Source organism: Tinamus guttatus, unplaced genomic scaffold, assembly GCF_059628265.1.
Source record: "Tinamus guttatus ecotype Peru unplaced genomic scaffold, ASM5962826v1 Tinamus_guttatus_pri_ptg000546l, whole genome shotgun sequence".
NCBI lineage: Eukaryota > Metazoa > Chordata > Aves > Tinamiformes > Tinamidae > Tinamus > Tinamus guttatus.
The window spans coordinates 1,449,285-1,560,428 of NW_028289080.1; the positions used below are offsets into that span (position 1 = coordinate 1,449,285).

The window sequence follows — 111,144 nt, forward strand, 5'->3', positions numbered from 1 at the left end:
ATGGATTCCCAGTTCCCAGTCTGGATTCTGACAGCGATGGGTAAGTCAGCTCAGGGCTCTGTCCTGGTAAAGTAGAGATAATGGCCTTCAGCTTGGGTAGAAAGTGCAGTGCATTGTAAAGAAAAAAAAATATGCAGAAAACTTATTAACTGAAAATCTAGAAGGCCTCTTACTTAGTTCACCAGGCACCTAAACCCAGCAAAGAAAAGCGGAAAGGATGTTTGCTTTGTTTAGTGCCCGTTGCTGCAGTGGGAGCCTGTCTGATAACTGTTGCCATCTTTGCCAACAGAAATTGTCCTACTGTGCTGTTAGCCACATAATGTTGCCTTTCTGGGCAGGTGCCATCTGAAAAACAGGCTAGTAAACGACAGGCAGTGCAGCAAGGGGCCCCGCAAATGGAGTCCATAGCGAGCGAAGGTTACGTTTATTCTGCATGATATTTGGCCCGTCGCATGAAGGGGGCAGTCTGCTTGTAGCCAAACTCTCCGCTGTTCGGTGACGACATCTGCTGAAATAGTTTGAGTGTTGGCTGGCAATGTCTGCACTTCGTCAAAGAGAACATTTAAGGAAGTTGGGTTGCGGAAGTGCTGGGACCGTGCGCTTCACCAGTGCAGCCCTGAGGAGCAGGTCCCTCCTGGAGAGGCGGCGTGCGCGGCTGCGCAGCCCATCGCACGCTTTCCTCTCGGTGACCTTGCGCTGAGCTTCTGTTGCTCGCTTGGAGAGAGGTTGATTTACAATGCAGATTCGTCTGTCCTCGCCTGCCTGTCCCTGCCCCTCCTAAATTTGGCTGGGACATGAGCGTGTCTGCTTGCTGATGCCAACAGTGGCAATGGCAGAGTGCCCTGCCATGTGAGAGGCAGAGATAGAGAAGAGGGGGCCAAGGAGGAGCGAAGCGTGCGACTGCCGTTGCTGCTGGTAGCCGAAGAGCGCGTCTGCAGAGCACCATGTCGATGCTCACCCCGATCCTTCAGCCCCCGGAGGTGAAGGAGTATCTGTCCAAGGGTGAGCGCTTCATCAAATGGGATGATGTGAGTACCGGGATTTTTGCTGGTTGTTAACGTAAAAACGTTAAAATCAAGGGAGGGTGTGTGTAATTTCTGTACCGCTCTTTTCTGGGGCCGTTAGAAGTAAATGCACAAAGGTGCAACTGGGTCTCAGCTCAGTTTGCAGTTCTTCTGATGACAGACCCCGGGGCCCTGTGTCTGCAAGCCAGCCCTGAGGACAGCAGGGCAGTGCTGGGAGTCACATCTCTCCCTGCGAGGGAAGCACCCGCTCCCCTGAGACATGTCCGCTGGCAGGGTGGGAGGTGAGATTGACTCTCCGGGGAGATTCTCCATGAATCCTCCATGTTTGGGGAGAAAACCGGGCTCCCAAGTCGCTTCCTCTTGCGGCCCTGTTGCTGGAGTGAGCCATGTCCTCCTGCTCTTGCCCGGCTTGTGAGCTGCCAATGCACAGCGGCCACTCAGAGAGGGGCCTGTGTTCTACCAACTCTGGAGGGCTGTCGTGCCTCTCCTCCATTTTGCACCATGCGCTAGGGCTTGATTTGGGCTGAGTGCTGTAAAATCTCTCTATTCAGATCAGTTCTCGTAGCTTCAAAACACCCATTTTGCCTGTCGTTGTGAGGGGAAGAAAGCGCGGAACAGAAGAGAGAGAATTAATTTGGGAACTCTCCATTTCAGTCTAGTAAACCCCCCTCCTCACTTTCTAAGAAGGCAAAAGAGGATTTCTGGCAGTGCGCGCTCACCTGGGCGAGGGAGCCTGCCCGTCTCATCGCGAGTCTGATCCGTATGCGCCGCTGAGGAGCGTGAAGCTCAGTAAAGCAGAGGGCAGCTCAGACTGTGATCGCTCACCGAGATCTGGGTTTGATGTGGTCTTGCAAATGAGACTCATTAGAGGGATCCTCCAGCAGCAACGTGTGTTGGGGGGAGTTAGTATTGAGGTTACTTTCATGACTGTGGAGCTGGTATGGGATTTTAAGACCCAAAGCAGCGCGTGCAGAGGAGGGAGGTCACTTGTGCAAGGCATAAACAGGAATTGCTCAGCAGTACTGAGAAGTGAGAAGGTTATAGAAGCTACTGCTAACAGAAAGGAGGAATGCTGATGAGTACAGGCTGCAATATCACTATGCAGAAATTCCACTTGTCCTAGAAGAACAGGAAGATGAAGCCAGGGTTCATGGAAAAGTGCACCCCTTCAGGTTGCTGCTGGCTCTCTATGAGCTTCAGGCTTGGGGGACCACTTTCCTGAAACCTTAAAGCTTGTTTCTTTAACTACTTCATCTGGAGCTACTGGGAATTTCCCTTGAAACTCAAGTGAATCAAGTTGAACTTTCTAGACCCACAGAGTGTTTACTTGATGTTGAAATTGTGGGAATTAGGAAGCTCATATCCTGGGTGGATTTTTGCCTAACGCTCACAGATTTGTAACTGTTCCTGAAAAGGCTGCTCCTAATTATCAAGTTGTTTACCAGCTTGACCTCCCACAATAACACAAACCTTCAGGAGTGGGAGGTTATGATCACATTGCTCCATCTCCACGGACTTTCCTGCTTCACGCTTACGACAGAAGGAAATGGCAAGAGCTGCAGGCAGCAAGATCCCTAGCAGAGGGGGAGGGTAAAAGCAGCTCTTCGGAGGTCATGGAGCCTGGGAACCTCGCTTTAAGTGACATGGTCATGCCACTGATAATGGTTTTGGACTCTTTCCACAAGTGGTTCAGGCAAAGGAATGAAGGTAGATCAGCCTGGCTCTTTAAGTCACTCTCTTGGAGCCGCACTGAAGCTTTTGCTGCACGCAACAGGTTTTCAAGCAAAAATGAACATTTTATTTTCAGTGCCTACACCTGGTGCAGTATATGTAGTATTTTCTCTAGAGGAGAGTGCAGTAGGATCCCTTATAGCCTGGACTGCTCTGACCTGTTCCACTGCGTTAGTTGGTGACACTTTGGAGCATGAACCAACTCTTTGCCGTGTCTTGTTTTGCATCCATTAGCAGCTGGGGCTGCCATCCTGCCTTGAAGTTAGGTCCTAGTATACAGCAAATAGTTTAGTTCAAGAACTAGCTTGGGAACCCTTCCAAAACCTCAGGTAGTGAAATGTAGTAGCTGACCTCTTAAGTGAAGCACACATGAATTTGGCTCCATGCTGACTGTTAGCCTCTAAACAGAAGTGGAGATGTTTTCTGTCCTTTGAAGATTATGCAGTGGCCTGGCACATGATGCCAACCCATGCGACTGGGTTTCATGCATGTTTTCTGCCCTGAAATTGAACTCTACAGTGTGAGCAGAGGACTATTAGGCTGCCAGACTGGCCTGGGTAGAACTTGCCATCTCCTTTGCTGCCAGGAGTTACTGGTGTTGTGAGAGCCTGCCTATACCCCGCAGTTAGCTGCTTCCCTGGTCAAGGGACATTATTGCTGCCTCTACTTAAAAAAAAAAAGCTGCTTGGTGGGAGATAAGGTTATCTAGAAGCATAGCACAACGCTCACTGCTGGTACAGTGCCTGTTTTGCTCCTCGTGGCTCGTGGCCATGTGTTCAGGGAGGCAGCTGGGAGCTTGGAGGACACAGGCCTGACACTGCACACACCAGCATTGCCCCTAGGACAGCAGGAGGCAAAGCGCAGGAAGAGGAAAGAGAACATTGGGCACACTGTGGCCTGGAGGACTCGCTGTAGTGGTCCCTGCCCATGAAGAATATTGCATATGGAAATAGAAGTTTTGGGGAATATAGTTAGAATCATAGAATCACAGAATGCTTAAGGTTGGAAGGGACCTCTAGAGGTCATCTAGTCCAAGCCCCTGCACACGCAGGGTCACCTAGAGCACGTGGCACAGGACTGCGTCCAAGCAGGTTTTGAAGATCTCCAGAGAAGGAGACTCCACAACCTCTCTGGGCAGCCTGTTCCAGTGCTCTGTCACCCTCGCTGTTAAGAATTTTTTCCTTAAGTTACTGTGGAACTTTTGATGCTTCAGTTTCTGGCCATTACCTCTAGTTCTGTTGGTGGCCACCAGTGAAAAGAGGCCAGCACCATCCTCCTCACTCCCTCCCTTGAGGTACTTATAGACACTGCTCAGGTCCCCTCTCAGCCTTCTCTTCTCCAACTGAACAGGCCCAGCTCCCTCAGCCTCTCCTCGTAGGGCAGATGTTCCAGGCCCCTGATCATCTTTGTGGCCCTGCGCTGGACTCCCCCCAGCAGCTCCACATCCCTCTTGTACTGTGGGGCCCAGAATTGGACACAATACTCCAGATGTGGTCTCACCAGGGTTGAGCAGAGGGAATCTGAGTAGTTACACTCTTGGGAATATAGTTACACCTCAGGGGTTTCAGCTCAGTGCTTTGATATTTCATCCTGCCATAAACTCGAAGTGCTCCTAGAAATGGCCAAGAGGCCCTTATGAGCGTTTGTTCAGTGGTGGCAGATGTTAAGTGCTCTCAGGAGTCATCTTGATTAAATGAGGTTGGGCCCATGCTGAGGCACTGAGCACTCCCTATGTTTGTCTCCAAAGAGCTAATGCTAAGTCACATCTTAGCACAGGCTTGTGTGTGAAATGAGAGTGGATGTTGTCCTGCAAATACAGGGGAAATTGCCTTCAGCTGGAAATTGCAGAAGCAGCCCTGGTTATTCCCAGGTGAGGGTCACAAGCTCACAGCAACAACACGTGCTTCCTTTGCATGGCCTTGCTTCTGATGCGGAGGGACCCCTGTGGGTTCCATGGGACTGTGAGTTATTCCATCCAGCTTTGTGCCTACAGTGTGGGGGTTTAAATAGGAGCTGGTTGCATGGGTTCCTTTTGTAGTGCAGGGACAGTTCAAGAATCATCTCCTTGGCAAGATTATCTGTTTTATCGGGCTGACCCCCTTTGAACTGGGAACCTTACATCTCAAGTAAGGAACCTTACATCCTCCAAGTCACATAAGCTATTAACCTTCTTTCTGTCTCATTTTATTTATTTTTCACATTAGGAAACAGCAAGTGCTTCTCCTGTGATTCTTCGGGTAGATCCGAAGGGCTTCTACTTATACTGGACTTACCAGAATAAGGTAAGTGCCCAGATTTCACTGCTTGGTTTCTGAATTGTCGTTTCACATTTGTTAAGAATTAAAACACCAGACAGCCTTGAATACTGCATTTGGGAGAGTAAACTGCTACTCTCATTCCATTTAGCAGGAAACCTCCCCACAAACATCTCGGAGACAAGTGCTTATTCAATGGCAGGGCGGTCTTTGGATTTCCAGCAAAGAGCAGGAGATCAAGCTACAAACATACAGATGAGCACAGTCTTTTTGTGCTTGTAATGCAGGCAGCCTTGTATCTGTGAAGTTCATCAGATGTGCTTCAAAGGACTCGATGGGGAGGACTAGCACCAATTTCACTGTCACTCAGCGAGCTAAAGGATTGTCGTAAATTGTGTCCTGAAGTGTGTAGTGGTGAAGTTAGAAAGAAGTCCAGTTGCAAGACATACAGCTAGATGTGTGCAGCTTCAGCTAACCTATGCCTAATGAGCAATTTGTTCTGTAATTAATGGACCTGTTGGTGCTTTAGAGATTGAAAAAAATAACGGAGTGATGTGGAGACTCCGTCAGGTATGGAGAGTGATTTGTGCTCCTCTAAGGCCAGGGTGCTGCGTGCACATGCTCTCAAGGTAAAGCAGAGGATGCTGGTTCCCTTGATGCTGGAGGAAAGTGAGAGGAAAAAAAATTAGGAATGAAAACTGAGTTCCTCCCTTCTGAGTAGCAGTGAGGGGTGGAGGAGGCTGGCTGGCTGAAGGTGGAAGGCTGGGCTTACTTCTGCTTTCCAGAGCAGAGCTGTGGTTCAGCTCTGTTTCCTCCTCGTGACCTACATGCTGAAGAGGCATGGCAGATAAAGAGACACAGGCTGCAGTCCTGCCCAGCACCCTGACCAAGATGTTTTTATGGTGAGGTTTGCATCCTTGGAAGCTCGTGCCTCTAGGGCACGGTGCTGCGAGGCTAGGGACTGTCCCATCCTTCTAGAAGACAGGCTCTCCTTGCAGCTCTCTGTGACTCGTGCTCCCTTCCAAGATCCTTTCAAGGATCTGTTTGTCGTGAACAGTCAGAGAGCAGGACACCAGGAGAGAAGAGAGGGGATGAGGGAGAGGAGAGAGAGCCGGGGACCCTGGAAGGATGGAGAGACAGAAGAGGGAGGGGAAAGAGGAGAGGGAAGAACAGGGAAGGGTGGACATGGGGAGAGGGAGGCAGGAGAGAGAGGAGGGATAAAGAGAAGGGGGGCACAGGAAGAGGGGTGGAGAGAAGGACAGGGAGAGGGAGAGAAGGGAGAGAGGGATGCTGGGAGAGGCACAGAGAGAGATGGAGAAGGAAGAGAGAGAGATGAGAGAAGAGGGAGAGAGAGAAAAGGGGGCATAGGGAGAGGAGATAGAGGGAGAAGAGGTCAAAGAGAGAAGGGGGGACATGGGAGAGAGGAAGAGTAGAGAGAGATGGACAGAAAGTGCAGACTACTGTTCCATCACACTTGACAAGCAGATGGGGATACAGCTAGAAGACACGGTATCCACACTGTGTTTTTTTGTTGTTGTGATCTTGGAAAATTCTATCAGCTACTGCACCAGGTATGATGTATTCTCCAGGTCCATGGTAAGCAGGGAAATTAATAAGAGAGGAAGGAAGTTCAGGATAGATACTAAAAAAATGGACAAAATAAACACTACAAGTAGCCAGGGGGGAGACAGCGAGGCTGTGGAGTCAGCTGTTTAGGGAAGGCTGTGGGATATTCCACTATAGGAATAACTTCAAAACAGATTAGGTGCTAGTCTGCTGGGAATGACCCAGGTGGAGATGGTCCTGCCTGTCTTCCAGCTCAGTTGCTTCATGTTCAGTATGCAGAGACAAAAGAAAGACTGGAAACATTATGACAGGAGGTTCTGCTCTGCTGCTTGTGCATGCTTTTTCTGCATGACATATTTCCATTAGCTGAACCAAATGGGATGGAGTAGAATGGACAAATGGTTAATACCAGCGCTGTGCCTTCCCTCTGCACTGCTTAAGAGCATTTCATGCTCTGCCTGGGCAAGCTGAAGACTATCCATTTTTAAAGATGACGCCGTTGGCTTTACTGGGTTTCATTTGCTCAGCCCTGATTTAGCACCCTCATTCTGCCCTAAAGTGAAGGTTCAGGTGTGGTGGTGTCCCTGCTCCCTCCTTGCCAATGTAAGCGGTTGGCAAAATTGCCGGTTAGGCTCTCTTTCTGCCTGGATCTTTGAGCCTCTCCCATAACTAAACAGCCCAAATAGTGTTGCTGTGCTAGGGCTACAGAAGCCTGGGTGCTGCCTGTGAAAAATCAGGGAAACTGGGCCCTGTTTAATGCCTAGGCAAGAGCTGTGTTTCATCTCACGTCAGAGCCCTGCTAATCCTAGTCTAAGAGTTACAGACCAGTGCAGCCTCTACACTATCCTGCCAAGCCTGCCAGCTTGTTGTGTTGGCAGCTGCCGTTTCCCTATGTTGTTCCTGGTAGAGAAGCTCTTCTCCAGTAGAAAAGTCTGGATAAGATCTTAAAGATAATCTGTAAGGATCTTGTCTTTCCTTCTTCCAGTGCCTTCATCTTCCTTGTGCTTATTCTGTTGCAGGAAATGGAAATTTTGGATATAACCAGCATCAGAGATACTCGAGCAGGGAGATTTGCCAAAATCCCCAAGGTACGTGTGAGATTTTGTTTCTGCACAAGGGCAAGTCCACCCAGAGCTTTGGCATAAGCCAGGACTCCTCGGTGTACCCTGAAGAAAGACAGTTCCAGACTCTGGTGTCCTTGTCGGAAAGGATATGTCAGAAAGCTGGGAAAACAGCAGAGCTCTTCTGCTGTGCACAGCAGCGGGGTTCTCTTCCCTGACATATGTGGGGCTGAATGTAAAGGCCAGGTCAAGAATAAAGCTGCATGGGAAGTTCTGCTGGAGACTCGTGATGTCTGTACTGAGTCACCAAGGCTTCTCCCTTGTGCAAAGATGCCCGGGCTGGCTCAAGGCAGCTAGAAACCACCCATTTCTAGTGAGATACAAACCCAAAGTGTTTCTTTCTTCCCTTTCAAGGGAAGAATATGTAGTTTCACCAAAAAGCAGTGCTACAATTTTTCTTTTACTTTCAAGTAAATTTGTCTGCTTGCAGGGTAAGAGACTGAAGGGAACTATGTGATTATGGCTTTGATCTTTGGTTTCAGTTATAATGTAAGCTTTCTGGAGCAAAGCTCTTCATGCTACGGCTTTATCCTGTTATTTTAACTTTTTCATGTATGACAAAGGCAAGTAGAAAATTGAGGTAAAACTGGATTGGGAAAAGGAAAAGAAAAACAGAAAATGAGGGAGTAAAAATAATGGCTCCATATAATAACATAGGTGCTTCTTAGTCTAATGTAAAAGAGTAAGATTTTGCAATCTATACTGAGAGTCCTGAGCAGCCTCTTTGCGTAAGAAGTATGGCTGTTTTCCTGATAGAACTGTGAAAATGTCTATTCAGAGCTCTCTGAGACTCCTCTTTCAAAAGAATGTATAGTGAGATGGACTAAAAAGGATTAGCAGATGATAACAAATCTCATGCAGTTTTTAAACCCTAGATTTTATCAATTAGTTAAGGAAGACTTTCAGTGTGAACTGTCAGGAAAAAAGCTTGCACAAGGGCAGAGCTGCCCCTCGATGGAGGGAATTTGCATCTTTCTGTAATGAGCCCTACCCACAAGCAAGGAATTGCTGTGGCCATGAAACTAAATCCTGTTTTCTGACAGTAATTCACAGTACAGCTTGGGGGTGACCACCTTCTTTATCAAAAGACAAACTGGCACCTTGTTGTGTGAGAATAGCTGTTGCATAAAGAAATCTTTTCCACCAAATTGAAAGCAGCCTCTGTCGTAATCAAGGGCATTTAGAGAAGAGAATAGGAGATCTTTGCATGGAAAAAGTACTGCTTGAGAAAATAAATAAATAAATAAAGTAGGTAAGTGGATAAGTAAAAAGATAGGTAAGAGTGAATCAGTCAAGACCCAGAAAGATCTGTGCTTGGGCCTCTGACGGGCAATATATCTGTGCATGTTCTGCAAAAGCGGTAACTAGCGGCACGACGAAGTTTGCCAATGGACCTGAGATATTGGGGGTAATAAAATGAGGGCTGGTTTGCACACAGGCTGTGCTGCAGGCTGACTGGAGGATCACATAGGAGATAAAATGCAGCACAGAGAAGCATCAAGTGATGCACACAAAGCAAAACGATCATTAAGTTGCTGTAACAGCCAGCTCTCGAGCTGACCATTGCTAATTAATAACAAGATTATGGGGAGAGTGTGGAGAAACATGGTAGAGTGCTGTAAAATCCAGAGTCGAATGGAAAAGGTGAATGCAAAACCTTTGCTCAGTGTTTCTTCCAGTGGGAGAACTACTTATCAAGTGGAATTTTCCGGAGCGCAAGCAAAAGGAGGTGCTGTTTCACACGTTGCACCATTGCACTCTGCCTCGCAGGTGCTGAAGACTTGCATGACTTCAGAAAAATCATAGGTCTTGAAGGAAATGCCACGTGAGGGTTATTAAAAACCAGCTATGCTTCCAGTTTAGGACGTTGCTGAACAACATGTTGCTGGAAGCTGCAGAAATGCGTCAGGGAAGTATCTTGACATTTTCCCTGTCCTTTTACTCTTCCCCAGGCATCTTGATTAATCTTTGGCTGATCTGTAGCTGTTAGATTTTAGCCGTTGTAAAGGCCAGAGCCAGTATTTTATGGTCCTGGGAAGTGCAGTTCGGCTTGTACAAACCAAAAAGAAACAAAGGCCAAAGCATTCAGTGATTAAGGGGGGAGGAGTGAAAAAGAGTGCGGGTCTTCCCTGTTCAAAAATGACTGGGGATGGTTTGGGGCTGTAACTGCTGAAATTTAATAGTTACTTGTTACACTGACCACAAGCAGAGGAAAAGGGCTAACAAATGATATTTAAGACAAAAAGAGCAAGATCTTGCGATAGTATCAATAGCAAATAAGAGATCCACAACCTCCAAGTGGCAAAACTTGTGATTTCTTTTCCATACTGGATTGTGACTGAAGGAGTCCTCCTGTGACCTCTTCTATGCAGGTTCCCCCTTGGTTTTGTTTTCTTTGAAAGCTGCTCAGGACGTTCTACGTTTTTTTTCTTGAGGGTTTTTTTTTTTTTTTTTTTTTTAAGAGATGGGGCAGGATGAACTTTGGCTCACGTTCAAGCGTAATAAAGATAAGAACTAGCAGGGACTTTGAACATAAATGAGACAAGATAAAAAGCCATTAAATGCAGTTCAGCAGCATGCCAGAGCAGATCAAGATGTTATTTACAATGCAACCATTTGAATAACAAGGAACAGTAACGGCTGCTCCGCTTTGTCTCCTTATAATGCATTAAACCCCCAGAACCCTGGCTCGGGATGTAGAAATTAGATATGGCCCAAAATATGTGATGTTTTAGGTCAGACTGCTGGGCTATTGTCTTGCTCTTTCGTTTCATTTAGACATTTCATTGAGCATTGGCTTCAAAACAAGAATGCTTTTTTTTTCATGGAAACTGGTGTTATATTTTCGAGCTAGCCTTCAATATAATGAAACAGTTTCACCCTCCATGCACATTTTGTTATTATTGAACCCAGAGGTTCTGGAGTGAATGTGGACAAGGGAGAAATTCATGGTACACATGATATTTCGAGTAGACAACATATAAACCCGTAGTGTTTGGGAGCTGTTAAGGCAGTGAGCGTTCACCTTGCAGTCAAAGTGGAGCACTGAGCTGTAGATTGTAACCTAACTTGGGGCTCCCAGTGGTTCTGCAGCATCGCAGAGGGAAGCAGCAGCTCTGGAGGTCGAGCGTCATCTCAGCGTTGCCCAGTAGATTCAGCAATAGGAGGGAGCACAGTTCCTGCCGTGGGACTAAGGGACTTCCGATATCCAGCCCTCCGGATGAGAGAGGGATCCCAGGAAGCTCTGTGGAACCACAGGGATATATGTGAATGCAAAAGAAAAACAAACTGGTTTTTGAAATAATGGAGCAGAGGGCGAGCAAGGGAACAGCCACATCTGATGAAATGGCTTTTTGCCACGCGGGGCCTTTTTGCTGCCTCCTCCATCTCCCGCAGTGCGATCCCTTAGACTGGGCGGCCTGACTGCCTCTCCCCCTTGCAGGCGGTTGCTGCTCCATCCCTGCCCACTGCAGGTCCTTTTGTTCCTTGTGAATCTGCCTTTCCCAGTTCCCTTTAGATAAGGAGGCCGTAGGAGCTGAGAACGTTTAATCTGGGCCTTTCTTCTGTCTTAGCTCTGAGCTTCTTGGAACAAATACAAGAAGGCTCCCCCACCTCAAGCATTAATGAGCCCTCAGCAACGGGTCTTGTTTGCATCCCCTGAGGGGACGGCCTATACCAACATGAGCATTACCTGCATGACCAAAGCCATTTAAATAAACTTGGCGCTTCCCTTCCTTTTCCTAAACTCTTTCAGCCCGCAGAAACATCCCCCTCCAGGCAGGAAGCAGCAACCAGAGAGCACTGGACGTATTTGCTCTTTGCTCTCATCTTCTCTCCCTCCTGTTCTTACAGCTTTGATCATAAATCGACTCTTGAGCTTAGGTTTCTTTCCCACGTTTGGGTCTACTGCTGTGCTGCACGTTGCATGGCATAAACAAGAATCTCGGCTTGAAAGAGACTGCTGGGCTGGCCAAGTCCAGTCCTCTCTAATCACAAGCCCTGCCTTGTGTAATTAGTTTCAGGAAGATACAGAAGCACCCTAGGGTAGTAAACACGTGCAACGGCAGCAGGAGCCGGTTATCATTCGATTGCATCGTCTTTCAGGGGAGAAAAGACTGTTCTCTCCGTCTCTTGCATTAGGATTGGTCCTTTGCTTATATTTGCATGAGAATTTGCTTTTCTCGGGATTATGAGTCTGGTTCATACAGATGAGGGCTGTAGGGAAATCAGGAGGGTGGGGAATTAACTACAAGCTGAATCTGTAGTTTGACTGCTCTGCCGGTGGGTTGTTTTGGGATTGTGTTTTTTTTGGAGTGGATTTACCAAGCATGTTTCCCTTGCCTTGATTTGCATGGGTAACATGATTGCCCTGCTTTCCATGCAGCAATTCCTAGTTTTCTTTCGTGGCCTGCTACAAGGTGGCACTAAGTCATTATGTGAAGCAGCAGCACAAAGCGTTGAAGGGTTCTCAAGGAGCCAGACTTGGCATCAGGGTCTTGAAGAGCTAGAAAGGCCAAAGCTCTGTCACAGCTTTCAGCCTGCTCAGGACCTACCATGAACATAAACATGCTCTGGAGAGCCAAGCGACACCGGATTGCAGAGAAGGAAGAGATGGGAGGAGTTAGCTCGTAACAAATACAGGAAATGAGTTCAACATAAACCACAAGTTCTCTATTGTCTCAGCGTGGTATGATTTACAGTGTGAGAGGTAAGGAAGCTGAACAAGCACCAGCAGGTTTGCGAGGTGGGGTAGAGCTTGAAACCAAACTCCAAACTCTTCACCCTGGTACTGAGAAGCTGACCTCCACGAAGAGCTTGCTGCGAGTGTGGGCAGGAGGTGCGGGTGCCTGGGTGCTGCTCACTTCTCCCCAGGAAAACTGCTCGCAGTGCAAAAATGTGCTATTCTAAAGAATCCCTAACTACTAGAAAAGAGGCAGATCTGCTGGGTGGTTTTCTTCCTTCCATCTGCTTGACTTGCCCCTTTTCTCCTTCCAGTTCCTCTCAGATCACACAGCTTTGAGTTACCCCAGAGAAGAGTTGCTTTGGTGAAGCAGGATGCAGTAATCAGATGATCTTGAGTTATAATCCAGCCCAGTGTATTTTCCTAGAAATGCCTGGTTGCCACATACATGTCAAAATGCAAGTGTTGTAGAAATTTGGAAAAATGCAGTGCAAAAAAGCCTGCATAGTACTCTATAAAATATATAGGCAGTTCTGTGACACAAACCTTTAGAATGCCCCAAGCCAGGCTGTTTTGCAATTTCAACTATTCCAGTCCAAATGTGAAGAGCGAAGAAGGAATTGCTTGGATCAGAGTCACTGTGGGATGGAAACAAACAGTTGTGCATGTTTGGTTTTTTTTTTATATCTGTTCTAGGGCAAGTTAGAGGTCCATGAAAGTCTAAGATGAGAGAGAGCACTTCCCTCAACTTGCCCAAACTCAGACATCATCCATTTAATAGCAACTCAAAAGTTATTGAGCCTAGGCTAATTAACGGGCACTGGTTCTATATGTGCTCTAAGTTCATGGCAAATGAAGGGGTTAAACCTCTTCTGTTGAGGTTATTACTGTGTTAGGGTTTCACTTGTTTGCTTTAACTTTTTGAACTGCAGCAGCTCAGTCATGCATCTAACTGACCACACTTGTGCGTCTGAGAGTTCTGATTTTAGCTCCAATTAAACTTCTGAGTCTGACGTGCTCTGCTGACAGTGCCTGAGTGTGAATTTTGCCCTTATTTTCTGAAGGAACCTGCAATTTGATAGCCTCCCTATTGGCTTTGATATGGATTTCTCCTGCACTTTAGATAATGGATTGTTGTGCTTTATTCTAGGACATGGGAATTTTATCCTTTTATTATGAACAGCAACTCTTAGCATAACTCCGGAATACCTTGGCTTAGTGAGTGCCTTACATAGGAACACAGAGAATGCGAAATAATTTAAAGGGATTCTATAAATATTCTCATAGAGTGATGAAACCCAAGTATGACTAATCGGATGAGCGCTCTACTTTACAAAACAAATCCAAGAAAGCCATCCCTGGAGGATACTGCAATTGTTATGGAAAAAAACCAACACTATGAACCCAAAACTAACAGCGCTTGGAGGGAGAGAATAAACTCTCCAGTAAGCAGCTCTGCACCTGGTAGACTTCTCAGGACCCCAAACAGCATCTTCCTCATGGTGCAGCAAGGTTGTAGCATAAAGTACACTGCTTATCTGAAAGACCTTATCAGTGTTTTGGCAAAGGGCTGTCTGTAATAAGCTGGTATGGCTGTCTAATGTGAGCAGACACACAAAATTTTGCAAGCTGCAAAGAAGCTTGGTGTGAATTTGGATCAAGGTTAGGATTAGGTTGTGTTTTTTCAAGTTAGGATCATTCTGCCTTCATTCTCCCTTTATCCCCATCTGTTTTTTCCCTTTTGCAGTGCCAGAAACTCCGGGAGGTTTTTAACTTGGATTACCCACACAGCACCTTCCTGCTTAAGACTCTGACTGTTGTGTCCGGCCCTGACATGGTGGATCTCACTTTCCATAACTTTGTGTCCTACAAGGAGAATGTTGGCAAGGTATCAGGGCCTGAGGGGAAGGGGGCACTGGGAGCACTATGGGTTGGAGCATTCAAGGGAGAGTGAGAAAGGAGGGAGGAGGACAGGGAACCTGAGCCCTGCCGGTGTTAATGACAAGATTATAAACACAGGATTGTGGTCCAATAAAGCATGGTACCTCTGTAGTTCTAGAGACTTCTAGAAAAATGTCACACCGAACTTCTTCCACTGGTTTTGTGCACGCAGGGTACTGTTCCAATTCCCTAACGTCCAGCTTTTTTGTTTGTTCCCAGAGCTGGGCCGAGGATATCATGGCCATTGTTCGGAATCCCCTCACGTACAATGCTTCTCGATACACCTTCTTAGAGAAAATGTAAGTGCCTTCTGACAAACATGCTGTTTTCTAAAACTTTAGTGTGAGTTCTGCACCAGAAATAAAAGGTTCTTCAGCATCCAAGTCCTTTGACAGCTCCAAAACAAGTCCTGTGTCAAGTCAGGAGCCCCAGGGCAGAGGTAGAGGGCAGGTAGTTGGGCCATATGCCACGTAGCAGCTGACTGGCACCAAAGTGCTTGTGCCTTTTGAAAAGGCACTTGGTATAAGGCAGAGATTTGGAGCCTCCGATATGTCCCCTCCACAGTCCCAGTTGCTAAACTGCAAGAAGTGCTGCCTCTTTTTCTTACCTCTCTAATATTCTTTTGTTGGCCACCTGGGATCACTGAGGAACACTAAGTAGCAAGTATCATTATTTCACATTTATATCAAAACTTTCAGAGGAATCTCTTACTTGGATATCAAAGCTCTTATCATTTGCTTGTCTCTCCCAGGATTTGGGGACAGGTTTTCTCTGAGGCAAAGCTCACAGTCTGCTAGGATTCTGATTATGGTTTTTCTTTTTCCTAGTTATATTTTCTTACTTTCTTCCTACTGATAAAGCTGAAAGGTTATACAAGTGAATTTTCATCCTTCCTCTTGGCTTTTTTTTTTTTCACAGCCTGGTAAAGTTGAAGCTGCAACTTAATGCAGAGGGAAAAATTCCCGTTAGGAAGTAAGTATGGATATTTGTCTTCCTTGTGTGTCAGTCAGACTAAAGGCAGAGTATGTGGTGATAGGACAGGTTTCAGGTGCCTGCTCCTGATGCACCAAACAGATAAAGCTTCTGGATTAAGGTCATGAGAGAACTCCTGCTGCACCCATGGACCCCCACAAAGTTTGACACATAATCTGGAAGACCTTTTGAGACTCATCTTCATCTGCAGCAAGAAGTTGTCTTGAACAACCACGGATTTCACTTCCTGGCTGTTGCCAAGTAACGATCAACAAAAACAGTCTGTTAGTATTCTGGTCAAGGCTTTCTTTTGCTGAGCTGAGTTAAAAGGTGGATGAGGTGTAGGATGCTTTAACGTAAGAAAGCTTGTTGAAGCAAAAAACAGGCTATTAATTCTCTCCTACTGCATTGTGTGGCATGAGTCTAGAATTGATTTTGTGCCACTCAGTGTCCCCTCTGCTCAAATGCCTCCGTGACTGGCCTTACGGCTCCTCCGTGTTTAGTCAACTCATACTGTGACAAAATACTGCACTGCAGTGTTGAGTCCCCTTTTTGATGCATCAATTATCCTCTAAATTAAGAGTAAGGACCTGCAGTCAGTGCATTCTTAGCGGCTCACTGGAAGGTTTTGAACTACTCTGCATCTGGCTTTGTGCTGCATTGTAGCTTTGCAAAAAGCACGTGCCAATCACCTGCAATAAATGCACTGCCTACTGTGTGTTACATTGCCTAACAATTCTAGACTGAGCCTACACTGGCTAAATCTCTTCCGGGATAGTTGATCCTTATTCAACAATAAACGTTTGTTGTTGCTGCTGCTTGTTTTCTAAACCACCAACCGGCAGAATTTCACTCGGTCAGAACCGAGTGTATTTGTCAGAGGCTTTTAAAAAATGTATAGGTCTTTAATGAATAATGCTCTAGGGGCGAGTTCTTTAAATTGATCCTTAAAATGCAAGCAGAGAGAAAAGACCCTATTTTTTTCCAAAGCAATCTTAAAATAATCTCTGCCAGTTTTCTCTCCTAAGCACCTCTTACAGAGTAATTCAAAGTGCCTTACTATCTATAGTTAGAGAGCAATTAAATTAGACAGCCTGATAGTCCAGATTAAGAGTTTATAATGATAATAAAAGTATTTGGCATCTCCAGGTGCAGGTAAGTGTTCAATGGGCTTTCAAATCTCCATATCTAAATAATTTTGGGGAATGCCACTAAGCACCCGACTTTGTCTTTAGGTATTTACATCCCTTTGAAGCATAGCAAGGGTGCTGTGATTTTTGCCTTGCAAAGAGCCGCTGGGGAACCGATATGGAATGAGTTTGCATTTGTCTGCTGCAGCTGAACATTTTTCAGCCTCTCGCCACATTTGGCACTTCTTGCTCCCCTTATTGGTCTGTGAGCACCTGAGGCACCAGCAGCTTAACAGGATTGACCCCTGAATTTGTCCACAGAGGAGACCTTGTTGTTGTTGGCTGGGAGCTTCTGAAAATAAAGAGAATTCAGTTATTGTCAATATTACATAAAATGGCAAAGATTCTGCTTTAAGTTGAAGGCTTGGCACAATGAATTCTGCCCTGCAGACCAGTGCTCTACTTTCTAAATTGGAGTTGAGCTTTGGTTTCTACAGCAGCCTTTTGTCCTTCCATCGTGTATTAGGGCAGCTTCTTTGCCTGTATGATGCATTTGTTCTTTGAATTTGTGAAAAGCCTTTGTTTTCCAGGACATAAAAGTTTGTCTTCATCCACAGCAGCAAATTTGCATGAAATTTGTACTCAGATGCCTGCTATTGCATGCGATAGTGTCTTGTGGGAAGAACTGTCCCTGAGAATTTGAAGCGTGATGTCAAGGAGGGCACTTCCAAGAGGTGCTAGGGGAAGGACAATCAGCAGTGATTTTGAGGATAAAGTGATCCAGCTTAGTGCCAGAGCTCCTACAGAATCCATAGCAGAAATATTTTTGAGAGCAGTCAAAAATTTACTGTAGAAATGTCACTTTTTAAGACTTGGTCACCAGCTACTCCCCCGAAGTAACACATTTTTCTCTCATTCATGTTCTTGACCATCCCCTTCATCATATATACTGACCACCCTCCTATATATATCTTGCACTCTGGCTGTTTCTCCCAGCTGCCAAATCCAGACTGTCTGATTTCACTCCCGTTACACTGTGGTTTTGATGTTTTTCCCCTCTGTGGTCAGTATTTTTCAGATGTTCCCTGCAGATAGGAAGAGGGTGGAAGCAGCATTAAGTGCTTGTCATCTTCCCAAGGGCAAGGTAAGGATCTGACTAGGCAGTTCTAGAAAATCTTTGCCTACTCTGACCATGATGCTGTCGACTCTGAGAAAAAAAAAATCAGCCCAAACACTATGAATTGCTGTGAAGCCCTTTGCCCTCCTCACTATGTGCCTTGCCTTAACTGCAGGCTGCTAAGATCAAGTCTTCCTGTTCTTACTGCAGGAACATTTGTGGCTCTGTTGTCACTGGTGCTACATGGCACAAACAGCAGCACAGTCCCCTCCACCTGCTTTACCTGTTCCACTGGCTGCTCTTTGAAGCAGCAGACCTGGAGGTTAATCTTGGCACTGCTACCAACCTGCTGAGCACAATCCCAGCCCCTGACACTCTTATTTTATGACCGCACAAGAGACACCAAAGGCAGTTTGCTTTACTGTCCATTCGGAGATGGGCCATTGCAGTGCTTCTCCTCTCCATCTGCTCTTTTCTCAATAGCTTGCCACATGCTCCAGTTGCTCATTTCTACTGTTGCAAACAAGTGCTGTAATTATCCTCTATCTGTGGGTGTTCAGTGTTAACAGAGAAGTGAAGGCAGGAATAGGTTTGTGATACTGCCAGGCTTCTGTTTCATTTTCAGAATGACGCTATCAACCCAGAGGACTTCCCTGAGACTGTGTACAAAACTTTCCTTATGAATCTGTGTCCCCGGCCTGAGATCGATGAGATATTTACCTCACAGTAAGTTTCCCTTAAGCCACAGTGGTTTCTTGAGACAAAAATTAAGTATAAAAGAGGGGAAAGGGGTAGCTGGGCTGCTTAGGGTGGCTGGTCTTGAGCCTTCCTAGAAAGGCAAGTACAAAATGGTCCCTTAGTGCCTGCACTGACAGTCTGAACAGAGAGGATGAGGCCTCGCTGGACTGCAGGAATGCTCCTAATGTGACAGGGCTTGTGGCCACAGCCAGACAAGGCCTTGTACAGGGTGAGAACACTAAACGCTCACAAGTAACCACTGGTTTGTTTGTTTGTTTGTTTGTTTTTCCAAGCAGCTGAGACTTGTTAAGTGGTCTTGATTTCATAGGGCAAGCAATTCACCGCCTTCTGAAATACAGGCCATTTCAGAGCTCAAAGCAGAGGCTTGAAATATACCCCCAGCACAACTATTAACACTATGAAATTAATTAGAACATAAAGACAGAAGGAAGGTCACAGTGGGAAGCGTTTACAGGAAGAAACATAGGCAGCATAGGAGTTTGTGGCTCCAAAGAACTTGGTGCCCATTGGTTACCAGAGTCTCTCTTTTGTGGCGTTTTCCTGGGTGATACACAGGAACCTTATCCCTGTTCCTCCGTAACTCTCTTCCTGTAGCCATTTCAAAGCTAAGCCCTACATGACCAAAGAGCACTTGGCAAAGTTTATCAACAAGAAGCAGCGAGACTCTCGCCTCAATGACATCCTCTTCCCACCAGCTAAACCTGAGCAGGTGCAGAGCCTCATAGAGAAGTATGAGCCCAGTGGCATTAACATCCAGAGAGGTGAGTCTTGCTCAGCACATAGGTCTGTTTTTCCCCCATGTCCTGTTGTGGAGGTGGCAGGGCAATAGCAGAGGATGTCACCCTGTCTGCTGCCCTGACTTTCTCAGTCTAATTCTCCCAGTGCCCGTGTTGTCATGCAATGGCAAGCAGCTGCCAGAACCATTTTGTGTCCTTGCCATTAACAGCTTTGTTTTCCACGCAGGACAGTTGTCTCCCGAGGGGATGGTCTGGTTTCTCTGTGGCCCCGAGAACAACGTGGTAGCACTGGACAAATTAGTGCTGTACCAGGACATGACCCAGCCACTCTCACACTACTTCATCAATTCCTCACACAACACCTACTTAACAGGTAGGGGCAATTCCATAGTCTGCCTCAGCTCATGTCAATATGTGCCATCACAAAGGACACACACGTGATTCTGTCAGTTGAGCAGCCCTGAATTTGGAAGGCTGAGAGCAGTAAAACAGCCTGAGGGGTGGGACAGATGCTGTGCAAACGGTGGGCATGTCACTGTTACCTAAAACATCTTGCCAACCTGCCATGTGCTCAAGCAAGGCAGAGGGTCCTATCACTTCAGCTTACACAGAAGATGTCCCACATGAGTGGATAATGCTGGACTCCATCATCTCCTTCTGCTCTTCTGCAGCTGGTCAGTTTTCTGGCATCTCGTCTCCCGAAATGTACCGCCAGACCCTGCTGGCTGGCTGCCGCTGCGTGGAGCTGGACTGCTGGAAGGGCCGGCCCCCAGATGAGGAGCCCATCATCACTCATGGCTTCACCATGACAACTGAGATCCTCTTCAAGGCAAGGAAGGAGCTGCTTCCCACATGTCTTCTTCCTTCGCTTGTTTTGAAACTGATCTCTGTTCAGGGAGGGCTGGCTGAGGGGCCTGGCGAAAGCTTGGGCTTGCGGGCAAAGATGTTTCAGAGCAAAAGGTTGATGGGCAGATGACAAGTGAATGAAATGGTAAGCGGGAGGAGAGGCTAATCTGTATGGTTGGACTTTGCCTGTGTTTTTGGAGCGGGAGGAGCAGAAGAGAGGTTGTTAGCTGGATAAAGATGAATGAATGAGGGAAATCCTGGCTGTCGGGTAAGAGTGATGGAGAGGTGGTTGGGTAGATCCAGCTGCATACACTCAGCTGTGCAGCAAGGTGGCTGGATGGATGGAGGGTTGTGGGAGAAAGGCGTGTCTGTCAGGCAAAAAACAAGTTTTAGAAAACAAGTGATATCTCCTAACTGATCTACAGCAGGTTTGTGTGTCCTACAGCATCACATGGGAGCACTTTGGAGGAATGTTTCCTACTTAGGAATTACATCCTAATTGCCTGGCTGTGCGAGGTGTGTTCTCCCTCCAGGATGCTGGGCAGACAGCTTCCCAGGCTTCAGCTCCCAAGTTCCAGGCGCACAGTCCAAAACCTGCTTTTCACTTGGAAATTTAGGGCACCGAAGCACAGTTATGAACAGCTCGTAGGTTAAAGATCAGTGCAGCACACTTATTTTGTCTGTACCCCTTTACAGCAGCTGCCAGCAGGCAAAGGTACATTTTTTTTTCTTTACACTCTTAATGATTATTCTGCAACTTCCCTCCAGTTCCCACACTTCATTCTTAGTAAAATATTTATGTGTGGGGGAAAAAAACACCCCTGATCCTTAGTAATGATCAGAGGTATTGTCAGATTCAGTGCCAGTAATTTCCCAGATCCTGTGATACCGCTGCTGCTTTTTGCGCAGCAGTTCATAACGGAGAGCAGAAATAATGACAGCTGCAGCTGCTGTAATTGCAGCAGGTTCTGCTCTAGCATTTGACTGTACCTCAAGGAAATTATAACCTGTTAACTCAGCATGTGTCCAGATTTTAGTTTGATATAATAAGTAGATCTTTCCCTCCACAGCTCCCTCCCTTCTCTAACGTTGCCTGTGGCCTTTTAAAAGCTTCTTCTGCCCCTTTGCCTTCCCTGAGCGTTGCAGGGTTATTTGATAGGCAGTCCAAGTGGTCCATACAGAAGCAACTGTGGCAGCCTCTCTCACAGCTAAGATGCTTGAAGACCCAGAATTTGGGGGGAAAGTAGAGAGAGCTGCTTGATTGTTGGGAGTTGGTTTGGGGGGGAAAAAAATGGCTCTTTGCAGGTGTTTAACCTGCAGTCCCTTTGCCACGTGCCATGGTCTGTGTGAATGAATGTGCACGAATGGCCAGGAATAAAATCTGGGAGGCAAAGGAGCAAACGATACTTCTTTAACATAGCAATTAGCAGCACTAGGAAAGAAAATAGTGGAAAGTTTGTGACAGATTAACAGGGGCTTGAGGAAAAAATATGATTATTTTTTCCTGCATCATTAATGCTGAGAACGTTTCCATGGTATTTGCATTTGAAATGTCAGCACTGCTGGTTACTGAACATTGTAGTGTTCTTTGCTGCTAGTCAGAAGGATTTTATAGTCAGTTGAAATGGTAGAAAAATGGGCAGATTCAGAGGTAAGTATAAATCAGGTTTGAAGGAATTTAATCTGGGGCTTTATCCATCTTTTTTTTTTTTTTTCTGCCAATTCTGTCAGGGGCAGTCACTGCATGGCTGGGTTATTAGTGAGTGCTTATCTTCTCTCTGACCATTCCCTTTCTTTAGGATGCCATTGAGGCCATTGCAGAAAGTGCTTTCAAAACATCTCTCTACCCTGTTATCCTGTCCTTTGAAAACCACGTGGACTCGTGAGTATCCATGCTTGGGCCCAGGTGGGGAGGAGTTGTTTTTTCTGCACAAAGTCCCCAGGCAAGGCCTGCCAGGTGTTAAGGGGCTTCCTGGCTTAGCTTTGGGACAGTGAACTGAAACACTGGTGGAGATACTTGAAGCAGGTCAGATATGAGAAGTAAGCTACAGAGTGAAAGGCACCATAACTGCCCATCCCCTTAGCTGGGGGGTGACATGTGTGGATAAAAGGGGTTAGTCCAGAGGGAGTATTTCAGAATCCATACAGTTGTCTGTGAGAAGGTAAAAGATTGTTTTCTATGTAGGCTTCATGGACCTCAAGGTTGTGGCTCATGCTAAGCTGTGGGTTTCACCACCTGCTTTCCTTCTTGCTCCTGGTTGATTTTGTTGTTTGTTAGGCCCAAGCAGCAGGCGAAGATGGCTGAGTATTGCCGGACCATATTTGGAAATATGCTGCTGACAGAGCCACTGGAGAAATACCCAGTAAGTGGAAGCTGAGGTGGCATGGGAAGAACTTGGACTCGTGGAGAGGTTATTATGAGGAAAAAAAACATGCTTACTTGCAGTCTTGGGGCAATTTGGTAGTTGCCTATGGTCCAGACAAATGGCTCTATGCAGGTAAAAGGGAGAAGGAGAGTGTATGCTCAGGGTATTAATTAAATTAATTATTAACAGGCCTGTTGCTCTCAAAACGGGGAATGTATGTCCAGAAACACAATATGAGTCACACATCCTTGTTCTTGACCACCCCCCCACCCCACGCCGATATTTTAATTCAAATCTGCTTCAGGCAGAGAGTTTAAATATGGTCTGAATACTGATCTGGGACTGAGAGTCTGGGATAATGAGAGAAGCAGGTGGAATGTGAAAGCCAGAGGTGTGTGGATTGCTCCAGGTAATATAGAATAGGCCTTTTCAGCTGTGCTACAGGATAAGTAACTGGAAAGTGTATAGTGTGCACAAGTAAGAGATGCAAAATGTTAGTCTGAAATCAACTTCAGGAAGGTGAAATTTTAGGAGAAATCTGCATAGACAGCAGATGGGTTAGGGTTAGGGTTAGGGTTAGGGTTAGGGTTAGGGTTAGGGGTTAGGGTTAGGGTTAGGGTTAGGGTTAGGGTTAGGGTTAGGGTTAGGGTTAGGTTAGGGTTAGGGTTAGGGTTAGGGTTAGGGTTAGGGTTAGGGTTAGGGTTAGGGGTTAGGGTTAGGGTTAGGGTTAGGGTTAGGGTTAGGGTTAGGGTTACAGGATAAGTAACTGGAAAGTGTATAGTGTGCACAAGTAAGAGATGCAAAATGTTAGTCTGAAATCAACTTCAGGAAGGTGAAATTTTAGGAGAAATCTGCATAGACAGAGTAGGATGTGCTAGCAGATAAAGAAGTTAAAGTGTACAATGGTGGAGAGAGGTTTCCATGCACTAATAAGTAGCCAGAGGAATAGTAATGGGAAGCATAGGAGAGCCAACTGTTCAAGATCTGTCTGTGTGATGTAGATGCAGTATGAAATGTCTTTGTTGCAGTTGAAGCCAGGAGTTCCCCTACCGAGTCCTCAAGATCTCTTAGGGAAAATATTGATTAAGAACAAAAAGAACCAGTCTGTGTCAGGAAAGAGGCAGAATTCCTTGAAGAAAGGGAGAAACGTAGAACCAGAAATCACCGAGCTGCCAGCCTCTATGGATGGTGAAGATACAGGTACGTTTGAAGGGACTCGAACTGCAAGATGAGTAAGTCTGCTCCCCAGGACATCTTCCAGATCAGCCCCATATTACCTTGAGGCAACCTCATAGCAGTCCTTGATTCAGGCATCTTAAGAATATGCCTAACCTCAGGAGATAAATTAAGCCTTCAGAATATTTTCAGAGGCTCCATTCCAACCTATGTCAGAGAGCCAGCTAAATTCCCTGCCCATCCAGTCTTCTGGCTGTCCTGAGGTTTGGGCTTGCATGCGTTGGTAGTTCACTAATAGTGTTGGCTGTTGGTTTTATGGAAGCATGGATAATTATTTTACTGCCTGTAAATCTCTGATGACCCTGACGTTCTTGAAGGTTTATAAAACCTTCGGTCCCCATTCTCCTCCCCACCACTTCAGTCTTAAGTTTGTTACCTCTTGGGCTCAGGGTACGAGGATCCCATTCCTCCGCTTCTTATTCCTGTGTGCTTTGTTTGGGTAGGTTTGCAGAACTCTCCGTTACTAATGGTTAATGTTGGAGGTCGGGTGAGCAGTCTCAATGTGATGTGCTGTGTGTTTTCAGTCTGGGCAGGCGATGTGGCTGAAGAGGAGCCAGAGGAAGAAGAGGAACAGCTGGGAAACCTGGATGAAGAGGAAATTAAAAAGATGCAGTCAGATGAGGTACTGTCACTCTGTTCATTTTCTGGTTTCTCTGGGGCCTCACCATCCTGAGTTGAGATTAAATCCCACACAGGAATGAGCTGTGCTATAACTGATCAGAGACCTGCCCTCCCCCGTGCAATAAGGCTTCTACAGGAGAAACTGAATAATATAAATGATGTTGCAAGCATATGGGATATGGCAGGATAATAATACTCAGGTATTATTTCTGAGTCTGCCTTTGATATTCTGTGTGACTTGGAGATAATTGCCTGCCTGCAGGGTGTTTGGAGAGGTTTAGCCTCAGTCTGATAAAAGCTGCTAAAGAAATATGAAGTGCAGCTGCTTAAGGAGGATGTAGCTGCTCAGCATCACCTTGAATAGAAAGCATGTTTCCCATTCCCATCTGCCTAACATCAGTCAGAGAGCAGGGGAAACAATGTCCCAAGTTTGTCCCAGACTCCATGTTTTGAGAGGTTAGAGAGATACGTCATCACATAAAGTGTCTTGATCTCAGTTTGAAAGCCCTGTCCCTGCCTACACGCTGCCTAGAAAATAACTGCGGTATTGAGAAGCCAAAGTACCTGATGTGCTTTGCTTCGAGCAGCTGTTGGATTTATTTGTGAAGCCCAGGTGTGTTTTGTGTCATTGCTAGGAAAGGTGTCTTCATCTGTCTTGGTTCTTTTTCTGCCTAGGGCACTGCTGGTTTGGAAGTGACGGCATACGAGGAAATGTCCAGCCTAGTTAATTATGTCCAGCCCATCAAATTCGACTCCTTTGAAGTCTCTTCCCGTAAGTTAGACTCTACCCCTCTCAGCACCCGGAGTATTTCCATCTGACCAGGGTATTCTTCACCTGACTTTGTCACCTATTTTCTATCATCCTCTCTCTGTATCGTGCGCTCGGCTATACAAGTGAGAATGAAAGGAAATAGTCTAGAGGTAAATGATGTTTCTGTGGCCTTGTCCTGCTGTTTCTGAGGGCAGGGCCGAGCCCAGCCCTTTAAGTTTGTGACTAGCCTTCCTCTTTTCCATGCTGATTAGAAACATGGCTGGTGACAGAGAGGAGCACATCTGAAGAAGATGCATCCAGTTTCTTAATACACAATAGGTTCCTCTAAATGGTTTCCAAAACAGGGCCTAGCTCAAGAGTGACCTGGATTCAAGGATGAATTCAAACAAACAAACAAGAAGAAACTAAGTAGGGGAATGAAGAAGGAGGAACTTGATTAAACAAGTAACTGTGTGCAAAACTTTGCTTGTAATATTGGGATTTGCTGGAACTAAAACTCTAGGTGGAAGCTGTTCTGCAAATTTCAATAGGATTCAGGAAAGAGAGAGGCAAAAATCCCTGTGATTTAAGCTCTACCTAAGCAATTATAAATGTACAGCTGAGAGAGCCGGTGTGGAGCTGTACATGTTTGAGTGCATGGCCTGCTGTAGTCTTCACCATCAGAATAAGAGATGGGGGGCTGGGGGTACCTTTTGTCTAACTGCTTTTTTGTCTCTGTTTCTAGAGAAGAACCGGAGTTATGTCATCTCTTCCTTCACAGAACTGAAGGCTTACGATCTGCTAACCAAGTTCCCCTTGCAGTTTGCAGAGTATCCTTTTGCCAGCAGTTCGCCAGTATAGCTATTTATTATTGCCAAGGGACTGTGAGAGCTTAAGACATTGCATCAGTCTGTCAAACTCTGGCAGAAGATACAGTCTTGTGAGTACTGGTGCGAAGCTTGGGTAAGGCTGAGGCAGATATGGCTGGCTTCTGGTTTCAGGATCTGACTAACTATTAGAGGTGAATAAACTGTGTAGGTGCCAGAGACATAGGAGCTTCTAGGGTGGCTTGGAGGCTGCTGACAGATTCCTGATAAGATGCATCCTATTCTGGCAAAGCCACTATGGCTAGATTCCTCCTCTTAAGAGAAAAAGATATGGGAAAGAAGCTGGTGTTGAACCTTCTCATTTGAAAGATTCTAAGCATTTGGTAGCATCTCATAATTTGAACACGTGAGCTAGGCCCAGGGTACCCAGAAGTGCTCCAGACCTGCTTCCGATAGAGTACTGTAGATATAACAAGCGACAAATGAGCCGGATTTATCCCAAAGGCACCCGGATGGACTCCTCTAATTACATGCCCCAGATGTTCTGGAATGTCGGCTGTCAGATGGTGGCACTGAACTTCCAAACCATGGGTGAGTGTCACGTTGTCCTGCAGCTGTTGGATGCGTGAGGCTCTGTGCTCCTTCACTGCCGTTTCCTGACACTGCCCTTGCTCTGAATGTGTTTGGGTGCCTCCTGCTGCTGTCTCCTTCCTCCCTGGCTCTGCCTCACGCAGACCAAAAGCACTTTTTGGACCCAGCACCATCCTGGCATGCAGTGCCAGCAAGGCCTGCCCTACACAGTTGTGTGTACACACACACACACACACACACATGGACTTGCTGCCATCCAGTATGGAGGTACTGAATGAAGAAGAAAAAAAAAGAAAAAGAAAAAGAAAAAAAATACTCTAGATGAAGCTGTTCTCTCCCCCTCTTCCTCCTTCACTCTTTTAAATATAAACAGTGTGGGAGACTAGATACAGGATGAGAGAAGGAAAAAAGAAGAAGCTTAAGAGAGGGTGTGAGAGATATTGGTGAGGACGAGGATATCATGTTAAAGATGGACCTAGAAACCAGAAGGCAGTGTTAGCAAGGGAAGAAGCAGCAGGGGAAAAGATGGGCTGAGAAAAAGCCTGGAGTGAAAGAGGAAGGAGTTGAAGGGCTGAGGCAGCTGCTCACTTCACACCTGAAACAGCAGGTACCTCTTAGAATAGATTTTAATCAAGTTCCACCCATGGTTTATGGTGCAATCATGAGCAGCCACTTTTTTTTGCAAAACAGCTGCTGTAATATTTTTCCCTGATGGATACTGGGAAGCTTAATTAGTTTATGACTTTGTGAGTTTTTGGCTAGGAGAGTCTGGAGAAGTACAACTTATTTCAGTTCACTTTTACCACACCATCTACTTTGATGAGGTTCCACAGGAATTTTTTCTCACTGTGGTCCTCTGTTTACCTCTCAGATGTCCCCATGCAGCAGAACATGGCTCTGTTTGAGTTCAACGGCCAGTGTGGCTACCTGCTCAAGCACGAATTCCTGCGGCGCCCAGACAAGCAGTTTGACCCCTTCTCCCTGGACCGCCTGGACGTGGTGGTGGCCAGTACCCTGGCTGTCACGGCAAGTACAAGCCCTGGTGCTCCTCCTCCCTGACGGCCATGTGTGTGGAACCAGCAAACAGGTCCCCACACTTTACCACCCAGCAGGGATCCTCTGAACACAGAGGGGCCTGTGGGAGAGTGTTACCATGGCAACCCCCCAATTTCTTTCACTATTTTATATTAATCACACGACAGTGGAAAATTAGCATCCGACACGGTGGAGGATCCAAGGCTGTGAGGAGGGTGAGGGAGGAGGATTGAGGAGGTGCTAAAGCAAGAGCCATGGGGGAAGAAAGGGTCAAAGAAACAGCACACTGTGCTGTTGATTGGAGGCTGCAGCAGAGAGGGTGTTTTGGGTCTGGAGAAGGGCTTTGTTGGGGAGCTCGGGGTGGGCTCCTCTATGTTATTCTTTTCTGCAGTTGCTAACTGTGTTTCGTTTTGTTCCTAGATCCTTTCTGGACAGTTCCTCTCAGACCGCAGTGTGAAGACGTATGTGGAAGTAGAGCTCTTTGGGTTGCCAAGGGACACAAAACGCAAATACAGAACCAAACTGACCTCCACGGCCAACTCCATTAACCCAGTGTGGAAAGAAGAGCCTTTTGTTTTTGAAAAGGTAGTAACATCTGATGGTAATTTGGACAGAAAGTCCCTAGAGATCCTGTGGGTCAAAAGCAGTAGGGGTTCCTTTCTGGGGGTCTGAAAGGCATGGTTTAGACAACACCAGGAATTACACGTTGTGCCCTCAGATAAGCCATATCCAAAACAATTCTCTCTGAAGATTTCCATCTACAGGTAAGAGATTATAGGGAAAGTTTCTGGAAATAACAGACATCAAAAGTGTCCCCTCTGTGATGCACTTCAGGCTGAATACACTTATCAACTTTGAAAACGTCAAGCATGAGGAAGCAGAAAAGAATTAAACCGATTTGGTGACATGATATGATGAGAAACAGATAGAGGACAAGTAATGAGACCAGAAGGGAGGTTCTGAGGTGTGCCAGGTCGTGGGAAGATGCCACATCCGTCCACAAAAATTCTGTGGTCTCTACTAATGCAACTATTGGATTATGGGAAGTAAAGTGATAGTAAAATTTGGGTTACAAGGGCAAAATACGTGTTACATATTCATTTCCATCAAGCACACTGTGAAACAGCGGGCACTTTAGCATACTAGTCATGTGGTGCCTGCATTTCAGAAACCCCTTTTGAGGCTAGAGGTTTTTTATGGTAGAAAAAGTGGTGGAAGGAGTGAGAGGGAACAGCCCTTAACAGCAGAGCTACAGGGTTTATATAATCCTTCCAAATCCATTTCCTTCTCTGGCAAATCACAACATGGAAGTTGTGGCTTGGAGAGAGCGACATGCAGGTGCATTTCTCCGTGTTGTTTTTTTTCCACAGATCATGATGCCAGAGTTGGCATCTCTCAAAATTGTGGCCTGGGAGGAAGGAGGGAAGTTCATTGGCCATCGTGTCATTCCTGTTATTGCTGTGCATTCAGGTAAGTCTGGTGGAAATTCCTTCAACTTTTGCACTCCTCAGACCTTTCAACTGGAAATTGGTGAAGACAGGAGCACCTGCATATTTGGCCACTTAGTCTCTAGTGTAGGGTGCACTTGCAGGCCTTCACACTCATTCTATTAGAGCCGTGGTCAAGTGTGGGGAAGGACTGGTTCAGTTGATCTCTTCTGCTTTCTCTTTTCAGGCTACCACCACGTTTGTCTCCGCAGTGAGAGTAACATGCCTCTCACGATGCCCTCGCTCTTCGTGTACCTGGAGATAAAGGACTACGTTCCTGACGCGTGGGCAGGTAGTAGACGTCAGTGCGTGAGATGGGGTAGGGCTGAGATGGGAGAGAACTTCATCCTCCTCGTTTGAAGGGCGTTTTGCTAATGCTGGGATAGAGATCCTTCTTTTTAAAGCAGATGGTCAAAAGGCGGGATGAATGAGGTACACGCTGTAGGTATTTATTTCTGCAGGGTTGAAGCACAGAGATGTGCAGCTTATTAATGTCTTAGCATGGTTTTGAACTGGGGAGCAATATCCTCTTGTCAGCTCCATATAAAAGTCCCTAAACGTCAGTTGTGAACTGTCACCTCAGAGTATGACTGGGGAAAAAAAAAAAATCCCTTCCTTTTATGTTATTAGGGAAAAACTTTTCAGAAGTAGAGAATGTGAAATATATTTTCCTCTTAAGCCAAAAAAGAACACCAGAAAAACAGGAAAAACAAAGTAGTGAGTTATTTGATAATCCAGACTGCCTCTCTTTTCTAGACCTGACTATTGCTCTCTCCAACCCAATCAAGTTCTTCAGTCTCCAAGACAAGAGATCAGTGAAGCTAAAAGACGGCTCGGGCTCAGTGAAGGTGAATTTTTCTGAGTTCTGTCATAATCTCTCAAACCTGCTGTGTGGTTTCCACCCGAAATAATGGAAAGGATTGGCAAGAGGCTTTCCACTATCCTGGAGCAAGGCTGTCCAAGAATGGATGTATCTATTTACTATTTCTGGACTGGGGCAGACTGAGACCTGCCTTCAGGGTAGAGGTAGAAAATACCCAAGACCAACAGCTGTGGAAGAAGCTTCTGAGGGTATTTCATCCCTTGCTGAGGCTCCTTCTACCAGTAGATATTACCACCGTTGCCACTGGAGAATAAACTTAGCAAGGTGATATACTTGAAAACCAGACAAATTTCTTAAAAGTTCAGTAATGCAGGAAACACATGCCAGCTGTCTGGGTGTCTTTGAGGGGATCTTTTGGTCTCCAATTCCATATGCTGTGCTTTGATTTACCTCTGCTCTTTGCTTTAGAGGCCTGAAACACAGAGAAACTTCCCCTCTGCTGAAACTAATGGGCTACCAGAGTCCACCGGGAAATTCCACGCTCCTTTTTCAAATGGACCTGCAGGTAAAGCTGTGGAGCAGGGATGAGCTCAAAATACACCTGAAAGCCTGTATGCTCCCAAGACAGGAAAGAGGCAGTGCTGGAAGGATATCCTGATAGGATCAGGACCTCTTGCCCTAACTCACTGTCTTGAATTCTGGTGCCTGTCAATCCTAATGAAAATTGTAGGTATCCCAGCCCCAGTTCTTGTGTCTGGTGTGGATATGTATTACTCCACAGTAGTAATAATAGCAATAAAGTGATCTTGAGTAGCTACTGAGAATGCCAACAAGTGAAGCAAAGACCCAACTGGTATGAACATCATCTCTGACCCCCAAGGCAGAGTTAATGAATATTAGGGTAATATTGCTGTTTCCTGTGCTGAGGACTCTGTTGCTTCCAATGTGAGGTAACTGAAACCAGTTTCGCTTGAGAAGGCAATACTGGACTCCAAGCATTTACACTCATCTTCCACCGCCTTTTTCTCTGCTGTGATATCTGAGCTTCTCCTGGGTTATTCTGTATAGGATCAGTGACAAAAAAAAAAAAAAATTGTCCTAGAGGTAGGGTTTAAACTTTTTTGAACTGGCTGAATTTCCAGACAAGTGTCCAAAGATTTCTCTACTTCTGTAGCCATCTTTCAGAGGAAAGCTCTGAAGCACCACCTTGCTTGTGTGGCACAGATGTAGCCTTTTACCAGAAGAGTGAAATTGCAGCTTGCACTTTAATTTTGAGCAAAGATGGGACATTTCTGAGTAAGGTTTTAAAATCTGGCTTGATTCTGCTCTGTAACACCTCACTGCTCCCCACATCTATTACTCTTTTCAGGGGTCTCTTTCTGTAAATCACTGTTGACTACTTTTGACTTTTTAAGTGTGTTAAAATCCCCTGAAAGGGCCCAGAGGCCCTTATTAATTTCAGGTAGGAGCATGTCCCTCATTGTTCATTTAGCTTGCCTTGTTCTACTCTGATTTTTATAATTTGACAGCAAATCAGTATTTCTCCCTTGCTAACTAGTTAGAGTATCCTTTCAGATATCTTAGTATCAAAATAGTCCCTTTTCTCAAGTTTCAAGTCAGAAAGATCACCTAATCTATAAAAGTGTAATGTCTGCCAAACCATCACTAGCTTAAGATCCGATTAATACAAAGCAAACGCCCTTTTCCTCTGTTGCAGACAGATATTTCTGCTCCCATTTCTGTTGCACCTGGCAACAGAGTCCCCAAGCACTTAAACATCTCTGTAGCTTGCTTAATTCAGTCACTTTCTGTTCACACCAGCAACTGTTCTGTGGCTCCTGTTCCTGCTGAGCTCTCCCCTGTCCATCTCCTTTGTGATTTCAGGAGCAGCAGCTTTGGTGAAGGATGTAAATGTGAAAGCAGCGACACAAATTGCAGGTAACTCCATTCATGGTGTTTGCAAGGGCTGTAGCCATGTTGGTTGTCTAGCAGCACCCGTCTGCTCAATTTCTAACTGGGATAGAGATGAAGTCTGGTTTACAAATTAACAAATCCCCAACTCACCCCTGGCAGCCATAGCGGGCAAAGAGGGCCAACTACATGAATCCCTGCCCTCAGAGAACCACTCTCCCTGGGTAAGGCACCATTTGCCTGTTTCAGCAACCACCGTGCTGTGTGGTCAGCTCTCATACTGGAACTGAGCTCAGTCCCAAGACCCACTTGCAAGAAAACGCTTCTTGCAAGCAGCAACATGCAATTAGGAGGCACAGCAGCTTTGGTTTTACAATCTAGGCCTGGTGCTGCCTTGCTCTTGAGCTGTATGCCTGAATTTCCTCGCTGTGAGCATTTCAGTCGTTGACCCTGCACAACACAGCATTGTGTCACACCCACAAGTTCCGTTAATTTTTATACATTCCACACCAAGAGAAAAGAAAAAAATGCAAAAAAACCCTACTTCCCTTGAAAAGATAACTCCCTGTGGCCTTTCAGCCACAGATAACTGCATCTTACTCACTCACTACTGCCCGATAACAAGTTCTCCAGTAGTTCACAGGAATCCTTCCCCTCCAGATTTTTGTCTGCTTAAAAAGCCCTTTCATTCTTTCTTCACAACTGAGCGAATAGCCATTAAAACTAGAAGGGCTCAAAGCACCTCTGCTTGTAATTTGGCAAGTGTCACCATGTGCTTCACATATTATAAGTGTTTTTTTTTCATCTCTGGCTAAAATACCAAGATGCTGTAGTTCTTCTGGCTCTAAGCCAGACATCTACCAGTTGCTGAACTGATCTGTGTGTAATCTGAAAAGAGGAAGGAAATCTGAGTGATGGCAGTGCTGAAAAAACCTGCCTGACCCCTCCAAAGCATCACAGTAGTGCGAGAAACACTGTGTAAGAGAAGACAGCTCATCTTTGTGTTCTATTTTAGAGCCACAGACAGCCAGCCTTGAAGAACTGCAGCAGATGAAGCTCTTTCTGAAGCTGCTGAAGAAGCAGGAGAAGGAGCTGAAGGAGCTAGAGCGGAAAGGAAGCAAACGCAAGGAGGAGCTGCTGCAGAGATATTCCGCCCTCTTTTCAGAGCCTGTGTGCCACGGAGGCAAGAAAAGGATGATATATCCTGGAAAAACACAGAAGAAGAAGAGGTAAAATACAGCACAGGTCTCCGACAGGGCTAGTTGGCTTTTCTTTCACTTCCCCACTTCCTTGGAGGAGCCTTTTTCAGATAAAAGTGTGTGACGAAAGGCTCCTCTTCTCTGAAGCGGGCATGGAATGGGCAGGGAACATCTCCCTGGATTTGTAGAGCATCAGATGCTCCCACTGAGAGATGGGTAGGAAAGTCAGGAAAGTATCAACACCTCTGGAGGCAGCACAGCTGCTGGATCTGTTCCACAGGAGCATCACAACAGATGACCTTGGTACGTGGGCCAATCCTGTAGAAACAACAGAAAACACTGATAGCCAAGCCCTGGAGCTGAGGGACAGGTTGGAGATGGACCTCATCCACCTGGGGGAGGAATACCACGATGGCATTCGAAAGAAGAAAGAGCAGCATGCCACAGAGGTAAGAGCTGCACATGGTCACACAGAGAGAGCCGAGGGCAGACTGAGAACCAGGTTCCTCCTCACTGAAACTGAGCTCAAAAAACATGGCCACAAGTCAGGCAGAAAACACCAAGAGGGGCTTTAGTTCTGGGTTAGCCCTGACAGCGGCGCTGGGGCTCATCAGTCTTGGAGGTTGGAAGGAACTTTCTTGTTTGACTTGGAAGATATAGAAGTAGGTGCCTGCATAAGGTGTTGCCAGCCAACCAGTCCTACGAGTGCATCAGTGTTTCCCACGTTCTCAGACCCACTACTTTGAGCCAGCAGTAGAAAAAGACAGTAATGCCTGGAAACAAGTTCCAGTCCCTAGATGCTAGTGATAATCATGGGCTACGTCATCCATTCCAATGAAAGGGGCACGATTCCAGGATTTGGAGGCTTTTTTCCATTGTAGTTTGCCAGAGGACTTTGCATCACATGCCTTCAATTTCAGACTCCCTGGTGCAGTTTGGCTTGACAAGCACCTTGCAAGCTTTTCTGCAGGACTGGCTGGCCCGTCCCCAGCTGCCCCAGGTAGAAACCAACTGCCTCTTGACAACTAGTTTATCTGGAATCCACGCATATTGTCAGACAAAGAAGCCAAAAGAATAAAACAATCCTGTCTTAGAGTCCTTTTAAAGAGTGTGAGATCTAGTGAGCAAGTCCCCAAAAAAGACTTCAAAAGCTGAGTTCTCCCTTAGCCCTGTAGTCGTTTTTTTGTTGTTTTTTGTTTGTTTGTTTGTTTTGCTTTCAGGCTGTCTCTCAGCAGGCAGCAGTAAAGAGAGATCTCACTACACTGGTTATTCTGCTAGTGAGGTGCTATGAGAAAGAAAACTGAACATACTTGCCCATTTAGCTGTGTGTCCCTTTCCAGACACTGTGCCCTCCTGGCCTTGTTCCTGTTCCCCCAGTACAGAAGGCCCAGCAGCTTGGAGGCCTCTGTCCTTTATAAGGTGGGCTCTGCTGCTCAAAGCCATCTGCCCCCAGGTGCAGTGAATCTGCTGCTGCCTCCCACGTGAGCAGAGCACTTGGAAGCTCTCTGTAAGCAGAGCAGGGAGGTGTGACTGGGTTATGGGGCTGTTTGGGGAGCCTGGGTGCAGTCTGGCCACAAACAGGACCTTTGTGTAACTTGCAGAGCAGGAGTGCAGATTTGCACAAAGCCATGGGGAGCAGCTGCTACTGGAGCTCAGTGCAGGGAGGGATGAAGCTCAGGCTGGTGGTAATTAAAGCGGGATGGGGTGCTGGGTCTCATCTCGGTTTGCTTTTGATCTTGTGTTGGTCCTTTGAACAGCAAGTTACCAAGATAATAGAGTTAGCCAAAGAGAAGCAGACAGCTGAGCTGAAGGCGCTGAAGGAGTCATCAGAAAGGTAAACTGCTTATTTGAATATGGAAGTAATTGTGCATAGCTCTTACTTGGGGTAACATTTCCTGCTAGGGGACTGTAGTCTTGGAGCTGTCTCAGCTTAGTCTTTTTAATGACCTGAGCATCCTGGCTTGAGCAAATTGGGAGGATCAATTCTAGACAGGCCCTGGACAATAAGATGGCAGATAAATTCAGTGTCAGTAAATACAAAATAACATATATGAGGAGACGATCAAGAGCAGGGGGGTGACAAATGTCTGTAAAGTCATGAATAGTATGGAATAAGAAAGTCATTACTCAGTTTCTTGTAGCTGAAGAAATGTGTGGCACTCAGTGAAATTCTCAGGTAGTGGTTCTGCCGTAATGGGTGTAAATGTCACGTTTCTTGCTCTTGTGGACAAAAGTAGAGCCACATTCTGGAGGTATGAGGAACATTCATGGAAAATAAATGTATATAAATTGGAGAACAGATGAAAAACTGGTAGGGATTAGGAGGAAAAGAGGTTACTGCTCCTCCTCCTAAGGAATACTTGGTCTGTTAACTTGCACTTCCTTTAAGCAACTGCTTCCAGCTACTGTTGGTGACAGGCCACAAGACTGAGAGGCCGCAGTCTGACTGCCATGGTTAAATTCTTATGGCCAGGAAGCAGAATAGAGAGGTGCTAATAGTGATGCTTTGGTACATGGGATGTGTAATCCCTTCTGTCTCTCTTGGCACACTTTTCTCTCCGCAGCAATATTAAAGAGATTAAGAAGAAGCTGGAGGCAAAGAGAGTGGACCGAATCCAAACCATGATGAGAAACACCAGTGACAAGGCTGCTCAGGAGAGGTACTGGATCCCTGTAAGGCAGTCTCCAGTATCAGTTTTACTCCCTGGGCTTTTCAAAAGCCTGAGGGGAGTTGAGCCTTTGACCCTAAAGGGAGTAGGAGCTCGTTGGAAATGGAGGGAGAGGCCACACAGGAGGACAGACTGCACCTGGAAGAGGACCCTTCCAGTGACACTTGTCTTTGGCTCTTTTATTTATTTTAGCTTCTTGCTGAAGTAACAGAGCGTCTCCCAGCCACTTCATCATCAGTCTAAGAGCATTTCCAAATCCTGTGTTTACCCTTAAACCTTGACAGGCATCTATCTCTCTTTAGAATCAAAGCTAGGTCTTCCCTACCCCCTCTAGAGTCTGCAGTTGTTTTCAGCAGCTCCCTCAATTAAGAGGCTGTGTTTAGGCATAGAGTGGCTGTGTTTTTCTCTCCGTTTCTACTTTTTATAAAAATAAATATTCTGCTGCTGAGCTTGTGCACTCAACCACTGTATGCTATGAATCAGTGTATCACTACGAGGTGTAATAGATTCATGTGGTTAAGGGTACATAAGAGGGCACTGTACCTCTTTTGATGTCCGTGCACATAGCAAGGTCCTTTTGATGTTTGTTAAACTGAAAAAAAGATGAATTTTACACCCACTTATTTGGCTTATGCTTCAGCCAAGTTGGAATGCTGTTTATTTGCCCTTTCCTAAAATTACAGTAGTTTCCTTATGGGAGAGGATGTTTAATGAGTGTAAGCACACCTGAGTCTCTGTGGGTACTAGCAGTCTTATCTTGCTGTATGGCACTTTATCAATACTGATAAACAGGCTTCCTATAAAGATAAAGGATTGATTATAACTTTTTGTACTTTCTTCCCTTTCAAGGTTAAAGAAGGAAATTAATAACGCTCACATTCAGGAAGTGGTGCAAACAATCAAACTGGTAAGTTCTAATGTGACAATCTGCCATGGCATCTGCATCTCCTCCAAAGTGGGGGTCTCCCACGTACACCGTCAGCATGTGGCGCAGGCAGAACTTGAATTCTTGGAGGTATTTAAATTCTGTTAAAGTGCTGCTGCATCAAGGACTCCGAGCATGTCCTTCAGACTGCCAAACCGCAGCTGAAGACAGATACCGTTCTTTTTAGAATAACACAGGTCCCATCAGGGTTTTGTCAGCCCTCCTAGCTGACAAAGATGCAACGCAGAAGAGAACTCTCCAGGATATATAACATTTCTAATTCAGGGATTTAAAAAGAAAAAAAAATGTATATAGAATTCTCAGTGCAACCCCCAGGTTAATTTTATTGTGTGCACAGTTTTGCAGAAGGGGAGGGGATTGTGTCTCATCTTTATCTACCACCCTGCAAAGCAGAACTTGTGTGTGTGTGTGTGTGTGTGTGCGCGCGCACATGCTGGGTAAGCTTCTGCAGTGCTTCCCTAGCACTCGAGTTCAGGGTCAGGAGCATTACACATATAATGGAGCCAGCAGGAGCTGTGGGTAAGGAAGATACTGTGGGAATCCACTTCACAGCCCTGTGTCTTGCCATTATAAGCTTGGGATGGCTAAGGCATCCCCTTTTGCTTATAAAACTGAGGCTTTGATTTTTTTTGTTTGTTTGTTTTTCAAGTTGACAGAAAGGACAGACAGATATCAACGGCAACTGGAAGAGAAGCAGACAGATAATCTTAAAAAAATCAAGGAGAAGGAAAGCCAGGTAAAGGCAAAAATGAATCTGTGGCTCAGTGCTGTTATGCAGTACAGTAAATCCAGAACACTATAGGGGATCAGTCTTCCTTGTGAGTTCTTGAATTAATGGTACACTCATCCTACCCCTACATACACTTCAGCCACCCACTGCTCAGCACACGGAGAAATTGAATGGCTTAGAGGGTGGTTCTACAGGAACTTACATGAATCAAAGTCAGAAGTGCTGCTGCACTCCTACATTTATTGTGCCAGCATTAGCATTCACCTGATCCTGCAAAAAACAAGCAAACAAACCAAAAACCCCACTAAATTTAAAGTGTGATGGAGCTACACCTGTGGAGGAGATTAATTTCCTTCCTAGGTTACTCAGGCTCTTCTGACACTTGCACAGAGACTTTCAAGTCGCTGTGAAGCGAGCACGCAGTCTTAATTCATCTCTCAGACTTCAATGCAAATCAAAAGAATGTAAATTGGCAAGCTGCCCCCTACCCTCCCAACCTTTTCCCCTTCTTCAGTGAAGCCAAAGGTTGCCTGGGGCACAGTGTGCTGTATAGAGTTGCAAAACTACTATATATACACTACAGTATAGCAGATGACTAACATTTTATCATACTGTCCTCTCAGAACAGGTTTTCTTGTAGCATTCTTAGCATTCTCAGTCCGAACTCAGCTTAGCTTTGCTGGTTCAAAAATCATTTGGGGGTTTCTGTTTGCAGCTCCAGCAGGAGGCAATGGTGGAGTACAAGGAGAAATTGAAAAGTTTGAATATGGAGGTGCAGGAGATGGTGAAGAACTATGCAAAAGCAGCCTTTCCTGGAGAGCCCCTGATGAAGAAGGAAGCTGCTGTGAGCACCACTGAGGAGGAACAAGGCTCTGCAGAGCAACGGGCAGAAAACCTCCCAGGAGCAGAGGTGTCAGGGCTTGCAATAGCCACGGCTGAGCCCTCAGGGGCCGAGGCAGCAGTTGAGATTGAAGAAAGCAGAGTCTGAGATATCCTTCTCTTGCCATTTCACTTCCCAAAGGATGTTTATGGAGGCAGATAGTGATGTTAGAGACTAGCAGAAGCGTGCCTTTTGTCAGAATGCTATCCCTTACCACCCTGGAAAACTCCCGAAATCCTTCAGGGATTACTACTTTGTTATTCTAGATATAGGAGAGAAGCAGTCTGAAGGGTTCACCCTTCAGAGAAGGCTTGGATTCTCCTTGGCTTCCCTAGCCTTAGCCATGAGGTGTTTCAGCAGCATGAAAGGGCCTGTGATGGAAGGCAAGCCAGCATTTAGTGTGGATTCAGAGTTCAGCTTTCAGGGCAAGTTTCCTGGCATTTCTGCCCCCATCACAGAGTAGTCTTTGAACTAGATCACTCTGAATGAAATTTCATTGAAAGACACTCTCTGGTAGCCCACTTAAGTGCTCCAGCTGAGAGCTAGCCCAGGCTAAACCCTCCAAAAAGACACAGCGTAGTATCAACTCTTCAGCAAAAACTGTGCTGCTCTAAAGCACCCATCTACTGGCAACACTACTTGCTCATGCAGACGCAGCCTCTGTTTATAGGTGGAACAGTGTGATTGATAGAACCTCCTATCATTTTTGGTGTTGTCAGCATGCCACCTCCTTGCACAACCAGTGCTGGCTTTTTAAATGGTCCCCCTCTCCACAGACAGGTGAGGACGGTTTCAGTGTGTTGGCATCCACACAACAACATTTCCTTCTGGGGAAATGTGTCCTACCAGCATGGTTGCTTTTCTTTCTCCTTAACCTCTTTCTGAACTTCCTCCCTATCCCTTGCAGCTGTTTCTGACTGCTAATTCTAACTTGATGAGTCTGGTATGAGCCCTCAGGCAAATTCTCAGATTCAGAGCTGACACTTCCTGAAGACCCAGTGAGTTTTTAGGTGGCTCCTTAGGCTATGCAGGACGTACCAGAAGGAGTCTGAGAAGCCTGTGGCTTGTCCCGTTTGCAATTGAACGTATCTAAAGCTTCCCTGAAACTCTTTTTTTCCAGCAAAGCTAAATTACCCTTGTATTCTAGCCTTCGCATAACAAACTCTACCAAAATTGCTAAATTATTTGAAAATTTTTTTGTAGACCAAGTAGAGCCATCTGGATACAGTGCCCCTGAGCGCACCTCCTAAGAAAAGACATTGAATTAGTATTCACAAAGCAGAAAGTACCACGATCCTGAAGCTTCTTTCGTGCACGCTGCCCTCCCAGTTAGTGACAGCAGAGGCTTGGCCTCTGTTTGTCCAGAACGAGGTAACTGGAAGGATGTGGTCCAACTTCCAGGTTGGTCAAGGGGAAAATGCTAAACACTGCTGAAGTGGAAATGGGGAAGACAATCCCAACCTCAGCCTGCAGGGGAGGGGATTTCTGGCTCCTCTATTGTGTGTCCTTGAAGCATCAGTCTCCACCTCCTTGCACTGATAAGACCTTCAATGTATTGTGCTGTTCCAGCCACCTCTTGTTGCCCCTTTGTAGAGCCCCAGAAGATGGGGAGCCTTTAAAGCCTCCTGTAGAAGAGAAATGGGTGGGAACATGGTAAGAAAAGGTGCTTGCATCTTTTGGTTGTTGAAACCTTTGTCCTTAGTTTGAGTCAGTAGCAGAAAGGGGGTGACCCTGACCACAGCAACTGCTTTTGTCCACCTGAATTTCAAGTGCCGCTCTGTAGTGGAACCTAACCAGATTCCCCTTTGCCCATAAAAAAAGAAAAAAAATCAGGTTTCTGTCCTTTCTGGAAAAGTGAGCTTGATTATGGTAATCCTAGAGCATGCAGTGGCTGTTGCATGAAACCTGTTACACATAGAAACTGCGTTAATGAAGGCATTATGAAGTGCTGCTATAAGAGAGAGCTCCAAGTAGGTATCAGAGACAAGATGCTCCCACTCTGGTCTGACATCCAAGGAGAGACCAATATCTCCCCCTGTAGTGTTACATAATACTGGGATTATGTACTGTAAATGTCTGACTTATTTATTTTTTAAAAAATAAAACATTTCATTTCTTCAAAAAAAATTTTCCCCCCCCATTTTTTTTTCTTGAAGTTGGTGTATAGGGGAGTAAGTCCCAAATGTTTCCCAGTGGGAGCATGTGATAATACAGACCGTAAACTCCCAGTTTTCTGACATTTGTATGCACAGGTGTCAATTTGAATTTCTCAAATCGCTGAATACACAGCAAGGTTTCTTTTAAACATCCCATCTGTGATCCTGTCCCATCGCAAACCACCTCCTCCTCACTGCAAGCTCCCTCCTTCCTTTGTAGATTTAACACCCAGTTCTAGCAAAGCAATTCCCTAGGAGCTCGAACATTCCCTCCCATCATTGCAGGAGACCTTGCCTAACCCTTCCATCGAGGATTCCTCCTCTCTTCTCTCAAGCACTGTCTGGAAAAAGCATTTCAACAGGAGTCAAAATTGTTTTGCTAAGTCCACCCTTCTCAGACTGGCTCATCCCTAGTTCTAACCAGCAAAGGCAGAAGAGCTTGAAAATCAGGAAAACTGAAGGAAAAGCCACTGCCTTTGACCTTGAATTACCATGAGCACTACACACTGCTGCCATGAACTTCGCACCAGGGCAGACAGTGGTTTATTGCCAACTCCAGTCCTCCTACTACGACCAATGATCTGTCTAACTCCAGCTGGACTGATCCTGTTGTTTTTCCAGAACAACATTCTCCGTTTTCTGAAATCTCCCTCACGCTGTGAAGTTTGATGGCCCTCAAAATTAAGAACGACAAACATCACAGCAAGATAGGACTGAAGCAAAGGAAGCACCTTATTGATTTGTGTCAGATCAGTTCCAAAACGAGGAACGTACTCATTAGCTGCCTGCTTTTTACACTGGGGATTGGGAACGGAGATCAAGGGTAGCATGAAAAAAGAGGTTAGTGCAAAACAGGAGGAGCAGAGGGTGCTGCTTTCCCAGGAAAAGAGCATTTCAAGAGGATTCAGAACTATTTTCATGCATTTGCACCCCTCATTTGGCGCTTTTCTGCTCAGGAAGAGCAGAGGCCAAAGCTCCAACCATTCTGGCAGCGAGGACGACTGCAACAAGAGAACAAATCCCAAAAGCACCCGGACGAGCCCTTGCGCAGCTATTGCACGTGCCGAGGGGGCTCTCCCCTCGCTGCTCAGCACCGGCTGGTCCCAGATGCTGCCGCTGCTCGCGCTGCACCTCTTCACCGAGCAGAGGTGCCTCCAGCAGACCCAGTCACGGAGGAGGCGATGGCAGACGCAGCAGGAGCGGCGCTCGAGCTCCCGCGTGCTGCCCCTCGACAGCGTCACCATCGCCTCTGGTTCAGCCAAGGCTGCTGGTCACACAAGTTCTCCAGAGCTGTTTCAAGCTGTGTGTCTAAGGCCATGACACCGACCACGCGCTTCTGGCATCGCTGGGTGGCACGTGCTGCTCAAAAGCAAACGACTGAATTGCCTGGTCTGCGGCCCACACACCCAGCATCGGGCTCAGCAGAAGCACGGCTCTCCCATCGAATAAAACAGGGGGTTGTCCCCAACTTTAGCCACTCACTTCACAGAAGCCGTTCACATTCCCTCTAAAAACCAAGGCGGTTTTCATTGGAGGCCACTTCATCCCATCCCTCTCTGGAGGGCGCCTCGCAACCTAACCCAGCTCCAAATGTGGTTGAAGAGTGTGTGTCCCCCAGCCTCCACGCCTGCTGCCAGAGAACTGGGCGTCAGTTGCTTTATTTTAATGCCCCATAGTGAATGAAAGCATCAAAATAAACTTGTGCTACTGAACCACATGTCTAAGGCCAGGGCAGAACACAGGACCTGAGAGTCAATGTTTTCACTCCTCTCTCCCACAACAGCAATGCCAAAGAAGCCCGTCCTTGGGGACCCACCAGATGGGAGCGATGGTGAAGGGTGCATTTGAGTGCCTTCCTCCCTTAGAGGTCACGACAGGACCAAAACAGGTCCCCAAGAGCCAGACCCGCCTGGCTCAGCCAGAGCCTGAGCTCCACCCTGCAGCCCTGTTGATAACTGAGCTATCTTCACCAAAAGGCCTGTGAACCGCTTAAAAATAGGTGGGATGTTTAGCAGAGAGCACACTGCAGCACTAAAAAAAAAAACTTCTGATAAAAGTCATTTTCAGAGGGCTTGCACAAGAATCAGTGCTTTGTAGGCAAAGCTACATCTTGGATGGAGCACAGAGCACATTCTGCATCAACACCTTCTCCCCGTGAGGTGAAGCAGGCCCCATGCCACTAAGGCCAGGCAGAGAGATGCACCTCTAGGCAAAAATACCATCGCTGATCAAAACAGGATGAATTCCTGGGCCATCAAAAACACTGTGAAAGCCAGATAAAGGCACTACAAAGTTCTTGGGGCAAATGTTACCACAGAGGCTTTCGAGACCACATGAGGAATCCTCTTCTGCTGAACTCTGAGGGGTATGATCCTCCCTCCAGGCAGACGACGGCCTGTGCAGAGGCACCACTGTGCTGGTTACTCACTTCAGTGGAGAAATGGCAGCTTCTGAGCTTCCCAACGCTACTTCTTCCTACAAAGTTTGGCGGTCCTTGAAGGTCTCTGCAAGTGGCCACGCAGCCCAGCTTGTATTTAGGAGCACTGTAAAAGACTTGCTGACTGTGGGGTGAGAGGCCGCATGAAAGCCAATAGGGCCCCCCTGGTCCAGGATGCACGGAGGCCCTGGAGGCCGCATGAAAGCCCATACGGTCCCCCTCTCGCAGGACGCGCAGAGGCCCAGGGAGGAGGCTCGGTAGCCCATAGGGACCCCCAGGCCCAGGGCGCACGGAGGACCCGGGAGGCTTCATGAAAGCCCATAGGGCCCCCATGGCCCAGGGCATCTGGAGGCCGCACAAAAGCCCATAAGGATCCCGGCCCAGGGTGGGTGGAGGCCTCAGGAAAGCCCATAGGGAGCCCCTGGCCCAGTGTGTTTGGAGGTCTGAGGAGGCTGCATGAAAGCTCAGAGGGACCGCCTGGCCCAGAGTGGGTGGAGGCCCCGGTAGGCCACACAAAAGCCCATAGGGACACCCAGGCCCAGGGCGCACAGAGGCCCTGGGAGGCCGCATGAAAGCCAATCGTGTCCGCCTGGATGATGGCGTGTGGAGGCCCAGGGAGGATGCATGAAAGATCATAGGGATCCCCTGGCCCAGGGTGTGTGGAAGCCCCTAGAGGCGGCACGAAAGCCCATAGTGCCCCCCTGGTTCCATGGCACATGGAGGCCCTGGGACGCCGCACAAAACTCCATAGGGTTCCAGTGGCCCAGGGCGCACGGAGGCCCCGGGAGGCTGCACGAAAGCCCATAGGGATCCCCTACGGGTGCATGGAAGCCCTGGGAAGCCGAACGAAAGTGCATAGGAACCCCCGGCCCAGGGCGCACGGAGGCCCAGGGAGGCCCTACGAAACCCCATGGAGTCCCACTCTCCAAGGGCACACGGAAGTCCCGGGAGGCCGAACGAAAGCCCATGCGGCCCCCCCTGGCCCAGGGTGCATGGTGGTCCCTGGAGGCCATACAAAAGCCCATAGTGACCCCCGGGTCCAGAGCGTGTGGAGGCCTCACAACAGACCATAAGGCCCCCCGGCGCAGGGAGCACAAAGGGCCCAGGAGGGCAGACGAAAGCCCATAGGGCCCTGGTGGCTCTGGGCACGCGGAAGCCCCAGGAGGCTGTACGAAAGCCCAAAAGGACTGCCTACCCCAAGGCGTGGGTAGGCCCTGGGAGACCGCATGAAAGCCTATAAGGATCCCCTGGCCCAGGGCGCACGGAGGCCCCACGAAAGCCCATCGGACCCCTGTCCCAGGGCGCATGGAGGTCCATGGAGGCCGCACGAAAGACCATAGGGCCCCCCCCCGGCCCAGGGCGTGTGGAGGCCCCGGAAGGCCGCACAAAAGCCCATAGGGCCCCCCTTGCCCAGGGCGCATGGTGTTGACTGGAGGCCACATGAAAGCCCGTAGGGCCCCACTGGCCAAGGGCGTGTGGAGGCCAAGGGAGGATGCATGAACGCCCATAGGGCCCACCTCTCCCAGGGAGCACAGAGGCCGCACAAAAGCCCATTGGGAACACCTGTCCCAGGGCATGCGGAGGCCCCTGGAGGACACGCGAAAGCCCATAGGGCCCCGCCCCTGCCCAGGGTGCACAGAGGCCTCAGTAGGTCGAACCAAAGCCCATAGGGCCCCCTGGCCCAGAGCGCGTGGAGGCCCCAGGAGGCTGTGCGAAAGCCCACAGTGTCCCCATGACCAGGGCACATGGAGGACCCGGAAGGCCGCACGAAATCCCATAGGGACACCCTGGCCCAGGGCGTGTGGATGTCCCTGGAGGCCGCACAAAAGCCCATATGTCTCCAAGGGCCATGGAGGCCCCATGAAAGCCCATAGGTACCCCCTGGCTTAGGGCCTGTGGAGGCCGCTGGAGGTAGCACGAAAGCCCATAGGGCCCCCCTGGTCAAGGGCGTGTGGAGGCCAAGGTAGGCCGCATGAAAGCCCGTAGGGACCCCCTGGACTAAAGTGCATGGAGGCCCCTAGAGGCCACACAAAAGCCCATAGGGCCCCCCTGGTCCAGCGCGCACGAAGGCCCCATGAAAGCCCATAGGGCCCGCCTGGCACAGGGCGTGAGGAGGCCCAGGGAGGCTGCACGAAAGCCCATAGGTACAACCTGGCCAAGGGCGCATGGAGGCTGCACGTAACACCATAGGTACACCCTGGCTTAGGGCCTGCGGAGGCCACATGAAACTCCATAGGGCCCCCCCTTGCCCAGGGCACACAAAGGCCCCAGGAGGCCACACGAAAGCCCATAGGGCCCCCCGGCCAAGGGCATATGGAGGCCAAGGTAGGCCGCACGAAAGCCCAAAGGACCCCCCCTCTCCCAGGGCGTGTGGAGGCCACATGAAAGCCCATAGGGACGCCCTGGACTAAGGCACACAGAGGCCCCTAGAAGCCACATAAAAGCCCATAGGGACCCCCTGGCCCAGGGCGCATGGAGGTCCCCGGAATCCACACGAAAGCCCATAGGGCCTCCCTCTCCGAGCGCGCAGGGAGGCCCTGGGAGGCCACATGAAAGCCCATAGGGCCTCCCTCTCCAAGGGCACATGGAGGCCCTGGGAGGCCACACAAAAGCCCATAGGGAACCCCTGGCCCAGGGCGTGTTGAGGCCCCGGGAGGCCGCACGAAAGCCCATAGGGATCCCCTGGTCTAGGGCATGTGGAGGGCAATGGAGGTAGCACGAAAGACCATAGCGCCCCCTGGCTTAGGGCCTGTGGAGGCCACTGGAGGTAGCACAAAAGCCCAGAGCGACCCCCTGGCCCAGGGCGCATGGAGGTGCCAGAGGCCACCCGAAAGCCCATAGGGCCCCCCGGTCAAGGGTGTGTGGAGGCCGCACGAAAGTCCATAGGGCACCTCTCTCCTAGGGCGCACGGAGGCCCTAGGAGGCCACATGAAAGCCCATACATACCCCTGGGCTTAGGGCCTGCAGAGGCCCCTGGAGGCCGCACAAAAGCCCACAGGTCCTCCCTGGCCCAGGGCTCATGGAGGACCCTGGAGGCCGCACGAAAGCCCATAGGGTCCCCCTGCCACAAGGCGCATGGAGGTCCCCGGAGGCCGCACGAAAGCGCACAGTGCCCCCTGGCCCAGGGCGCACGAAGGCCCCAGGAGGCCGCAAGAAAGCCCGTAGGGCCCTCCTGGCCCCCCTCTCTACATGATTGATGAACGTAGAGATTCCTTAAAAACAAGAACATTACCATAACAAGAGACAGCAGGGGAACTTGTCCCCTGGCTTTCATGCTTGCAGGCAGCTTCCCTGATGAGAACCCTGCGTCAACAATCAGGAAGAAATAAATAAATTAAAGAAAAAATAATACGGCATGTGCTTTCAGATGAGAGGGTGAACAGAAGCTAAGTTCCTTCCAGTTTGCACAGCTGTGATGTCCCCCATTTTTTAATCAAGTAAAGGACAGTGCATTTGGACAGCTCTCACTGCTCCCTTTTCTGCAACTACTTTACATAAAACTCTGCCTTCAAATATTTGGTGGCTGCTCTACTTACCAGGAAAACCTCTAAATAGTCTTAAAACTACATCCAGCTGAGAGCTACCCTCTAGGCTCAACTTGTACTCAATGACCAAAAATTATGTTTTATCTCTTTAGCAGTGACACGGTGCTGACGTAACGATGGCTACTAGGGAAGGAAGTGCCGCCCAGTAACTAGTGCATCTGTTTGAGAGACCTACTGCCTGCGCAACGCGCGCGCTCAAGGTTCAGCACTTCCTAGTGCTGCTTTATAGATTAGGAGCTAAAGCACAACTGGACTTTTTGCCCAAGTGACAGAGGAAGCACAGGATCCTTCTCACCAGATTTAACAAGGAAACTCATTTGGTCCAGGGTATGTCTGTAGTTGCTGGTTAAATGCCATAGGCTTGCAGGGAATGATGTGCACCCTTCCCAGGAAGATCATAGAATCATAGAATGCTTAGGGTTGGAAGGGACCTCTAGAGATCATCTAGTCCAACCCCCCTGCATACGCAGGGACACCTAGAGCACGTGGCACAGGACTGCATCCAAGCGGGTTTTGAAGATCTCCAGAGAAGGAGACTCCACAACCTCTCTGGGCAGCCTGTTCCAGTGCTCTGTCACCCTCACTGTTAAGAAATTTTTCCTTAAGTTCCTATGGAATTTTTGGTGTTTCAGTTTCCGGCCATTTCCTCTAGTCCTATCAGTGGCCACCACTGAAAAGAGACCATCACCGTCCTCTGCACTCCCTCCCTTGAGGTATTTATATACACTGATTAGATCCCCTCTCAGCCTTCTCTTCTCCAGGCTGAACAGGCCCAGCTCCCTCAGCCTCTCCTCATAGGGCAGATGTTCCAGGCCCCTGATCATCCTTGTGGCCCTGCGCTGGACTCTCTCCAGAAGCTCCACATCCCTCTTGTACTGTGGGGCCCAGAACTGGACACGATGGGGTGATGAGGTGCCGCATTTGGTAGCGCAGAGCTGCTAGGAGAGAGGCAGCCGTTGCGCACCCGAGTTCAGCTGGGAGATGACAGCAGGCAGAGACTTCCCATTTGATTCGGCAAATCGCTCCTATAAACTCTACCTGCCATCTTCAAAGGCCTAATACATGTTGATTGTCAGGACTGCACTAGCATAGGAAAGACTCGACACCACCAAGGCTGACAGGGAAGAGGGAGGGCAAAAATAAAACGGAACGATGATCCACGTAAAACACGACACAAAACAACAGAAAACCCTGTGATAGAAGCAAGTCGCTGTTGAATGCACACACGAGAAGTTATTCAGAGAAAACGGCATCTCCAAGTATAGTTACACCCAGAGTAGACGGAAAGCTCTTCACAGCCAAGGCTATAGGTTTTTTTATATACTTGGTTTGCAAGAAATCTGGCTTCTCAATATGGTGGCGATGCAAAGACTGACCCTGCTCTGCTGATCTTAATCCCGGCTGCCTAATTCTTGGGGAAGGAGTGCTTGACCCTGGAGACAGATCCTCAATTTTCATAAAAATCACAGATTTATCGCAGGATTTGGAGCAATTAATGAGACATGCAGTGTCTGTACTGTACAGGCCAAAAACAAGAACCAGGCCTTTAATTATCTATTGGGAAAAAAAAAATCTGTATTCTTCACAAATAGAGCAATAAGCTTTAAAAATTTATAAAGAAACTTAAACACAAACTTTCAAGGCCTTTTTTCTCCCTGCATTTAGCCAGACTTGGGCCAGAATATAAAGATTTTAAGGCTAAAACCTGGCAACCTTTTGCCCTAAGAAGTCTTCCTTGCAGGATTCAGGCCTTTTGCTGCAGAGCATTTGTTTGTTTTATAAGCCACATCGCCACAGAATGGGTGAGTTAAACAGGATTAGAGGTTCCCACGCTTACACCTCCAAACACGTTTTTAAGGATCTCAGCACTGCAAAAGGCATACGAATGAATCGAGATCTACTTTAATTTAAAACACAAGTGCAAAGGATTCACAACTACAGACGAGCAGAACATTTGTTTCAGATTATAAACTTTTTTTAAGCCCTGCTCTTTTGCATAAAAAAGCAGTATATCTAGAATACAGAAACATTTTACATCATTTTTTTTTTCCAGTGCAGCCAAGAAAGAGTTAAAGGATTCCATCAACCAACTGACTTCATTAACTCTCAACATAGGCATCTAGTCTAGGCAAATAACCAACATTCCCTCTATGTCCATGGGGAGAATGACACCAAGAGACAGCGATTTCATCCTAAAGGAGTTATCCAAGAAACAGGAGATTAATCACCCTCTGAGGGAAGTCTTCTCTCACCACGGTCTACAGAGGTAACCTGTAGGCTTAGCAGACTTGGTGGCCACCATTTATGTGCCCAGCCTCAGTGCTGGTGAATTCCATCCCAAATTACTTCAAGTAATTAGCGGTGGCTTCAATTTTGAAGCAGGATCTATAACTGGAGTGAATAGCCGAGGACAGAGATCTTTAACATCTTCTGAAGAAAATGAAATTACGAGGTTAGTTTCTCTGAGCCAGTACGTCTGTCCCGAGAACAAGTTGAATTCCAATAAATTTGCTTTGCAGTTTCAAAATGGGATCCCAGTTTCACATATAAGACCATATTCTTGAGAACTCACAACAAGATACACTGTTACTGTACAATGTTACATCCTGACCTAGAGTCCAATGACCTTGACTATTCTCACCGATCAAAAATTTATCATACAAAATATCTAGCCATTTAAAAATAATGGAAAGAGCCGCTTAGACCACAAGTCACCTTCTGAACATCATCAAAGGGTTGGGGGTGGGGAGGAAGGCCATACCAATAACAAAACATACAGCAAAAGTTCCCTTCTCCCCATGTTTCGCAGTAGCAAACAGCAGGGATGGAGGGTAACCCAACAGTCTCACCATGCAAACAAAAATCTCTCTCCTGGGATACAGGTGACAGCTGGAAATTTTTCTTTCAGTCTCCGAGAGCATCCCCAAAGTGCTCCCCAACAGCTGCCTCCGAGCAGCCTCTCCTGGGAGACAGGGCTTAGAGCAGAGCTTGGAAACCAAAATACAGGGACAAGCTGTCAAAGACTCTCCTTATCAAGCAAAATACCTCTCTCCTGCTCCAGCCATCGCTGGAGGTTTTGCATATGGTGAATTTTCAACGATAGGATTCTGTTGGGTGGGAGTGATCGTCTTTAGCGTCCCCTTTGAGGCCTGTATCCAAGGATTTCCCCTCCAAAAGCTTAAGCTCATGAAATGGATTGAAGATTGACCACGTGTTAGTCTTGCCACTAAACCACATATATTCCTCAGCAGAAAAGAAGCAGATGGATGCAGAAGAGCCATCCGAAAACATTATACGTACGTCACATCTGCTTCCCAGGAAAATACGTCCAAGTTTTGTAGGTCCACATTTAGCAGAAAGATAAAATCACCTGTGAAAAAGTCATGAAAAAAAAGCGAAGTTTTTGTGCATTTTTAAAGGGACCTGTGCCCCAAAATGTATGTTTGAGTCAACTCAAAACTCCAGTGTACAACTAATAGAAAAAAAAATCACATTTCTCATGGGGAAATACAGTTCCAGCTCAGTAGCCAGCAGCCAAGGTTTGCAGGAGCGTGCATTTAGATGGACAGCATTAGACTCTGCTTAGAAGAGCCCTTCTTCCAGAAGAAGAAATTCAGAAGTCATGAAATGCCCGCTTTATTCCGCAGCCACACTTGGTCCTACTGGGATCAAGTACGTAGTGATTGTCTTCAGCAAAAGAGACGCCACAAAAGGCAGGGGCTGCAAGGAGAATATTCACATTCAGCTTCTAAAAAGATCACTGACAAGTCCCAAGCACCATTCACAGGATGAGACCTGCCCCCCGAGAGCCCAGTCTCCTGGTTTGATGTTATCAGAATGACTTTTTTGCCCCTCGCACAAAGTCAGCAGGTCGAGGTTCGCTTTCGGTACTGTTGGATAAGGGGGACCAGGCACTCTGGAAGTCCTGTCTGGAGCAGGAAGGGATGATCCAGGAGTTCTTGGGCTGTTGCTCTTTCCAGTGGATCCCGGGTCAACATCCTTTCCAAGAAGTCTCTCAGCACTGGGGAAGTCTGGGAAAAAACAAGCGGCCGAGTCAGCCCCGTAAGGAAACCAGGCAATGGTTTATTTGACAACAGATTGCTGAAGGAGGCTGGGTTAAAGAGGATGCTGCACGTTTCAGCTTTGTAAGCAGAAACATAATAGGAGATAGGATTTCATTTCAAATATGTATTTTTTTTATGCACAGTAACAGCTTCCTATCACTACAAACACAATGTGCACACAGGTGGTTTCTCTTTCATGAGGCCCAGCAAATGAAGACAACGGAACCGCCTGCCGTGTCCTTCCACCTTGCTTTTGTTACCCGTTTTACCTATGAATTCCCATTATTTTTCGCTTTTCTGCATTTCAGCTGAAAACCTCAACAGACTTCCTGCTCCCTGAAACCCAATGTATGTCATTTTGAGTGTGAAAGGTTGATCAATTCAGTCTTTTTCTGGCAACAGAGTGTGGAAGAAAGTATTTTTCTACATAGAAAAATGCGTAGAAAAAGATTCCCAAACCAGTTTTAAATCTGGTAACCTGGTGCAGCCTGTCTAACACTTAACAATAAGGAACTTCAGAGCAGTAGATCAAGAAAAAAAAAACAAAAAACAAACCCTACACAACCTTAGTAGGTTTATCCTTAAAAATATGTGTACAGAGACCTGTGGAGGAGACCCAAGAGCTGTTAACAGGCGCTGCACATCTCATGCTGGCAATAATCCTCTGTATCATTAAAACTGAATAAAAAATGAGCTCAGAACACATTTATTTATTTTAATGGCACTAATGACTCATTTAAACTGGGCGCATTTTCCTGGCCTTGGATAACAGAGAGGTGGATGGTGCAATGCTGTTCACCTTGACCTTCCACTTGTGTCCCAGTGCTCCGAGCGACTTCTCTGTGACTGCGAGAGGGAGGAGGCCCAAGGCAGCCGAGCACGAGCAGCAGGATGCAGCCTTTAGGGATCCCTCCCTCCACAAAGCTGCCTGCAGTTTAGGAAGTCTCAGCACTGATTTCAGGTGGTGGCCGCTGAGCCTCCTGCACCCAGGGCTGCCCTAAAGCGGAGGACTGGACGTCCTGGAGAAGGGCACCCAGGCCAGGACTGGCCTCACACTGGGTCAGGATCCAAACACTGGGCCCAGGATGCGACCTGGGGATTTTGATTGCTGTTGCAAAGGCAAATCCGAGAGACAGCAGCTGCTGCTGTTTCAGTGCGTGCTGTTAGTTCAGTGTTCTGCCCTGTTAAATAATTCAGTTTTAGCAGCTGCAGATATTCATATTAATTGGAGAGGCCAGAGAGCTCTGAACGCTGCAGAAATTATTTGATCTCAAAGGCTTGGACTGAAATGAAAGGAAAGCTCTTCTAGTGATGACTAAAAAGGTAATCATTGCACTTAGTATGTCACTGCTAGTTTTTCTTAAGGCGCCATGAAGCTGAGCTAATCTTCAAGGCGGCTGCAGTGTCCTCCATGAGCTCCTCCCTGCTTTGAGCTCTCCTGCTGTGACCACAAAGCAGCCTCTGCAGTCTTGAAAGCTGCTAAGCTGGAAACTCTCAAGGACAAGGAACCTCCCATTTCCTTCCCTGGAAGATGAGCCGCTCCACTGACATCAACCAGACAGTAACTTTTGGCTCCACCCAAGCCAGCTTTGACTCACGTTACCAGTTTCTTGCCAACTGACCCTAAATTATTTGGGCTATTTCCCAAAGCGGCCACTAGCTGTCAGCAGCAGCCCACATCCTCTGAGGCACCAGGCCCAAAACAGTTGCCCAAGAACCCCATCCTGGCAAGACCACTTTCAGAGTCAGCTTCGTGGGGAGCAGCTGTTAGCAGTGACCATCTACCTGACCCTCAGCAACTCAGTGTCCTCGTCCTAACTGGCAGGTTCCCAAGGGCTTTGCCCGTATGCTCACCCTGTGGAAGTTTTTCAGCCTGGGAGGAGGACTGTCACGGAGCCTCTTCATTGCTTGGACTGGAGAATCACTGAAATAGGGGGGTTCTCCGTCTACCATCTCTATCACCATGATCCCCAGAGACCAGATATCCACCTGTAGGAGCCAATATCATATCAATACACATAGTTCAGAGCGATATGTCCCTTGCTTCCTTGCATCAGACTGTCACATGACCTATGGCAAACGTTATGGAGAGAGTAAAACATTAACCAGCTTAATGCTACTGGATCCCTGACCACGGCTAAGCAACGAGGGCTTTCCAGTCCAGGACTAGGCCATGCCTGTGTTGCAAAGGTCTGCGGGTAACTGCCCGTCATACACTCGGCTTGCCGGTAAACGGAACTGATCAGTCGGCTGCCACCTGCCCCACAGCTCCAGAGCAGCCATGTGCATCTTCTCTGCTCTCCCCACCTCCCTTGTCCTCCCCTCGTGCCATTCAGTCTGGTTTACTGATCCCTATCTCATCATGTGCTGCTTCTTGCCAACACCTGTCCACACTGTGGCAGATACAGGCCAATTCCAAGCTTCAGGAATATGATCAAGATAAGGTGATACCCTGAAGCAGAATAGGCTAGTTTTCCCCCTTCCCCCCCCCACCTTTTTTTTTTAAGGAAATACTGATATTGTCACAATTAAATATGAAGTCACACTATGATCTCCCTGGAGAAGTCAGCAGTTACTTTCCCATGACACCTCCAAATATTATCTGCTAGTTCTTGTGGTATTAGGGAACGTTCCCTTACCTCAGTTGTGTATGGTATCCTTGCAATAACTTCTGGAGCCATCCAGTAGGGCGTTCCTACCAGGGACTTTCTCTTAGGTACATCTTTACTGATCTGAGCACAGAATCCAAAATCTGAGAGTTTTACCTGTGCAACGAGAAGAACAACCCACCTTGGCAACAAATTTTGAACAACCACAGAGGGAAGCACCAAAGATAAAGAAGACAAAGATGGTAAGAGGATAAGGCAGAAACACAGATAGCAAAGAGAGAGGAAATAAGCAGGCAGAGAAAGTCTAAATCAGCTGCAGGAAACGACCTGTGCGAGGAAGCTTACCCTGCCATCCAGGGTCAACAGAATAGAGTCGCTCTTAATGTCTCGGTGGATGACCCCCTGCGCGTGAAGATACGCGAGAGCCTGCAGCACTGACTCACACACTGTTGCAATCTGCTCCTCGTTCAGCCTGAAATTAAAGACGAAGGTGTAGAGCCACAGTGTCCCGGGCTGTAGAGCGTGCGACCACACAACTCCTCTTTAAAGGTGCACTGCACGTTTGATATTCAGCTGCACAAACCTATTTTGATTTGCCACAACCATGACAACAATAAAAGAGAGAATTGCCAAAAGCTAAATCAAGATAAAACCTGGACTTTATTGCAACGAAACCTTGTCTGGAGACTACCTTTTACTGTTGAAAGCATTTTTTTGGCCTGACGATTAGCATTTCTACATTTTCGTAAGGCTAGTTCAGAGAAATTGGGCTTTAAGCCTTTTATCTAAACTCGTTTCGCAAGACGCTGCTTCAAGCAGTTCTGATAGGCATGATTGCTTCCGCGTGCCAAGATGCTGCAGTGACTGTTGAGACAGCTTTCCTTTTATTTATTTATTTTAGTCATTAGCAGCTAGAGTGAAGCTATTGTTCACTAGGCACATTGTGCAATCTCGTCCAGAAAGGAACTAAAGGAGTAATTTGATGGGGATCGCAGGGTTTCCTTACAGGTCTCATGCGGCTGGAAGATTTGGATACTCTTTGTGTATCTAACTAAATACATATAAGACACTGTAATTTCTGAATTTTACAACTCTGTCCATCAACATGCAACGTGTGAATACCAGGAACCTTATGTTCACAAGTTCTTGCTCTCTGGAACACCACATGGGAAGCCTCATGATCAAGCATGAGCAGAAATGAAAGTTATTTCTTGCAACTGTGGCCCGTGGCAGCACACTCCACCCGTTCACACCGACGGAATGGTAGAGGTTGAGTATTGCAAAGGCTACCAGGAGAACTCCGTTGCAATGCTTCCTCAGACCAAACTCCGCTGAGGGCTCAGGAAGGCACGTGATACCTCCTCAGACCCACACGTGCAAGTAGGCCTGAGGAGCAGAGGGGTTTTGAGGGCACGTTTGGGCAGACTGTTCCTGCACCTCTTGCCTGCAGGAAAGCAACCTCTGTGCACTGACATTCGGGAAGGAATTTGCCAAAGGGGACCATCATCTGAGAGACTGATGCCTGCTTTTCTTCTGTGCTCTTCCACACCTCATTCTGCCAAACGGATCGTGCAGCTGTGAGCAGGGCACTGCTTATCATGGCTGTGCAGTGCCATGCCAACAGCAGGAACCTATTGAAAGGGTGGCAGGGGCTACTTTTGACATTATGGTTTAAACTCTGAAGAGAGAGAGACGAAAGCTAACCATGGATTTCTCCAACACAGAAGCCAGCCGGTCTAGGGATGGTGCTTGCTCTGTTTCATAGTGCATGAGCAGTGGGAAAGGCTGGTGCCCTCCTGAACTCTGTGGTTCTATCAGAGATGTGTATTTTTAGCTTGCAAGGTACAGAATTTGGTTTCAGACAAGGGACTGCTGAACATAAGAAAGATTACTGGGGGATTATCTCAAGCCTGAAGACGCAAATCAGTTATCGCCCGCAGCAAATACTTAATGATGAGCTCAATAGGGCATTTTTCTCTCTGAAAAACATGATCACAGAATCATGCTGAGGTTGGAAGGGATCTTTGGAGATGCCCTAGTCCAACCTCTCCGCACATGCAGGGTCACATAGGGCACACTGCACAGGGTCACATCCACACAGCATGTGAAGATCTCCAGAGAAGGAGACTCCACAAACTCCCACCAATCTGCCCCAGGGCTTGGGCACACTCACAGTTGAGAAATTTTCCCTCAGATTGAGGCCGAACTTCCTCTGCTTCAGTTTGTGACTGTTACCTCTAGTCCCATTGCTGCCCACCACTGACAATAGTCTGGCCCCATATGACAAAGTCTTGCAGCTCACTTTTGTTAATTGCTATGGCAATAACACATCCTATTCCTTATCTGCAGCAAAGGTTCAAAGGAAGCCTTCATAAAATTACTCACATCTAGGCTAAGATCCCACAATCCCATTCAATCTAATTGGTGCATACAAGCTACCCGGACCTTCACAAACGTCTTCAGAAGAGTTTTATTAATAGTTTCCTTGATCTATTAGTATGAGCTAGGAGCAATGGAGTTGCACTTGCCCTGCAGTGCTATAACTCAGCATCCTTCAGGACCATGTGTTAGCAGTACTAGTCTCCCTATAATCCAGTTAAGGTTCTGAACCTTGAGAAAGGCTCATCATGGCAGGAGTTCCCTGCACCAATTTACAGTCTTACTGGATTGCTCAGAATCAGAAAGAAGGGGAAGGTGCCCCTGGGTCACAGATAAGGCAAAATCATCTCAACTGCATCACCAGAACGCTTTGAGAGTGGGACTCTGCAGAGGCCATTTGGAGAACAATTTGTTTGCCCTTATAGAAAGGCTTTGGGCATTAATGAGTATGAAGTGGATGGATGCGAAAACAAATTTAGGAGAGTGTCCAGTAGCTCTCTTTGCTGCTATCTTTAGGCAATGAAATTTGGGATGGGGTCCAGTTCTCAAGGTTCTGCTTCACTTCTCCAGAACAGTCAGCCACAAATTCCACCTCACTAAGGCTGTACCACAGAAAATTATTTCTGGGTGGTATTTCGGTTACTCAATGAGTTTCCTGGCCAGAATGGAACAGATTCAGAACGTGATACTTTTTATGTATACTGCGTTTTACAGAGAAGGTCATCAAGTAAATGAATATTGGACACATGAAGAGATCAGTGCTGAAATGCATTCCCTTCTTCTACATCAGAAGTATTATCACATATTTCAAACAGATCAACAGTTACAAAGTTTTGTGCTTTGAGGGCACTGCAGTCATAAGCATCAAGCTCTCTTGGGAAAACCATTCTCCCCAGAGATTTCCACTCTGCTGCTCTTGCCTCTCAGGTGGGGACACGTGTCGGTGGTTCGGGGTTCGGCTTCCTACCTGATCTGAGACACGATGTCCGTAAGGGCGCCTCCCGGCAGGAATTCCATCAGCACCCAAAGCTCCTCTCCCACTAGGTAGCTCTTGTACATCTCTACTACGTTGACATGCTGGTAGTCCCTCATTATCACGACCTGGAGTAACACAAGGGACACAGTTCACCACCACTCCGTCACTACCCAAACTCAATCTTCCTCCCCACTAAGGAAACACACAGCACCCTCTGAGCACAACGCAGAACTCACCCCATCAGTCGGTCTCTTGGTACAAGCATTAAAAGGAAGACATCTCTTGCTCATCCCTTCTTTTTACTCCTATGTCCACCGTGGCTTTCTGGTGGACAGCAGAAGCCCACGTCTCCTTGCTCTACTCACCTCATTGAAAAGGAGCTCCCGGCGCTGCTGCTTCCTGAGATCCATCATTTTCACTGCCACTTGTCGCCCCGAGTGCTTCTCTCGAGCAATGCAGACAATTCCTGTGGACCCCTCACCGATTTTCACGTAGTTCTCCAGCAAAGTCCGAGGGTCCCCTTGGTCCACCACCATCCTGAGGGCAGCTTTGAACTGCTCATGAGTCACAACCACCGGGTCCTCGCCAGCCGGCTGCCCTTTCACCGAAGAGTCCTGGGGAAGGTGTAGGTTGCTGGAACTCGTCTGAGTCTGCCGGTTTCGAGGAGACCCTGCTGGCGACGGTCGGCCCTGGGGCAACGCAACCGCCTGCTCCACCGCCGGTGACTTCTGGGGCGTTCCAGCTTCCGAGATCATCCTGGGGAAATCGGGTGCCGGCTGATCGGGCGGAAGGGACTGGGCTTTGGCTGCAAGGCTGCGTGGTGAGCCCCATTGCTGGGGCCTGAAGAATGCGTTAGACTTGGAGAAGAATTCATACGAAAACAGAAGAAAGGAAGAAAGTGCTGGTTAGATTAACAAGGCAAGGTCACAGACATCAGCTGTGTGTTAGGCCACACAGGCCTGATGTGTTTTGTAGCAAACTGGAGTAAAGCGCTCTAGGTTCTTGTCTCCAAACCTGCACAGGATAAGCTACATGACCCTGTAGTTTCAAGAATCAGTGATGGGATGGGTGCTACATTTTGGGGACATCCACACAGAGGCACTTTAGGAGAAGGCCCTGTCTTCAGTGAGCTGGATCTTAAAAAAAAAAAAAAAAAAAAAAAAAAAAAAAAAGAAGAAGAAGAAAAAAGCTGCTAAAGAGCATTCCAACCTTGCCACCTAAACACAGGGATAATCTGAGTTTCAGTGAATTTGAAACTCCTGCATCCCTCCGTGCCTCTGATGTTCCTATATATAAAAGGAAAAGAGGATTCATGCCAGAGCTGTAAATTACTTTGATGTCTTGGCCTAATTCCCTTTGGGTAATTACATTCTGCCTACTTAAAACCCTCTCCGCGCCTTCCATGGGTACCTGCGGAGCACAGCGGTTGATCAGAGACAGAATTAGCCCTGAGCAAAGCCCCGTGAACCAGAAGGGCTGTAGGTGACCCGGTGACACTTGCAGCTCCACACACCGGCCACCTTGACACATTAGTGACTCGTCCCTGGCCTGCAACGACTCTGACTTAGCAGCACTCTGTCCTGAAGCACTTGAGGCTCCCCGGAGACTTCCCACTCACAGAACCAAGCAGGCCCAGCCTTGTTTACGTTGCAAGACCTAGTGAGATCGCAGCCAGAGGTAACGTGGCTTCAGGATATGCATTCCCATGCCAGTGCTACGCACGGGTCTCCATGAAGCATAAATCTGAAATGCTAATACTCGCCTTGCTCGTGTTGAGGGATTAAAATTCAACAACATCTAGCATGGTAGGTATGAAACAAGTTAGTGGGGCAGACAAGGTAGCAACTTCAGAAAGAGCAAACCAGTCATTTGTATCACAGGATGAAATAAAAACTTCAAAGGAACAGGCCTTTCTGTCTCACCAAACAGACAGAGTATTAATACAAGTTAATAATGTGGCTATGGGAACTGAACACTGCCAACAGAGAGATTTTAAAGACAGCCCTCATTTTCTCTGTCTCGGAGAGAAAGTAATTGTATAGAATTTAATTACACACACTTCGGTTTTTAATCAAGAGCTTTTGACAACAGGAAAATCTGCAGAAGTCTAACATGCATGTGGCTCTCACACCCCCCCATACCCCGATGTGTGAGAATGTGATTTGGTAGGTGCTGGTATCGGAGCTGCGGTGCCGGAGCGCAAAACACCAGCTGCCCGTCCCAAGTCACTCCCGGCCTCCTCCTCCAGCAGCTCCACCCCTGCACTCCTGCGGAGACATGCTCATAGCAAGGACTTATGTACTCCTCAGTTCTTTTATTTTTGCCCTCTGAGCGCAAACAACAACAAAAAATGTTCTTACACAACCTCAAGCGTGCGAAAGGACACAACACGCGTGCAAGCTCACACATGTCCGGCCAGCCACCTCTAAGTGTTATTTCCTGCTCTGGTAATAATTTGTCAATCCCTATGCTTGCATTTTCAGCCTGCAGACACACTGAGATGTTACTAGTCGCTGCCCTCCTACCCCTGATATTGGGTCAAGAGCAAAGAGCACTGCACCATTGCAATGCATTTACTCCATTCCATCTGTCATCAGGCATTGCCTACACATCACAGCTACGTGTCGTCCTTTCCGTACCAAGGAAGCCTGAGATTTTCATCACTGGGGGCTATTATGACCAGCTTAGATGAATAATGGTCAGCATTGACCCAGATCCTTCATCAGACCAAGCTGATGAACAGGATTAACCCCAAGGTCTTTCTTACTCCTTTTGCTAAGTAGCTCAAGGACAAACCCCCAAAAGCACATGCAGTCCCACTGGTAGCCTTTACTCCTCCCTTAAGAGTGCAAAGGTAACGTAAAGATGCTCTTGCTGGAGAAGGAAGAGGTGCTCAGCGCTCCTGCGGGCTCAGGGACAGGCCTCCAGCTACTACCCATCAGCCTAGAGTCACTGAGGTGGCAGGTAAACATGATTTGTGCTACCCAAGAATTGCATTCCTTTAAAAATCCCTCTCCCATGATTGGCCAGAGGTTCTTGCCATCTTCTTCTGATTGATAGAAATTAGCCTGGCCTAACAGCAGCCCAGGGCATCTCTGCAAGCCCTCAACACCTGTGCAAGGACATGGAGTCCTGGGTCAGCCTGCGATGAATTAGAAGCAGTGAAGGGCTGTGTTTCCTCTCCAGTAACAGTAACCAGAGCTTTCCTCCTAGTGTGATAAAAATGGAGTCATCCATTCACAGGACATTCTTCCTGGGGGATATGGAGCTGTAAGCCCTGCCAAAAACCAACAGTCAGAGCTCCTGTTTGACAGTCCTGTTAATGTAAATGTTTCTGTTGTGGGTCGGTCGGCCGACACAACTGTAACCAACCAGATTTGCCCAAAGTAGTTCTAGCTTACACAGGCCAAAGTATTTATCACTACTGCGAATTACGGATAATTTTCAAATAGCCAAGGCACATTTATGTTAGTATAAATGCATTTAACTTACGCTTTGACTACTTCACAAAGGCAAAAATGAAAAAGTCACCTACCTCCTTCTCAACCTGGCCTCTCCCAAGTGCAGCTCTGCCAATAAGCCTGTAGATGTGGCAGCAAATCTGGGCTATACACAGCAACATATGCTGCGAAGCTTGCACAGACTATATGTTTCCTCTGCTTTGGCCAGAACTACCTCAATTCCACCATTAATCATAGCGCTAACGTTGTTTGCAACTAAAATTGTTCAGCGGTGCAAGCAAGCTCTGGAAACGCAACGGCACCACTGCACATGTTTAGAAATACTGACTACCTTTAGCTGCAGGGAAGGGCCTGACTTGTTTGAGCCACCAGACGAGGAGAACACGCTTCGCAGCAGCCTTCTCTTCAAGCTGTTCTCCCGCGATTTGGAGCTAGGACTGCCCTCTCCTGAGGGCCTGGAGGTTGCCTGTCCCCCGGGGCAAGGTTGAGGCCAGTCTTCGGAGCTCTTTTTTCCAGGGTTATCGCCCTCCTCCGCGGGTGGCGCGGGGGCCCGCTGCACATAGCTGCCATCAGCACCTTGAAACTCCGAAGGCCCCAGGGACTGGGCTTTCGTAACCATGCCGTTGGGATGGGGCTGCCCGTCTAAGCGGGGCTTATAATCCGGCCACATGGTCTGCCTGCGGGTCACCTTGGTTCCCCCGTTGCAGTTGAGGTAGTTTCCGTATTTGTCTGCCCAGTCTGCTTCTGGGCTCTGAAGATACATGTCCGGGGGTCTGTCTTCCCCCAGGAGCCCAAGGGACTGAGCCCTCCTCCTGCTGGTGGGGCTCCTCCCGCGCAGCGTGTTGGAGCTGATGGCAGAAAGCTTCTGGATGTCGCTGAGGATGCCAGAGATGTAGCCTTCCACCTGCACGGTGCTGCCCCTCACCACGGTCTGTGAAACAGAGGCAAAGCGGGGGGAAGCCAAGTTAGAGCTCTGCAACTTGAGGTTCAGGGCATGCCGACAAGAAGTTCCATTTGCCAAGCCGACGGGTACAGGGGCCTGGGAGGGGAAGGGTTTGGGGAGTAGGGGTGGGTCTGCTCTTTTACTGAGGGGAAAAAAAGGGATCACTGGGTTTAGCTGCTTTAGTAGCGCAGAGGTAGCACTGCTCCCTGCCAGAGCAATGAAGCTCTGCTGCTGCACCCACCTGCTAAAGGGCAGTATAAGAGCAAAGTTGGGATGTTTTTTAGCACTCCCAAAATTCTTGTGCTGAACTCCTGCTGTGCTTCATCACTAATTTAGGCTCCGTAGGCGCCCAGCACAAGGTCCATCTCTCTATAAGTTGTAATCAGCCTCCTTTAGTCTAGCTCTAACTGTGGTTTGCTACGATTTTTGCTAACGCATCTTGCTTCTGACTAGTGAAGCCCACAGCGTTCCAGCACCGCATCCCTCCTCTGTCCTGCCAAGCCATTATAATTAAAAGAGATGAACACAGGGTCAGAGCAGCTCGCAACTGCCTTGTAAGCAAAGGATGAAGAACAAGGCTTCCATCCAAGCAAGCAACAGCACTGCACAAGCAGGACACTTGAAGTTGTCGGTATATTCTGTAGTCTCCCATTTGTTTACTGGGGAGCTGGGCACACGCAGAAGCTTTTTTAGTGCTGGCAACCCAAACGCTTCATTTCTTCATGGAAATTCATAGTATAGGATCACTCCTACTCTCTGCCTGAAGAAAATCTTTCCCTGGAGTGATGGCAATCTCCTGTTTGCAAACTAAATGCCAGGGGCCTTCTAGAGATGCTTGAATTAATCACACCAAGCCTAATATTTAGTTGGTGCAAAACAGCCGCTTTGGCAGTTTCAGAGCTATCACGGTGCACAAAATGAGCATCTGGTTTGCTCCGCACCCAAAAGAGGAAGGTGGGGCACAAAGATTGTTTCAAACAAAGTGAAAAAAGGACAATTCAACTGACAGCATGGAAATTTCTGGTGTTCATTGCTCATGTAGCAACACACCTCCTTCAGCGCGTGCACCTTCCTCCCCGGCCCAAGCAAACAACTTGCTTAAGACATTGACTCCTTAAACTGGTTTCATCGCTTTTGCACCAAACCTGACAGGGAAAAAAATACCAAAACAGCCAGAAACCCAGCCCCTAAAATGTGCCACAGGGCTGGGAAAAATCTTGTTCCCATTTGAATTAATAGAAACGGAAGACTGGTTTCAGCTTCTCTCACTGTTGCAGTTGGTTAGGAGGAGTAAATAGGTGGGTTGGAGCAGGAAGATGTAAAGTCCATGTCCCCAAGTCACAGAATACGTCCAAACCATTCCTCATGCTTGCCTAGGGCAGCATTTCCTTACGGTTCAGTATTTCTCCAATTAGGAAAAAGAAAAACTCAAAGTTAGAAGAAATCTCCAGATCAAGATCAAGATCTGATCATCCTTCTGAATTAGTCCAAATTCTGTCCAACTTGGTCTCTAAAGGAAATTTCTCCAAGGACAGAAATGCTATGGCCTCTCCAGGCAACACATTCTAGAGCTCCCCTCACCTCCTGGTTAAAAAATAAGTGAGATTTTTTAAAAATAAAACTCTGCTTTTACAAACAAAACACATCAAAAAGAAAAAGGGAAAAAACAATGAAAGTTGAATTCAGGACTCTGCCTTCTTGGAGCCCCATAACAGGCTTAGCCTAATGGGGCCATCTAGCCCCAAAAGAGAAGGAAAAAAGAAAAAAAAAAAAAAGGAAAGGAAAAAAAAGTGTGGTTTTACTATTGGAATTGTTGAACAAGAATTTATTCCAATCAAATTTGGCAGAAATAATCAACTACGTAATGCAGTCTGACAGAGTATTTATGCTTAATGGGAAAGAAAACCAACAGTACGAGTTTAACTTCTGCTTTAGTTTTTGAAGACAGTTGCTTATGCCAGTCTTGTTTTCCTGAAGTTTTGCAACTCCTCCCGGCTTTTACCAGCCACAGGTTTAATGAGCTTATTCTCTATCCTGTCATTCGAGTCATGGATGAAAGTGCTGACCAATACGGGAGTCGGGACAAACTCCTGTAAATCTTTCTGCATATTTTTTTGGTGTCAGTGATACCTCAAACTACTCTTTGAGCGTATTTTTCCTCCTACTTAAGAAAAACTTCCCTAGTTTGTTCTGGGACTGTTATGGATGACACTTTCAAGAGCCTCACTAAAGTCAAGATATAGGAGATCTATCATTTCTTCCTGACCCAAAGCCTGTTACCTTGTCACTGAAGGAAACTGGGTTGCTTGATATGACATGTTCTTGACAAATCCATGCTGACTGCTAGCTATTACTCCATAATCTTCTAAGAAGTGCTTGCAAATAGATTGCTTGCTTATTTGTTCCAGTTTCTTTCTGGAAACTGAAATTATTCTGACTGATCTGATCTGATTCCTCAATTTTCTTAGGCCCAGTTGACTTGAAAGTATCTAACTTAGCTAAGAAGTCTCATGTGTTCTTTTCTTATTCCAGTCTAAGTTCTTACTCCTTTGTGCTGCTGTTAATTGTGCTAGCCCACTGATCACGGTTAACCTTTTCAATGAAGATGGAAGAAATATCATTAAACATTCAAGCCTTCTCAGTATCATCCGTTATTAGCTCCCTCCCACGATAAGCATGAACCACTTCTCTCCCTCGTCACTGTCCTCCTCCTCAACGCACTTGTGATCTGTTTCCTTAGTGCCCTTTAGGTCCTTTGAGAATAGAATCTCTCTTTCTGGCTCTTGGCCTTTCCGTTTTGTTCCTACATAAATTGCCTTTTTCCTTGCCCTTTATGGCTTGACCTAGTTTCCACCCTCCTGGGCAATCCTGCTGCGTTTTTCACTCATTACAGAGCTCCTGATCTGGCCAACTTGGGCTCTTATTACACATGCTATCCCTCCTCTGCACTGGGAGCCCTATCTCCTACTACATTTTGAACCACAAGGTAGATTCAGGTCCCCATAAAAGAGAGGGGGCCTCTCTTTTTACCACCTTTTTACCTTCTTTAATACCTCCTCTCTTTTTCTTTAACCTCTTCTTCCTGAGCAAGTATTTCTTAAATTCTTTAATCAGTATTCTGCTCAAAGATCCTGATATGCTATTTAAATTCTAACTTGAATTTTGCATTAACATTTCCAGGCAGCTCCTTTCACTCGCCACATTTTAAGCATCTGCACACTAAAAACTACATTCAACAAGTTGACAATTATTTTCCTTTACATCCCTTCTGAAATCCAAGCAGTGATACCTCTATTTTATCACCCACCCATCAGATTTTAGGCCCTGAAGGGCTTTCCCAGAGGCGGCCAAGACTTTAAACACAATAATTCTATCACCATCTTTCATTGCCTTTTTCAAGAAGTTTTCATGAACCTCTTGGTCTGACCTTCTTCACACAGCAGGTCCCTACAGTCACCTACAAACACACAGTCTCCTGTTGCACGCTGTCAATGGCCATCCGAGGAAGATAACCATCTAAATTCACCTGTGTACAGGGATCAGTGACCTGTTGCTCCCTAATGAAGGACTTGTTTGAGAAAAATTGTCTTGATTACTAGGTCCCACTTTATGTTTAACTCCTATTCAATAAACCTTTCTCATCTAAATCTGACTTTCATTTAGGGTTAATAGTTCTCAAAGGCCAGTAAATTAGATTGAGTTCTCACTCAGCAGTAAAGGAAAAGCTAAATTCTCTTTTGCATTTGCACTCATTCAACAACTCCGAGCAAGCCAGAAGCCAGCCACTTGGCTCCCTGTCTTTCATTGAGCCACCCATAAACAGCAGGCTAGGGCTGCCCAGCTCTCTCCCACTCGGGCTTCCCTCTCAGCTCCATCACTAGCCAAGTTGGCTCGCCCACGGAATGACAAACATGCTATAACGGGTCCCTCCATGGACTCTCCTCTTCCCTTCGCTGTGTGTGACAGCGACACATCCTAGTCCTTGACAGATGCCATGAGAGCTTTCACAGGTCCTTGCTTTAGCGGCGGCTGCCAGCTGGTGAGGTTGAACAGCCACATTACCACAGGGCACTGGTCTCCTTTGTTGTTTCTGATGAATTTACTGTTTCTCCACCAGCCAACAGTGATATCAAAGCCTAGTCCCTCTCATCCACTTAATTTCTTACCCTGCCTTGAGTATATTTGGGTACTGGGAACATTGCCTCAGCTTGGGCCTACCCATTCACCCAGTGAACAGAAAGATAATAATTTTCCTCTTACCTTCATAGGCTGGAGTTGCAACCGGGTGATCCTCGACGGGTCTACCACGGGCTTTGGCCGCCTCAGCGTGTCTAGAATATTCTGCCATTGCGGTGGCAGGCCCACAAATTTGCCTTCTTTGGGGTCAAAAGAAGTGTGGACACGGTGCTCGAAGTTCTGCGGAGCTGAGATCTCCGGGCGTTTCTTCTTCTTTTTGCGGAACATGATGCCTGAATCAGAGAAACAAATCCCATCAGTGCTCCTGAAAGCATAGGAATGTCTTGCCCAGTCAGTAGCATCATATATTAGTTACGTTAATTATATTATGGATATCCCCCAGTGACAAGCGCTTCAACAGTGTAGCTGACATGACCGCATGATTTTTGTGGGCATGGAAAGGGAGACAAAGAGGGAGCAGTGACTTGCTCAAGATGACCCACCAGGTCAATGACTGAGCTGGATGCAAACTTCTGGGAGTTCTGATGACCTTTCCAGTGCTTTATCCACTGTGAAACAGTGCTCCTATTCCAGAAAAAAAAAAAAAAAAAAAACCATAACCAGACTACTATAACTGTGGCTCCTACCACTTTGTTTCCTTCACTTTTATAAATTTGTTTTGTCTAGTATAAAAATTAAACAGTATGTACTAGATACAGGTTTACATTTTACAAGCTTGTCCTTGGTGTAAAGGTTTGTCTTTAGAGCCCAGTCAGTAAGGTAGCACTGATTTAGCCCACTGAAGAGGGCTCAGACTGTCTTCTCAGTGATTATTTAAGACTATGCAGAATAAGTAATATACATTTGAGTCCTATTTAAAGTCAACAGAGTTGCTGCCAAAGGAAGAGCTGTCCAAGACTCACTATGGATCTATGTTTTTCTAGCTTAAAAAGGGGGAGTTAGAGGAAAGAGAAAGAGGGAGAAAGGAGGGGGAAATTGAGGAAAAACACACTCTGGCAGCAGGTAGCCGAGGAAGTTAAATTGATAACTAAGATTCCTTTCCCTTGGGGGTGAAGAGATGCAAGTTATGTGAACAACCATTACATGTACAAGCCAAAAACAGCTGACACTTGAATGTTCCCAAGGTGTTCAAAAGCTGAACTTAGATTTTATAGCTCCTCCCTCCTCCCCCGCCGCCCCCCCAAAAAAAGGAAAGATGTAGAGAGAAAATAAACAAAACTTTGAGGCCTTCTTGAAATTGGAAAGGCATGAAGGAAAAAGCAGAACAGCAGCTCCATGCGCAATCACAGAATTACAACCATGTTATGGTGTGTGAGGGATGGATGGATGGATGGAGGGATACAACCTCTTCAGGAAAGAGGGACAGGGAGAATGGGGGAAGAGAGTCCCCTTTCCATGAACGAACAGCTCGGGCGTAGGGAGATCTTCTCTGGAGAGCCAGGCTTTTCACAGCAGCACCGTGGTGGGAGGATGAGCGATGACGTGCATAAGTTGAAACATGGGAGGTTCCAACTGGATAGAACGAAACCTTTTTCATAATTAAGGATAGTTGAGCCTTGGATGCCCAATGCGTAGGATGGACTGAGGTAAGCCCAAGCAGAAACCCAGTGCCAAGACATTTTAGGTAATTCAGTGCTAAAGCTCTCTAGCTGAGAAAAAGCTGGGCAGCTCTAGTTCTACTGGTAGATATAAATTGCCTAAAAGACAATGTTTTATGCTGTGCCCTTTCCGCTAACAACTTTCTGCTTAGCCATCTATGCTCAGCCTTCTGAAGGCAGAAAGCATCTAGAGGGGGTTTCAGGTGCTATGAGAAATAAATTGTGTGAAATTCCCACCTGCTTTGGACAGTTTATAGACACTAGAGTATCTGTATTTAAGCCCTTCTTCGGGATTACCTGAAACAATGAAATACAACCCTGTAACTATTTTCCTCTTAAGGTTGATTCTTCCTGGGATTCTGATACAATAGCTCTTTTCCTCACAATTTTTATTTATTTCACTATCTAAAAGATAGTTTCAAGCAGCCTTGCCTGCTGGCAGCACCCTGCACTTGCCCACGTTGAACTTCATGAGGTTCCTCTCCGCTCAGCTCTGCAGCCTGTCCATGTCCCTCTGCATGTCCGCACAGACCCCCTGGGGTATCAGCCAATCTCCAAGGTTGGTTTTGCATTAATATTAGCACTGACCTCTCACTAATGTTGCCTAAGGTGAGGCATTATAGGGCACTACAGAGACATGCAGACAACCTCCTCCTTGACATCAGGTAGGGATTTTTCCCACCTTCTTCATGTTTGTAGAGATCCCTTGCAAAACCCTTGATTTGCCAACATCAGAGGTGCAGAATCCATAAAGCAACAGCTCGCTGTGCAGTAAACACACACACACACATTTCTAGGAGACACTGGCCTTAAAAATCAGCACACTTTGTGCCATGCCCTTCATCCAGGAGCCTACTGGAGATGCCTTATAGCTGAAAAAAGGAACAAAAAAGGCTAAACAACCTTTATTGGAAAGCACCCCAATGGAAATCCAAGCACGTTTTAGGGGTAAGAGGCAGGCAATCCTGGAAAAAGAAGATACTGTAATAGCTGGTGGTGCCCATGCTATCTAGACCGACAGCTGGTGATGCTGAGGGGCTCTTACAGCCTGCAAGGTAAGCAGGAATTATATCTGCAGTATTAAATGCAGTGCTTCCATTCCTTGCCGTTGACTACATGTCAGTCATGACAACTGCTAAATCCTTGATCCACCAGAAGAGGGGCATTTCCAGGTGGAGTGAAGTTACTGTTTTAACCCATAGCTTTCCTTCTCTGGCTCCTACTCCAGCACGCGCAGCTTCATTCCTCAGCTCATCCTCGTAATATCAAGATGTTCAGGGCAGAGCATTTGCTGGCTTTCAAGTTGACTTATTAACTGCTTCACATGGTCAGGGGTCCTGTAAAATGTGCTATGACAAATGCCATAAGCGCGAGCATTTGTAGTATGGTTACCTGAACCTGAAGGAAAATGCTACTACCCGAACTACCAGATTAAAAAATGCTCCCTATTAAAACCTGGGTGATAATTCAGTCCCAAGTAGAAGAGTGGCTGCGTTCCAGAATATCAGTTTGCACAAGCACAAACACCATGTCTGTGCATTTACAGTAAATCAGTGCACTCGTCAATCCACACCTGGAACACGCTTACTTCCCATATAGAAAAACATACTTCCTAAGCCCAGCTGCTCAGTTCCTGGACACTATTAGGGTGACTAAGTGACATGGCCTGCACCTACGTTATGGACTTGTAGCAGAACTCTTGAAAACAGCAAAATGTAATCAACTCCAAAAATAATATGTCTGTGGACACCTAATGATATTTGCTTTATATGGTCAGCATCAATCTTTGATCATAAAGACGTTTCCATATCAGACAGGTGGTTTAAAGCTACGCTGCATTAATATCAAATGAAATTCATACACTAAAAATAGTTATTTGAAATCCAGTGGATTGCAATAATCTCTGTCGGTTTTGCCTTTCATTGAGCAGGTCTGTATTTAACCAGGCTCCTTCCACTTTGTGCTTTGCATGCAAGAGCTATTTATTTGTATTTCCAATACCCACCTAGCGAATGCTTAAATAAAATCAAACATAAAACAGGCCTTTTTCTAATCCAGGAAGAAATTCCTAAGACTGTACTATGCATATAAAATTTAGATTTTGTAAATCAAGCCGAACCTGTATTTAAACGCAGACAACGTCCCTTCAATATAACAACACAAATACTGTGACACTGATATTACAATAATCTAGCAGACTCCAGTCTCTCATTCACTGCTGACAACTGTATAAGAAAGGTTACAGGCATAAATAATAAAAGTCACTACCACAAGGCACAAGCGGTCGGAGATGGAAATGCTCTCAGCGATCCCTTCCTGCTGCCTGGGAAACCACGTTAGATTTTTTCAACTCCAGCTAGAGCTGCTCCGGGGTGATACAGTTCCCAAAGCTGTCACATCTGCCAGTGAGCAGGAGGGGGAAAAAAAAAAAAATCCCTCAGCCAGCAGATCCCGAGGAGCAGGGGGAGGGATCGGCTGCGAAAGGAGGAGCAAAAAGAGAGAAGGGTCAGGCCCAGATGGGAGAAAAGGGGTGGGAAGATTAGGGATGGAAGGGAGGAAGGAAAAGGGAAGAGGCATCGCGGGGAGAGGGGCAGCCGTGGAGCAGAGAGGCACAAGAGAATAATCAACCCTGCTCCAAAATAAAGGACACGAAGGTTATCGGGAATGGCTGCTCCAGAGTTCAAATAGTCAGGTCAAAAAGGCAGCGTGCTTTGCTATTTAATCTACCTCGCCTTCACCCTATACACATACAATTCCCTACCCCATCAGCGTGTATAAATATACACACAGTGCCCATACACTCTCACGCACACCCGATGACAGCAAGACAGCAGAGAGCTGCTTCGGTCTCACGTGCATCGTTTCCCGTTGAAGAAAAGGAGCTTTCCTTTCCCTCCCCCTCCTCGCTGCAGCAGCTGAACTCGCCCCTCAGCGCTCGTTCCCCGCTATCGCGGACCTGCACACGGCTTGCTAAATTCCTCCCTGCCCAGGCGAGAGATAACGCTGGGTGCCTGGGTGGAAGCAAGCAGTTCCCATGGTTTCCAAATACTCCCTCAGCTGATCCGCCAACCTGCGCGGCCAGCCGGGAGAGATGGGGGTGGAAGGGAACAGGGACTCTTCCTCCAGGACCTGCCCCACGCAGAGAGCGCTGAGCCAGAAGATGAAGAAGATCCCAGAGAACTCGGTGATTAAAAGAAAAAATCATGTTTCCAGGCTCTGCTATGCAGCTCGCAGCCACGTAATACGCTTTGAATTTGGTGGGAGCTGAATATGCCCTTATCAATGCACGGTGCTGGCGTATGTGCATATGTTCATGCATATATATGGCTGAGCATGCATATATGGCATTTTGCTGCATGTCAAACCTTCCGAAATCCTCATGTTTACCCTCCTGAGGTTTCTGACGTGCTCGCTATTTATAACCAGCCATAGGTGCTTGCAGCGTTTTGCAAAGAAAAACGCTGGGCTCCTTCCCTGAGGAGCTTGCAGATCCAAAATGGAACTTTAGATGGCCAGAAAGGGACAACCAAGGAGGGACGGAAGGAAGCGCGAGAAGGAAAACGGAAAACACAGGACCGGCTCACGTGGAGTCCGGCTGCTTTGCCTCCCTCCGTGTGCATCTGCAACATCAGCTTCAGCTTATGTTTAATGGTTTATGTTGTTCGCCCCCCAGGAGGAAGGCTGGGTGCCTGCCCGCTCTACCACCGCCATCCCCCATTTCCAGCCCTTTCCTTCCACTCCTCTTTCGGCCCCCCCACCCCCAAGAGTAAAGCTATATGTCCGAGTCAACTGCTATAATGCTCTAAATCCTGCGCAAACACACACATGAGCACGCAGATTAACATTGCATTAGACGTAAGCTTAGGGAGAGACATATTTGTTATGTTGCTGGGTTTATTTTTGCCAAGTGAGAAAAAACACACAGCCGCTCGACCTTTTCTGCCTCCGAGGAATGGGGTGCAAAGGCTACGGTGCTGCCTCTTCCTCCCCTGCCCCATTTCTTCGCTCATAAACTGGGACTAAAACCCGAAACGCGGCCAATGCTTATTCCCAAGCTCAGTTTGGATGCTGCTCAGTGACAACTTCTAATTGTGCTCTAGCTCTACCGAACCAGATTCATCCTGGGCCGTCTGCAAGCACATGCAAAGGAAAGGTGAATTTTCTGAAACCAGCACAGGCATGTTGCACGTGCTCCCAGGCTTGGCCCCTTGCTAAGGAACACTCCTTTTCATGACTTACAGTCTCTCAGAAATCCCAGCTAAAGCCACTGTCCCGCTGTGCCAGGCTCCATGAAGACAGTCCCCACCCTCCTGAATTTTCATCCAAACAGACAAAAGGGAAGGGAATTATTAACCTCATTTGCAGGCGAGACAGGAAGAAATGACTCTGCCAGTTTCTTCCAGGCTACGTCTAGATGAGCAAATGTAGAAGAGTTTCCAGGTGCTTCTCCTGGCTGCTTTTTAACTTGGCATCAAGGCCAGATGCAGGCCCAGCAGCCCCTTCCACGCACGGAGGGCAAACCTGGGTGTGCAGTGCAGGCGTGACCGGAGACCGGCCCTGACCACACGTTCGATCTTGACACTGACAATAGGATGAGGCACCGTGACCAAAACCGGCCACGCAGGCACCAAAATCGCACCAAGCCTCGACTGCAATCACCCGCCTTCATTAAGAGATTTTCTATAACCATTATAATGCACCTCTCCCGGCTTCCTGACCCTTTAAGCCCTTGGTGTGGCTATACAGTATCATGCAGTGCTGCACAAACACCTATCTTATATGCAGGCTCCTCTGTCTCATGTCCAAAAAGGAACTGCACTGGTTCAAATGGCTCTACTTGATGTTATTTTGCTACAAAGGATGCATGCAGGGTTAAAAAAAGAGGCTTTGTCTTGTTGTTAATCCACAATATGAAAGAGCTTCAAAATGGCAGGGGAAAGAAGGGGGAGAGGAGATTTGAGGCTTCAGTCTCCACTGTCTCGTGTGGCAGTTTATAGAGCCATTCAAAATGAGCATAAAAACAGCTACCAGGCCTAGAGCGAGAGCACTGTGCACTATCCCTGCAAAAATTCCCAGGAATAGCAATTCTTGCACATTAGATACAAGGTTATGTCGAGTCAAGTGAAAGGGGCCGCATCTGGCACACTGGCTCGCGCGGCATGCGGAGGAGGCCGCATCTGGAGGCCACACCGCTCTGAGCACGGCCCTTCAGACACCGACCGCCCTGTCCTGCAGCCCTTGCCGAGCGTCAGCGCGTCGGGCAATGGGAGGGAAGCCGGAGCTCTGGGCTGCTAACGCATACGACACGAAGCACAAGCCCAGGGCCAAGTGTAGAAGATGCAAGCGTTGTACTTCCTTCCAAACGCCAGTAGAAACGAAGTCTTACTCCCTTATTTATGATCACCGTGTCTACCAAAGTGAGGCAAAGGTATAATTGCTGCCAACAGCCTACAAGGCAGGTGTTATCTCCATGGGATAACCGATGGGAAAACTGCAGTCTAGGCAGCGGGCCCTAAAACAGATTAAACAGACCAGATTAAAGCCCATGGCTTGGCTGACGCTCAGTGCCTGGCTACTGCCGCTACATAAAACCAACCTGCAAGGAAATATAAACCATATCAGACCAGGTTTCATCTCCCAGGGACCATCAACTCTTCTGCTTAATTTGGAAAGGAAAATATACCTGTCAAGAGTTATGTGCCTTTGTATTGCTCCCCAGGTTTTAAACCTGTGGCACACTCATAGTGGAAGTAAATCTACCATCATCTTCAGCTACCACTCTCTTTCTCAAGAAGTTATAAAATAAGCATATCCTAACACTATACATTCAAATGACTCCTCCCTTAGGATAACGTAATTTTGTGCAAATTTTTGAGGGAAACCTATTGCAGCTTTTAATCCACTGTCACTCTATGCTCACACTGTGTTCTTGTGGGAGGCAAATGGAGGATCTACCTCAAACCAACAGCAGTATCACTAATGATCAAGTTTCGTTGCTACCTAGAGATGATATTCTGTATATGTACAGACCTGACAGGCAACTCAGTATTATGAGTATTATGTTATGATACATATGGTGCTGTTGCCACCTCGAGAAACCATTCCATGAAGCGCAGAACTCGGAACCTCACCAAGCTTTTTCTTGCAGCCGGAGCTGGCTAGCGCAAGCCATTTTAAGGAGTTTGTGCAATACAACTGAAACAAGATTTTTTTCTATCCTGAGACAGAACAGCCAAACCTTTAGAGTGCTTCCACATCTTGTGAATGAAAATCAGTTTGTGACCAAGCAAGGTTCTGTGTCGCACTTCTGCAAGCCTTGGCAATAGGTCCTGAATACACTTTCCAGGTGTGAATATACACACAAGGTTGTACTCACACCCATCCTGACAGGAACAGCCCATACACAGGAAGAGGTTGGCCACCTTGAAGCACTTACTAATCCAGCAAACTACTTGCTGACAGCTCTTGCCATTATTTGATCAGCTGTCTTTGTTACTAGATACATAAACCCTGACACATTGCTCATGCTGAGAACGCAGGATGCGTGTACCAATACACTATTGAATATGAGAGTTAATATATAGTTTCACCATACCATCAAGAGCAAGACTAACCAAGGGGAGAGAGACAGGGCCGTACAGCAGCAGGCCTCTCCTCAGCAGCTCTATAGGGGCTCAGCTGACTTGGGCTTTGCTGAAGAGGAAGACTCTGAAAATACCTCTTCCTTTATGTACATTCCCCAGCCCCACCTGGGACCTCTCACTCACCAGCCAAGAGCTTCTCTTCTGTTGTTTTTCAGTATTGCGTCCCCAAATGCATTAAGTCATTAACACCCTGGCAAAGAAAAAGGCAAACACATTAGAAAACATTAATGGAGAGGACTACTTCCTACCCCCGTGAGATGAAACGCGTGCCTGTATATGTCAGTTATGCTTGGCAAAAATAATTAAGAAATAATGTATCAGAGAGGGGAATTTAAAATAGGAGTTTTGCCAGCTTTCACATGGCCACCCCTACACCCAAACACTCGCACCCCCACCCATGCACGGATGCTTCAACGCCATTCAGGTGGCCTGAAAGGATCTTGGCTCCACGGCAACTGCAAGGTCAGGGCTATAGACCCAAGAGGTTTCAACTGGTGAGTCAACTGGATTTTTTTTTCAAAAGATATGGCAAGGGGCCTTGCAGATATGAGAGACTTCAGATGAGACATTGCTAAGTCTCGCAGAAAGGCAGCGAGCATGCACGTTCCTGACATGCTGCCTGCTTTCCCGAGCATCATCAGGGGTAACTTTTAACCCCTTCTTCACTTCATTGTTTCAAGAGCATCACCCTTGCAAGATTGAACTAGGCATTTTTCCTCTCCCCTCTCTTCACCACCCTGACTCTCAGTAGGTTGCCAGATCCCAGACAACACAGACCCACCTAAAAGACCCTGGAAAGCAAAAAAAAAAAAAAATAACTCAATAAACAAATAAAAGCCAAAGTCTTACTAGCAATCCTGCTGCAACAATGCCGGTGGAGGACAACTCCAAGTGAGAGGCGAGAGAAGGGTCCGCAGGGAAGCTCTCCTGCTGCCGCGCAGTGAAGCCGATTGGAGGACCGTGTTGCTGGGCTATAGGAGTAAAGACCAAGTCAAGACCTCCCCAAAGGAATCCAGCTCCTCATTTTTTCTTCCCTTTCAGAACCATCCCTTGAAACGAATCGTATTTTTTTTCTCTCTTTCCCCTCCCTGAAGACCTCTCCCATTTCCCTAGGCTGGCGCTGCCAACACACGTGCAACCGTCACGCTAATCCTTGGCAGGCACAAGGCTCCGTCAGGCAGGGAAGGAGTTAAGCCAGAGCAGCAGAGCTGCCGGGGGAGCCGAGACGTTAGTTCGAACTGACAAACCTAGTCCTGTGTAAACGGAGGCAGCAGATCCCGCGCGCCTGGAGCCGCGGCCATTAGGACGCTGCTGTCATTGCTTCAGATCAAGGCAGGCAGCCGCCAGCCTTACCTCAGACTCCGCATTGCTCGGCGAGCAGAGGCGAGGTGGGAACTCTCCGTCGCGGGACGCTGCCGCCGCCGCCACACCGCCGCCAAACTCGGGAGGGAAAGCCGGCGGGAGAAAGCGGGAGAAGGAAAAGGGGTGGAGGCAAGTCTGACATGTTTGTGCAGTGCCGGCTTCACCCGAGCTGCCGAGTTTGATTTCGGGGTGGGGCGGCAGATGGGACACAGCAAGGCTTCGCGCACGGAAGCCTCAGCGTCCTCTGGGGAGGGACGCGCAGCACAGCCTCTCGGGGCTTTCTCGTCACCGCCTCTCCTTTAGGTCCCTGGAGGTGAAGGGAGAGAGGAAGAAATTGGAGTTGCACCTGGGCATGGAGGGCTCAAGCAGCCCTCCCCCTTGGGGAGATCGTCTCCCCTTGTCCTCCACCCCCTCCGCCGCTGACCTATTAAAGCTCTGACTTGCTTCGACTCTCCCATCTCCGCAGCCTCGGGGCCTAGAGCTCCTGCAGTCTCAAACAAATCCCAACATCTCTTTCCCTGTCGCCTGGTTGCCGCTTCCAGGAGCTGCCACCCATTCCCCATCATTCCTGGCGGGAAAGCTTCGACCACTGGCTCTGTGTCTGGCTCCAGGAGAATTCACTCATCCCTTGGGCCTCGCAGGCACACGGCACCCAACCTGGTGCGTTGACTACTTCTTCTAGAGACCGGCATCACCCTGCAGTCCTGTGCCATGCCCAGGAGGGTTATGGATCCCTGGAAATACCTGTTTCTACAAGTGACTTATGTTTGCTAGGACATCAGCTCCACCACCAATCAGCAGAGGCGGGCAGACCTATATGGAAAGGGGTGGCATTAAAGGACACTATGGGAATTAGGGACCAGGAGAGGTCAGGCTGCACATCAGCACCCCCAGCAACTGCTCTTCCTTCATCTTAAATAAAGATGATACTTGGCCTCTCCCAGTCATTAATAACAGACAATACTGGCTTAACCCCAGAATATTTTTAGGTCCAAAGTGTAGAGATAAAAGTCAGCTTTGAATTGCCACCATGCAATTAATTTATTTATTTATTTATTTTTTGCATGTAAGTTTGGCTCATCTGACCTTAAAATAACTTAATGTCATGCTATAAATAATCATTAGGCTGTCGTGATTCCTGCTAGAAGCGGGGTGGGCAGGCAGAGATGGGCCCTGTCACAGTGACCTCTTAGCCATGTTGGCCCATTCCTGGTTTCCTACCTATTCTCCCTGCCTCAGTAGGCTGCGTACCCCAACCGCTGCCGTAAATCTAGTTGAAACTTGCAGAGTCTATAGCAATATTACAGAGCAGGGACAAAACAGAGAAAGTAAAAGAAGACGTTGTGTTTTAGCCAGCGGTCTGGGGCTCGTGTTGCCCCCTTCCAGCCCTGCCAGCAGCGTTGCGCAAGGCTGCTTCCTGAAAGCACAGTCACCGCTTCGACATTTTACTGCAGGTCCTTGCCTGCCAGAGCCTGCCAAAGAGACAGAGATTTCCTGCCGGTTGCCTCCCCGCCGCATCCTGAGGGCATAGGAAGTAGAGGCAGCCAGGTCCCCTTCTTTCTGGAGATTAGCTTGTCTCCTCCCACAGGGCAGGACCCATAAGTAGGACCCATAAGTAGATGTAATCAAGAAGAAGGAAAGTTCATAATTATGGCAGTAAACAACAGACTCTAATAAAGAGAAAGAGATAGCACTGCTTCGCTAAAGACTAAAGACTTACAGAAAATTCATTGTGGATGGCCAGGGATGAGGAAATCAAGCACGATCCTGCCTTTGCTAGATGAATATGAAACACGACTGTGAGAACAAACCATGAGTGGCTGCGGCTACATTTACACTTGGCTGATGTGCCAGCCAGTGAGAAACAGTCTATACGACTATAGCTTTGCGAGTATCACAAAGAAATGCCATTTAGACTCAATGCAGAGTTACCCAGGCTGGGAACTGGCTTTGAATTGATCTAAGTATGATATCACGTGGGTGGACATGTGAAGATAGTCTCCTAAAGCAAGACCTAAGTTCTTTGTGAATGAAAGAGCCTGGTTTTACTTGCTATGACACAAGCTTGGATGGAAGTGAGGCAGCATGGAGTCGGTGTGAACCCCAGCTGCCTGCAGTCTTAAAAAAAAAAAAGACAACACTTCCCCATCTTCCCATTCCCAAGTTTGCTCAAATCCTTAAGCGTTTGTCCCTTTATTAAACATTTCAGTACTCCTTCCCTGCCCACTGCTCCCTTCCTCCCTAGAGTGTTGCATGAGATAATCTAAATAATCAGCCTCGCACGTTTATATAGCCATACACACCACTCCTCCTACCATTGCTCTACTACTACATGTTGCTCACTCAGACCTTGACTGGAGTTCTGTCTTACCTGTGGGAGCTGGAATCTGCAAAGCAAGAAGTGTTGCAGGGTGTGTTGACTAAATCCTTGCATCACAGACAGTTTTATCGGATTGATGTATACAGGGAAGAGTCATTCCTTGCATGCATCCTTTCCCGGCAGCAAGACGAGCTAATTTCAGACCCAAACTGCTGATCTGTCCGCTTTTCTTAACCTGTCCATCCACGTCCCTGTGTCAGGTCAGCATCAACACCTCCCTTCTGGCACTGTTGGCTGCAATAGACTCCATTTAGGCCTGTTGCATTCCTGTTGGAGCAGAAATCTGTGGAAGAAAAGAACTTTTCAACATTTTACTGCACCAACAGTCAAGACCAGGTAGTTTTTAACCTTCAGAAAAACACGCTAGAGAGGGGATCCCCAGGAGAGAGGGGATGTTGCAAATTCACGAAGCATTGCCTGTTAGGAGGAAATAAATCTGCCAGTCTAATAAGCACCGCACAAGATCAACCAGGACCAGAGGGAAAGATCCAGAGGGAGTTTCACTTTAAGTAAGTGCTCATCGTTTAGATGAGCCTTTCCTCCAAGGCTAGACAGGCCGAGGTGGGCAGAAAAATCTCAGGATGGCGCTATCATGACGGATCATGACAGCCTGGGTTGCTTGCTCACACACCAGGGCTGTCTCCTATGCCCTACTGACATTATAAAGGCAGAGCCCTGGACATCCCAGAATGACAGAGCTTCATCTGTGCTCACACTGCATAAGCTCATTCAGTGGGTTCTAAGTATCCCCATGCGCTGATGCTCTAATGCAGTTTCCATTTCTTTGGCCCCATTCAAAACAAAGCCCAGATGCCCAAAAGCTGAAGGGCTGGAGGTTGCTGCAGTTCAGCGCAAGTTCAGCGTCTCTGCCAGAGCACTGAATGCTGTTTACAGATCAGGACACATCCCCACACTCAAATCTGCTACAGCAGCGTGGGCCCTGGAGTCCCTCCACACCATCTGCATGCTGCCGAATCTGAGGCATGCAGGGTCACGCCAAAGAGGGAGAGATTTTGGGCTGCCCCAACCTCTCACCGTCATTAACGCCGAACCTCGGGCAGAACCAAAGCTCTAGAGCATCACCTGAACATGGCACATGCTGTTTTGCTGCTGGTAAAATTCCTGTGGCTTGATAGGCATTCCTGACAAATAATATCCATACAGCCTCATCTTATACTTCTCCTACTACTTTTACTTGCAGAAGTTCACAGGCTCATTAGATAACAGGGGTAACGTCATGCTCCACCAGGCAAGCCTGTGCCATGTGGTACAAAAGGTGGATCTGCTGCTTCCCACGAAAGCCAGGAGGATCACTCCTTCAGTGCCAGGACTGCAGCGGTCAACAGAGCCTACCTTTTCCATAGACTCCCCAGGTGACCTTGGAAAAGTTGCTTCATGCACTACTAAAATGATGGAGTCCATGCTTAACTCGCACAGAAAGGAGGCAGCTTAAGCTGGTGCTTTTTTATTTTCAAATATACTGAGATCCTTAAGGATGCTATAGAACTGCAGAGCGAAATCCTGAGCTGCCATAAGAGGAATCCAGGCTGCAGCTTCTGCTCGGAATAACTAGGTCAGGCAGCTCCAGCAAAAGCACTAAGCAGAACTCAGAGAGCGCCCAGTCACCAAAGAAACGGAGCAGACGTCCAATGCCGTCGGCTGTTATGGGTCACCCTCCACCTCTGGGCACGTTCGAGGCCAACCCACAAGAGCTACTGAGCACAGGGACCTGCATTAAGAATCTTCTGGTTTTAGTGGGGAGGAAGGAGATAGGATACATTCAATTACTTAACTGAATTAAAATTGGTTTTTAAACTCAGATTACAGAAGTTAGTAACCCTCAGTGCTCGGCCAGCATGTCATCGCCATGTGCCCTTAGTTCGCCTTATCCTCACGAGCTGGATGGCATGGGATGGTTTGTAAAGGATCAATCATTTATAACCATCACTTACGGGCTTGTTTATATAGCATGAGGAAACGTGAGCCGCGACGTCCTCGCCTTGTGCAGTGACTGCTACTTGTTGCCTCCTCTAAATGGGATTCTTGGTCTTTCCCACTAGTAGCCCTGCTAGTTGTCTGGTCCCGCAGATCAGACAGTACAAACATAGTACAAATATAGGCTACAAGAATGGCATTGTAAGAATATTTTTATACAAAAAGCATCCTACATTAGGAATGGAGTCTGAGCAGAACACACCTGCAGAGGCGTATTTAAAAAAAAGTACACCTAAATTTGTATGTAAAGAATACAAATGCTGGGTAAATTTGGCAGTAGCCGTCACAAACAGGAGTGTATTGTCTATTAACATAATCCTGTGGTTGATAAGACGACATGAGACCTAAGCTACTCCTAACGCTACATTATACATTCCTGTTTCTAATAAAATATACAGAGCATGCATCTCTTGCCTAATGGCCCCAATATTCTGCAGCAGCATCCAGGTTTGCAGCCTGATCCTCCGTACCTTCCATCACACCCTCGAGGGCTCCGATTTGTGCAGATTAACTACGCGCGCTCCCAAAGGGGACAACTTCCTGCAGCATGAACAGGGCAAAGCTGACTCGCCATGAGCTGCTCCTTCCCAGAGTCAGCTGGAACATCTGCTCTTCGGGTCCAATCCAAAGACCATTGAAATCAGATTTCTCTTTCTGACTTCCGCAAGTGCTAGGAAGACTCTTATTCCAAGTCGGATACCACAAGAACGAAGGCAATTTTTAATGTTGTTGTAAGCATTTCTGTGCTGTCTTGGACCAGGGCCAGAGTACTCATCAAAACGTATAACACCCTATTTGTTTCTTGCAGAAGCCAAGCCTAAGGCTAATACAAATTTTAGTGAGCATCGAATTGGGGCCTGGGGTGGTTTTTAAAGGCAAGTTGTCCCAATTTTGGATATTTTAAGCTATGTGGAAAGCCTTCTGACCACTGCATCTATTAATCCCTCTGTACCTGGTCCAGGTTAAAAGTCTATTGCTTTGTTCTCTACCCCTCCTCCGCTCTGCTGTGAAAGACCCTCAGTTTCTGCTATGCCTTGGGAAGTCCGAGCTTTAAAAGAAGACTCGGGTGAGAGAAAGCCATGCCCCAACACAACAGGGCAGACAGGAGCCCAAGCCATGCATTTTCTTATTAACCCAAGGCTCAGCGTTTTTCTGGGCATGACAATAGCATCAAATTCTGAATACATCAATGAGATGTTTTGCCTCCCAAAAAAAATGTGACAGAGGAGAGAAATATATAGCAACTTACAAGGCGCTGGGCATCACAGGAAGGAAATCTGGAAAAGTAGGCCATGAGCAGGACAACGCAGACACTGCGGACAGGCTGATTTAACCATGTTCTCTGGGGGAAAAACAATTGAGCTCCGAGACATCAACGTGATATTATCTGCTTGGAAAGACACTGGTTTCTCCTGAAATACCTCTTTTCAGCTAGAAAAGTGACATGTTGTGCTTTAAAAAAACCGCCTTTTTAGAGAATAGCGTGTTAAGCATCTCCGTATCAGCAGGATACCTGTCCCTGGTCAAGAGATGCTGCCTCCGGAGCCGCAGGGGGTTCTTCTGGGTAGTACTGACACTGCTCAGGGCTGTTTTTTGGCTATAGGCTGCCTCTGAGCAGACTACAGCTCACCACCCCTACCTGTCCTAAAAACATCAACTCCTTACTCTTTCCTTTGATGAAGCTTGATTTTTTTTTTTCCTCTGGGCATCATTGAAATGAAAGGTTGAAACAGAGTCACAACATCTGAAATGCAATATTATGAAAATCAGCTTTGGAAAAAAATATTTATATATGTTATATTACTATATGGTGCACAGTTGAGAAAGGTCCATGAATTTGTGCTGATTAGCTGCCTTGTGAATGCAGGAGCCACAGCTTGAGGGAGACTGAGCTCCATGAGGGGTTCATGGCAAGAACTGATGGCCAAGGGCCAAACAGGGGAAAAATATAAGGAACAGCAGGTGCATCCAGATGCATGACACACAACTCAGTTAACCTAGGTCTGGGCCCAGGGGTGTTTAATCCCCTGGGATTAAATCCACGGGAGCCGTGGGGAGCGTGCGCTTCAACAGCTTTCAGTCCCTTTTAGCTCCAACCACGTTTGATCTTAGTTCAAAAAAAAAGAAAAAAAACCCCTCTCTCTCCTCTTACTTTTCCTTTGAGCAATTGCACATACCCCTTTTATTGCATTAATGTAATTTGGTCTCCGACATTCCCCCGAGAGGAATCACTCGGCTCCTGCTATTTATTTTAGCGCTAAGTGCCTGGGTCTGAGCAGTAGCTTTAATTAAACTACCGATCCTCCTCTTCAATTAAGATCACCTTTATGCAGCTTCCTGCATTCTCCTCAGCCGGTTTCTTTGCTTCCTCGCCCGTCCCTTGCCTGCAGTTGCCTTTGCCACCTTATCGCTGCTGGCTCTATCCACTCAGGATCGGTTTACTTGGGAAGTTGGAGTAAGGTATGTCTACGCGCTGGGTAAACATCTCTTCGGAGCCCTCACCCTCCCTAGGTAGAGAATCAACTCACAATGTTTTGTAGACTTTAAGCACACACGTTTCTTGCTGAAACTGCCCTGGATTAACATGTGGGGAGTTACTCACTGATGCTCCCCAGGCATCAGAGGCAGGAGAGATTCTGCTCATGAGGTTGGCAGCATTTCCCTTCCTACAAGAAGGGAAACTTCTTCCTACAAGAAGGGCTTGGCAGAGGCAGCTGCGGATCCAGCAGAGAGTTCTGCAGTGGTGCCTAGGATCAGTCCAGTTTCTTCTCCCTACTCGGTACAGGTATTTACTACCTGTATTTACTTCTGCAAGCCCCAGAGGTTTCTGCTCTTCAGGAGCACACTGGACCCCATGTCCAAGAGCAAAGGGGAGCGGGTTTGCAAAGAAAAGGGGTAGACCTGGGCCTGTGCGCTCGTCCGAGCTTCCAGGCACAGCGACTGCCTTCCGTGATGGCTGCAGCACCGGCGGCTTCAAATTCATCCACCGCAAGCTAATTCCATAGTGTTCTAACAATTCCCAGGCTGGAGGGTGCCCAACGATGAGGGCTTTGAGGTTTGGAGTGGAATGGGGAAGAGGGGGATGCCAGTGGTAAAGATTTTTTAGATGTTACTTGTCTTCTTTTTTTTTTCCTTCCTCCAAAGTCATCTCTATGCATTCAAGGTAATTTTCCTGCTTTAAATGCAGCTTTTCAAACAAGGTGCCTGAAGCTGAGGCAAGGAGCTCTCTGCTGCTTTCGGGCTGCTCCACAAGTAGTTTTCAATGGTGGCAAACTGGTTGTTCAGGTGTAATTCAGATAGATGCTTAACAACAACAAAAAAATCCTACCTCTCTGCTCCTGCCTCAGTAGCACTTCTTCCTACCAAGTGTCTGTTAAAAACTTTGGGGATCATGTTCCCAAGGCAGGAACCATCTTTATTTTACCTGCTAGAGAGCAAGAAGTACTGTTCCAATGCTTATAGGCACAAAAATGAATAAACCATGAGCTTACATCTATTGGGAGAGTTCATTTTCATTCATACATTTGTTCCTATGACACCCATCAGTTAAGTATTTAAGGACATGACTGAGGGGCACACTCAGCTGCATTTATTATCAACTGTTTTTAGCCTGCTCTTATACCAGTGTGAAAAGCCTTTCCTACAGTGTCCCCTTCCCCTTTTGGGGGCTTTGGACCTCAGAAGATAAATTCTCATTGGCTTTTTTAAATGTCTCTGGGAGCGCTGAGACATCAAAGACTTACCTGATCTCTAGAACTGGGGAAGAAAACTTTAGAGCTTGTCACATAGTGCCCATAACACGGGACCCTGTTTCCCCTTCTCCTTCCCCGCAGAAGAATCTTACCTTGGAAAATTCAGTCTCGGAGAAACCCTCCTGCAGCGCGTTCAGTCCCTTCCTCCTCCCGACTGCAGGTCGCCGCTTGCCTCCCGCGCGGAGGCATCCCTTGCTTCAGGCAACGAGCCTCAGCAATCCCATCTGCGAGGCTCCTTGGGAGGCTCCGGGCTGGGCGGCTCACATACCCGTGGTGCCCGCGGGGCCGGTGAGGGCACCGGGTGCCCCCTCCTTCTGGCAGCCGACAGGGGCAGCAGAAGAGCCCCGTGAAGGCAAAGGAGCCTCGTGGGTGGAGGATGGAGGAGACCCCAGCGAGCGGGTCCACATTAAAACCCGGTCGCTAAAGCTGATCAGGTCTCCCTGCGGAGGCCGGTTAGTGCCAAGGTCTGTGATGCTCCGACTCAGTGAATTCCAGCCCCCCCCCGCCTTTTTTTTTTTTTTTTTTTTTTTTTTTTGCACTGTGGGCTGATGCTGTGAGCTAAGCAGAGAGGATGGGAGGGTGCAATAAGTGACATTTAGCTCGGAAGAGCGAGATTGCAGTGAGGACTCTGGTGTGCAAAGGGCTGTAGCTGCGTTTCCCCCCTCAGCTAAGCATGGCCTTAGGGTGAGGAGGGAGTTGACAGACAGAACACAGGCTCCCATTCAAATGCCTGGTCACAGGCACAGCTGCACTGCGGGGGAAACAAGTGCAGACCCAGGCCGGCAATGGGGTGTCATTCCCTTGCTCAGGCAAACCATAGGGTCACTTATCAACAGGATAAGCGTTCCCATGTTCCGCACTGGATAGGAGAGCTCTGCGCTGATCTTGCATCAGTGATCCACATCCACATCAGGCAATCCCTAGCATATAAAACACAACATCAAGTGGACATTTTTTTTGGTTTAAAGACGTTATATCTAAGAGGCCATTCGTTTTCTCCTTGCTAATAGATTTGTATTTTACTTCCTCCCCTGGATAACCAAGCATGCTTTTGTTTTGTGAACATTAAAGCAACAAGAGAGCATGTTGCTCGTTCTCTCTCATTGGGGCCTGCTGGAAAAATGCAAGCAGTTGGGCAAACGCTAGCAAACAAACAGAAAAGACAGGAGGGGGAAGAGAAGGGCAGGGAGAAAAATAACTCAGGGGTGAGTCAGCCACACTCCTCCTGCTTAGTCACCTGTAGAGCTTCTTTGCACTCACACCGGAGATGGAGAAGATGCTGCCTGCCTTCCACCCACCTCCTCCTCCTCCTGCCAAGGAGTTAAAAAAGATAGGGAAGAGTTTTAGGAGACAGCGTGCACAGATGCCAGCTTTCCAGAGGAGCAGAGCTGACAGCAACCCCCTTTGCTCATGCTTCCGACCCCCCTGCATGGATTTATTTCTCAAATAACTCATCCTGAATCAACCTGTTTGGTGGCTGTTTTAAGTCTCTCCGGCAGTGCCCGGCAGGTTTGACACAGGAGGGAGTTGCCATGGAGAAGAGAGTGATGTCATTGACACAAAAAGCACTGAATTTACAAATACGACAGGAACAGAGCTATTTATAAAAAGCTGCTTTTCCTACCCCCGCCTCTTTGGAGGGTGGGTGGACGCAAAGGCAGCAGTTCCATTCTTGCTGTTCTTGTCAACAAGTCTAAGAAATGAATTTTCCCATTAGAAATATTCAGAGCTCTTGAAATTGCTGAATGCTGTCAGCTCGTGGACTTCATTCATTAGATCTGGATTTAGCTTTCCGGCTCATAGCTATTTTTGAGGTCATATAATGTTTCAGATTTGTATACCAACTCCTAGCCTGAAAAAGTTCACGCAGCATTGCTGAAATTCGGGCACTTTTGAAAGGAAAGACAGTAGCACGTGATACAACTAGATGGACAGATATCCTCTTTTCTGTCAAAGCCTCATGCTGCTTTTAGGCACTTTGGATAATAGCCATGACTGTTGTTTTTGCCCTGACCATGTGGGGAGCTATTGGATGTTAGTGCAACCTTTTTATATAAAGGCATTTAACGCATATAAAGATTGCAAAGCTCAGCAGAGCAAGCAAGGGAAGATGTTTGATTTAAAACGTGAACAAAAATCATTTTAGTACGCAGTTAGGAAAAATTAGGAGGAAAAGAGGGTGGTTTGAGGTGACAGAAGAGCTATTACTTACATGCACAGCTCCCAAAACAAACACGCAATCATCCATCAAGTGCAAATCTGACATGACAAAGATGAAAAGGCAGGGCAGAAGTATTTCACTGAGATACAGTTCAAGATCCTAAATTCAGCTTGGAATTCTACCCACGCAAAAAGAGAAAAAAAAAAATAGCTTAGCTTTTGCTGGAGCAGCAAGCAAGCAGCAAGTACAATTAGTCATTGGCTTAAACAAATAACAGTATCAGTGGTAGCGATGATGCCCCAACTTTAATCTCGGGATACAGACTAATACCAAAACACCCTAGTGAAGTGTTACTGGTTATGATGCTCATTTCAGCTGCCTACAGTAGTTCAGGGATGACAGGAGTGATTCATCCACATGCAGGGCTCTTCTGCCCTGTATCCCACACAAGGCCAGGAGAACCGCTGAGTGGAAGGCAGGTCTTCAGTCTGGAAGGCAGCTTGTCTTGGCAATGGAAGTTTAACCAACTACAAACACTTGCAACATGAACAGGGCTTTCCCAAAGCACCCACAGATCCAACTGCTTCCAGCAGTAACTAACAAAAGAGCAAGAGGATTCTGGAGAAGCAGAGAGTTTTCTTACCTCTCCTTTATAACAAGGCTGACAACTGGAACATCATTTCTGAATTTGCCCTCCACTTTCACAGGAGATGGGAGATAATAACACTTTGTCAGTATTCAAGTCCCATTAAAAAAAAAAAAAGGAAAAACTGCATATTCCTATTACGTGTTCCTATATCTTATACAATGAGGGCCTATTATTACAGCTGCCCGCACAAGTTTTCAGCAGCATTTTCTGTTTTCAGCATTTTCAGGCTAGACCAGAGTGCTTTTAGCTGACATTTGGGCTTTATGCCTTAATATAAAAACTGCTGCTTTCACTTGTGCAGGATCTAAGCAAGATATTAGGAAGAATGGGAAATGGTTTGCTAAAACTTTAGAGAGAAGAGTCTTGCCCGACTCCCCTGCAAACAAACAAGGAGCAGATAACATGGCACTACAAACAAGAACCACCCTTGCATATACATTACTACTCCAGCTTCAAGAAAGGAACTATAGAATTCAAGTGATCGTAGAGAAGCATGTGCCTAGAGATTTAAAAGCTGGAGAAGGCAACAGAAGGTCAGCAGAGAAACTAAGCAGACTGACGTTTGCCTTTTGTCAGCAGTCTGTCACTTAGCTGCTGATCTGCAAATCACACTTTCTTATCAATTGGCAGCCATAGGATCAATAACTCAATGGCTTTAGATAAGGCTTGGGACAAGAAGAGGGTAAGGGTCAGGTACTCATGGAGACAACAAAAAGGGATCAGGTTATTCCCAGAGGCTACGGAATGACTTTAGTGCTTCATTGCAGTTTGATAATTTAAGTTACTTTACGAGGTAAAGAAATGCACAGAGGAAAGATTTAGAAGGGTTTCCTGATGCACATGTAGGAGATGGCGTTTTTCTACTTTTAAAAATACCCATGCATTTTATACACTAAAACTCAAAAATGGATTTAATTTATGGGAAGCTATAGTTAAAAAAGTCTACCATGACAATGGAGCCATTAGCAAATCAAGTTTAAATTCCAATGAAAAGACTTCCTTGAAGAATGTTCCATGACTTCCTTGAAGAACGAACCAAAGTAGAATTATTAATTATTTTACAGAAGCCACAGTTTAGAAGACCAGTGGCCTTTAAAAGTAATCATTTGAGTGACATGTGAAATGTAAGCTGACAATGTCCTTTATAAAAAATAATTTCAATTTTTGACTCAATAATTCTTGCAATTTTTGACCATAGGTAGGACCACTGGCTTGCTAGAGCCTCTTTAAAAACCTTATCATGATGTTGCTGTCTCTTCTCAACTTGGAGGCCAAAACTTCAGTGATGCTGATGAATAATCTGCTTATAGAAGACTATTACAGTGGAGTGGAAGTGAGCCAATAGGTAGAAAATAATGTAAGTAAATTCCCCACTTATTATAAAAATAATATGCACTGAAATAATTCAACATACTGAAATAATTCAAAACTTTCCAAATATTCCTAGTCAAGGCACATCAGTGTTCTCAGTCTCCAGAATGCTACTTTCTGGGAACAAAAAGAAATTCGCTCTTTGGGGAGCCATAAAAATAAGAATTCCCACGTCCAACCTGTGAGACCAGCCAACTGGGAGCGCACGCCAGCGCTGCCCTGAATGTAGGAATAAGATTTTAGTGTCCCCTCCAGTCAATCCCATGGAAGGAGAAGAGCTCTGCTGGTCTGGAATACCAGGGGACCAGCACTGCTCTGCAGGCTAGAACCACCCTCAAGGTTTGGATCCTAGTTTGGCAAATTCTTAAATATAATTTTTGGCAGCAATAAAGCCTGATGGGAGTCATAAACAGTTCTGCTTTGCCTTGGAAGTATCTATTGTTCTATATGAATTTAAGGCTGTAAATGTAGTTCCACAAAATTACCTTCATATGCTGCTGAAGTTTTGTTATTTTTAAACAGTTCTTAAATTATATGGATCCATAACAGAGGCTATAAACAAACAAACAAAAAAAGAATCAATGACATTCTGCCTTTAATTTAGGATCTGGTTACCCACCCTTGCTTTCTACCTAATATAGAATGCTGGAGAACATGATAATTCTTACTATTTCTGAATAAACAGAAATAGATAGAAAGCAGATAAACTATAGGAGAAGGAAGAAGAAAATAGGAGTTCTAGGAATACCAACAAGTTGCTTCAAACAAGGTCATTTAAAAAAAAAAAAAAAAAAAAAAAAAAAAAAAAAAAAAAACCACCACACACCTTTCTTCCCGTCTTTGCCCAAATGGATCTCTTAACTATAAACAGTCCCAGCTTGACAGTAGGATAGCCTAGAAAACCTTGTTACTGCTATGTTTTTAACAACTACAGTGACTTAGCCCCGCGGAAGAAGTTACAGAAAAGGACACCATTAGTTGTTGGATCCAGTTAACACCCTTGGCTGAAGCAGCACCTTCTAGGGGCAGAACAACAAAGAGAATTTAGGAAATAATTCAGGGAGGATTTCTTAAAGGCCTAGGAATTACAATAAGGCTTCAGGACAGAGGCTCCTGAAGGAGAGGACAGATAGGAACTAGTCCTTCCAGAAATCTTAAAGTAATAAGGACCATTTTGTAGGAAGACAAAATAAAATCTAAAAAGTTCTTGAACTGCTGAAAACCCACAAGGCCAGGACTATGATATAGCACTACTAGTGATGTGGTCTTCTCCTCTCACATCCATACATGTATGAGCGGAGCTGTGAAGAAATCAGCCGTGAGCCTACATTGAAGTTCCTCTACACTCAGAGTACTCGAGGCATCTTGGTTTTATATCCTGTAAACTCTGTTGAGTCTCAAATAAGCCGATATAATCCTTTGTATCAATTTCAAGTGCACAGTGCATAAATTTGTCAAAAAAATAATAAAAAACTCCAAAACTTTAGCACATATGGTGATTTTAGCCTTCAGGGACTTCTGACAGATGCTCAACCCAGTCAGTAACCCAAGCCCCGGAAAAAGTAAAACCAAAACATGTTAGTTTCTAGAAGCAGAACCATTAAGTATGCATCTTCTCCACCATGACTTCATCTCGTTTTCCTACAATTCATGAGCGTGTGGTCCAGGTAGAAACATTCAAGCTGTTTTTAAGTGCCCAGAAAGTCTTGCAGTTATGAAAGCTGCTACCAAACGAGCGCCTTTTGCTTCTGGCAGCTATGAACAATTCCCAATCAGGCAGAAACACATCGCCAGGGACATTAATCAAGTCTTTTGATGACAGAGTAGTGTTTAACAAGGCAGAGGTGCTATCAAAATACAAGTTTATTGATGAAACAGTGATTAAAAGGAGTAATATAAACCAGCTACAGATAGGAGGAAGATTTCAGAGACTGCAGTATGAACACATAAAGCACATTTTAAAGAGCTGTACAAAAAATGGGAAAGAGGGCACATATGACAGCCAATGTTCTCTAGCAAAAACTTTCAGACACTGGCTAGTTTATGCAGCAGGTTAGGACACTATCTGTGCACTGATACAACATAAACTTCCATTAGCAGCTCCATGTAAAGATACTGTAGAAACCACCATCATCTTTGTTCATACTTACATTTGAAAATAAATAACGTTAACAACGGACACCCCTACATAACACAGGGCATGTTTGCTCTCTAGGAAGTCAGAGGATGTTCTCCAAGAGGAAAGTTTCTCCTAGTGCTGCTAAGGATTCACAGAGACGTTCTTGGAAACGGCTGTCAAACATGTCACTTATTTCCTCTCTTAGCTCTTGCAGCAGAGGCACTGTGGACTTACCATCTGCATTCAGGATTCTCCCAAAAAGCTTATTCCAGAAATCACTGCCAACAGTCCTAAAGACAAACAGAGGTGTTTTCAGTGAAACAACATGGCATGCAGGACATGTCTGTTAATGCTCCTCTTTCCATTTAGCTCTAAATGCTGAGTCTAAAACAGTTTCACTCATATGAATGACTGTAAAAGAAAAGGAATGTTCGGTTAAAGTTTATCCATGCACACCCTTCTTTCTCCCCATGGCTTCTGAGCAGCAACTTGACATCCAGCCTGTTCCACAGGTCCAAAGACACTGTTGTTACACTGTTACCTCTTTAAGGGTACCTGACCATTGTTCACACTGAGACAGGAGGTTTTTAGATGAGTACCAAGAGGTAGATGTAAATAGGGGAGTACTCTAAGATTTATAAGCTGAGTAGATTGCAGGTCAATATTACAGGAAAGCCACAAGAGAAATATGAAAAATGAGTGGTTTACAGACAATCAACTCCTTTTTTCTTCCCCATCCATCTGCCAGAGCTCTCCTACAGATAACATTTCCAAGACACTTCACAGTAATAAATCCCCCATCTCATAGATAGACCCACATAACATGAACAAAAAGGTTAAATGACTCATTAAAGTCTGGAAAAATTGTATTTATTTTTCAGTCTTGCACCAAAGTCCACGGTGCTTCAGACTACTGAAGTGCTTTTTCCCCTCAAGATAGGGCTGAAAAAACAAAGCAACAAGTCATCTCCCTCTGTTTTAGGTAAGTGACTGACAAAGCAGCAGCCACGCTCTCAGCAGGGATGTGGCTCGTACCATTACACTAATAAACTCTTATGTTTTCTAAGTTAGCAGTCATAGAGAGCACAGCAGCAAACCTGTGAGACTTGAGGCTGAGGTCAAGGGAGCTTGACCTAGAGTCCTTTCCAACTGACCCCTTCCCAGCACTCCATAAAGGTCAGTCCTATCCTTCCAAACTCAAAACTTCCTATATCTGCTATTCAGCTCCTCCTGCTCCAACTACTCAGACCCTTAGGGCTATTTTTTCCCTCTCATACCATGTCCTCATAAAAATGAACACAGAGCAGCACTATTTTTCAGGGCAGGTCAGATTTACTTAGGTCAGATTTACTTAGCTCAAAAACAAGTAGCGTTGGGATATCTATCAGTATAGAACAAAGCCAATCTGCACCAGTGATTTAGCCATCAATTGCTTTCTACTATTTCTAAAATTAAGGCATTAAGATACATTTATTGCCAATCTATAAATCAGTGACATCCCTCTCTCCAGAAAACAATCAACTCTGGTGATTTTTTTTTCCCTCTGTGGCCACTACAGTGAACTGATCACCTGAAGAATAAAGAGCTTCAGGGTGCAGTCTAAAACGCATAGTGAGCACTCAATGCCTGCTAGAGCCTTGTCACTAAAAGTATTAATCTATAACAGGTAAACAAAAAATATATGCAAAATAAATCACTTTCCCTTGTGTGCAGCTCAGGAAGGTAGAGATTTTTTTGCAAAGATGGAATACAACAGAACTAGAGAGGTATAAGCAACACAGGTTGCTTAGGAACTGGATAAGTCCCATATTGGCAGCACATTCTTTAAGTGATGGTTAGAGAGGTATATCCATACATTGAATGTGGCCAATATACCAGGATCTTGAACGCTGACAGCTCTCAGGTGAAGTCTGTATCATAGGCAGAATGCTCTGGAACAGCCTTATAAAATGCTAAGGCAGAGAGACTCTACAAGATGGGACTGCTGAGATGAGCAGGTATTTGCTTTAAGTACAAACATACGATAGATGAACACAGAGTAATCTTGTAGACAAAACATGTGGCTAAAAGGGAGCAGTAGAAATTAATATTTGGAGACTAACACCACATCCAAAAAAAGACAGTGGTTGCCCATGAAGCTTAAATTATACATGCACAAGAAGGAAAATAATTAAAGTTATACTGTTTCTGCAACAGTTACAGAGAGAAGCCTGGCATCAGCATCTTACTAGCCTTCAATGGAGCCTAGAAGAAAGAGCAGAAAATCCAAATAATCTCCATATCTAAAGCAACATGTTCATGTAATTTCTTTCTCACCACCCACGCACATATAAAACCTCCCCAAGTCTGGTCTATGAAGTTAGAAAAAGATTAAGGCAGGTCTGAAAAACGTGGGGGGGGAGGGGAGGGGAAAAAAATACAAGTTAACTGCTCTGTAAGGCGCATTCAGCATAAAACTGTCTCAAACATAGCACTACAGTACATGTTTGAGTACATTATAGTTCTTCATGTTTGCGTAGTACTTGATGTGTGTTACAGTACTTAGTGTTTGAGTACAGAGCACTCAAACACTAAGTACTACAACTTTTGAAGCTACCGGACTTGTTCATTGTAAGCCTCCATAGAACAGTGTTGTTGCTGCCAAGAGCATAAATTCTGTGTTTAAGCTTTGAAGATGCAAAAAGAGCAAAGAAAGTTTGAAGAAGTCTGTTCCTTCCCAGCAGTCTGCTCTGCAAAAGGACTTACTTGGACATATTTTGGCTGATTTTCCAGGTGAAATTTTCCTGATAGACTTGGATATGATTCCCAAACAGCATCAAATGGACTATATCTGCAATGGCAACCATGTCTACCTGCAACCACAATAAACACCAAAAAGTTGAACTTGTCTTGATTTCTGCAGTCCAAGACAGATTTATACATTGGCACTTTTACCCATTTAAGACTCAACTTAGTGTTCGCATCAAAATCATGCGGAACACTGTGAAGGAAATAAAAGGGCCAAAAGGGAAGACTTTGGTCTTCTTAAAAATTCATAAATAAGTATAGCACTGACAGAAACTCAGCAAATCCAAAACAGTGCTGCTAGTCTCTTCAAATGCAAAATATGTATTTAGAGGAAGACTAAAATATCTGGCTAAAGACTCACCTGATAAGGAGAAGAGCTTTTTGCCAGGAGCTGCTGTCCATAAGGGGTCTGAGCTATTGGAAAGCTGTTGAGCAAATTTATCTGAGACTGCAGCTTCAAATCGAGGCTATGAGAGAAATCCACTATCTTCAGAGCACTAGCCATCTCATCATTAGCAAACGGATCACAGATCCTACATAAAGGAAACAAACGTTGCAGGTGACAAGCCACCAATTTGGGGTTTTTTCAACTGGGAAGGGAAGGTGTGTCTAAACTAAACTATGTCAATGCTCCCCTCTGATGGTTAGCTTCAGAACTACTACTGAAAAGACTCCACCTTGAAGTAAGAGGAGCCAGCGGGGCAGACCAAAGCTTCAAGATAATACTGGTATCTCCAAAAAGAGTAATAGAAAGCACTAAAGATGATGCTCTTTTGACATCTGCTTAGTCACCAGAAATACAGCTAGGGGAACCGTAGCAAGATAGGGTTGTCAAATTTTTGACAGTTGAAGCTGGATTTGCATTTACCAAAGAAGAACCAAAATAAATCTAACAGTAGACCAGATTCTATCTATTAAATGTCTAATTTAAAAGTTTAATGTCAATAGTTTTTTTTAAACAGGTCAACAAAGACTAACCACTACCTCATTTGCTTCTAATGGAAGCGTATCTGACTCAAGATGATTAGACATTCCAAAATTAAGGCCATCCCATACTTAGTTCACAACTAATATTCTGGGAGATATGTGACTATTAACACGGTTTGGGGAAGAGTTTAAAAAACACAAAATTTGATTATTTCATCAATTTACAAGCAGGACTGTAGTGAGAAAGGCAAGCAATTTGTCTAGTGACCAGAATACGCAGGCACTCCCATCTGCCCTCCTAGCTTCCTATTTTTCACATTTAGGATCAAAGGCAAATTATATCCAGTACCTAGTCAGCTGCTCTTTTTTTAATGAGACATACACTTTACATCATCATGATGTACATGCTCTTCTATAAAAATAGAGAAAAGAAAGTATCGCTCCCAATCAAAATGTTTTCACCACTTTCAGAATACATAACAGCCTAGAAAATGTCTCTTGACCTGAGCTACATCATCAGGAGCCTAAGCAAAGGTGAGAAATTGTAACAGGAGCTGTAGCTGAAATTGCCTTTCCGTATTGATACAAAGACACTAACCTGTCTCCCAGAAAGAATACCTCTAGACTCAGGTCTCCGTGGACGATCTCTGCTTTGTGGAGTTTCTCTACAACACCCAGAAGATTATAAACCACCAACAGAATAACCTCCTCTGTGATGGTCTTACAGTCACGAATTATGTCCTGATGATACAGAATAAAAATACTTTTTTGTGTCATTCTACCTCAAACAAAATGGATTATTTATAGCTTAGCAACATAGTAAATCCTTTAGCAACATACTAAAGGCTGAGACTTTATGCTGTGCCATAGCGGACTAGAAGATGGCAAGAAATGCAAGTAAATTTTAGTTGCAAACCCCATTACAAAATAAAAATGCAGTTCTTAGCCCACATCACCTGTCACTTCTGTGATTAAAGTCAAAAAAAAAAGGTTTAAATGAGTCTCAGAAATCCAGAAATGAGAAACCAATCCTATCTAAGGCTTTAGTGAACAGTTTTAAAAGACAAAACAAAAAGTCAGAGTATCTAGACTACAGGATTAAACATGTGAAAGTCTTCAGGAATGACTGACAAAACTCCCTGTTGGTACCTACAGAAGGAGTTCATGTCTTGTACAGCTGTACTTTGGCCATCTGTACTAACCCCAAGTATAAAGCGATTGATATCCCTGTGTAGAACAGCACAGCCATCTTGGTAGAGGAAACAGCTGCAATTCTCACTGAAGCTTTGGTCAAAATCAGTATTCAAACGCTCCTGTAGTTGAAGTGTGATATAAAAATCCCAAGGTACAGGCTCAGAATACACCTAGAGGAAGGTACAGAAGAACAACATTTATTTTTGGAATAAAGCAGAAATTGCTCATCTTAATTTTCTGTCTTTTTTTCCCCCCATTTTACTGTTAAACACATTTTCCATAATCAGAAACTTTTCATTTATATTGCTACTTAGAAAGAGGTTTTGAAATTTCTCATTTCATGCCTGGAATTAAGAAATTAAAACTAGATTTACTGTATGGTAGACTAAAATGACAGATGAAAATATAACATTTCAGATTTCATGTATAATTAACGTATTACCTTTATTACAAATCCCTTTGCATCCAACTGGGGAAAGTTAGCTGGAACAGCAAAACATATCTTGTATTCTTCATTGGCCCAATATTCCCGTTTGATACAATAAGTCTCATTTCCTGTAATGAAAGTTTACAAAGTGTCACATCAAATGTATACGATCAGACTATTGAAGCTACTCCCCACCTGCCCACCAGAAAACTCGAAGGGGACGAGCATGAGAGATGTTGTGACCAGCATAGAACATGAAGAGATCCCTTGCAGTCTAGAAAGTTTGTGGCTCTTACCTAGCTCAAATTCTTTCTCAATCACCATTGCAGGCAGAGATCCATTCTCCAAATGGAAGTCTGGAGAAGCAGTCAGTGATTCTGGCATGGGATCTAGGAGCTTTTTCCGCTGTTCATTACTCCACAGAAATTGAGGTATGTCATCACCTAGGCAGAGAAGCAACAGCAAGATGGGCTCAATCTAGAAGGTGATCCCCTTTGCGAAAGGGCCGTATTTGATGAGCAGAGTGACATGGATAGACTTTATTTGCATGCTGAAAAGTAATGCAGGAAGTCAGAAAAGCCACGGAGGGACTTCAATACACATCAGAGAAAAGCAATAGGAACAATCAGTTTAGCAAACACAATCCTCAGAAATATATTCTAATACAGTCTAATTCTTCTATTTCTGAATTCCGGCTTGTTACTCCTACCTATGCCTTGCGATGCCTTAAGTAACCTCTCCTTCACCTTAGTATTAACATCTCTTTAGATGTTGAGACTATATCCTCACTATATACCGTGGCTAAATGGGTATGGCGGAACTAAACAAACATCACACAAGCCACTGAGCAACAGAAAACATACAGAAAGAGTAGAGAATGTAGGATGGATGGAAAAGATCATAATGTAGTTGTAGTTGCAAGTTATTTGTGGTGAGGGAAATTCAGTTTCAGTACTAACCAGTGATGTTTTCACCAATACCTCCAGAATCGGTAACAATTTCAGCAGGCAGGCTCTGAACAAGCTCCAGTTTCTCAGGAATATGCAGATATTTAATAGTAGATATTTGTGCAACAGAGGAAAGAGAAGATCCTGGGGAGACAGAAGACCCTGACGAGCGAGTATCTTCCTGACTTGCTTCCATAATTGGGCTGTAAATAAAATTATCAGTTATTCAGACTTCCAGAAAATTCAACATGTAGAAAACACTGGTTAGTGGCTATAAAAGTATTCCATGTATCCATAGACTTCTTTAACAAAGACATCCTTTTCATCTCATGAGGAAAAGGGGCAGTTATATTGGTGCATTACCTTAGCTCTGATAATTGTTTACAAGTATTCTTTGTATACTGATTATTTTTAATCTTATTTTACATTAACCATACCTGCTATAAAAGAGATACTGAACATTTATCAGTGTCCTAGTTACCAGAATTCAGTCCTGCCATACTTTTAAAGAAGCGCAAATGCTTTTAAAGGGGCACAAGACCAAAATCTTTCTTGCTCTTCCTTCCTAATTATAATCAGCATGGATGTCTTCCCAGGGTGTTTACTTTCCCAGATAATAAACACCTTCAGCTTGGTGTACATATTTACACATTAACAACCAGCAAATAAAGCTCGGGTCTAAATTAAGAAAACAAATTCAATCCATGCCTTTTTGACAATGGTGAGAAACAGCGAGTTGTTTGTCAAAATTTTCCTCTCCATACAAGAAATCTAAATCATAACCATCGGATCCCTTTTATTCAAGTTACAGAAACATTCAAGTACAAAAGAAACTGACGATTCAACTTTCAGTCTCTGGGGTTAGAAAGCGTTTATGAATTTCTACCAAAAAAGTGATCTGTGCAGAAGGAAAACAGTTAAATACTGCAGTATGAACAGTGAAAAGTCAAAAGAACAGTTATTACTTTTTTAGCTGCTCAAGGCACACTGGACTCCAAGTTAGAAACAAAGGTAGTGTTAAGCACATTTTGATCTCTTAGCAAAGTTGTTTCTTCTGAAACATAATAGTAAAACTGCAACCAAAGACACACTGGAAAAGGGCAGAAGATGCCTTGCTATAAATACCTCAGTTTCTTGGCACAAAGAGCTTCATTGTATGTTCCCTCACAAACAGGGATCTGTTGATTCAGAGGGGTGTTCTTGGATTCTGGACAATCTTCCTTGAGGGCACTCTCTGAATAAGCAGGAGCTGCGATTCTCTGAGCTAACACCCCATGGAAGGGGGTGGATGCCAGGTGGGCAGCCCTAACAAAGTCACAGGTGTCTTCTGGGTTGGCACAAAAGGTTTTGTTCTTGTAAGAGCCTGTCACAATTGCATCTTCAGTCAGAGGTTCAATTCCATTCAGCTCATCCTGCAACAAATAGGAAAAGAAAACAAAAACCTAGGCATTTTATGTCAAAACATTTCTGTTAAACAGCTGTCTCCTCCCCCTCCCACCATTATGAAACTGAAATTCTGTCAAGATGTGCTTCATATTCTTAAATTCTGGCAGGAAAAAGCAGTAGGCAAATAATAATCAAATAGGCAGTTACGACATGTGTTAATTAATATTTTACTTTTAATTTATCAACCACACAAGTTCAGTCATTGAATTTTTAAACTGGCGTAATTGCCTCCCATATAGAGATGCAGATTTGCACTATCTTTATCCCTCTTACCTTTCAGGGAACGCTTTCCTTTAGACATGCCAGTCTCACAATAATGTCTCACCTAGTCATTACAAAGAGGGTTTCCTCTCTCCCTTCTTCCATCCTACCACCTTTCAACTTGAGCCTGACACCTTGTCTTCAGGTACTACTTCTATTACTTCTCTGAAGTAACTGGCTGTAACTGAAATACATTTCCCTAAGTAGAAAGCGTGGCACAGTTGCATTCTAGAGTTACTGTGAACTATGAAAGGCTACTTGCTATGTGTCAGAGAAACATATAGCTGCATTTCTGTTCAGTTAGAGCACATAATTCAAGAGCTGACTAGTGTTGGGCATTGAAAACTACTAGAGCATGCAAAGCAGCACTACGCAGATACCCCAAGCAAGTCTGCAACCAAAGGCAGCACAATGCTCATCAGGAATTACTCAACCCTGCGAGTTATTGCATAATGCAATTGTACTGTAAAATCCTTCCCAGCTCAGAATAAAATCCTCTCAATTTAAAGCTTTACTGCTGGCATGCAGTAACAAAGCCCTTTGATGAGACAGCAAGTCACAGCTCTAGTGATTGCTTTACAAACATCTGCAAAATTGCCAGGACAGTCTGGGATGGCTTAGGATGCAGGGAGCACAGGTTTAGATGATTTGAGGTGAGAAACAGAAGGCTGAAATGCTTGTCCAGATGTGTGGTAAGAGAAGGATGCAGAAGACAAGTCTTCCTCACATAAACATTTTTTTTTTTTTTTTAAAACAGTTGCAGAGTGAGGAAAACTGACCACTGCTCTTGCTTAAAATTTAAAGGCTCTCTGCCACTATCTCTGTACCAACAACTTCGAAGTCTCAAAAAAACCATGAAGTTTCCAGGATAATCTACCCAATTCAAGCACTGCTGTGGATTCCTGATTGTGTCATATCAATAACTTGACAGTCCAGGCAATATTACTCAGTTCAATAGTAGGACAGTCGGCTTCTCTTTATCAGAAAATCTGCTATAAAGGGTTTCCTTACACAAGCTTCCGGTGGCACATTTTCCTTTGCAGTGAGAGAATCTGAAGGTTTACGAATAGCAAGGGGGCGCCAGGCACTTTTCTGTGCATGACCTGTAGAACAACTAAGAAAAAGTTATATCGTGTTAAATATTTACTAGCATAGCTTCTGGTCAGAGATTTCTCTCAGCAATTTACATTTACTGGCTGCTTCAATGCGATCCACTTCCTAAACCAGAAAATTGGAGTGTATACGGGTCTCCAGAATCAAGAAAACATATGCAGCACCCCAAGTGGTTTGTGAAAAGTTCTAGGAGAAACAGAGTACATGGCCAGAAAATATTTCCCTCCTAAGTAGCGTAACAAGACTAAAAATAAATAAAAAATAAAACAAACAAACAAAAAAAAAAACCCAAACACAAGAACCAATTCATCTGCAAGAGAAAGTGGCTGGTACTTTAGTTATTCACCTCCCTCAAAAATCTAGTTCCTCAATAACACAACCTTGTATTCTGGTTTACTGAAGCAGATGTCTCATCAAAAATGGAGAAACATGTAGCAGGTTCCACAGGAGGAAGGAGGGCAACATCTACAAAAGAAAACCAAAAGACTATTAAATCAAGAGTTTTTCCACAACAGCCTATCCAATACTTCTTAAGAGGAGTAATAACCTACATGAAAGGTGCCACTCCCAGCAAGAAGTTAGAGAACTCTTTGAATAATTGTATAGGCAAGGAGAGGTTGGTCAATCAAACAGAAATGCTTGGTTTTGTTATGGCAAGAACCACCTAAAATCTGTACCTTTCTTACTAAGGTTGGCTTCAGCTCTTTGGCCTTCCTGTTCATCCTCAGAGTCCAAAAACACACTCCATCCCTGCACATCAGGGCATACAGCAGGAGACTGGATGACCTCTATCAAAAAACACAGCAGTCAACTCAGCTTAAAAGTGAATTTCTTCAGCATGCACTCTTCTCAACAACAGAATTTACAATGCAGCAAATCAGTGTATAGTTTCCAGATGTTGACTGCAACCAAATCCTCAAATAAGGACTAAAGAGGGTATCTTAAAAAAAGAAAATATTGAAACTACTCTTATTTATTTTTATTACTTTTAATAAGCAGATTTTAGTAAGACTGCATAAAATAAAATGAAAAAAATTAATTCTCTTCAATTATTAAAAAATAGCTCTTCTCACTGAAAGTTTTTCCAAAAAGCAGGTCTCCACCAGGTGCCCCAAATGTCCAGGCATTAGACATTAGCACATTCTTATTTTCATTTTCCTAATCCACCTGGGCTTGTTTTTTTTTCATTTGCTGTAGGTTTTTGCTGTTCATTTGAAAGAACATTTTCTTTCAGTACCAACCTTCTCTAAAGTGGTAAAAATTTAAATAATACTTACTCTTGGAACGAGCTGGTTGCTGCAGTTCAGTATCTTCTGAAGGCTGTGGTTCACTGTGAACAAGAAACAAACTTGTTTCTTACAGTTTACACACCTTCACAAAGCACAAGTAGACTTAGTTCAAAAAAAAAAAAAATCAAGCCAAGCCAAGTTATCTTACACCACCTGCAAAAAATTAATTCTTTGAAGATTTAAAATTCTGGCTGGAGGCTGAGACCTAAGGATACCCTTTCTCCATACAGAAGGCTTTCTGTTAATCATGAGTGTTATATAACTAGTTACCCCCACAAATTTTCTCATTACCTGCAAATAAAAAAAAAAAAAAAAAAATCTTTGCTACCTTTGCAAGTGAGGCTGTTTCTCTCCAAGTTCTGTTGCACTGGAGAATGCAACATCTTGCAGTCCCAAAGCTGGTGAGGACTCTCTTGTGTCTGCTGGCTGTAAAAACAAGAGTGTATTTTGGTTCCATGGGGGTGGAAGCACAAGCTATGCAAAGAGGTTCCAAGAATACCATGATAATCGCATGCAGGTCATAAAAGCCTTGATGTACCAATAAATGGCCAAAACCAGTTTTGTTTGCACTTAATTTACTTGCATGAGAGTGTTGTTTGGTTATTAAACAGACACTCTACTACGTATAGATTTTACTCTTTACAACTACATAAAGATTTTGTTTGGTATTTTTTGTTAACCAAGAGGCTACATTGTACTACATATAGTAAGATGTTTGTCAGCAGTTGCACAAACTTGCATCAAATTCAGAGCATCCTGCATTTCCTTATTTAAAGCGTATCTATTACTAATAATGTTTTGGAAGGGGCAGAGAGGGAATATACTTTCAGTCGAACTGATGCATTCAGGAACAAGAAAAGCTTTAAATTAATTTTTACCTGTAACTTGCAAACTACATGAACATTGGGGTTAAAAATTGCCATCGCTTACCAAAATAGCATTTTTCCAGCTAGTTAGACAATACTTAACAGCAGTAAAGCAAAGCATACACATTTATATTTAAGTAAAACTAAAACAGTCCCTGCTCAAGGCAGTACTGCACTTAACATGCATTAGATCCTTTTTTTTTTTTTTTTTTTTTTTCTTCATGTGCAGAACAGAGTTCCTTCTGTCTTCTTTTTCATTGCCAACTTCTCTAGACAGAAGGAAGCCACTAGTGATTAGAGTTTAAGAAAGTTATTTACCCTTAAGCACTCAGAAGGCCTTTAATAAATAATTTAGAAGTTTGTATCTTAACATCTTTAGACTCCTTTAGTGAAATTACGTGCTGGGAAATATTTGTTTGAACTTTCATTTACTGGGTGACACTCCCACTGTAGGCATACAACTGATTGAAACATCCTTTCCAAGAGAGGATGAAGTATTAGCCAAGAAAATTGTTACATATTCTTCCACTAGCACTGTCACTTAAAAATAGTAGCTATTTGTAGGAGAGCAGATAAAGGAAGAGGTCAATACCTGTTCGTGTGGCTCTTTCTGCCTGTCCTTCAGGACCTTCTCCAGCGCCTCAATTTTTCTTTGAATCTCTTCCTTCCTCTGTGCTATGACTTGTATCTCCTCTAAAGATAGAGTAGCTGGTAAGACACCACACATTTCGTGTGCAAGATGTGGCTAAAGGCTAAATATACCATAAAGGAGGCTAAAATTCTGGGGTTCCTTCCCTGTTCCCTGAGCTATAATGTTAAGCTGGAAACAGTGTTGTTCTCTCTATACTTCAGAGGGGCTAAAAATCACTATTTCAGTAAAAACAGCAGCTGCAGTGAGAAACCAGTATATCAATAAAAACAGGAGAGTCTTATGACTTCATCCCAGGAAGCCTTAAGTCTTCCCACTTTATGGCATACCTTCTATTTTCTTTTGGGCTCGTTTTCTGTAGATTTCAGCTCGAATCTCTTCGAAAGAGAATTCTTCCACTCCAGCATAAACTTTATCTTTGCAATACATCACCAACTCTTGCTTTTCCTGAGCGTCCTGCTGATGGCTTTGCACTCGTTGTAGAGGGTCCTCTTCTTTCTCAGGTTTGCGAGCGCTTAAAACACTGTTTATGCTGGGTTCAATTTTGCAAGGAGTCCTGAAGAGACAAAAAGTTAATATTTGAGGCTTACGAACTGCATTGCCAAAGAGCAGCAAGTACTGGTGAGAGAAGAGCCAGTTCGAGAGTCTAACTGTAGACCAGTCTAAACAGAAGTTGATTAATGGCTAGACAAACAAAACAAGGAAGAAAAATGGAATTACGAGTCAGTGTATTTCTTTCTGAGCTAGAAATCTGTAAACCAGGAAAAAAAAGTGATGGTAATGTTCACCCAAAAAAAACAAAATTCTTATAGCACTCTAAATTTCTTCACATTCTGGAGTGAGATTTATTTTTACTTTAGCTCCAGTGATGTGCGTGAATGTACAGGTGGTGAGAAGTCTATAACCATCCTCTAAAACAGAGTTAATCTTAAGAACTAGCAGACCTTAAAAATGAAAGATTTCCAACTAGGTTGGGCCTGGTATTTGACCCTAAAGAGAAGTTTAAAATATCATAAAAGCTCAAGGAAGAGTGCACTGCATATTGAACACTGGAAATTAATTTCCCAGTTATGCTTACCTCAGTAACTTCAGATCTCAACAACTCAGAAATGTGTTTAACTGGTTTGGGCAATTAGTTAATTCAAAACACTTATAAAAGCTGTTAAGTTTCACCTTTCAGAAAGCTCATAACCCTAAAATCAGTTCAGAGACTGATGTACAAAATGTATTCATAGGTATGTTTTTAAGTGCCCCACCACCACACCCATAAACATAGACTTTGGTGGAGCAGGAAGGAAGGGGTTAGTTAACCAGGTCACTATGGGGTCCTTCTACTCTAACCTCTGATAATGTGATTTTTCAAGGGCTTTACTGCTGCATCATGAGGCAAGGGATTTAAAAACAGAAAAAGATATGCTTTTAAATTCTTTCCACTACACAGCTGTAAATAGCCTAAAATAGCTTAAGCAGACATTTGTATGTAGTTTTATACTGATTTGGCAAATTTGTGTTTAAAACATAAGGCTCAATTTCCATCCATTTCTTTCTGCTGCCCTCTGTAAATAGTAAGTTTTCATCTAGGAGAGACAAGCAGGTCAAGAGATCTAATCCTATGGCATTACTGACTTCCAGGAGCAAGAAATAGTTTTAGTTTAGACAACCTTGATATTTTACATGTTCTAAAACTACGGAATACCTTCGGTCAGAGCTACTCTGCAGTCGGACAGCATTCTCATTTTGATTATACATTCAAGAGGGAAAAAAAATATCAAGGAAGAAATCAGCAATATCAATATGTTTCACATTGAAACTATGATATCAAACATGCTTTCTCAGCCCTCTATTAGAAAGAATCCATGTTTATTACAACCATCATTAGCCACTGGAAAAAGAAAGGTAAACAGCTTTTCCAAATGATGCATTTTTCTACTGTAACAAAATGGAGCAAGCCCTTCTCCTGGGATTTATCAGCATTTCAGTGAGCACTGTGCAAAGTGGAGGGTAGTGTCAGGAAAACAGCACACTCCTCCCTAACCTAAGCAACACTGTTGTCATGGAAACTTTGATAGCTTGTTCCAGAATAAAACTCCATATAGAGTCAGCATAGAGTTCCCAAGATAGAGCAAAACAGCAGGGAGCCTTTATCCATTTGGACTGCTTTCACAGCAAGCAGTACACTGAAGTAACTGTGGTTTGGGGTAAATATACCAAGCTAAACCAGTAAATATTTAAACTATTTACTATGTGCAGACATGGTACAGATTGTCATATATTGAGCACCGACAGCCAAATACTTTTCATGTTCTTAAGAATTCTCCTTTGAAGCCTCTGCACAGCCTGATAATTCCCAAGCCAGCTATGCTTAAATCTGTGTATAGCTAGACGCTTTACTGCTCAGTCAAAGGAGTCAGAACCTTGTGAAGTGGCTTTGAAAATTTCAAATGCTTATTCTTGTTTCAAACTACAGGGAAGACTCACATCACTTGTTGCTGAGCTGACTCTTCCACGTATGGGGTGAAATTAGGCAACGTACAGGGCACTTCCATGCCAGAATTAGCATTACTGCGAGGACGCTGAAGGGGAAGAAAAAAAAAAAAAAAAAAGCCCATATTAGCAGCTTAAAGTTTCACTATATTCCCTTTTTTCCCCTCTCTGAATCTCTGTTTTCACAGTCCTTAGCTAGGCTAGTTTTTCTTATTTAAAAACATATAACCTCCTCAAGCCCTAGTTTCTTTGTTACTCTGAGGGAGTACTGGCAAAGCAGGGCATTCCAGTCATTTCTCATTTGTTTTCCAGAGAGACTACAATCCTATTTTTTTAATCCAAGATTGATTGTCCCAAACCTTTAATATTATCTCCCTGGTTTCTTACAAAGAGCCTCCAGACTTCTCCATTTTCTTCTCAGCAACACCACACCACAAACAGCCCTTAAGACTGTCTTTGGAGTCAGTTAAAGAGAAGTGGAGAGTGGAATTTAATCTGCCAACACTTTATTCTCATCTGCTTATTTGAAATTCCACAAAATTCTCAGCCAGGAAAATTTATGTGGGGGAATATTTTACAGATTGGTTTGTCTTTGCCATCATCATTCACCCAATTATATATTTAGCCATCTCCATGCTGCCAGCAGCAGAGAAGCCTCTCTTCTTTATGTAGCTTTACATCAGAAAGCATTTGTAAAAAGTTATTCTAGTTATTCTATACAGTAAGACGTTCTGTGTAATGAGCACCACTGGACATTTTAAATTCTGTTTCTTTCATTTCACTCAACTCTGTTTGTTGCAGATAGGACTAAGGCAGGACAGACAAAAAGAATACAGAAGTATTTGGGGACTAAAATGGATGCATAAGCAGCCTGAACCAAACTGAACAGCAACCAAAAAAGGTTTCACATTAAGGATTTTTTTCCCTCCTCATTCTTCTTAATGAAATTAAGCCTGTAATTAAGTGAACACAACTGTTTACACTAAATCAAGTTGTTTGGCATTTGGCAGCAATTCTTTTTGGAATTTCCATGAATTTTAGTCCTTTGTCCACTTCCTCTCAGTGCTTATTTCTAAACATCAGGCTTCTATAGTGAAAAGTATCAAGTATTTTTAATCTTCTGATTACTGGACACTTTTTCCTGCTTTTCCTAAAAAAGGCAGGAAAACGCTGAGAATTATCTAAGGACCCATAAACCAAACTTGATTTCATGGGCTTCAGTTTCCTTCAAATAACATCTTGGATGATTTCTCTATAAGAATTATATACACATCTTTAGCACAGCTTTTTCATGCCTCCAGCATCAGGCTGGACAGTTAGAACCTACTTCCTGACCTTGCTGTTTTCACCTCCCTGCACACTGCCCTATATTGCTAGGACAGGTATTCTACTGACACAGGTGTTTTCAGTTCCTTTGATCTCTACTTTTCTGGACTACAATTCTTCCCACATCAGCTCCTCAAGAGAGACCTAGAGAATTCTTCCTACGCATTGTTTTCCAAAGAAAGTAACAAGTTCTTTCCCTGGGTTATATTATACAATAACAATTTAACTCTTGCTGTCATAGCTCATGAAATTACTGATGTCGAGCTTCTCTCGCTTTCGGAGAGATAAGGGTGTTTTTCCTCTTCTAGTGCTTTCCTGTTCTCCAAATAGGTTGGCAAGACACTCTACAGATCTTCCTGGTTAGCAAGGATTAAAGTTTCTTCATTTACAGATGTGCAGAATTTTTTTAAAAACGTATGCTAGCAAGGTCAGCTTGTCTAACTTGACTAGGTTACACATGGGTAGACTTCAAGAAGAAACTAGGAAGTTCTGCAGTTATCAGTAAACACAAACTATGTTTACCAAGAGAGAAGCATGATCTTTTTCCTGGGGAATTAAGAGAAATCATGACAGCCAACTTCCTCCTTTTTTCCAGCCCATCCTGAGATTCCTTACCCTGCCAGAGTTCCAAGGTCCTGCACTTAATTCATTCTCTTTGGCCTTTGGAGCTGGAGGTGCTGTCCATGACTGAGGGGTAAGTGCAGGAATACCAGGTCCAGAAGCTGAAGCTGAATTTTCATCAAACACAGCAAAACGTAAATTATTTGAAAGCTGCTGAGAAACTGGATTTTGTAAGCTTCTGTTTCGGCCTGTGACTGTAAGCAAAGGAAATTATGAAAGTTAACCTTCAACCTGACTATGGTAGGTTTAAAGTTTCACAGAAGTGTTATTCATCCAAGACCATGTGGTTTCACCAAATGAATTTACCTTTAAGTGCATCTCCCACACGACTAATTGGCGCTGCCACATTTTTCTTCCCCCTGCCTTTTAGATCTGCCAGACAGCTTCTCTGAGGTTCTGCAGTTCTCAGAAGATCCACATCTTTTTCATCAGCAGCTTCCTCAAGTCCCAGTAGTGTCTGCCGAGAAACACGGGCCTGAAACTGCCTGCAAAATATATTGGAAACGTCAGACTGGAAGCATCACCCTACCAGCTATCCACTGAAGCACTTCAAATCAGTCCAAGGGCCTCCCTTTAGGAGGAAACTCACCTGTGGTGGGACTGGAGCTTGTCCAAAGGCTCAGCCTTACGCTGAAGACCTTCCTGGAATATTAAGTCTGCTTTCTTAAAGCTTCCTCTAGCCTCGAGTTCTTCTGCCCACGTGATATAGAGTTGTGCCAATGTTGTGCCAATTTCCTCACTATGTAGATAACTGTACAGATCCAAGGGCTCACTACAACAATTCCCCTGAAATAACCAAAATAATTTTTTATAATTACATCAAACTACAAAAGGATTCCAAGCCAAAACCTGCTTTCTGATGCTCCTTGAGGACCCCTATTGATTAAATACAAGTCTTATAGGAACTAGAGGCAGGATCAAATCAAAATTCCTAAGATAAAAGAAGAAAAATAACAATAGGGGACGAATGCTAATGAGCAAATGCATTCGCCAGTATTATCAGCACTCCCTAATTCCAGCCTACACACTCGGATTCAGCCATTTCTTAGAAATTTCATCCGAGAAAATTCAAGTATGGCATTTTAGTATTTGCAAGAATAGTTATGTTATCCTTAGATAAGATCCTTTAAAAAAGCTGAACAAGAAATAAAGACATAGTAAAACAAATCTGCAAGTCCAGAACACCCCTATCGTTTGCCATTTGCAATAAATTTTGCAACAGAAAGCTTAAGTTTATAGCTGTCCAAACTGAAAAACACCCAAAAATTCTCTTAAAGGAGAGAAATTGAATAGAAGAGTAGATAACATGTATGCAGAGAGATACATCTAATGCTGTACTACTGGCAAAGCAGATTCTTTGACTCTCATTAAGAAATTCAGCCTAGCTATGTGCCAATGATATTCAAAAGTATCAAGAAAGAGCAGGACTCGAGAAATATTCACAAAACACTTACAAACTTGAGCCAGAGGTTAAGATAACGGGGATCTTTGTAGTATTTCTGCTGCTCATAGAGTGCTTTCACAGCCCTTTCCAATACTGCTGGGAGATTACTCTCCTTTCCACCCTGGGGGAACGTTTGCTCTGTCCACCTGATATACCTAGAGATGGAATACAAGCATAAAAAGTCAGTTCTGGATAAGATATACAGCCTCTGTTTCTACAGGTAAGGAGTGACAAAAAAAAAAAAAAAAAAAAGGCATTTTGCCTGCTGTTCACCTCCCAGTTTTGCTATAAAAATCCTCTTTTCAGAATCTAGTATTAAAATACAACCAGTTCCTCCAATTTTTTTTTTATTTCAGAACCTAATAGTTTGGTGGTATGGATCTAACTTTTCCATTTGTTCTTCTAAAATATGAGAAAGCTTACCGGTCCCAGACATCCAGGGGATCATCTCCAGAGTAAAACCGGATTTCTGATTCAAATTCTCTAGAAAAGAGATTATCCAATCACTAAAGACATTTGTAAAATTACAAAAGTGTCTCCTGCTGCATAAACGAAGGCCTCCCCTCTTACTCGTACTACTTTGTAGGTCCACACCACGATAACAACTTACATTATCATATGACCTCATACCACACGACCTTATACTATGACCCAAAGAGTTAAAGAAAATAAACAAACATTTGGACTCTTCGTCAGAAAGAAAGTGGTAGAGAAATTACAGATATTTTAAAAGAACAGGCACTGGCACAAACTTTCCAAAACATACTTCAAAGCATTTATATTCCAAATCTTTATAATCTCCCTTCACAGAATTCTTGCCCTCTTTTGAAAAGTTACTAGGAAATGGAAAGATTGCAAAGAAAATAACCTTAAAAGTGCAGCATGCAGCTAGCATAGGCATTAGTTACAAAAATTTTGCTCTTCTCTTTCATTGTGTTCATGAGATTAGTAGAGATAAAGGAAAATTACAAGAAGGCAGAAAGAAGGAACGTGTCCAAACATTGCTTACTGTTTTTTCAGTTGAGCAGCAGTGTGGATGGAAGTCTCCTGCTGAGCCAGGGCCTCCTGCAAGGTGGACATGATGCGGCCCTGCCTGAGGGGCTGCACATTTTCTTTGCTCAGCTCCCACTCATCGTTCCACACCTGTGACATGACAAGCTCTTCCTTACGCTCTGTGTTGATGAAAAAAAAAAAAAAGAAAAAAGAAAAAAGAAATAATACACAATTGAGTAGGTAGGTCTCCCTGTGGCCAGGCGGGATGAGGAGACACAGGACGGAAGGAGAAGGGGCTGTTCACTGCACGGCTCCGGAGCGGCTTTCAGAAAAGCGCCCTCAGGGCCGAGCATGGCGGCTTCTCCCCAGCATAACTCCCCTTCCCCCTCTCCTCCGCGACGGGACGAGGGGACCGCACTCTCCCGAAGGCGGCCGGAGGGAAGAGCCAGGCGTCCTCCAGCCCCGCAAAACCCGCACCCACGCGCGGCGCTACCGCCCTGCCCGGCACTCACGCAACGCAGCACCCGCGGAAAAGACGCTGGCAGCGCAACAGCCGCCCCTCGAGCCACCTTCGAAATTCAAACGCCAACCGCCGCCGGCTCCCTCCCCATTGGCCAATGCTTTCGGCGGCCGCCTTGCTGATAGGTTGCACAGTGTGCGGGGCGGTGCCGGAGCGGTGCCTCATGGGAGATGTAGTTTGGCGCGGGCGGCGTCGCCCGTGAGGCGCGACCTCCCGAGGGGCTGCGTGTTCCGGCCTAAATCTGGGCTCTCCTTCTGGCACCCACAAGAGAGGCCTGATAAATTAATAAATAAGTGAATCTAAATAAGATGTTTTGTGCTGTCGTGGGAGTGAACAGTCTGCTGGTGCTCTTAGAGTGACAACACAGATATCCAGATCCATTCAGAGCCATAACCTGCGTCTCCCCCTCATCCTCTCTGTACTCCTCCAGGAGCCTGTGAGGAAACATGTAGAAGACAACACCTAACATGATCTCTCGAGCTTTTCTTGAGCTTTTCTTTTTTTATATGCCCCAAAAGCATATATTTTGACACAAGGTACAACAACACTAACCTAACTTCGCTATCATAGGTGCTACCCAAGCTTGACTACATTATCTAAGTAGTTGGAAGAGGGAAACAATAGCATCTGAAAGCAGAGCTCATGGGAAGATGATAAGACATGTTGAGATAAAACGTGTTTAGACTGAAATGCTTCAGATGTCCTGTGGTAATGTGGCATATATCTGAATTTCAGTCCTTGCACCTACATTTATCTGCTGAGATTTCATATAATGAGCAATGCCTTCGCTGCTACAAATGAACCTCCTCTATCCCAATAGCATGTGTTTATAAAGATATGAATCCATTTGGTGTTTATTTGACATTTGAAATCTGACTGTGTTGAGACACCCATCAAGAAAAAGAGACACTGGAGGGGAGGCTTTAGGAGGAGGCAAACTTTATCTCTCGCACACATGGAGAAAACAGGCAATTTAGGCAAATCTACATTTTTCCCTTCAAGGGAAATGGGAAACAGAGGGAAAGGCTTCAAGAACAGAGGACAACAGATCTTTGCCCTTCTTTTCACTCTGCTTCAGCTACTACTTTTGCGGCCTCTAAAAGACATCAGCTTCTGGCTTGTTCCCTCTGTTAGAAGCGAGAGATGGGAATGCATATTCCAAAACACAATTTCTGTCTAAGTATTAAGACTTGGTCACTGCTCTCCTCAGCTCATTTCTACAAGCTTCATTTTCAGAACTAACCCAAGAATTTTCCCTCTGGATTTTTCATATATCCTGCCTGTGCCTGCTGATTTTGATTAAAGTTCAGTTTGCCTTGGCAGGCAAGGAGGGAAATTGCTTTTTTTTCCTATGACAAGGAAATGGCCATCCCTTTGGTGTATGTTACTCCAGAAGAGGGTGCTCAACGCTCGGAAATGAGGTGAACACCAGCGGCCCTGGCAGTTAAATCATTTTAAATCATTTCAGGCAGCATTTCAGCTCCCCTTCAGCCTCGGGTTGTAATCCCAAATCTACATCTATGGATATGGAGAGAGGCAACCATCTTCAGATGCAAAGTTTGTGACCAGATTTGGCCTTTTATAGATCTGCATAACAGATATGAAATGACTGTCATTCTAAGCTGGCATAAAAAATGAAAAGCAGAGCTCGACTGTGGATGGGGTGAAAGAGATCTCTTAAATCTACCTGCAGAGCTGAACTTCCAAATGTATTTGAGAGGCTTTGGAGTTTAAGAAAGTGATTTTAAAGATACTTATCCACTCGGTTCCCACCAAAAAAAAAAAAAAAAAGATCAGTTCAGCTTAAGCGCTTATATGTTTCTCAGTCCTGGTCAGAAGCAAGGATCCATGCACGAGCCTGGGCATGTAAAGTTTACAACTATTTATATCCCAGCAGATCGGAGAAGTCCATGTTAGCACCATCTGGTTTAGGTCCTTTAATGCAATGTTCTTGGTTAATGATATTTCCAAGTTATGGAAGGTAGGGATTAAATAGTTAATGCAGAGTGTACTAATAAGCTAGTCAATACTTAGTCTCAAAGTGCAAGGACTCTTGATAAATGGCAGGACAGGTGGCTCTGCATGGAGGGGTTGCCTGTCTACAAGGACTCCTAATATATGGCAAGTCAGGATGATCTCCATGGAGGGGCTGCCTATCCAGGTGTCCCAGTCAGCAATAAAATATAGATAACATTGACATGAAAGCAGAACAGGAAAACGGGAGGGGGAACATTTTTGGGGTAAGAACGGTATAAAAGAGGGACAACCGAAGCGGTTGGGGTCCGTGGTATGACCCCTGCGTGGGAAAGCCCGGACCCCAGCTAGCTGGTAATACTTATTATCTTTTTCCTATTATTAAAAAGCACAATATATCGATGGTGTTTGCCTCTTTCTCCGTCAATTCGAAAACCGGACCCAACAGGAACATTGTTTGACATGGTAGCATTTTATCTCATATCCTATGAATTAATTAGATGAAAATACATATGGATGAATCAGTTCATCCCTCTCAATTAAATAACGTCAGAAAATGGAGCATGTGGGGTTTTTACCTTCTCTTCCGCTACTTGTCTACAGAGAAATATATTGCAAGGCGCAGGCTGGACACTCTGGATGGAAAGTGTCACCAGCAGTCATTATTTTGCCTTCAAAGCAGGATTTTAGCCTCTGGAAAGCCCACCTTGCCCCGGCTTTGTAGCCGGGGGGGCTCAGCAGTGACAGCAGCAATGGGAGCCCAGACATGCGCAGCACCTCTGGGCCCAGGGTAATCGATGGAGAAGCCCTAGGTACAACCCTATCTACAGTCTATCTCTACTGGAGAAGCGCCAGCATCTTCAGCAGGGAGACGGGGTGCTGATGTCCCCAAATCCCTGGTAATAGACTATTCCTGCTGGGGCCCAGCAGGCCCCTGGTGCCCATTTGTGACTGAACACCGAGCCAGATGCAGCTTTCAGAGAAGCCTTGCTGCTGACGGGACACCCCAGTGCACAGCAAGGCTCTGAGGGAAGGCTCGAGCCTAGCAAGCGGCTAGCAGAAACGCCACCACTCTCTGCTTGCTGCTTGCCTTGGGTTGAGCTAAAGCAAAGGGACTTTGCTGCC

The 111,144-nt window shown here is 45.5% G+C and overlaps 3 protein-coding genes across 5 annotated transcripts; 1 reads left to right on the forward strand and 2 right to left on the reverse strand.

The window, feature by feature from the left end:
- The first annotated feature begins 710 nt into the window (after positions 1 to 710).
- PLCB2 (phospholipase C beta 2) lies at positions 711 to 38,081 on the forward strand. The gene is made up of 32 exons (XM_088534144.1): positions 711 to 1,028; positions 4,961 to 5,038; positions 7,597 to 7,665; positions 14,127 to 14,267; positions 14,540 to 14,619; positions 15,239 to 15,292; positions 17,491 to 17,566; positions 18,165 to 18,265; positions 18,893 to 19,059; positions 19,262 to 19,408; positions 19,707 to 19,864; positions 21,681 to 21,763; positions 22,160 to 22,244; positions 23,276 to 23,447; positions 24,008 to 24,105; positions 24,780 to 24,876; positions 25,601 to 25,685; positions 26,149 to 26,273; positions 27,145 to 27,299; positions 27,729 to 27,893; positions 28,679 to 28,778; positions 28,983 to 29,087; positions 29,552 to 29,643; positions 30,087 to 30,183; positions 31,503 to 31,556; positions 32,545 to 32,758; positions 33,009 to 33,177; positions 34,486 to 34,562; positions 35,293 to 35,388; positions 36,247 to 36,304; positions 36,993 to 37,079; positions 37,789 to 38,081. Exons 1-32 carry the CDS (start codon positions 945 to 947, stop codon positions 38,059 to 38,061), a joined length of 3,642 nt encoding a protein of 1,213 aa, XP_088390270.1. The 5' UTR covers positions 711 to 944; the 3' UTR covers positions 38,062 to 38,081.
- An 11,496-nt stretch (positions 38,082 to 49,577) lies between these two features.
- On the reverse strand, positions 49,578 to 73,152 carry PAK6 (p21 (RAC1) activated kinase 6). Of its 3 annotated transcripts, none has more exons than XM_010227510.2 (9): positions 73,086 to 73,152; positions 64,784 to 64,992; positions 59,912 to 60,511; positions 56,485 to 56,976; positions 56,111 to 56,244; positions 53,110 to 53,236; positions 52,795 to 52,920; positions 52,010 to 52,144; positions 49,578 to 50,122 (listed from the first exon to the last, which is right to left on the reverse strand). In XM_010227510.2, exons 2-9 carry the CDS (start codon positions 64,985 to 64,987, stop codon positions 49,955 to 49,957), a joined length of 1,986 nt encoding a protein of 661 aa, XP_010225812.2. In that variant the 5' UTR covers positions 64,988 to 64,992; positions 73,086 to 73,152; the 3' UTR covers positions 49,578 to 49,954. The 3 variants fall into 3 exon arrangements, with proteins under 3 accessions (XP_010225812.2, XP_088390287.1, XP_010225811.2); XM_088534161.1 differs by lacking the exon at positions 73,086 to 73,152 and adding an exon at positions 68,590 to 68,882; XM_010227509.2 differs by lacking the exon at positions 73,086 to 73,152 and adding an exon at positions 68,587 to 68,882.
- Positions 73,153 to 88,678: 15,526 nt separating this feature from the next.
- Positions 88,679 to 107,694, reverse strand: BUB1B (BUB1 mitotic checkpoint serine/threonine kinase B). The gene is made up of 23 exons (XM_088534145.1): positions 107,542 to 107,694; positions 106,956 to 107,015; positions 106,543 to 106,687; positions 105,678 to 105,874; positions 105,395 to 105,573; positions 105,083 to 105,282; positions 103,136 to 103,230; positions 100,987 to 101,213; positions 100,601 to 100,701; positions 99,471 to 99,568; positions 99,131 to 99,183; positions 98,531 to 98,641; positions 98,234 to 98,318; positions 97,752 to 97,854; positions 96,159 to 96,445; positions 95,046 to 95,236; positions 94,383 to 94,529; positions 94,102 to 94,214; positions 93,668 to 93,829; positions 93,064 to 93,206; positions 91,900 to 92,071; positions 91,497 to 91,603; positions 88,679 to 89,041 (listed from the first exon to the last, which is right to left on the reverse strand). The coding sequence occupies exons 1-23, from the start codon at positions 107,682 to 107,684 to the stop codon at positions 88,852 to 88,854; spliced, it is 3,309 nt and encodes a 1,102-aa protein (XP_088390271.1). The 5' UTR covers positions 107,685 to 107,694; the 3' UTR covers positions 88,679 to 88,851.
- Between the last annotated feature and the right edge of the window lie 3,450 nt (positions 107,695 to 111,144).

Bases quoted from the DNA above. Each gene is read 5' to 3' on its own strand.
- PLCB2 (XM_088534144.1), top strand. From the start codon at position 945: ATGTCGATGCTCACCCCGATCCTTCAGCCCCCGGAGGTGAAGGAGTAT. The intron at 1,029-4,960 runs GTGAGTACCGGG...TTTTCACATTAG, and splicing joins GCTTCATCAAATGGGATGAT to GAAACAGCAAGTGCTTCTCC. The intron at 24,106-24,779 runs GTACTGTCACTC...TTTTCTGCCTAG, and splicing joins AAAAGATGCAGTCAGATGAG to GGCACTGCTGGTTTGGAAGT.
- BUB1B (XM_088534145.1), bottom strand. From the start codon at position 107,684: ATGTCACAGGTGTGGAACGATGAGTGGGAGCTGAGCAAAGAAAATGTG. The intron at 105,574-105,677 runs GTGAGTTTCCTC...TATATTTTGCAG, and splicing joins AAGCTCCAGTCCCACCACAG to GCAGTTTCAGGCCCGTGTTT. The intron at 105,283-105,394 runs GTAAATTCATTT...CTTTGCTTACAG, and splicing joins TGTGGGAGATGCACTTAAAG to TCACAGGCCGAAACAGAAGC.
- PAK6 (XM_010227510.2), bottom strand. From the start codon at position 64,987: ATGTTCCGCAAAAAGAAGAAGAAACGCCCGGAGATCTCAGCTCCGCAG. The intron at 56,977-59,911 runs GTAGTCAGTATT...TTCTTCTCCAAG, and splicing joins GCCCTTCCCTGCAGCTAAAG to TCTAACGCATTCTTCAGGCC. The intron at 52,921-53,109 runs GTAAGCTTCCTC...CTCGTTGCACAG, and splicing joins TGTTGACCCTGGATGGCAGG to GTAAAACTCTCAGATTTTGG.